Raw genomic sequence first — 144,179 nt, 5'->3', positions numbered from 1 at the left:
CTTTTTGCTCCAGAACTCGAGGTTCAGATTTGCTAAAGCCTTTTTGTCACATGGGGAACCCTTCTGGGCATGTGTGTTTGTGGCTGTGCGTGAGTGACCATAGGAAAGACAGCATCCTCTATACACATACACCCATTTGTACCTCCTAGTGGGGAAGGGAAGACCAGATGTGCAGGATTTGTACATTATTCAAGTAGTTTAGCAACCTATGTTCCTTTTCTTTTCTTTACTTAGTCTGAATCCTAGTCGTGAAACTCTAGAGTTGTGCCTGTAACAATAAGGTAGATTTAATTAATTGCCTTGGTTCCCAGTGCAGACTCACACTATAGGTGTGTTCACACACACTAAATAAACAATTTTAATGCAATTTACTATTAGATTTTACTACATTAAATGGAAAAATCTACTTGCAAACAGTCATAGTGTGAATGTACCTTATGCCAGTGTACCCCTAGGATGCTGTACCTCCTGGCAGAGGACAGCTGGACAAGAGAATGAGAGCTCAGCAGAGATGGGCAGATCTTCATCACCCAAAATAATGACTTCTGCTCCAGTTTCTGTGTAGGACTGTATCTCTCTCACTCACTTGAGGGCTGTTTGCCTGAGTGGGAAGTTAGAGTAGCTTGCTGGGGTAATGGGAGGAACTGCCATAGGTGGCTGTAAGGCATAAGAACATAAGAGAAGCCATGTTGGATCAGGCCAATGGCCCATCCAGTCCAACACTCTGTGTCACACAGTGGCCAATATATATATATATATATATACACACACACACACTGTGGCTAATAGCCACTGATGGACCTCTGCTCCATATCTTCATCTAACAGGCAGATTGCTAAAAACTGGAGAAAGACTAATTGATGTACACCCTGAGATATCTAACAATGAAAAGCCTCCTATCACAGCCCACTTCTTGCTTAAGAGAAGGGGGCGGGGAAATATGTTTTTCAGATCTGGATATATTGGCACAAAAAAAATAGTATCCCCAGTTTTCCGGGTTCCAAATTCTGGTATAGTGTTCTGATCCAAGCTTGGTTTGCTTGTTTGTTTTTCAAATTTGTGAATTTTTTTTTTTTGCTCTATTATTCCCTATGGAAAATCTTTCCAGGGGTCTGAGGGATGTTTTGAAGATACTGGCACCAAAATTTCAGGGGAACTGCTGGTGAACCTCTTTTAAATAACCCCCAAATTGAACCAAGGGGTCCAGTTCTGTGGGACCTTGTACAAAATGTCCCGTGTCATCCTCCATTGTTTCCTATGGGTAGGGGGAAATGAGAAAAATTTAAAACTGAGAATCTCACACCATAGGAACACTGTTAAAACTATTGCTAAGCCCAACCAATGAATTGTCTGAAAATCTGAAACCATGTAACACCCAAGAACCTCAAATTATGTAAAATGTGGGGATCTCAATGTAAAATGCAAGAGGCCACAAAAGAATTGCAAATGCAACACAAACCAACTCCTGTAAAGAACAAACTCTGAAAAATGACAACAAAAAACCACTTGAAATTGACAGAATCCTCCATAAAGCAGCAGGCAAGCCCATATCAAGCCCCAGGAGATTTTTTGTTTGAGGGAGAGGGGAAAAAATTCCTAGGAGCCTTCAAATGGCAGCTGCTAAGTTTCCCAGTTAATCACAGAAATTTCTGGGATTTTTGGGACCCTTTTTTGTATTCCCAAAATCTCAGGCATATTTGGGAGAGCCAAATATATCTGAAAAATACCAATAATGTATTTTTCAATAAATTTTTTATCCGTTTTACCCAAATGTGCATCTCTAGGGACTCCCAAAGGGACTCCCTTGGTGCTAGGCAGGACTTTTTTTTTGTAGCAGCAACTTCTTTGCATATTAGGCCCTGATGTACCCAGTCTTCCCAGAGCTTACAGCTCTTGGAACAGGGTCTACTGTGAGCTCCAGGAGGATTAGCTACATCAAGGGTGTGTGGCCTAATACGCAAAGGAGTTCCTGCTACAAAAAGAAGTGCTGGTGCTAGGGTTGACAGGCCTCTGACCTCAATCCCTGGTAGATTTGAGGGATGTGGCATGAGGAGGGGAAGCATTGATAGATGTCACAATGCTTTAGGAATTCCCCAGAACACTATGATGAATCTATACCATTCTGGGGACTTCCTGGAGCAATGTGACATTCCTTCTAGATGAAACATGCAAGTGTCATTGCACCACTGATTGACCTTAATCACCCCATTTTCCTGCCGCCACTAAACCAAGTATTTGCAGGGCCCAGGAGGTAGTGGTCAGAGACATCTTGCTATACCAGGTAAACTGGCATCCCTACCTGATGAGGAGCAACAGCTACAAAACCCTCAGCTAGCCTCAGTCACTTGAGCAGCATGTTGGTGGAAGAGGGTGAAGATTAGGTATCTCTGGGGACAGTTAAGGTTCAGGCAAAGATAAACAAAGTCAGCAGTAATGGGAGTCAGATGGGAGTTGCTCAAAATACTGGCAGCTGGTGTGCTGCCTTAGTGGCACCCTGCTCTTAAAACCTTTGAGGGCTTGATCAGGGGGGGAAACTCCTTGACTGTTCCCAGACCAGCTTCTGAAGATCTCATTTATTATGATTCATTGACAATCCAGAAGTGTCTCATAACCAATACCTAGATTTGCTTATTGATTATATCAAAGGTAGTTAACGGTTGTAATTTATTTATTTACTTACTTCATTAATAGACTTTCTCTCCAGTGGGGGCTGAGGTTGTCAGGCCAAGGATGACAACCAGTGGAAGACTTACTGTCATGGGGGCCCCTCCCTGGTAATGTCATGATGTCACTTGCAGCGCAACTCAAAGTAACATCATCATGCAGTGTTACAGAGGCAACATTCCTCCATTTGGCTGAAACTCTATGGTTTAACCACAAAGTTTTGTATGAATGCTAGTGTTGCCCTTTTATGGTGATGCTTCTTCCAGATTGTGTTGGAAGTAATGTCACAGTGTCGCTGCTGAAATAAATTTCCCCTATATCTCCCCTACCTGCCCGTCAAGCAGAGGTGGAGGAAGAAGACTGCCAACCAAGGAGAACTTGCAGCCTCAATGGGGACCCTAAGGAGCTTATATAATTCTCCTCTTCTCTGTTTTATTCTCACAATAGCATTGTGAGGTATTTTAGGCTGAAAATCTGTGACCCATCCAAGGTTACTCAGCTAACTTCCATGGCAAACTTTTGTGCATGTAATTAAGTTTCCCCGCTCATCTTTACCAGTCTTCTTCATGGATGTCTGCAATACCTATCTTTTAAAATACTTCTTTATATTTATCTCTACACTTAGAACAATTGTATTTGATTCTTACAGATTGACCATATGACATAGTCTCCCTAATACACTTCAGATGGAAGCTCTCATTATCTGAGGAGTGTCTTACAGTAATTCTTTTCTTATATACTATGCTACACATCTTTCATCTTACTTTATCATAATGTCCAAATAGTTCAAGCTCTGGTAATCTTCACTTCTTTCAAATGTAATATTCCTGGATCTTTTATAATGCATGCATGGAATTCAGATAGGAGTTACTGCTAGATAAGAAATCTATCTACTCCAGAATTTAATTTTGTTTTTTAAAAGGCTGTCAGATAAATTATATATTTCTTCCATGTATTATTTCCTATCTCTTATGCTATCACCATCTGAATACTAAATGTAGTTGCTAAAATATTGTTTATGAAGTACAAAATAATGTTTAGAAAATTCTATTTCTATAAGAGTCAAAACAAATGAGCAGTTCCCAAACTATTTCTATGACATTCAAAGTCTGTTTAGAACAATTCATTTATGTAAAAAAGCCTCTAAAGTTTTACCAATATATTGTTATCATTTGAGTATTGTTCAATATTCTTAATGCATTCATTAATACATGAATACTTAATAAAAATCAAAGTTCAGTTTCCTTTTTAATAAGGAACCAAGAAGGATCTAATGTATTTTAATAGTGTTTCTTGAGGGTTTGGTCTTTAAAATCTTCATGGAAATGCATCAATCTTTGTTTAACAGTGCCACCCCCAAAAAAGCTAGAACCTTCTAAGTCCATTGACTTCAACAGAAAGCACTGTTTAGGACTACACTGTAACAGTCATTTTTGTTCCATTGAGTAGTGTATTTTTCTTTTTAATGCTTTTCTTTTCAGATCTACTATACAAAAGTGCTAAGTACAGTTAGGGATGCCAGGCTATCCCTGGACATGCCTGGCAACCACTGGAAGCTTGAGAGGGGCACGGGAACACACATGAACGCAGTTCCAGCTGACCTGGTGTCAAGGGGTGTGGCCTAATATGCAAATGAACTCCTGCTGGGCTTTTTGTACAAAAAAGCCATGTGCAAAGCAATGGTGACATAGGGGTGTGGCCTAATATGCAAATAAGTTCCTCTTGGGATTTTTCTACAAAACAAACCCTGGCCATGACACTATTTCTAGGGAAAACCAGAAGTGTCATTCTAGGAATTGCCAGAAACTCTATGGTTTTGCCATACAGTTTCTGACAATTCCTAGACAAAATTGATGTCATTTCCTGGTTTTTACTGCATGTGACATCACTTTAAAAAAAATTCTTCTCCCACCAGTCTGAGCGGTACTGAGCAAAAAGGGTGGCCAACAGGAGGTCCTCCACCACAGCAGAAGACCCGGCAACTCTTGATCCAGTGTTTATGTAAGGCTGCACACCACTAACAAACAAAAGGCTGGATATGGTTTTTCAGTGGTAAAGAAAAGAAAAGAAAAGAAAAGAAAAGAAAAGAAAAGAAAAGAAAAGAAAAGAGAAGAAAAGGACCCACTTCCAAAAAACTTTGCCAAAGACTGTGAATGCTTCATGGACAAAAAGCAACATGAGTTGGGGTTATAATGTGGAAGGGAATCAAGTGAGAATGTCATCTCTCTCTCTCTCTTTCTCTCGGCCAGCAGAAAAGCAAGTAGAATCCAAACCAATGTCATCATTTGAATGGAACATCTTAATAGTGTTTTGGGAACAGCAAAACAAGCTATAACACTTCTGTGCTTAATTGAAAACTATTTATTTACAAGAACTATCTACAAGATCCAGGGCAAAAAATAGACTGGTGTAACAATATAACATAAAGTCAGATGAATTTATTCTAAGTTGTGCTTCAGTCCTAGCTTCTCCTATATCCTTTTGAGACGATAAGCAATCAGTTACCTGCCTGAAAGCAGTGTGCATATGGTGTAAGACCTGATGGAAATAAGCAGTGCCGGCACAAAGTATTTTGACATAAAGCACAAAAATGCAGTAAGAAACATTACATTCCTCAGGCTTTTATCAGTGTGCAGCTTGGAAAAGATGTATTTAGCTTTACAGGAGTCCAACAATGTGGGGGCATGTAGTTCTGTTCTAATTTATTTTCTTTTTCAATGTAACCACCTTATCTCATTGGTCTTTATTCTCTGATGATAGCCTTAAAGTCAAAATCGAAAGTCTTTCCAACATTCTATCAATATGTTCTGTAGAGTAATTGAAAGTGTTAATCCCAATCCACGATTTAGACTTTAGACCAAAGTTGAACGTGGCACAGCAAGAGGACAACTCCCAGCATAAGTGCAGCACAAAACCAGTCCACAAACAGGGATGCTGCAATCAGCACCCAATCTCACTGTGATTGAACTGCTCTATACACTGCTTCACTCAAGTATATTTGGACCAAAGCTTAAACTGGTTACCATATAAAGCAACTTTGCATCTGCAGTTTACAACAATAAACCCAAATGGCCATCCTTACACCTGCTTCTTCAGGCATTGCTACATACATTGGGCTGAGTCCAGCCAGCTTTTTTTCTTACATCCTTTTTGTCCATATGGATCTCATGATCTACAGCATAGTATTTTTGGTAGTCAAAGGGCATTTTCTACTCCCTTTTTCACCAGTAGAAAAGCTGGTTGGAGCCAAACCATTGCTTAATATGCTACAGGCTAAAGCACATATTGCACCTCGGTAAATAATCTTCATTGTAAAGTAGAAGAAGAGTTGGTTTTATACCTAACTTTTTTCCACCCTAAGGAGTCCCAAAGCAGCTTGCAATCACCTTCTCTTCCTCTCCCCACAACAGGCAACTTGTGCAGTAGGTGGGGTTGAGAGAGCTCTGAGAGAACTGTTTCTGGCCCAAGGTCATCCAGCAGGCTTCCTGTGGAGGAGTGGGGATTCAAATCCGGTCCTCCAGATTCGAGTCCACGTCTCTTAACCACCACACCACACCAGCTACAGTTTACAGTAGCTTTTGTATCTGTACAATCAGTGGACAGAACATTCTGCTTTATATGGTAACCAGTTTAAGCTTTGGTCCAAATATACTTGAGTGAAGCAGTGTATAGAGCAGTTCAGTCACAGTGATTTTAGGTGCTGATTGCAGCATCCCTGTTTGTGGACGTCTCTTAACCACTACACCACACCAGCTACAGTTTACAGTAGCTTTTGTATCTGTACAATCAGTGGACAGAACATTCTGACCGTTTTCTGCTAAAACCCAGTTTACGTTTGCTATGCTAAAGCCGCGGCACTTCCTGTAACTCCGGCGCAGGTGGTGGGAAATCTGACCGGATGCTGCGGAGGGAACAGGATTGTGACTGCGAGGTAAGCTGTGTGCGAAAACGGTCTCTGTATAACTCGTGAAAAGCTTGTGTTCCCCAAAATCATAACTGGGTCATTAAAGTGCCCCACGAAGAGCCAGATTATGCCCATAGCTAAACTCATGGCTGTTTCACTACTTGAAAAGGTGCAGGTTGGGGAAACTAGATCACCTGTTACCACAGTGCTATGATCAGGCCTTCAGGGCATTTTTCAGTGGCCAGTTTTTTTCCTAAGATGGTGTCAGAGGTAATGAGTCAATCCTATGGCTGCTGAAATGTCAGATTTGGCCACTGATGAGCACAGATCATTTGGAGTTTGTGCCTTCTTTGAACCTGCCCAGTCAGAATATGCAACTAGGGATGGGCCTGAACTGGCTCACAAACAGAAGTTAATTTTGAATTTTGGCTGGTTCGTGAACTGAAGAGCCACCACAAACTTCCATAAGTTTTAAGGCAGTTCATAAAGTTGATTTTAAAGAGCAGAAAGCAGGGGGTTAAACAGATGTGAGCCATTTAAACCCCTGCTTTCTGCTCTTCATGTAAAACAGTTGAACAGCAGGGAGCAGAAAGCAGGAGTTTAAATGGCTCTGAGCTGCTCTGTTCCCTGTTTTTCACAAGGGAACCCCTACTTTCTGTTCCCTGTGAAAAGTGGTGGGGAGCAGAAAGCAGGGATCAGGAGTTGATCTGAACTGCTTCAGTTTACGAAACAACTTCCCAGTTCATCTTGGTTTGTGTTTCAGCCAGAAAGCAAGAACTGAAACAAACGTAAAAATATGGTTCATGCACATCCCTATATGCAACATTTAAATAATCTACTGCAGGGGTCCTCAAACTTTTTAAATAGGGGGCCAGTTCACTGTCCCTCAGACTGTTGGAGGGCCGGACTGCCATTACTGTACAAGGCCGCGGGCCGTCAGTTCTCCGTCTTCTGCATCTCTCTCCCTTCCCCACACCACACACCCCGGCCTGGGAACTCACCTCACCTCGGTATCACCTCACACTCTGTCTCCGCCGCCTCAGCCCAGTGCCGGAAGTGTGCGTTGCTAATGCGAGTTTGGGTCGAACGTCACTTCCGGTCTGATTTTGCCACAATCCGGCGGGCCGCATAAACGTCCTCAGTGGGCCACATCTGGCCCGCGGGCCGTAGTTTGAGGACCCCTGATCTACTGTGTATATGCTGTTTCTTTGTGTGCCTTCATTTCCTATTCATAAATACCATATGCATAATCGGCCAGAATACAGAGATTACATAAGACATGTAGCTCTGAGACAATTCTTTTGTTAGCTATAAAATTTTAAAATACTAATTTGGTGGGTGAAAGAATGTCATCAAAATTTTGTGGCTAAAAGAAAGTATACAATGATGCTATGTGAATGAATGAATAATTTATTGTACATGGCTATTGGCACAATATGAAGAATCACAATATAGAATTTACATTCAAAAGTACCAAGCTTAAAAACCAAGTCTTCAGGTGAAAACTATGGAACACACATATACAAATTGTTCAGGTCTGGACAGTTTGCTTGCCTTTCCTGTTAATTAAAAAATGCATGTGTCATCAGCTTTTTTTGCCCTATTGAGCATATGCAAATCTTATATGAATGAACTTTTATTGTATGTTTGACAGCGCTGATCACAAATTGCAGACACCTTCCAAACTGAACTGGCAGGTGATCGAGCATCCCTGTTGGTGAATGGGAACAGAAACACATTTGTTCTGATCTTTAAAAGTCAAATGCATTTCAGGCTTCTGGTGGCCTTTTGTCAAGAAATCTATAATTAACAAATAACAAGAAATTCAAAAAGAAGAAATCCAGACAAAGTGTTATAGACAGCTACAAGAAGGATTGCAAGCTGAGCTAGGAAATCTGATAGCATGTCCAAAAGAGAACCTCAAAAAACCAATATGAGTGCAAGGTGCCACTCAAAAAATTCAGCATTGCTTAGTAACATTATGTAAGCATTAATTGGTATTTGTTTCTGGATGTAAAGAAACACACGTAACTTACAGATAAGTGATTGAATAATGAGAAATGATACCTCCTGGAGATGTGCCATGAATGATGAGTTCTTTCTTCCAGGTTCAAGCCTTGCTAAGCATAACTTCCATGTGTGGTCTTTCCAAATATTACACGCATTTTAAAGAGTTAAAACAGGGCATGAACCCTAATGACAAAAAGAAGTATTATTGCATGTTAGCTAATTCTCCTCCAAGTTCTTAAACAGGCTAACTTCCCCTCCCCTCCCCACTCCGTTAATGGCCTTTTCTGCTTTTGTGTTTACTACATCTCTCACCTCCCAGCTCCGTGGCTTCAAAAACCTGCTTCCATAGTCACTCGCACACTCAACTCACTCGCCCATCTGGGGGCGCCACTGCAGATGGGGGTGGTGGGGCTCGGTGCCGTGGAAGGGGGTGGTGGACGGTGAGTCTGCCTGGTGCACCATGTGCCCTAGGGCCAGTCCTGGATGTGGAGCTAGAAGGGAAATCTTTCCCCTTTGCCCACACTTGGCCCCATAGCCCCAAATGTGGCCCCAGGTAAGTCTGGAGCTGTTGTTTACACTGAGCAAATTAGCTTAAAAAGTCAAATGCATTTCTGAATTCATTCCCTTACAGGGCACTCCAAAAAGCACTTTCCTGGGAGTAAGTCCCAATGAATAAAATGGGACTTACTTAGGATTGCCCCCCCCCCCCCCATGTCTAAAATTTCATCTTCTGGGCTACATAGAAATTGTTCAGAAATAAATTTATATGTCAGTTTATTTTTGAACAATATATATATATATATATATATGTATTAGCCAGATTGGTTTTTACACTTTTGTTGTGTTTTGGGCACAATAAGAAGAATGCAGGAGATCTAGGACTGGACCAAGAGATCTCTTTTATTACACACACATACACACAATCTTAGCCAAAAGGCCAAGATGCCTTTATTTAAAAGCAGTAAATAGGGATGGGGTGGGAAACTGGATAAGAGATAGAACTCTGGGATTATAGAATGACCTTTTCCTCTGTGTCATTTTCCTGATTTAAATTGTCCCAAGCAAAAGTTACTATTTACCCTGCTTGGGGAAATTTATAGAATATGCATACGTTTTCCCCTTTGGGAAAACTTCAGAAGAAATTTAAATTTGGAGACTAGTGTGTCTGGAAGATGAGAGGTTAACCCACCCGGTGGCTTGCCTCATGCTTGATTTGGCATCCATGGGTACTTTTAAATAAAAAAGGTCCAATCACAAATCTCTTGCATGTTGTCTGCTCTCTTATTATAAATCCGTCTCTTCTCATCACATTTACAGTAACTATCTATTTTATTTAGTATTATAGTTTGTATTTGATGCCTAGCCTAAAAAAGAAAAGAAAGAAACCCTCTTGTGTATTCAAAGCTTATATTCTCTTCACATATGCTTTTCCTCCAAGCTCTTTTACTTTTCCAGGACAACTATGATATCAGTTTTGCTGTGTAGTTTCTGTGAAGTTTTAGTTTACATTTTGACCTTCAGCCCTGGAATAAGCTTTGAAAATAGAATCTAGTAGTACCTATTTATAATTTTATATACAAAGAATACAGTCAATACCCAGTTCTCAAGGCTTGTTTCATAGATCATTCTGTTATTTGTTTTCAGTAAAATTACCTTTCCTGAAGGGGACTGTTATGACGTCAAGAGTATCCTGATGTTTTCTAGATGGGAGTGAATGTTTTCTTGGTTTGTAGATTTAATATTTGAATTTCATTTTATCCAGGGCTTTTTTTGTAGCAGGAACTCCTTTTCATATTAAGCCACACACTCCTGATGTAGCCAATCCTCCTATGGTAGGTCATGTACTAAGAGCCCTGTATGCTCTTGGACAATTGACTGCATCAGGGTATGTGGCCTAATATTCAAGGGAGCTCCTGCTACAGAAAAGCTCTGATTTTATCATTTCAAAGATGGCTGAAGAAAATTTTGCTTGTAACAAAACATGGCATGTTTCCCATTCTGTAAATTATGATTTAATTTTATGCATCTTCTAAGGTTATTTGACTGCTGAAGGGCTGTTGGTGCTTTGGAATGCATTGGACTTTGTGAGCTAATTTCTGTGCTTTGAATAAATGTGACTCTGCACTCCATTATGGACTGTGATAGTGCAGCATGGCCCCTGGCGATAAGAGTGTGATTTTCAATTTTTCATTATTGCTGAAACTCTCCATATTGATTTCACTTCTTCATTGTGTGAACTGAACCCATGATTCTTGATTTTGCACCATTTTCTGTTTCCCTGCATAGAATTTCCCCATAAAATATGTACTTTTTCAGTTGTATGTATAAGTACATAAACAAATGTTGTATAAGTAATGCATATACATGATGCTCATTGTACAAATACTGTATTGAGTATAAAAAATATACAACATGCAAATACAATGCAAATGTACCAACAAACTCAACAGGGAAAAGCAAATAACTGAAACTGCTGACAAAAATATAAACAAATACAAACAGAAATGAAAGTGGGAACATTAGCTCACCCCTAGGCAATACCAAGATATTAATGTGCAGCTCATGAACATTACAGCTTCTGCTCAACACCTTTATTTAGAAGTTATTGACTAAATTATGCCCAAGGTCAGAAGATTCAACTTGCCATAAACCAGTTGAATGGAGTTTACCAGCCAAACAGTCTTATCTGTCCAATTAGTCTAATGGTTCAGTTAAGCAATTTTAGACTCCAGAATTAATGGGGAGTAGTTTCAGTAGTAATGCACACTTCACATAAGAAGTTACAGCTTGATTTTGATGTGTCCACTGAGCAAATGAGCCAGGACACAGGATTTCTGTCCCAAATTTCTCACTCTTTATTAATGACATCACTGTGAGCAAAAAAAACAAGAGGTCTGATAATACTTGTTGAATTACACTTCCTCCCATCCTGGGCCTCTGACCTCTTTACCTGCTTAACAGGCTGTTGAGGGAAAATTGGAAAGGGTTCTTTGACATCATACCAATGGTGAAAAGCCAGAAGGGATTGTCCTATTAGTGGTGTAGTAGTTGACATGTTAGAATAGAAGGTCCGGCCCCTTCCCAGCCAAGCCGGCTCGCCGGCGCTCAGGCTGGGGGCCGTCTTTGCCACCTCAGAAGGAGGGAGCAGCAGACTTAGGCCCGTATCCGGGTCTTGCAGCTGGGCATGGCGTCGGGGCTATATAAGCCCTGGCCCCACCCAAAACGTCGCAGTTCTCTTGGCTTTCTGCCCGCCACCCTCCCTTTGGCAGTACAGGCTGCATCCGGTCACCTTATTAGGGGCCAGGTAGGAATTTTTTCACCTTCACATAATTGGCCCATGTGGAGGTGTTTTTCGCCTACCTTGTACTGCCTGTTAGTGTCAGGTTTAGTGGTAGCAGTTTAATATGGTCGCAGGCTGGAGGATGTTTGGCCACAGGGTTTTCAGGGGAGCACCTATGGCCTAGCACCGTTGGTGCGGTGGTCTGTATGAACCGTAGATGGGCTACACGGCTCAGTGCGGGGAATGCAGATCACGGGGAGCCTCACCTGGGCGGATCTTTCCATGGGGGATTGATGCTAGCCCAGGTGGAGTATGGCTGGGGGCCTGGCCGCTTAGCTACAACCCAAATACGGCGGGCTTGTGCTGGGGGCAGGGTGGCTTGCCCTTTGGACAAGACGGGGTCAGGGGGTGACCCCAGGGCTTGTCCTGTTCAGGTCCCATCCCTGCCAGTTATTGGTTATGAGTTATTTAATAAAGCGGCCCGGTTTTAAACCCAACATTTGTGTCTGTCTCTTCATTCCGACTGGGGGGGCAAAGAGCTCGATTCAGATCCTCTCTTTGCCAAGAAGCTCTGAAGAGATGGGGCATTTTCAGTGGATGCACGTTGCCATTGGAATGCACTGACCTTTGAGGCTCACCTGATGCATACATACTGTCTTTTAGGCATCAGGCCCAAATATTTATTTTTACTGAAGCTTTTAACTACAGAGTTTATCTGTTAAGCTGTTTTATGGTCTGCTTTTAGCCTCTTTTATTAGTATATTTTTAAAGCTGCTCAGTGATTGTTTTATGGGGGGTTTTTTAAATGTCCATGGCTTGTTTTTAATTCTTTTCAGTGTGCTGTTTTTAATATTCATAATGTTTGTATTTTTCAGTTTTATAATATTGTTTTCACTTTTGAGCAGCCTCAAGCAGATCTCTGGAGAGGTGACATATAAAAGTGTGTATTATAAAGTTCCTGATCTGAAGATACACATGGAAATTGCTGGTTCAGGTTGTTACTATAATTTGGGGAATGGCATTTCTTGCTTTGAATCAGATCCTCACAAGGGAGGGACACAGAATACTTACAGTCAATTACTTTTGGAGACAAGCTGCAGAGAGCTGCAGTGCAGTTCTCTTTTCCTCCTTCCTTTGTGGCGGCAGAGCCCTTTTGTTCTTTGTAAGTACCATGGCTGGGAAAACTGACAGATGGAGTCAGCAGGGACTTGTATAATTTGGTCCAACATGCTTGCACCTTAGGGATTCTTTAGTGGGCAGGCAGCACCAGCTCTCTGCAATTTTGGTGTCATTTGGGTGGAAAACAGCTGCTCTAATCCCCTGACAACTCCCCCATAAGGAAAAATGACAAACCAACTGGAAGGGATGGGTGAGGATTCTGCAATGCAAGCTACTTTTACTTTGTAAGAGGGAACAAACAGACCATGACAAGTAAAGATGGCAAATGCAGAGTTTTCAGTGGAAAGATAAAATATTTTTATTGTCACTCAATCACTGTAAGAGTAAGAAAATGAAATAAATGCAGACAAGTGTTTTTTTTTTTAATGCAATAGCTAGCTAGAGTTCTGCTAGGCTGCCACTTGACCACTGTTTCAGGAATCAGTAGAGAGTAGGGCAGCTGCACAGAGAGTCTCCTGCTTTTGCAGGGGGGTCTGTAAAACTGAGCCCCTGTGTTCAATCTACTTTAAATTTAGATTACAAGGAGAACTGTGTTCTGTGCAAGCTCAGTGCCATTATAAATAGCTGCCCCAGACTCTTGTATACTTTCCCAATTGAAAATCATGGTCCAACAGACCAAATGGATTTGAATCCCAAACCAGTAATGTCTTCTTACCCTGAAAAAAGCAATCATGGTAGACCTCCCCCCACCATCCCAGATCCAAAATTATGATGATTTTTTTCTCAGCACATTGAATTCCTGAAATAAGTAAAATACTTCACAAGTTTATTAGGAGAAAATGGAGGAGGAAAATATACTACCTCATGCTCCTTGAAGGAAAGAAAGTCATAATACAAAGAAGATCTCTGAGAATAATTAAATAATAAATAACTGGCCTTTGAGCAAATATCTACTTGCAGCATGTAGACACTTACACAGTGTTATTAATATGCAATACTGAAAATACCAAGCTACCAGAATTTTTAAAAATCCCTTAAACCTTGTTTGTGGCTTCTCCAAAGCCAAAAATATTCTCAGATATTCCTAGTATTCACCTTCCTTGGTTGTCATTTCTCTTCATTAGGTAAAGAAAGCACCAACAGCCTCAACAAATATATAAGGAAATGACTCTCATGCTCTTAAGTGCACATATCCATGAAAAGCATTAATTAAACATTCACATGGTGGTGAGGGTGGAATATTAAAGTCTCTCAGCAATTAAAACTTGCTAAGTTTGATTTTTTAAAAAAATCTATATATTATTAAAACATGGATGACAAGTGACAGACCACGGGTTGCATTAGCAATTTGTCTGGCCATGGAAGCATCATCTTCTCAACCATGCACCCATCTCAGGTAAGTTCTCATCCCCCCTTGATGGGCAGAAGCATCGTGTACACTAGTCTAGTTCTGGCTTGGCTAGTGTGCTTGCTGGGTTACTTTTGTTCAGAGGTGGTATTGGCTCAATCAAAAACAGAACTCTAATTTCATGCTTCATCTCACCCATCAGACAGAGAGCACTCCACTACGCCCTGGGAAAAATGATTCTGAGATCTCTGCCCACCCTAAGGACATTGCAGCATACAGATGAGCACATGGGCCTCTTTAATTTCATGTTATATTTATTAATACTTCTGTAAATGGTTTCAGTTATATATTTTTTGTAATGCTTTAATTTCTCTGCTTTTTGCTGTTGGCTTTGTAAACCAGTGCTGTAGTGGTTAGAGTTTTGGACTAGGATTTGGGGGACCCATGTTCAAATCCCCACTCTGCCATGGAAGCTTGCTGGGAGTCTTTGAGCCAGTCCCACCCTCTCAACATAATAACCTATCTCACATGGTTGTTGCAAGGATAAAAAGGAGGATGGTAAGCTGCTTTGGATCCCCACTGTGGAGAAAATTGGAGTAGGTAGGGAAGGAAGGGAGTTCCATTGAATATGTATATTGTATGGTTTTGATACATCATTTATATGGTATTCGCACTTACAAAGAACTGGATCCTACCAGACCGATCAACTAAATGAAGATCCTTCCCCTGATATATGGAGCCCTCCTCAATAGGAAGAGCATCCTCCATTGTAGAATGGATCCTCGTTACTTAAGAGTGGAGCAATCCAATTCAAGGTATATCATATATCTGTATAAGATACATATAGCATTAGGAAATATGTACATTTTATGAAATAACTATGTTGTGAAGAGAGGGGAAAAGGACTGAAAACAAAGAATCAGAGGTGCAGCTTGCATAAGAGTGAAGCAAAATCAAAATATGGATTTTCAGTTTGAAGCAGCAGGAATAAGAAATTTGAAATCATTATTGTCAGTATCCTGAGTTAGGGCAGTTGCTCAGTGGTAGAACATCTGCTGTGCATGCAGAAGTTCCTTCATTTCCCATCATATCCATTTAAAAGGACCAAGGAGTAGGTGATATGAAAGACTTGAGACCTTGGAGATCCATTGCCGTCAGACAACACTGACCTTGATAGGCCAGTGATCTGACCCAATATAAGGAAACTTAACAAGTTCATATTTCAAGCTTTTCTACTTTGCACAAATCTGAATGCCAGATACTTGGGCAATCTTTTTTATTTATTTTTTTAGGATGGTCACAATATAGACGGATGAAATAATTATATTGGACTCGAAACCCAAATTCGCATGGGAAATATGCTGTGTTTTGGCATTGTGCACTTCATTTAAACTGGGACTTGCTGATATCAAGTACAATTCTCTTTCAGGGTTTTTTTCTTTCTTTATGGACTAAAGGAATGAATCTGTACCACTGCTGGGTAGTTCTATACCTTCCTGAAGCCAACTGATTCATAGTTTGTTCATGACAGTGTAAATTGGTGTCATTTATAATTATCATAATAGAAGAAATTATCTTTTATGGAACAACTCAATAGGATCTCACAGTACAGTCCTACATAATTATTCATCTAGCATCTGAATCAATAAAACATAGACTTCAAAAATGTCTTTTGCTGCAATTGTCCTATTCGCCTAATAGGGTGATTAAAGTGAAGTGAAAGTATCCTTCTCTTTTTCATTCATTGCTTCATAACATGTAATCCAGGATTTAAATGTGCCTACTTTTCTGTAGTACAAACCTAACAATGCAGTCCTAAGTAGAGTTATGCCCTTCTCAGGCCCCTGAAGTCAAAGGATTTAGAAGAGTATAACTGTTTAGGATTGCCTTGTAAGTGTCACTCACACTGATTTATTAAGCTACACTGTGCAGATGGAGTTCATTGGATTTATAGGTGTCTTTTAACATTTGGCTCTTTATCTGGTTTTAAAATAATTCGTCTTCTTTCACATACAAGTTAACCCAAATGCCAGCAGTGGTAAATTAAGACATGACAGCCGTACTTACTAAAATAAAATGAAGATCCAGTGCATGCAAAATCGATGCACATTAATTTTACATATTTTACACAACAGCTTTTTAATGGCTAGTTTAAACTGAGGATTATAAAGCGGATCTAATTTTTCAAGTCATTTTGAGGTGGAGACAGATGTCACAATTTTAGACAGCATGACTAAATTTGCATGCACCCTCATTGCATTCGTGGATGGGACTATCCAATTTTTCACAGGGATTGAAGTACCTTAATCTAAGAATAACAGTGACTCTGTTTTATATCTCGTGAGGAATCAAGTCCTGGTCTCCCTGGTTCAATTCTAGCCCTTTAATCACTGTACACACTGACATATACTGATGGGTGGTGCCATTGGGAAAGGGACTGTATATTTAAGAACATAAGAGAAGCCATGTTGGATCAGGCCAATGGCCCATCCAGTCCAACACTCTGTATCACACAGTGGCCAAAAATTTTTTATATATATATATATATATATATATATATATACACACACACACACACACCACACTGTGGCTAATAGCCACTGATGGACCTCTGCTCCATATTTTTTTATCTAACCCCCTCTTGAAGCTGGCTATGCTTGTAGCTGCCACCACCTCCTGTGGCAGTGAATTCCACATGTTAATCACCCTTTGGGTGAAGAAGTACCTCCTTTTATCCGTTCTAACCTGACTGCTCAGCAATTTCATTGAATGCCCATGAGTTCTTGTATTGTGAGAAAGGGAGAAAAGTACTTCTTTCTCTACCTTCTCCATCCCATGCATAATCTTGTAAACCTCTATCATGTCACCCCGCAGCGACATTTCTCCAAGCTAAAGAACCTCAAGCATTTTAACCTTTCTTCATAGGGAAAGTGTTCCAAACCTTTAATCATTCTAGTTGCCCTTTTCTGCACTTTTTCCAATGCTATAATATCCTTTTTGAGGTGCGGTGACCAGAATCGCACACAGTATTCCAAATGAGACCGCACCATCGATTTATACAGGGGTATTATGATACTGGCTGATTTGTTTTCAATTCCCTTCCAAATAATTCCCAGCATGGCATTGGCCTTTTTTATTGCAATCGCACACTGTCTTGATATTTTCAGTGAGTTATCTACCACGACCCCAAGATCTCTCTCTTGATCAGTCTCTGCCAGTTCACACCCCATCAACGTATTTGCAGCTGGGATTCTTGTCCCCAATGTGCATTACTTTGCACTTGGCCACACTGAACATCATCATTTACATTTACATTTCTGAAATAATAAACCTGACCTTGTCTTTTTTCCTTCCATATGAAATTGAAACTGCTGTTTGAAGTGCTCAAGAGACATTCTATTCTATTTCAGGAAGAGCAATGCAGCATCCATAAAATATATTGCATGCATTACATAGCAAGCCTTTTTGAGAAATCCAGTCTCATTTGAGTTTGGGATTTTCCTGAGAGATCAAAGAAGACTGGGGAGTTTGTTAGGATAGGTTCTGTGGAAGAATTAAACATCAGGGGTACAGTGGGTGGTGGGGGGGAAATCAAATTCTCATCTACATCGACTAGAACTGTCAAATAAAATGTAGTGAAAGAAAAATGTACCGCTTATAATAGCTTAACAAGGCATTGGGAAGCTACTAAAACCGTTCTTTCATACACTGACAATTTCCCACATACCATTTTGAACAAGGGTCCTTAGGGTATGCCTGCATTCTAGCACATGAGCTATTGCCATTGAAGCACAATGAGATATGCAGGTTTGCATTGGTGTTTAATGCTTGTGTTAGGATGCTCTGCATATGAATGTTGCTTCTCAGAACAGTCACACACGCATAAAGCATTTTGTGTAAAGTATATAAAAACAAGTTGGGCACTTCAAGGAACTAGCAGGAGGGGCATCCCATTACCCCTGCCTTTCCTTTCTCTGCTTTCCCCCACTCCTTTTCTGTCACTCATGTCACCTCTCTTTCTGCCCCTTCACTCTTTCTTTCCTGCCATGCATATCTCTCTCGCTTTCTGTCTCCCTCGCCCCTTCTACCCTGTCAATCATGCCCGCCCCACTTTATATATTCCCCCACCTGCCCCCTTGCTGTTCCCCTATCCTTCCCCATTTCAGCCAAGTGTTCTGTCCCACCATTCTGACCAACCATTTGTTATTCTGAGGGAAACAATGACAGTGGCAGGTGGCTCCTGTCCTTTTCCCCTCCTCTTCCTTGCTTGCCTGAAGCCAGGGGAGGAGCATTGTTTGAAGGGAGCAGATGGAGGGATTCTTTGTTGCATCAGTAGAAGGGGACAGTTGAAGGCAGCAGCACCCTCCTCCCCTTCTCCTCTAATTGCCTGAACTTCACAAAGAGAGCTTTGCCAGTGCTTGTCATGGTGTAATGAGCAACTCATTTAGACATTTTGTTTGTTGTTGTTCAGTCGCACAGTCAAGTCTGACTCTTTGCGACCCCATGGACAAAGTCACGCCAGGCCCTCCTATCATCTACCATCCTCCAAAGTCTGCTCAAATTTGGTTAGTTACATCAGTAACACTGTCCAACTATCTCATCTTTTGCTGTCCCCTTCTTCTTTTGCCTTCTGTCTTTCTCAGCATCAGGATCTTCTCCGGTGAGTGCTCCCTTCTCATTTGGTGGTCAAAGTATTTGAGCTTCAGCTTCAGCATCTGACCTTCTAGGGAACAGTCAGGGTTGATTTCCCTTAGGACCGACTGATTTTATCTTCTTGCAGTCCAAGGGACTCTCAAGAATCTTCTCCAGCACCACATCTCAAAAACATCTATTCTTCTGCGCTCAGCCTTCCTTATGGTCCAATTCTCACAGCCATACATTACTATTGGGAATACCATCGCTTTGACTATACGGACTTTTGTTGGCAGGGTGATGTCTCTACTTTTTATTATACTGCCCAGGTTTGCCATAGCTGTCCTCCCAAGGAGCAAATGTCTTTAAATTTCATGGCTATGGTCACCATCTGCAGTGATCTTGGATCCCAGAAATGTGAAGTCTGTCACGACTTCCATGTCCTCCCCTTCTATTTGCCACAGTGTGATGGGGCCGGATGCCATGATCTTAGTTTTTTTGATGTTGAGTTTCAAGCCTACTTTTGTGCTCTCCTCTTTCACCTTCAACAAGAGGTTCTTTAGGTCTTCCTCACTTTCTGCCATTAGAGTGGTGTCATCTGCATATCTGAGGTTGTTGATGTTTTTCCCAGCAATTTTAATTCCAGCTTCTGCTTCATCCAGGCCAGCATTCCACATGATGTACTCTGCATATAAATTAAATAAGCAGGATGACAATATACTTCCTTGTCAAACCCCCTTTCCTATTCTAAACTAATCAGTTGCTCCATATCCCGTTCTGACAGTTGCTTCTTGATCCTTATATAGGTTTCTCAGGAGACATGTGAGGTGGGCTGGTACTCCCATTAAAGTATTGACCTGGATAGCCCAGTCAAATTAGAACTCAGAAGCTAAGCAGGGTTGACAACCAAGGAATATCAAGGTTGCAACACAGAGGCAAAACAATGGCAAACCACCTCTGAATGCTCTTACTTTGAAAACCCTGCAGGGGCACCATGTTAGATGTGGCTTGACAGCAAAAAATAAAAGTAAATCAGTTAATTCATGTTGACCTGCAGTCTGGACACACACTGGAAGCTTCCACAAAAGAGTGATAACGGTCATTATTCATTTAAGTTACTTGCAAGTTGCCAAATTGCCATGCAGAAGGTGGTAATATGAATTTTCCTGTAGTCTCTCATTTTCTCTGCTGAATGTGTAAATAGAACACCAAACACTTTTCATAACAAACATGTTCTGGCTACAGTTGTAGTGGTGAGAATCGAAACCCATTCCTTCCATAAAGAACATAATTGCACTAGGATTGTAAATATGAACTAACAGCCAGAACAAACTATAATTAATGGTGTTGAGACATACTGTCTTCTACTTAACATTTGCCCTGTTTTTTGCAGCCGCATATTTTCAAGCATCCAAAATCCTCCTTCCCCCTCCAAAAAACACCAGTGATTGCTTACTTCATCATAGGTTGCTGTGTTAATACTTAGGAATCAGAAAATGCAGGTCAAAGGAAAAGACATATTCAAGCACGCTTTTTTAAATACAAATTTTGGAAATTTGAGCCTGCAATATATGACAATGATAGAATCACTGGAGAATGGAGTTAGCTGTCAGTTAAATATACCCAGACAGGAAGTGATTAAACATATGCTGCTTTCCTCATTAGTGTTTTTAGAGGAACCAGCTACTTGTATATACTAATGCACATCAGGATTTCTGTTGCAGAGGACACAAAACCACTGGGCCAGATTGGATTGTACATTCCGCAGTTTCTCCCCCACACATGGTGGGAGCAGGATGCCTTCTCTCCCCACCCACTAGGTTTTTCTTCATCCCATAGGACCTTCATTCCATAGGACATCCATTGAAAAGAAAGAGGAGGAGGAGGATTTATGCCCTGCCCTTCAGAGTCTCAGAGAGGTTTACAATCACCTTTCCTTCCTCTCTCCACAACAGACACCCTGTGAGGTGGGTAGGGCTGAGAGAACAGCCCTTGAGGGAAAAGCTCTGAGACAACTGTGACTGACCCGCAGCTGCTGCATGTGAAGGAGCAGAGGATCAAACCTGGTTCTCCAGTTTAGAGTCTGCCGCTCTTAACCACTACACCAAACTGCCTCCTCTTAAGAAGCTGCCTGACATGTAAAATAAAGGAAAATAGTACAAAAATTAAACCATTAAAACAGAAAACAGAAAAATTACAAACATCAAAAACAGCCATGGAACAACCAAAGACTCTGGTAGGTATAAAAACAGCATAACAACAATATTTAGCAGCCTTGTCAGGGGGCAACAACCCAGCCCCCATACTTACCTAAGCCTTCCCAGGTGCCAAAGCAGGGCAGGGAACCTGGTTGGTAGTAAGGTATGGAAGGCAGGAGCTGAGACGAAGGAAATACAGAAATGGACACTTCTCTCCCACAAGAGCCTGCCCCATGTCAAGGGGCACTGGGGAATTCTGGGGACAGCCCACCCTTCCAGAGGCCTTTATTAGAAAGAGTAATGGGAGGTCAGAGAGAGGAAGAGCCAGATCTTGCCTGCACTGTCGGGGAAGAGGTGGTTGGCTAGAGAGAGAAGGCTCAGGGTGCTGTCAGTCCCTCTCCTCTCCATTTCCTGAGCGCTTCAACAAGGACTCACCAACAAAAAAAGGAGCAACATGGAGGGTGCAGAGGCCCTGGACCCCACCTCTGTGGAGTAAGACCAGAATGAGAATAAAATAGCAGCCCTTGGGATGCTGCAAACATGCACCAATAGCACTTATCCAGTCAGCTGACATGCTGAATGACATCCATACAGAGAAGTTCTCAAAATTCTATTTGTTTTCAATTGCAAACAAATTAATGCAATCATAGGAGATGCTCAGTTTTAGAGAAACTGGGCACTGTAAATGAGAGATGCTCTATTTCCAAACACCTTATTTGTGAAAATGTAATCATCACTGATTCTCAGCAATCGCTCCATGGATAAATTAGTAGGGAATGAGGCTTTAGTACTGAATGGGTTTCCATGCTTGGTTGCCAGGATTCTTCTATATATTATAAAGCCAACAGGAATGGAGTAAGTTTGCAAATTCATGTTCTCTTTTTATACATCTCAAGAGGAACGTATTTTTAAGTTCTCCTTGTTTTCTCTCTGTATTTTGTTTTCTCTTTAGGGATATCCCAACCAATTAAATATCGAATTTTGCATGTCTTTCTAATTACCATGGAGAATAGAATCTGGGAAAGCCTACCAGGAGGAAAAAAACAGACCAAACAAGGAATACAATTCAATCTGTGGATGTAAAGGCTTTCACCAAATTGGCTATGGCTGCCAGAATGCTAGATTAACACTCCCATCTGAAACTGTGCTTCACAATAAAACAACTCACTGAAACTAATTGGACACATTATATAGTGTTTGCATTGTGACATGGAGCTCCCTGAATATACGCCTACAGCAATTCAGGGGCATTATTTCCAGCATCCAAGTTAAGTTTTCAAATATTTCTTCTTGAAGATGCCCCCTTCAAAAGCATCACACCTCCTCCTAAGCTCATACCAACAATGAATTATGATAATTACCTGGATGTGATTGTCTGGGTCCGTGGCAAATTAATGTATGAAGACATCATATGCTGTAGATTTATCTAGACTGTTGTTTTTAGCTCATTAGAGCAGGCTGTTATTTTGGAATCATATAGCACTAGGAAGCCATTGACTCTGAGATCTGTTCTAGCTATTAACTAACAGCTTTATTTCCATTTCACTCATTCCTACCTACCCATTTTTAAAAGAATATGTTAGTTATTTTGTACTGTACACACAGACAGTGAAAAATTAGGCCATTGGGTCTTACTGCTGTTAATACTAGTGGTGCATGGTAAGGTATTTATCAAGATAGGCTGACTGTTGTGTCTGTGCAAGGGGAGGGGTCTTATTTAAGTTCCTGTAGCTTCAGATATAGAGATAAGTCTGTTCTTGATTCCATCAATCTCTTTGTCACTCTATTGTGGCCAGAAAAAGAACCCAAAGGGGGAGGGGAAAGTTATGCTAACAAACAGGCAAGGAATGTATTTGAGAGGATAGCAAATAGAAAGGGTATGAGAGTGAGGCAAAATCTTCCCATCAAAAAGATCCAAGGAGTAACCATATGCACACCTTGTAATCACCCCCCCCCATAAGTCAATGGTAAGGATGACAGAGCATTCTCTATTGTCTTTCTTTTATATATGTCCCTTTTTGTCTATTTTTTGTTTGTTTTGAATTTTGTTGGAAGCTTCTTTTTTTGCACTATACATTTATGTGCACCAAGTAAGCATGTTGTATGGATGTACATACAATATAAGTCATTTATAATGATAATTCACACTTGCCCCCTAAACATATTGTGTGTGGTGAAATTGAAATAACGGGGGAGTGGGCACAAATGCACTGGGCTCACCTTCCACTTGTGTGTGATCACTGGCTGGTGTCTATGGAGTCTATACACACAGAAAGTATAGGAAGCCCAGAAGCTTTTGGAGGGTGGAGCAAGGCTGTGTTGCTGTTACAGGGCTCTTTTTGTAGCAGGAAATCCTTTGCATATTAGGCCACACACCCCTAATGTAGCCAATCCTCCAAGAGCTTTCAGGGCTCTTAGTACAGGGTCTACCGTAAGCTCCAGGAGGATTGGCTACATCAGGGGTGTGTGGCCTAATATGCTACAAAAAAGCTCTGGTTGCTGATATGGTGAAATCACTTCCCGAAGTGACATCTTTCCCCCAACTTTAAGAATTCTCCCAAATTCTATGATAAAGACCATAGAGATTGAGGAATTACTAGAGAGTCATAGATTCATCAACCAGAGTTGAAGTTGCCACATCCATATCATCAGCTCCTCCCCCCCCCCCATTTTCTCCCAGTGCAAGAGTGGGCAAGAATAGCGGAGCTATGGTGTGTGTGTGTGTGTGGGGGGGGGAGTTAAGCCTACAGTTAGGCTCCTCCTCCCCAATTATCAAGAATCCTGCTTTCTTTAATGTTCCTGATCATAAAGAGGGAGCTTTTGTGCATACACATCCTACACATATAGGATTGGATCCAGACTAAGAAAGCAGCATAATTTATCATGGGTATGGGCTGTACACACAACCACATCCTCTGCATAGTCACACCCTGCAGACAGTCAGGCAATCATGCAGAGGGCAGGGCCAGCACACTTGTGCCCACTTTCCTACCTTGTGCATTCAGTGAACACATGGGGCTGCTGTCTGTACTGAGCTAGATTGTACATGTGCTCATTGCAACCTGTAAATATTCTCACTAATAGGTGATCAGTTGCATTCATGCCCACTCCACCATTCAGCACATTGATTCCAGTGCACATAATGTCATGTGTAGAAGGCTGCTAACAACATTGAAAATGTGTGCACTGCGTGGGAGGGAAATTCAATGCAAAGAAACAGAAAATCACACAAAAACCCAGAAGAGAGGGTGTAAGTAACACAACGGAAAGCACCATGAAATAGCAGGGAAGAGAAATGTAAAATCCTCTGTAAAATGACTGCCATTCAGTCTTAAGAGAAAGTAAAGCATGCCCCTCGCTGTGGCAGCATAATCAACCCTCATCCAGCAGTCTAGACTTCACTTGAAGGAGCCTCACAATGATGTGCAATGTATAAAGTACACATCATACCTGCTGCAGGGTTCCCTTCAATATATCTCCAGCATAAAAGACGCAATCCACTACTATATTTATAAAAGCTAATGACTGACAAGTTTAGCCTCTTTCCAGTCGTATGTGAAGGCATCCATATTCATTGATCAAAATCCAGTTGTTTCAAAATTGGCCAAAGCATGCTTTTCTTTTGACGCATGGATGCAGGAGAAATAAAGGATTCCCAAAGTTCTATGGAAGTTAGTTTTAAAGATCTGGATGGTACAAAAGTGTAACCTTCAGTCTGGGACAAGTTGATGTTTTCTTCTTATGAGCAGATCTGTCTTTTTAAAGGAAACACAGTAGTAAGGAGATTAAATTCTGAGCCGGTTAACCTTGAGCCTTAACTTCTCAGTAACTTTAGAGTCAAAATAAAACTTCTGAGTTATGAGCTAAACAGCACGGCTGGTGCTGCCTCTACAGTGGTAGGAATTAATAGTGTCTGAAATTTCTGAGGGCATGCAATACATCTCTGGAATGGGCCTTCTTTTTAAACAGCCATAAAGCTTTTGATACCTCAAGGATCATGCTGTGTAATTACATGAGTTACTATTTTATATCAGTGGCAGATATCCTTCATTTTACTGAGTTTCTAAGGTACAATAATGACCATTTCTGCCCCCTTAGTAACATGCAATGTGTCTCAGTGCCTGATCTGTTCCTTTTTCCCTGTAGCACACGGCATGGCAAATTCTCTTGAGTCATTTTGTCTTGTTATATTATACTCATTTCTTGTCCTGCCTTTCCTGAAATGTACCTTATCTCCTCAGGAAGGTAACTTGCAAAGCCAAAAGGTCACCACACTGGAGGAGCCACAGAAACCACTGGAAAGGTTTAGAGACATGAGAGGAGCTTTGGGAGTAGCAGGGATGAGTGTTGGTAGAGAGAAGCAGCTGCTGACAAAGATAGAAAGGAGGCAGCAAGGAGAAGGAACAGCATTACCAATGGTAAGATTGGAAGTGGGCTGTCTGCCAGTTCATGGCCCCCAGTAGAAGACAAACCATGGTGGCCACTATCAATGGGCTAGAATTTCACTATCATAACCTGTCCAAGTATTTAGTCTGAGAAAGGAACACTTTCTAATCTTAGTGTCTGGCTACCATTTTTAACTTTGATAAAGAAACAGCAGCGAAAAGACTGTGAATTTCTGAATTACTCTGAACAGGATTTAAAATTATTAATGGGATTTGGTGAGCAATGCCCCATAGTTTTCACTTTATCTTTGGAACCACTACCTGAGGTGATACATCGACATAGTGACATCAAAGGAGTTACAATAGGTGACATGGAACATAAAACTCCCCCTTTTCACTGATTATGTCGTGTTGTGTATTGAATTCCCTACTGAATTTATTCCTCCTCTGCTCTCCTGAGTGAACCTATTTGGTCGAATTTTTAGCTTGAAGTTAAATGCACAAAAATCAAAAATATTCCTAATCAATCTACTTCAGGATACTGTTCTAGCCCTCAAAAAAGCTTTTCTTTTTAACAGCACAATCCAGAGAGAGGGGCGGAAAGTCTTTTGGGAGCAGACGAGCCGCTACATGGGCGCAGGAAGGATGTGTGCTGACATATGACCGGTGCCACCAGAGTGGAGGGGAGTTACGTGGGCGGGGGGCTGCCTGAGCGCCGCTCCGCCCAAGGGCAATGGTGCCTGAGGGCTGCACCCGAGCACAGGCAGAAGTGAGGCGGAGCGCGGCATTCAGGTGGAGAAGGGGGTGGAGTTGGGGGCATGGCCAGGCTTAGGCCACTTCCTGAGCAGTTTGGCCCATGATGCCCCCCGGCAAAAATAGCAGCATGAACCATAGGCACTCGTTGAAACCAAAAACAAAGGTTGCCTCTGCCACTGCAGAAGCTCGCAAACACATTGGGGAGCGGTGTAATAGCCTCACCCATCCCCTCATGCCGCAGCCTGGTGAGCCCCCTCCCCGGCACCCAATCACGCCCCACCCCCTAGAAATACTTCTGCTGTTAGGGACAGGTTCACATGGTGGGAAGTTCTGCCGGCGAGCTCCTGGCCATACAGACTTAGAGTGAGGGACAGGCAGGCACGTTGCTGACGGGTTTTGCACTGCATGGTTGCTTTGACAGTATCTTTGACTTGAGAGGGGGAGAGAGAGGTCTCTCCCCTGGGGCTAACTGCTCTTATTTCCAGGTCTCCACAGGTTCCGGGCTCCTGGAGGCTCTGCATGCGAGGACTGTCACCCATGGCTGGGTAAGTTCCACTGTCCCCCCCCCCCCGGCCTCCCCCTCCCCTCACTCTCGACCGCTTGGTGTGCAAATGTTTCTGGCACTTGAACCAGGCAGTGGGCTCTGGCAGGGGGCATTTGCTGACCTCGCTCCCCTGTGCTGCTGCCTGCTCCCTTCCCTTGGTCTGCCCTCTGCCATATTCCCAACCCCTGGAAGGGCAGGGTGTGTGTGTATGGCAGCTGCCCCAATGCGAGGAGGTGGGTTAAAGACTGTCCCTTTAAGAGAGCGCCTGGCTGAAACGCAGTCTGTTCTTCCAGTTGCCACCCCTGCAGGTGCTCTTGATCTCTGTCTCCACTTTACAGGTGAGACTCCAACACAGAGGGTTCTGCGTGTGTTGCTCCACCATCCCCCTACTCCCTCAGCTGTTTCTGCCCGCCACTCTGAATGGAGCCCTGCCCACAGCAAGACTGCCCAGCGCATGCCAGACAGACTGTTGCACTCTGTTTCAGAAAAATAAAGTCTGAGCTGTGCCCTCTGTTGTCTCTCCTGTTTGGCATCTGCTGCACGTTCCCTGGGCAACCCCCCCACTGTCAGTGGCCTCTCTAAGGGAATGCCTGGGAGGGTGAGTAGACTTGGTTTGGGGGGGGATGGTCTATGAGCTGCCATGCTGCCACACTGCCCCCTGTGTGGTTGGACAGGAGAGGGGAGTGCCGCCCCTTAGCCTATCCGGGCTTACAGCCTATCCGACCCTACAGGGCTGTTGTGCGCAGGGCACTAAGTGGGGGGGGGGCTGATGAAGTGGACAGAGTTTTATGGCTGATGCACTCGCACTCTGAGTTCTGCGGCCCCCAGGGGAGGTGTTCCATGCACATGGCAGGGGGTGTCAAAGCAGCACATGGGGTCTCTGGTTGGGGGGGTGTCTACTGCACCCCCTTGCCCAGATTGCCCAGAGGTTTGGGCTGGGTTACCATCAATATGCAGATGACACCCAGCTCTATCTACTAATGGACGGCCGGCCCAACTCCGTCCCAGGGAATCTGGATCAGGCTTTGCGGGCTGTTGCAACGTGGCTTAGGCTGAGTGGGCTGAAGCTGAATCCAATGAAGACAGAGGTCCTTTGTGTGGGTCGCAGCGCTCTGGGAAAGGAAATATCTCTCCCGGCCTTCAACAGCGCGCCATTGAAAGCAGCTCGCCAGGTAAAAAGCTCGGGTGTTTTACTGGAGCCTTCATTATCAATGGAGGCCCAGATAGCAGCCACTGCCAAGTCAGCATTCTTCCATCTGAGGCGGGCGAGGCAGTTGGCCCCTTTCCTAGAGCGTCGGGACCTTGCAACAGTGATCCACGCGATGGTCACCTCAAGATTGGACTACTGTAATGCCCTCTACTTGGGGCTGCCTTTGTGTCGAACCCGGAAGCTGCAGCTAGTGCAGAACGCGGCGGCCAGGCTGTTGTTAGGACTCCCGAGGTGGGAGCATATACAGCCGGGGCTGCGCAAACTGCATTGGCTGCCTATTACATACCGGGTCCAGAACAAAGTGCTGGTCATTACCTTTAAAGCCCTATATGGCCGAGGACCGGCCTACCTGAGGGACCGTCTTTCCCCATATGAGCCCCAGAGAGCACTGAGGTCAGCCGGGAAAAATAAACTGACTATCCCTGGGCCGAAAGAGGCTAAACATCAGAACACTCGTGCATGGGCCTTTTCAATCGCGGCCCCTTCCCTATGGAATCAGCTCCCAGAGGAGGTACGGGCCCTGTGGAACCTTGATCAGTTCCGCAGGGCCTGCAAGACCACCCTCTTCAAGCTAGCGTATACGGACTGCTGAATTATGGCTGTTTAACAAAGGGACCCGCCAATATGGTTCTGTTTAAAGACCTGTGTTACTATGTAAACTGACAGAAATTAGTGTCGGAAATACCACCGTCACTGTCAGATTAAGTTAAATTTTAATTGTATACTGACTGGTTTTTAAATAATGTTAATATTTATTGTACTGTATGTTTATAAATGTTGTTAGCTGCCCTGAGCCTGCCTAGGCGGGGAGGGCGGGATATAAATAAAAATTTATTATTATTATTATTACTGCTGGGCTGCTCACTCCCAGACACACATTCCAGCTGCTCTCTATGACAGCGAACTCCTGCACTTAGTACTTCCTGCTTGCCTGCCTGCCATTGGCAGAGTCTCTGATAGCGGGAGAGTGTGAGGGGATTGACAGCTTCTCCATGGTCCCATGTGGGCCTGTCTCACCCCCACCCCCGCCTCGCCACCAAGCCAGGCTTCTCTTGCGCACATGCCCATCCTCACTCCTGTTCCCTCCCCATGTTGGTGGGATGTCTCTCCTTTGCCTTTGATGGTCTGCCCATCATTGGCTCCATTTTCTGTTTGGGGGCGGGTTGGGGATGGCTATCAGCCTCTCTGGGGCCGCCTCTCTCCATCCCTAAATGTCATGAGCCGCGGTGCATGCTCCAGAATTGGCCAATAGGGGGGTGGGCTGGCCCTTTCCTCTGGCTGCCTCCACCTCCCTTGCGTGCCAACACCAGCAGCGTTGCCATGGCAACCATCTCCCTCAAGGCAAGCTATGCCTCTCCCCTCCCCATGCTCCAGCATGCTGAAGTCCTCAGGAAGTCTACTAGCGGCACAGCAGCTATGCCACAGCCGACTGCCACTTATGTCTGGATTGGGCTGCCCATGTCTTCCCTCCATTTGGAATAATGAAGTACAGGGGCAACTTCTTTTGGGGCTCCTAGAATTTGACCCCCTGGTTCAATATTTCTGAAACTTGGTGGGGGCTGTTTTGAGGAGAGGCACTGGATGCTATACTGAAAATCTGGTGCTTCTTCCTTAAAAAAAACACCGCCCAGATACCCACGGATCGATTCTCCGTTATACCTAATGGGAATCAGTCTCTATAAGGATATAATGGAGTGTCAGCAGACATTCCCCCCCACTTTCTGATAACCCTCAAACAGGGGGGGGGGTCTCCAAACCAAGGGATCCCCTGTTCCCAACTGGGGATTGGCAACATCTGTCTGTCTTTCTATCTATCTATCTATAAAATTTTACAATAACAATAAATCATATGAACACAACTGAGGAGAAGGGCCAATAAGACTTTACTGGGGGTATACCAAAAAGTCTTCACCTGTTGGTAGAAAACAATGACAGGAGTCAGACAAATCCCAGCATTTTGGTGTCATGACCAAGAAGACCCTTTCTCAGGTTGTACCCACCTAGCCTCAGATGATGGCCTCCATAGATAACCACATAATACTGGTAGGTTCATATGGGAGAAGGAAATTTGTAACGTTCACACTTCTGGCCATGTCCAAACTTTAATTTTTGTGCAAAAAGGGAGAAGATGCACAATCCAGTTCATGTTCCACTGTTTCTGGTGAGTACAGTTGGCAGACAGAGGCTGACACAGGTTCCCGGACCACCTTTTGTTGTTGTTCAGTCACACAGTCGAGTATGACTCTTTGTGACGCCATGGACAAAGTCACGCCAGGCCCTCCTGTCTTCCACCATCCTCTGAGGTCTGCTCAGATACCACCACTACCCTCTAATTGTTCTTCGGAATTATTATTTTTTTAACTTGGAAGCACCAGGAAAAAATTACTCAAAATGTATTTGGGGTGGTTTTTTCCATTCCACCATTGAAATGAATGAATGAAGATAAATTATTTCCCTGCCATGCAGTTTGGCAGGGGTGGGGATGCATCTTACAGCTGCTGTCTGCAAACTGGCCATAGAAGCAAAGATGTCTGGGCTTGCTTTGCTGCAAGATGCCACAGCAGCTGCAGAGACATGTTAGATTTTGCTCTCTCCTTTATTCCATCTGAAGTTGTCACTTAATCAGTCTCATCAAAAAAAGAGAAAAGGATGGCTGTGAGTGGGCAGAGAGGGAATGAACATAAGAAGACAGAAGCTTTCCTTTCCTAAAGATTTAAAAGGGAACATTAAAAAGTGTTCCCCTGCTGACTGACCTGTTCATTTCAAGGAAGGTAAAACCGGCAAAAGAAATGCTTACTTATCGGTCCTCTGGTCTGCTGTGCAAGCAATGAAGATAAGACATCCTGATGCAAGGACAACAGCAGAATGCTATGAGTTACTGGTGCAGCTACTCACAGTGATGCATTTTGTATTGGATCAGCAAGAACTCAGATGGGAGGGAATATTCCATGCTCCTCTTCCCTGTGGGTTGCTGGGGTCCCTGCTGTACTCAGTAGCAGAAAGAACACATGGTGCATGTTATATCACGGCAGCTGTGAATTTGTTGATGTTCCCTTAGTGTATGGTAGGCTTGCCAATCCCCAGGTCCCAGTGGGGAATCTCCCAGTTTGGCAGGCTCTTTCACACACCCCAGTCAGCAGGCTTGTGGAGAGAAGCCCCACCCCACCAGCCACTATGTGCCTTCAAACCTCAGAAGGCATAAGAAGAAGCTGGGAGCAGCTTTCTTCTAGAAAGCTGCATCTGCCTTTAAATCTTTGAGCCGGACTGAATGGGGGTGAGGTGAGCCTGCAGAACAAGTGCCTGTTGGACAGGAAGGGAAGGAGCCCAGAACCTCTGTTTTACAGTCCCTTAAGAAGCCATTTGCACACTAAAGTAGTAAGCTCTGGTTTCCCTGTGTTAATCTGACAAACTGGGTTGAGTAGAGAGCAGTCAACAACACACATGGTGAGTAAATTGCCCCAGTGAGACTAGAAAGTTGTGCTTTCAAACTGTGTTTATTTTGGCTGCTATGTGCTTCTCTGTGTCTGAGAGAGGGGGGGGGGAGTGGAAGTGCAGCCAACTGCTTAGGGAATGAAGAAATGAAGACTGTATTCAGGGGAACTGTACTGCTGTATTTTTATTTATTTATTTTAGGTAGGGTTGCCAAGTCCCTCACAGCCTCCAGCTATTGTACCATAGCGTTTTCCCTCCTAAATGGCTAGAGCGTCTGGGAAAACCATAGAGTTTTCCCAGAAACGTCTAGAGTGGCCACTGTGCAACTTCACCAGTGTGATGATGTCACTTCTGGGTGACAATGTGGGCCAGCGGGCTGGGAACCTCCCAGGTGGGGGAACCCTCGCCCGGACTGGGGGTTTGACAGACCTAATTTTAGGGAATGGGAAAGACTCCTGGCTCTACCCCAAAAGTCGCCTGGCCCCAGCCCCAAAGTCCCCAGGTATTTTCTGAGTTAGACTTGGCGACCCTAGTGTATGGTGTAATTATTTTAACATGATTCTTTAAAGTAAAAAGACTTCACTTTAGTTTCTTTTTTGAATTGTACCACTGTTTGCTGGCAGTGGCTTTTCAGTATGATTGTTTCCATATTGCAAATGTGGAGCTCAAAGTTAGTAGCTTTTCAAAGCCAAAGTCACTTACTAAGTTTATGGTAGAGCTAAAGATTAAAGGCTGATGTGCTGAAAGCCGGTATGGCATAGTGGTTAAAGTGTCAGACAAGAATTCTGGGAGGTCCAGCTTTGAATCTTCAGTATGCCATAGAAGTTCTCTCAAGGACCTTGGACCAGTAACTCTCTCTCAGCTTGGCCTACTGCATAGGGTTTATGTTGTCATAATGATATAATAAAGGAGGAGCGAATTATGTTGTAAGCCACTTTGAGTCCACATTGAGGACAAAAGCAGGATATGAATGAATGAATGAATGAATGAATGAATGAATGAATGAATGAATGAATGGTGCACTGCTTGGGCACTTCTGTAGTCTCTTTGCCTCCAGGTTGCACTTTCAGCTTTTAATAGAAGATTTGTTTCACAGAAACCATGGCCGGATTTCACATTTCCAACTACTGAGGCTCAAAATGCAAAACTTTTCAACTCTTAACAGCTTCATTTCCCATTTGGCCCAGGTCCCTCTGAATCTAGCCAGCCATCCCTGTCAGACCCCTCCCCATTAAAAACATAAGAGCCCTGCTGGGATCAGGCTAGTGGCCCATCTATTCCAGCATCCTATCTCACACAGTAGCTGTCCAGTTACTATTAGGGTTGTCAGGCATGCTTAGCAACTGGCAGGAGGGTTGTCACAGTCACAGGAGAAAAATAACATTAAAAAACAGTCTAATCTACTTAATGGACTTTCATCCTGTATGGATTTCCAGTAAGCACATGAGGCTGTTTTTGTTGTTATTCTTTTCTCCTGCTGCTGCTCTGAGTGGTGGTGGGCAGTAGGATATGGGGTCAGGGAACCCTTTTCTTTGAGAAGAGGAATGGGAAATTTGGTGCCAGGGAAGGGATGGCTCTTTATGCAGAAGCCGCATACTATCTGGCCTTAAAAATGATGTTCTTAGCATGCCACTTTATCAAGTGGCAGCAAGCAATAAGGGCTGCCAGGCTATAGAGGGAGATCTGGCCACCTTAATTCATGCATTTTGCCTTTCGTGGTGAACCCAGGAATGGATGGTCTGTAAATGGTGAGGGTCTACTCTAGTGAATTCTCTCTTCAATTTTCTACCTGCCCCATCTCAAAGATGTGTGTGGGGGGGGTGTCACTTGTGCAATGGAAATACTGGCAGCAGAGGAACAAACTGCATGCTGGATTCTGTCATAGGATCCAAGCCATAGGCATACCCACAAGAGTATAGTTCACACTCTTAGATTGAAGACTAAATAAATTTACCAGCCCTGATCTCCAACATCATTAATACAAAGTTTATGTAGCAAATGAACAAGCCTTTTCTTCTTTACAAAAATCCTCTTTGAGAAAAGCTTAAATTCTGCTTATCCAATTCCAGGTGTAATTTGTGTTTAAATGAAGGCAAAAAAAGACTAAAGTAATCACTGACCACAATTTACCCTTCAAAATGTAAAGAAAACTGGAGAATGTTAGATAACACTACAGAATTCAAGACTCTGGCCAAGCTGATAACTACTTGAGGCTAACGAGGCATGATTTTATCAGAATATCTAATTACATACCGGGAGATCAAATTCTTTATACAATTCACATTATTAGTATCTCAATTACAAAGTAGAAGGGGGGGGGGAGGAGGTCATAAAAATGATCATATGGAAACTTAGCTAAATGATGGCTCAGATTCTGCAGGACATTTGTGCTGATGGAATAGATTTTCCTTGCCTTTCTTTCCCACTGTAGCCCAAAGAGCCCAGTGTAACTCCTGGAAGATGGAGGAACCCCAGGAATAACACAAGAAGGGAGTCAGAGGTCAGCTAAGGGTGGAGGGATTCTGCCAAGGCTGTCCTCCTTCCATCAGTGGAAATTCTCCAGCAGATCCAAATTAATGAGAGGGGCTGTGGCTCAGTGGAAGAGCATCTGTTTGGCATGGAGAAGGTCCCAGATTCAATCTCTGGCATCTCCAGAGGATTTGGCAGTAGTGACCTCTCCCTAAGACCCTGGAGAGCCATTGTCAGTCTGAATAGACAACACTGACTTTGATGGACCAAGGGCATTATTCAGTATAAGGCAGCTTCCTGTGTTCATCCAACCCATCTCCTAGCTGTGTAGCAGAAAGCAATCTGTATACCCAGCTTAAAGCATCCTAAACAGATAGGGAATAGATAGGGACTATGGATTTGCTTCAAACTCCTTGGCTACCCTAGAGACCTGAGAGGAATTAAAAGTTTTTAAAGAAATCTCACAATTGTTATCACTGTTGAATCTTGAATCCACTTCTCTGGACATTAAAAATCAGTATAAGCGGCATATTTAATTACACGGCACAAAGACACTCATCGACTCAAGACCTCTAGTTCATTATTTGTTTTTCTTTGTGGCGAAGGCTCTGGCACTGAAAAAGCTGCCACTTCTAGTTTTATATCTCTACCAATAAACCATAGGATCTGGAGGGTCACTTCAAAGGTTGCACTTAACAAGATGGATTTTGCACTGAAGTAACTCTATACTACCAAACATGATGTAATTCTTAAATCTTTCTGTATATTAAGACTATATATCTGAGCGTATGGATTATTTGGTAGTGAAATATTAATAGAGCACTTTACCTCTATTGATATTTCCCCCCCTGACTTACTAGCTAGGCTGCCATCTTCTGATGTCTCTGGGTTAAATTGGTTCTATAAACCTCTTTATTGCAAAATGGCCAGTGAACCCCATGCTTCTAGGCCAACAAAATTACAGCAATGGCAGATCTATCTTGGGGTTATTATCTAGTATATACCAGGAGTGCAGCTCTTTCTCTCCCCTCCATATTTTTGAAATGCATCTTGAAAAAAACATCAATAAACAATTGCCTTGATTTATGAAGAGTTTTGCAGGTACCTCCTGTGTTCAGAAAATAAATAGCAGAGCAATACTCTTGGCAGAGCCCCCCTCCTCCACATACACACCTTTTCATACACAACAGAACACTACAGGGGAACCCAGCTGCAACCACCTAGACCATGAACTAGTAAAAACAGTTCTTGGGGCTTTTATTCCAGACCTAGCCTCACTGGTAGAGACACAGCAACTGCAGCAGGCTATCACTGCAGTCCTAAACAGAACTGTAAATTCTAAAAGTGCGCTCTCCTTGTCCTTGTCCACTACTTGCTGTGTTATATTTAATAAAAATAATTCAGGTTTAAATGGTATTATCTTTTTCAACACCCCTTGCAGCATTTCATGTACTTTGACCCAGTATGTCCTTGCCCTGGGTAGGTGAAAAAAGGTGTATGGTAGTCTTCACATTTCCAGCACATTTTCAATGTTTTTGGTTAGATTCTAGCTAGTCTGCATGGTGTCATATACCACTGGTGGAACATTTTGAACATATTTTCTTCAAAGTTTACAGACTTTGTGATTTTACAATTTACCTTCCACAACTGTACTCATTGCCCTAAGCAAATCCCAGATTTTTGGGACCACTTAATCATCACCTCCTTGACTGTTTCTGAGCCTGCTTCAGCGGGGAGGGCGGGATACAAATAAAAAATTATTATTATTATTATTATTATTATTATTATTCCAATTTCAATTGTGTATATATATATATATATATATATATATATATATATATATATATATATATATATATATATATAATCATTCTCTAATAGTAATTTATCTCTAATAGTAATTGAAGAGTAAAAACCCCTATTTTATCCTTGTTAAATCTGGACTTAATTGAAGCATTGGCCACCAATTCAAATTTTACTTTCCCAAGTCCACATCTGTTTTCAAAGAACCATCTTCAGTTAAGAGTTCTTGATACTTTATTGGTTTCTTTTCCTCTAGTAAATGGGGTTGCGTAAACTTTTCAATAGGGGAAACCCATCTTGGAATCTTAGTATATATCCCTTTTTAAACTCTCCCCCAAGTTGTTATAATAGATTTCCTAATCAAATTGTCTTTAAAATATTTATGACCCTGGATATTGTACCACGCAAAAGCATGCCAACCCATTTTCAGATCATGTCCTTCAGTTACCAATAATTGTCTATTTTCATCCAGTCTCAGACCCAAACTAGAACATTTGCAGTGTGTTATAACTTCCAATCTGGCAAAGCCAAGCGACCTTTTTCTTTTAAATCTAACAAAATTTTCTGCCTAATCCTTGGTTTCTTGCCTTGCCATATAAAATATGTTGTTAGTTTATTAAGGGATTGGAAAAAAAAAGTTCTTTTGGGTGTTATAGCCAATATCTGAAATAAAAATACTTTACCATGCACTAGTAAAAACAGTTATTGGGACTTTTATTCCAGACCTAGTATCACTGGTAGAGACAGAGCAACTGTAGCAGGCTATCAATGCAGTCCTAAGCAGAATTGTACTCTTTTATGCCCATTGACTTCAGTTGACTTAGAACAGTGTTACTCCGCTTAGGATGGCACTGTCAACCTATTAGCTTTGTTAGTATTCTGAACAAGAAATAGTTGGAGAAGCTATAGACAGAGTGGTCAAGTAAGGAGAGATATACTTCAGTGGGCATTTTGGGTTGAGGTGGGAGGGGATTAAAAAAACCATACTTTGCTGCTAAAATCCTTCCACCCATGAAAACATGTTGGCAGGTCTAAATTCTCCCAGGGGCTTATGCATACTATTTTTTTTCACCTTCCACTGAACTCTCAGCTACCCTCAGCATTCCTTCCCTCCTCACATTTTAAACTATACTAGGTACCAGGTATATTTTAAGTAGTGCTTGAATGGGATTTATATATACTTGCATTTCAGTATGCTTTAATGTCACTTACTCATGGTCAGTTCTCGTGCATGTCTGTATCTGAAGTTTATATTATGCTATGCTATGTTATGAACATGCTATGTCATGAACATTAAGATTCAAATCAGTACTCTCAGCTGCCTTCAACATTCTTTCCCCTCTAAAGAATGCTCAGTCCTTATCAGGCTTTTTTTTTTTTTTTTACTTTTTCAATTTTAGCTTATTTATTTATGTACTGTATTTGTAGTCCACCTTTTTTACCATGGCTCAAGGTGAATTACAAAATTGATGTTGTCATTAAGCCAAGACTGTTGATAAGCAATGTACCAGGGTTAGGATTAAAGAAAACTGAAGCAGGCAGAATACTGTATATGATACAGAATGCAGATAAAATTAAAATATATACCATTACATCAGTAGAAAATAATGCAACGACAGCAAGATAATACATACAGCAAACAAGGAATACCTTTTGTGATCAGTGGTGTAGTATAACTTTACCACCTTTATAGACATGCCATCCTGAACAATTCTGTTTTACATAGCTGTGGAATCACAGAAACATGGGAGCCTTCCTAACCTCTTCTGACAGGGCATTCTACAAGATGGGTCCACCATAGAGAATGCAAGTGTACAGGCACTTGCTAATCTTACCCATTTTCAGGGTGGCAGTCAGAGAAGGCATGATCAGATGAGTGAAGCTGTCATGATGAACCATAGAGGACCATAGCAGTGCCTTGCAATGAACCCAGTAACTTGATGAGTAGCCAGTGGAGTCACTTAAAAATGGGTGTAATATGCTTGCTCTCCCTAGCTCCTGATAATGACAGAGCTGCAGCATTCTCTTCCATTTGGGGTCAAGTAATTAGAACAAAAATTGGGTAATTCTTCAAGTATGTAGGGACCTATCTGGGTGGCCTAGTTTTCCTAGTTGCATTTTTGCTGCCTGGATACAGCCATTATTTGAATCATTACTAGGGTTTGGAAGGCAAAGAAGCAGGTTCCTTTGCCTTTCTTTCCTCTCAAAGAGCAGCAGGGATACTGGGATCTATTCCTCGAAACCTGATGACAATACAGAAGTCCAACACATACCTGCTAAATAATTCAGTAAGCATATTAATGTTCAAGAGAGTGGGGAGCTTCAACAAAAAGCTTGTGTACCGTTTGCAGTGCCTAGGTATACCATCTGCTTTCCTGATCCTGTCCCAGATGAATGCAAGGGCACTTAACAGCATGCAGTGAACCTGCCTTCCTCCCATTCAGTTGAAAAACATCACAATGGGGACACTTAATAGCAAGCCATCAACAGGGCTTGCAGATTCTTAACCAGAAATATTAGAGCCACCAAATTTTAATTTCTGTACCATCATTTGTTCCTATAATTACTGTAGAAAACAATTAGGTGCTTTTGGATCTTTCAGTGTTAATTAAAAAGCTAATAACTTGAAATGCTATAAATACTGAAGAGTGGGACTAACGTACCAGGCAATTAATCCTTTGTCACTTACTTAGAACTCCTTTTTAATTGGTAGACTGGCTCACATTCTTACAATATATAAGGACCCTGGGGATGTCTCTTCCTATTGCCATCTGGTTGAACTAGCCCCACCATCAGTCACACGGACCACATAATCACAGAGACAGTGTTTTAGCTTGCTGAGATTGGATAAGGGATATCATAAAGTGAGTCAATCATCTTCCTTGAAAAGGTAATCAACTAGATTCATGTTCATGCCTACAATTAATCAGTATGAGCTACTGACAGTGGATTCCTAAGTCAGCAGTCACCACTGACTCCAAGGGGACTTACAAGGGTTGAGCACAGACTGAAGCTATGGGCTGGAGATCTGCAGGACCTTAACATCCTGCCCACCTGTTCATTCACAGTCTTATTTCTCCTCTTCTTTCAACCAGGCTGGATGCCACAGAGATGGATTGAAAACAATACACACTGCAGTGCTAGCTGTGGAGTTCTTTGGATCCTGGCTGTTCTTTCATAAATTTCACCATATAAGAATGGGAAAAATTACATAAGCAAAAAGTATTCCACATGAGAGGGCGGAGAGGCTCTTTTTCTTATCTAAACAATAATTCAAATTGTTTATTTCAACTGTAAAACCATGGTTGAAGAGAGCAGAAGTGGATTTTAAGCATAAGCATTCAACACAGATCAATTCTGGTTCTTTCAGATCTGCATTTATGTATGTGGAACAGACAGGCATCCGAGAAACTCACTGATCAAAACTGTTGTTAATTTTCGGACTTTCGGGAAAGGAAAATGCCGAGCTGAGCTGTCTCTCATAACGGGAGCAGGCTGAAACTCTTGTTCGGGGTAGTAGAAGGCAAATAAATGCCTACTGCCTACTTTTCTCAGTGAGAGAAAGGTCCAAGACTTGCACAGAAACTTTGAAAAGAGATTTACCTTGGCTGAAAGGAAGCCCTGGAGGGGACTTCTTTGAGGCTTTGAGGGGTCTCCTGGAGTTTGCATAGCCAACGTCTGCAAGAGTTCTCAGAGTCATTGATTTGACATAAGCTTGCCAGGATCCTAACCTTCTTGGACATTTCTAAACAACTAAAGCTTTGAAAGACCAGTGGAAACTTGGATAAGTGGAGAAAAAGGTACAGAAGTTTTCTTTTCATTCCGGAGCTATTTATAGCTTAAAGGGACAAACTTAAAGGTGGGGGAAAGGAAAAATAGAAAACCTGCAAGAAGAAGAAGGAAGGGGTGAAGTTTGGACTGTTTAAATATAAGGACAGTGCTAAAAACTGCTAAAAAAAAGTGAAAAGGAATCATTGTTTAGTCTATTTGCGGTTTTGAAAAAAAAAAGCAGCCACGTCGCACTGGAATACATTGGAACAGATCTGCAGCACTACTGAACAAGACAGGAAGTACGTCAAGTATCGTGAGATCTCCATGAGAGTTGATGGTGACAGAGACAGAAAGCAGTAAAGAAAAAAGCCTACTCTATACCATAGAGAAACATCGGCAGCCATTGCTGGGAGGTCAAATTTAAAACATTGTTTTTAAAAGAATTTGGGACTTTAAAAATTGACAGAATCAACTGGAAAAAGGGTAAGAAGACAGGAACTATTGGCTACATTATTTGTGGGCTCCTAGGGTGATTTTAAAAGGAAATTTTTTTTGAAGAAGGAGTAAAAAAATCGCGGCCGCCATTTTGGAAATTTTAAAGAATTATTTGTTAGATATCTTGACTTTGGGGGCTCAGAAACCAGCGAAATTGGGCTTGCTGGAAAGGGCAAGTCCTACTCTATTGAACCTGACTGTCAGATTCCAAATTGGTGAGGTCAAAAATTTTGTCTTTTTTTTAAAGGGGAAAAAATCTTTAAAAATTTATATCTGGGCCTGGGAAGCTCAGAAGAAAACAGAATAAAGTATAACTAAAAGAGTAAATTTAGATCTTTTGAATTTGGTAGTTAAACTTGTAATTTGTGAGACCGAAATTTTTTTTATTCCTTCTATCCCTTTGTTTTCTGCTTAAATGTCTGAACCCAAGCAGACCCGACGAAGAGCTCTTTCATTAGAGAAAATGCAGGATCAAATGGATGCCATGGAAGTTAGAATAATAAAAGGAGTTAAGAGAATGATAGATGATTTAAAGGAAGAAATTATTACAGAGATTAAAAAAGAAGTGGATGATCTCAAAATAAAAACTGAGGAAACAGATAAGAAAGTGCAGGGGATGGAAGAGAAAGTTAAAGTACATGATACCACCTTGTTGAAAATTCAAGAAAAAGTGACAATCCACGACTGCAAATTAATGGAAACTCAGATACGTCTGAGAGGAGTACCTGAAGAAGAGAAGGGAGATTTGAAAGGATATATAATAAAAATAATTGCAAAATTTTTAGATGAAGACCCTGATGAGACCAAAAACATGTATGATTACATGTATAGGGTTAATTCACTCTATGCCAAGAAAAACAATTTACCAAGAGATGTTGTTATAAGATATATGACAAAGGAAATGGTAGGAAGGATCATGAACAAAAATTTTGAAAAGTCACTGATAGTAGGAGGCAGTAAAGTGAGAATCATGAAGGAGCTGCCAAGACAAGTGATAAACGACAGGAGAACTTACAAAAAGTTGACAGAAAAACTGAAAGACAATGGCACAAGGTTCAGATGGATAATACCTGAAGGTTTGAGCTTTGAACTTCAGGGGAAGAGAGTTACAATTACAAATGCTGGGGAGTTGAATAGATTTTTTGAAGAAAATAAAGAATTTGCACCATGATGGATTACAAATTACTGTCTTGGAATGTTAATGGTCTAAATTCACCACAAAAAAGAAGGGCAACATTTCATTGGATCAAGAAGCAAAATTGTAACATAATTTGTTTGCAAGAAGTACACATTAAACAAAAGGATTATAAATTTCTATGGAACAAACAATTGGGAATGGAATTTTTTTCATTAGCTGAACAGAAGAAAAGGGGAGTAATTTTCTATATTAAACAAGAATTGGAGCCAAAGTTAGTATTTAAAGATAAAGATGGAAGATTTGTAGCAGTTGAGATAATATTAAGTGGGGAAAAAACGTTGTTATTGGGACTATATGCACCTAACGGTGCAAAGGATGCTTTTTTAAAAGACATTATACAACAGTTAGATGAGTTGACTTACGATCAAATACTCTTAATGGGAGATTTTAATGGAACAGTCGAGAACTCATTGGATAGCTCTGGAGGGAAAAAAATGATGGGAAAGAAGGGAAACTGCCAAAGTCTTTCTTTGAATTAGTTAAACAAGAAAATTTAGACGATATATGGAGGAAGTTCAATCCTGAAGTGCGGGACTATACTTTTTTTTCTGCAAGACATAAGACTTTTTCCAGAATTGACATGCTGTGGGGAACTAGAGACTTAGGCCTTATAACAAGGAAGATAGAGATTCTACCTAAAATTGGGGCTGATCATAACCCAATAATGTGGATTACAAAACTGTCCAAAAGATTGAGAAGATGGAGACTGAATGAAGATTTGCTACAGAGCAAAGAAACAGTGACGTTTCTAGGAAAAGAAACTAAGGAATTTTTCCAAGTGAATGACAAAGAAGATATTGACTTTCAGATGGTCTGGGATGCTTATAAAGCAGTAATGAGAGGGTTGTTGATTACTCTGAACAATAAAGACAAAAGGAAAAAAGAAAAACAATTATTAGACATTCAAAATGAAATAAAGAAAAAAGAAGGGGAGCTGAGGAAAAGACCAGGGAAAAAGAAAATTCTAAGGGAAATTTCAATATTACAAACTCAATTAAGACATTTGTTAAACAAAGAAGTGGAATGGAACCTGAAAAGGCTTCAGCAGAAATCGTTTGAAGGGGCAAATAAGACGGGGAAGTATTTGGCGTGGCAATTGAAGAAAAAGAGAGAAAACAAAATAATTAGTAGAATTGTGATAGATGGAAGAGAAGTAGTTACTCAAGAGGGAATAAAAAGAGAATTTTTTAAGTACTATGCCAAGCTGTTTAAAGGGGCTGAAGTAAAGAGAGAAAAGATAGATGAATATCTACAAAAAATAAAAATTGAGCCCCTAACTGAAAATATGAGAAAAGTTTTGAATGATCCAATTGAAAAAATAGAAATTGAAGCAGCAATCAACGCGATGAAAAATGACAAATCTCCCGGGCCAGACGGATATACAGCTAAATACTTTAAAACTTTTAAGGATGAATTAATACCAAAATTGCAGAAGCTGATGAATGTAATAAGAACCAAAGAGAATGTACCAAATACATGGAAAGAATCCATTATTTCTTTGATACCTAAAGAAGATAGAGATGTCACAAATGTGAAAAATTACAGACCAATTTCGCTTTTGAATAATGATTATAAAATATTTACAAGAATTCTGGCAGAACAACTTAAGCAACATTTGATAAATTTTATAAAGGAAGATCAAGCTGGTTTTCTTCCCAAAAGACAAATAAGAGACAATATTAGAACTGTTGTAAATATTGTAGAATATTATGAAAGACATCCAGAAAAAGAAGTAGCATTATTCTTTGCGGATGCAGAGAAAGCATTTGATAATTTAAACTGGGACTTTATGTTTGCAGTGATGGAAAAAATGAAGCTTGGAGAAAGTTTTATAAGAATGATAAAGGCAATATATTCTGAACAAAGGGCAAGGTTGTGTGTTAATGCAGATCTTACAAATGAAATGAAAATCAGCAAAGGTACTAGACAAGGTTGCCTGCTTTCACCATTGTTGTTCATAATGACTCTTGAAATTTTATTGATGCAGATCCAAGAAGAAAAAGATTTAGAAGGGTTACAAATAAAAGGATATACCTATAAGTACAGAGCATTTGCTGATATAATGTTTATAAATGAAAATCCCATACAAGTTACACCTTTGTTGTTAATGAGAATACAAGAGTTTTGGGAGTTGGCGGGACTTTATATAAATAAAGAAAAATCAAAAATTTTGTGCAAGAATATGCAGGTAAATAGACAACAAGAATTACAAAGACTAACGGGTTGTGAAGTTACCTCTAAGGTAAAATACCTAGGGGTAGAGATAACAATGAAAAATATTGATTTATTCAAGAATAATTATGAGAAGCTATGGCGTAGATTAGAGGAAGATATGCTAAAGTGGAACAAGCTCAATTTGTCATTGTTGGGCAGAATAGCTGCAATAAAAATGAATATTCTACCAAGGATTATGTATCTGTTTCAAACTATTCCTATTGTGAAAGATGCTAAACAGTTTGATAAATGGCGAAGGAAAATTTCAGAATTTGTGTGGGCTGGGAAGAAACCAAGAATTAAAATGAAAACTTTGACAGATGCAAAAGAGAGAGGTGGATTCCAATTACCAGATTTGAAATTGTATCATGAAGCAGTTTGTTTAGTATGGATGAAAGAATGGATAACGTTGTTAAATAAAAAACTTTTAGTGCTGGAAGGCCATGGGAAAAAATTCGGCTGGCATGCATACTTGTATTACGGAAAAAAGAAGATGGATGGCCTTTTCTCTCACCATTATATAAGAAGTAATCTACTAAATGTATGGATAAAGTATAAGAAATATGGTGATGAGAGGTGACCTCTGTGGATAGTGCCAGCTGAAGTGATAAAGATAACGGCTAAAACAACCAAAGAAAAACAGCTATCATACAACCAGTTACTAAAAATACAAAGTGGGAAAATAGAACTGAAAACTGCAGAAGAACTGAGTTACAAATATGATTGGTTTCAAATGCAACAAATAAAAAGTTTGGTGGAGAATGATATTAAAACTGAAGGAATAAGGAAAGAGCAAACAGAAATGGAAAGAGTTCTGCTTGGAGATAATGAGAAATTAATTTCAAAAGTATATACATTACTTTTACAATGGCCTACAGAAGATGAAGTAGTGAAATCTCAAATGATAAAATGGGCAATTAATGTAAACAAAGAAATAAAGATGGAATCTTGGGAATATCTGTGGAAGAATTCTATGAAACTCGCAACATGTCATAGTATTAAAGAAAACTGTTTTAAGATGATGTATAGATGGTATATGACTCCAAAAAAATTAGCAAAGATGAACAACAAGATGCCAGATAGGTGTTGGAAATGTAAAAAGCATGAAGGCTCTTTCTACCATATGTAGTGGACTTGTGAAAGGGCTAAAATGTTTTGGCAGATGATTCAGCAAGAGATTTCTAAGATTTTGGGATATGAACTCAACAAAGTGGCAGAGACTTTTCTGCTGGGATTACAAATGGAAAAATTTCCAAAAGAAGATAGAACTTTAATATGGTACTTGCTCTCAGCTGCTAGGACATTGTATGCACAGCTGTGGAAGCAAGAAAAAATACCAGAGAAATGGGATTGGATTACAAAAGTTATGACATGGAGTGAAATGGACAAATTAACAAGAAAACTAAGAGACTATGATTTGGAACTCTTTAAGATGGAGTGGAAGAAATTCAGAAGATATGTAGAAAAAGAGTGGAAAATAAAAGGACATTGGACAATCTTTGATGATGATTAAGATTTTTAAAATCAGAATATAACTTTTGGGGGTTTTTTTGTTTTTTCTTAATAATTAAGGGTACCTTTAATATTTGCTTTTTTAAAGAAAATAACACTGGCGGGGGTCAAGTAACGGAGGGAGGGTGGGGGGAAAGTAAGATATGGGGTAGAAAGATCTTTCTTTTACTTTAAGCTTTTATAAGTTGTAGATATAGTTCTGCTACCATAGTTACTAATAAAATTGTTTATAATCGGAAAAAAAAACTGTTGTTAATTTTCCATTTCTTTTCCAATTGCACATTGTAGAATAAACAGCATGTCTTTACCATAAGGCTTCAGACACTTTTCAAAGCCTAGGTAAGTTAAAACATTGGTAAACTTTAAAATATCTGATAAGATTATTTCACTGGGATTCTTTTTGTTACCTACCAGTTTCAATTAACTCAGACATCACTTTCACACTTAATAAAATCAGCACAAATTACCTGTTTCCTGGCTAGGCCATTTCTGCAAATGCCTAAACCCACTTTCTCATTAACAAATGCATAGCTGGCCTTCAGCAGTTGTTATAACAGAGTACAGTGCAATTCCTTTGGGATCTCTGCTTATCAAGAAACAAATAGCTTTGGAGATTACAACACAGACCCAGATCAGCTTTAAGACAGCAGATAGGTAATTTGGGCTCATTTCTTGCATATAAAAAGTTATATAATCTGAATAGTATTATACATCGGTTATGAAATTCCACTGGTGAAGTGGAGGGTGACACTTCCAGCCCATCTCCTTTCCTAGCACCCTACTCCTCCAAACTCCTGTCCTGCATTACTTATCATGCACTGCAGTTCTCCATGTTTTACTACAGTTCCAGGGTGCCATACTCTTGAGTAATTCCAGGCCAGGTTTTACTTACAACTGTATATAAACTCTTGAGCCATCATGGGGATAGTGGTTAGAGTGTCAGCGTATGATCTGAGAACCCCAAGTTTGAATCCTCATTCTGCCATGGAAGCTTGCTGTGTGACCTGGGGTCAGCCACACACTGTCTCCCTAACTTACCTTACAGGGTTGTTGTGAGGATAAAATGAAGCAGAGGAAAAGGGGCAGAATTAATGAAAGGCTGCATCTAGGCAAGAAGCTAAAAGATTCTAGCAGGCTTCGTTCTACTTTATTAGATACTGTTCTGAATAAAGTTCTATCCCTGAGAAGATCTTGGGTGGTAGCATCTTACATAACAACACTATACAACTGTATATAAACAGTATATATCCAGCACACCCACTGCTGATCCCTCTTCACCACCCACACTTCTACTCCCACTAGGGTGGTTATTCCCAACATGGCATCCACTGATGTGTTTCCTGGTTCCCATTCACTTCTCTCCTAAAGGAAAGAGCCACTCCTAACTTTCTTCCACCTCCTTGGAGCAGGAGGTGATTCAAAAGAGCCCAGGAGGCACCACCTCTACATCTGCAGGGATTGGTCATTTCTATCTAGCTGCCTCCATCCTAGGAAGACACCTGGTTTAGAACCTTCTCCCATTTTGTGGCACCTATCATTTTGTCATTGGCCCCAGCCTGTGTGGCGGTCATTTTGTGGTGGTGCCAAAAAGCTTTCCTCAAAATTCCAAACCTTCTCATAAACTCAACAAGGTTGAGGACCCATGTACTAAGGTCAACAGAAATCTGGTCTGCACCGCTTCAGATTGAAGGGAGGTGTTCATTTTTTGAAAATGAAAGAATAACTTCCTGCCTGTCACACATCAGCACATCTAGAGAAAGATTTAAGCCTGTCCTGATAAGACAGTTAATTATGTGCAGGTAACATTTTAAATGGAGCCGGCAAAAATATAGCTCCTATCCCACCTTCAGTCCAAGGTGGTACAGCCAAGAATTCTGCCAAATCATTCTGGGTAAGGCATAGATCAGCTCTCAGTGAGAGTAACAGATGCCTCAGTGATGGGTGGTAGGAAGATGGCCTTCCCATCGACTTTAGCTGTGAGAATAACAATGGGATGAACCCAACTTTGCTTTTGAGTGCCCAAATGCCTCCCATGTCCAAAAATTCTGCAGATTTTTCAAGGAAGTCCATCTTACTTATGATTTCCAGTGTCTTACATAAACTTGCATGACCAGCCTGTCATTTAAAGAGAACCAGGATATTTGTCTGTATGCTGGTTCTGTGTTGGTTATTTTTCTTAGTGTTTTAAATAAGAAGCACAACTTTATACAGCACTGGCCATGGCAGTCAAGTAGTCAACTACCCAAATAGTTTCTGTCCATATGTTGTCAACAATTTCAGCCCCCTTTCCTGAATGTCTTAGAGGACAGCCAGAAACATTCTGATAATCTCACATTTATAAACAAAGAGCTGTTTACATGGGGCAGATAAAATCCAGATCAAAAGCAAGTTCAATTAACCAGGGGAGGCAGACCATCAAGATTCACTGGATGTGTTTTTCCACATTTGTTATTTATTTCTCATCGAAAAGACCAATCCACAACTAATGTGAAGGAAATCAATAACCATTTCATTGATAAAACCAGCTTTGCAAAATTACATTATTGCTTTTCAAAGGTTAGAAAGAAACCAGCAGAATCACTTATGTGCTGTTTTAGCACAGAGACGCTTTACCTTTAAGGAAACTATTCTTCTTGGTGTTGGGGGGGCAGGGGGGGTGAGGAGAAGAGTTGTTGTTTGAACCTCCTAAAAGACGCAAGGAAATATCCATTTCCATAGTCCCTTCAAATTATTTAAAGTTTGTCAAGTTTCAATTGTTGTTTGAAGGCTACATTGTGAGTAATGGCTTTCTGTCACTATTTACACATTGGGGTAAAGGCAAAACAGCCATTCCTCTCTGCATTTTATTGTGCTGCATTATGTATGAGATAGTTTTGCAAGCAGGTACACACAAGGGGTGGGGAGAAGAAACACAGGGAAGCAATTTCTTTTATTGTCCAATATACAAGAGTTAGGAATAATCTAGGGAACAGTCAAACGCCCCTGTTTGTGGGCCCTCTGAGCTGCCGTGATGAAATGAGTTATTTACTATGCCATTATGAGAACGTACATTAAAGCTGCAGCACAGATACCAGTCTATCCTCTGGGTTCTGTTTATAACCACTCAGTTTAATAATCATGGGATAACCAAGTGGCTTACCAAAACAGCTTAAGACCTTTCTCCAAGAGGAAAATGAGGACCCTGAGAAATAACCATTATTTACTTCTGAAGATGCTGTGTTACTACACCACCACCCCATAACAAATATCAACATCTACCAGAACAAATGTCTTAATAGTTTGGGCCTGTTATATAGAGCAGTTCACAGAAGTCTAGTTCTAAACCTCTGACCATCTATGAAGCAAACTGGGCAAGTCACTAGAAAGCTTCATACCAGACATTATGTGAAATGGTTTAATTAATAATGGTCAGTGTGATTGCCTGACTACAGAATAATAAGGGGCTAGATCCAGCCAGCTGGTTTTGGAGGGGTCAATATTACCCAATTTCCTTCCTTATGCCCACATCCCACCTAGCTTACTAGAATTGCTTAAGTATTGCTTCTGAGTATTTTGAGAATTATCAAGAGATAGACCATAAGCAGAGCTATTTTTGGAGCAGGGTTCTCTTACCAATAATATGAATGTCCAGTATCAGAAAGAAGACTCCAGATTGAAAATAGTTTAAAATATTTTACTTAGAAAAATATGTATAAAATACAATCACACTTGAAGCATTCAAAAATACACACAATCAAGAAGCTGTGAAAATTAGGGGTGGGAAATAGAGATTTTCTGGGATTGTTACAGAGGTGATATTTACCTGTCCAGATGTGCAGGAGTCTGTGTTGAGGAAGGGCAAGATGGCCAGAATCTTGGGTGTGTGGTTGGATCCAGAAACAAACAACACAAAGAGCATGGGCAAAACTGGGTATATTTGTACCCCAAAATATATCCTGAAGGTATGGCTGTGCGAGTTAAGTGGTTTAAACAATAGTTTGATGGAATGCCCATTGTGAGTTGAATGTTTCCCAGGAGCTGGACACAAAAGTGTAGTGTTCTTTGTTTACTCAGAGAATGGAGCCAGGAGATGGGTCTTCCAGAGTGAAATTAATAGATGTGCAGTTTGAAACAAAAGGTAAGAATGTTTTCCTGATGGCTGTCAGGAAGGGCCATAATGGTTTAATGTTTGAGATTAATTTTACCTTGGTACTCTGAGGGAGCAAGCAGGAAGGAGAGGTTTGTGAAGTGGGTTTGCACATTAGCATAGGCAGGGCTTTTTTTGTAGCAGGAACTCCTTTGCATATTAGGCCATTCCCCCTGATGTAGTCAATCCTCAAGGAACTTACAGTAGGCCTTGTAATAAAAGCCCTGTAAACTCTTGGAGGATTGGCTACATCAGGGGTGTGGCCTAATATGCAAAGGATTTCCTGCTACAAAAAAAGGCATGGCATACGGTAACACAAAAGGTGCTTGGGTGGGGTATGGAGACAAGCAAAGGATTAGCCAGCAGTTGCCAGCCAACTGTATATGCAGATGCAGTACCTGGATAGAACTCATTGTCTTTTTACATTCCATTGCAGGAGATGGGGGGAGGCAGGAGACTGGAATTAGTTTTGAGGACACTTGTTTTGCAACCTTAGCCAGAAACCCTATTTGGAGAGTCTTGGCTGGCTTTTGGCCAAAGCAGAGAGTGTTCTCACTTGGCCTGTTTTTTACAGGATCTCTGGTTCAGGTCAGAGTTATTGGGGTACTTCCATAAGTCAGGCAGTGCCTCTTTGCTACAGTACATGAAGGTTTGATTTTGATTGGCAGAAGGGGACCCTACCTTCCTTATTTACCAACAGAAAAGCTGGTTGGACCTAACCCGTAATCTCAAGAGGAACATGTGAGTGAACACTGAGGGATTGTTTTAGAGGCCATAAGGCTGCTAAAGAATCACAGGGAACTCTTGCTTTCTCCCTATTATCCCAGCCCAATGATCCCTAATCTGGCACCAGTAAGCAACATGCTTATTAATTATAGCTAATCTTAACCATAATTTTGTGTGATAGATAAGTTGGCATACTGGCTTAATTCTAGCTTGTTCTCTGGTAATGTTTTCCCAGGTTACAGAGAAAAGCATTTGTCAAGGCAAACCAGAATTTGAATATGCTGATATCTTGTTCTTAAACTAGCCATAGTTAAAACAAACCAGTTTTGTGTTATGCCTGAGCTCATATAAAAAAGCTTTAGGGATCTTCAGGCTCTCCACCCTTCTCTTCCTCCTCTTGAGCACAGCTGAAAAATAAACAGGTCACAACCTCCTTTGTTGTTTTAGTCACACCAAAAACTATGGTTTGTGCTCCCCCCTCAAAACCAGGATTAAACCAGTCTGGAATTCTGATTTAGAGTGACAGGGACATATAGTTTGCAGTACAACTATATCAACAATGGTTTTGGTGCAGCAAATGAAAGTGTTTAAATTTTAAGGTGCATAAGAGGGAAGGAAAACTACAAGCCTGAAATATAATGCAGAGGTTCAAAACTAGACTAGTCACAGGAGGGACTCCTGGTTTGTGAGTGGGAGATTTCCCTATATATTTATATTTTACTTACAAGTAAGATCGAGAGGTGGGGAAAATGCAGATACAATACACCACAGGCTCTACTTCTATTTAACAGTCACAAGTGAGACCAGTGGTTAAGTTCTAGAGCCCTGATCTGTCCCACCTAAGACAACCTTGATTTGTGACATGGCTGTTTGTACTTAAAGACTACTTGGGGTGGGGCTGTGTCTCAGCAGTACATCATCTGTTTTGGAATCCTTGGCATCTCTGGTTGAAAGGATCAGGTAGTAGTTTGGTTTGAAAGATTTCTGTCCAGGACCATGGAGAGCTGCTGCCAGTCAGAGTAGACAGTGCTGAGGGCAGAATAAGGATAAGGCAGTTCTACGTGTTCATGTGCTCTCCTATATGGAAAATGCTGAGAGGGCTGGGCCTTATCTGAAAAGTCTGAATTGCTGTGTGTGATAAAACATATGTTCTCTAGACATGTGAATATAGTCCTCATAGTTGAAAGGTCTGGCCTCACAAACCTAAGGTGGATAGATAGCGTCTCTGCCACAGCCTCTCACTCCATTCTGCAGCTGCTGGCAAGGCCTTGAATTTTGCCTCAAGCTAAATTTCCCAGATTCACCAACTCAATATATGCCAGTTAAGAGAAGTTAACTGCACAGCATTAATCAGGGCTTTGACTGCAACCATGAAGCATTTCTTCAAGGCTTGAAAGAGGAAAAGTTACAGAAGCCCCAACTGGATGTAAATCAGAGAAAAGGTGTTGGGGAGATTATATGAAGAATTAAGGTGGGAAAACCAGAAAAACAGGACAGCTAGTATGGTGTACTGACTAGAGGGTTGGACTGGGACACTTAGGTTGGAATTTAAGTTTAAGTTTATTTCAATTTATATCCCACCCTTCCCACCGAAGTGGCTCAGGGCGGCTCAAAACATATAAAATCTAACATAGAATTTTAAATTTAAAATATATCAATTACAACAGTTAAAACAGTAAAATAATAAAACATTTAAACAGCGATCTATAAAAATACTACACTGAACCTTCTATAGAATTTCTAATGCCAGTTAATTATAGGCCAGCCGGAAGAGGGCTGTCTTACAGGCCCTGCGGAACTGGCCAAGGTCCCGCAGGGCCCTCACCTATTCCGGCAGCTGGTTCCACCAGCAAGGAGCCGTTACAGAAAAGGCCCTGTCCCTGGTGGATTTCAGACGGGCCTCCTTTGGCACGGGGATAGCAAGCAGATTTTGAGAGCCCGATCTCACTACTCTCTGGGGAACATGTGGGGAGAGACGGTCCCTAAGGTAGGCAGGTCCTAGGCCGTATAGGGCTTTAAAGGTAATAACCAGCACCTTGTATTGGACTCAGTATATTATCGGCAGCCAGTGCAGACTCCGGAGCCCCGGCCGAATGTGCTCCCATCTTGGGAGCCCTAATAACAGCCAGGCAGCGGCATTCTGCACTAACTGCAGTTTCTGGGTTCGGCACAAGGGCAGCCCCATGTAGAGGGCATTGCAGTAGTCCAACCTCGAGGTGACCGTAGCATGAATCACCATTGCTAGATCATCATGTTCCAGGAAAGGAGCCAACTGCCTCGCCCGCCTAAGATGAAAGAATGCGGACTTAGTAGTGGCTGCTATTTGAGCCTCCATCGTTAAGGAAGGCTCCAATAACATCGGGGAGAGCACTGCCCCTTGAGGCACTCCGCAATCAAGCGTTTGTCTCCGGGACAGTTCATCCCCAATCGCCACCCTTTGTCCCCGACCCTTAAGGAAAGAGGAAAGCCATTGTAAGGCCAACCCCTGGATCCCCGCGTCGGTGAGGCGGCAGGTCAGTAACCGATGGTCGACCGTATTGAATGCTGCCGATAGGTCCAACAACATCAGCACCGCCGATCCAGATGTCATTGAAGGTCATCTACCAGGGCAACCAGCACCGTCTCAGTCCCGTGGCCCGGGCAAAAGCCGGACTGATGGGGATCAAGGACGGAAGCATCCTCCAGGAAACCCTGTAGCTGCATCGCCACTGCCCTCTCGATGAGTTTGCCCAAAAAGAGCAAATTCGAGACCGGCCGGTAATGTGCCAATTCGGCCGGGTCTAGCGTTGTTTTTTTCAAGAGGGGACGGACCACCGCCTCTTTAAGCAGTGTTGGAAAATGCCCTTCCATCAGGGATCTATTTATGATATCCCGTACAGGATATCTAAGCTCCCTCTGGCAGGTTTTAATAAGCCAGGAGGAGCATGGGTCCAAATTACAAATTGTTGGGCGTGCAGCAGAATCCCTGCTGTGCCATGGAAGCTCACTGGGTAACTCCCTTGAGCTTGTCAGACTCTCAGCCTAACCCACCTAGTGATGGGCAAAAACTGGGAGAATGTAGTTCTGTTAGTAATTTGTGGTGTGCCTTGTTCACAAACCATTATAAACTTTTAGGGGGCTAAACAAACTGGTTGGCCTGGTAGAACACCCCCACTGCCATGCTAGAAACACCAAACTTACAGGGGATCTCCAGCTGACTCTCTTCTACCTGCCCTCCAGGTTTGGTGAAAATTGGATTTTTGGGGTCTGAGTTATGGTCCCCCAAAGAAGGTGCACTCTGGAAAGTGCTTTCTGAGAAATGACCATCATTTCCTTAGAAAGCACTTGGAGGGGCATCTTCTTGTGGGGGAGGTGTAATTTGGACCCTGTAACTCCAATCCTCACCAAACTTAGAGGGCAGGTGGAGGAGAGTCAGCTGGAGACCCCTTGAGTTTGGTGTCTCTAGTTTGCACAACATTTGTTTTGTATGCTTCTTTTTAATAGCTAGATAGATGATATATAGATGATGATGATGAAGAAGATAGACAAAAAATGTCAATAAAACAAAATAAAAACCATCTGATAATCTCATATCCAATATAAGAGATGATACCATCATGTTATAGTACTGGTCCAACCAAAAAAAACAAAACAAAGAAAAATTATGAAGACTGAAACAAAAAAAAGGAGAGTGGGGGGGTGCTTTCATCCATGTTGACTGAGATTCTATGCAAGTTAGAGACAGCAAAATCAACCTTCCATGGATACTCCTCCACATGACCTGAAAATACCTCCCCCTCCAGTTGCTTTGAAGTTGGGTAAACATTAAGATTGAATGGAGACAATCTGCCTGGAAATTTATCCATTCATGAACCAGCACAAACCACCACAAACAGCTCAAAAGTTCACAAAAAGTTTGTGCCAGTTGACCTGCTGTGAACTTCACTTTGTGAAACATGAACTGGTCAAAATTTGTCACAAACTTTAGCTTGTAAGCTGGTTATTGCCCATCCCTAAACCCACCTCTAAGGGCTATTGTGAGGATAAAACAGAGAATGATGTAAACTGCTTCAATCTCCCAGTGGAGAGAAAGAAGTATAAATGAAGTAAATAATTAAATTGTGTTTGCCACTAAGATGGCAAACACATTACCCCTGCTTCTACAGGAGTAAGGCTGGCTGCAAGAACACTACCTTAAGTGGCTTTTGGAATTGGTTACATATATTCATGGAAGATAGATCTATCAGTTACTATTAGCCTTGACAAACCACATGGAATCTATAAGAGGTAAGGTAGTTAAGGCTATTGAGTGCTGTAGACGAAGATGAAGAAGATATTGGATTTATATCCCGCCCTCCACTCCGAAGAGTCTCAGAGCGGCTCACAATCTCCTTTACCTTCCTCCCCCACAACAGACACCCTGTGAGGTGGGTGGGGCTGGAGAGGGCTCTCACAGCAGCTGCCCTTTCAAGGACAACCTCTGCCAGAACTATGGCTGACCCAACGCCAAGCTAGCAGGTGCAAGTGGAGAAGTGGGGAATCAAACCCAGTGCTTCCAGATAAGAGTCCACACACTTAACCACTACACCAAACTGGCTATCCAACCATATGGCAATAGTATGCCCTCCCAACTGAGGCTCACCTGGCACCTACCTTTCTTTCATTTACCCAGGCTTTTAAATGAGTTCTTTTAGAATAGTTTTATTACCTGCTCTCAGCCTGAGGACTGTTTTCTCAGTGCCATTTTAGACTTGGTTTTTAATGTTCTTTTATGCTGTTTTTTTATTGTTTTGGTGTGCTTTTAGTGATTTTTTTCATTTTATTACATCTTATTGTGCTTTTTTAATTGACTCATTGTATTGTTTGGGTTGCTTTGTTTTTTATTTAGTTCTAAGTTGTTTCAAGCAGGCCTGGAGTGGTGGCATACACATTCTCTAAATAAATACCATGTCCTGCCAGGGGCTTTCAAAAACATGTGTCTTGGACTAAACAGAACCTTGGCCTGATCCAGCAAAATTCTTCCACAGACTAGCAGCCATTCCAACCAAACATCTGCTGGTCAGGCTGGAATGTCTGAGATAGGCAGAAGTGAGTGGCACTCACCCAGGTGAGGGCTTTCCGAAAAGGCTGCCATAAAAAGTTATGCTGCTTGAGGAATTTATCAATTTTAAATAGCATTTGAATTATATAGCGAGGCATGAGGATTGATGATAGCCCTTGCCATTTTTTTTTATTCTGACTTGGAAGAGCTGCGTGTGTTGTTCACAGAAGCATTAAAATCAATCACTGAGACTCAAGATTAGCATTTAATTGGGAGGCAACTTTGTCCTTGTTCCTAGCAGGGGAAGCACTGGGGAGAGAAGATAACGGACTTCTTTATAAAAAAAAAGTTTTAGGAAAAAATAGAAAAACATTCTAAAAGCTATTCTAACTTTCAAACTGTGGCTTAGGAAAATAAGTAGTGTGGTTTTTTTTAGGCTGATGGAGGCCAGCACCAAGCCAAACATCAAGATGACCCTACATGTAGTTCTCGACCCAGCAGGTATTACAAACCAATGAGTCAGGTGTTGTGCCCTACTTCATTTTCTAGCTGTAAGCTTGTGGGGGGGGGGAGCGCTTTACAGCATTTTGCAGCACTGTGATTCAGCAGGACACACACTGCATTTCACTCAGCAGCCAGTTGCTGTTCTGATCTCAAAGATTTGCGAGGAAGAGAAGCCCAAACATCAAACTAGAATTAATTGCTTGCTGTTTCCTTGCATGGGTAGTGTTTGCTCTCGATCTTCCAGACAATATACGGTAGTTTCTATGAAAGCACAGAAGTGTGTCTTCTGTAACATGTTGCTCTGACAATACAAAGCTAGCTCCAGAGTACAGCAAGACTAGGTATTTGCCAAGATCAGCATAAGGACCCCTGCCTCACCACTAATGCCATTCTCGTTTTTATAGGTCACCAGAAAAGTTTAAATGCAGGATGAAGGACTTTTGCTTTTCACATTCCATTTCATGCAGATCCACTGAGGGTACCTTACCAAATGGCCTCTAAAACCCCAGCGCTGGCACTGTGGCCCCAAATAAATGCACTTATGCTACTATTGCACTTCAAAAATGCATTCATTGCCCTCCCATTACAATTCTGTGTGTGTGTAAGGGGGAGGTTCGTGTGAGTTTCCTGCATTGCACAGGTTAGACTAGATGCCCCTGGGGGTCCCTTCCAACTCTATGATATGAAGGGATGCAGGATGATACACACCTTCTAAAACTCAAGCACCTAAAACTAATGAAGTTTTAAAAAAAAACAGAAAGCAAAATAAATGTCTCCATTCACCACTATATTGTCAATATGTGACTGCAACATTTCTTGTTCTCTTTTGTTAAAAGAAAAAACCTACCAGTGTGCTTTGCCCCCCCAAGACGGAATGAAGAGTCGGACACAAGGCACTGGTATAACTAAGGACCACTTTATTAAGTATAATAATAAATGGCAAGGGCAACAAGAACTGCGGCCTGGGGTCTCAACAGACCTTTCAAATTTGCCCTTTGGGGGCAAAATCATTGAGAGGGCTGTGGCGTTGCAGTTACAGGGCTTCTTGGATGACACTTCCACCTTAGACCCATACCAGTCCGGCTTCCGCCTGGGCCATGGGACGGAGACAGTGTTGGTCGCCCTCATGGATGACCTCCGGTGACATCTGGATCGAGGCAGCTCGGCAGTATTGCTGCTGTTAGACCTATCAGCTGTGTTCGATATGGTCGACCGTCGGCTGCTGACCCGCTGCCTTGCCGACGCAGGAATCCGGGGGCTAGCCTTACAGTGGCTTTCCTCCTTCCTTGAGGGTCGGGGACAAAGGGTGGCGATTGGAGGAGAGCTGTCCCAGAGATGCTTACTAAATTGTGGGCTGCCTCAGGGGGCAGTTCTCTCTCCGATGTTGTTTAACATCTTCATGCGCCCCCTTGCCCAGATCGCTCGAAGGTACGGACTGGGCTGTCACCAGTATGCTGATGACACCCAGCTCTATCTATTGATGGGCGGCCGGACTGGCGACATCCCTGAAAACCTGGACCAGGTGTTGCAAGCCGTGGCAGGGTGGATCAAGTCGAGTGGGCTGAAGTTGAATCCAGCGAAGACAGAGGTCCTTTGCATGGGTCGCGGCGGGCCAGGGGAGAAGATCTCCCTACCAGCCTTTGATGGTGCGTCGTTGATACCAGTGCGCAGGGTCAAGAGCCTGGGAGTGCTTCTGGAGCCTTCCTTGACAATGGAGGCACAGATAGCAGCCACTGCTAAAGCCGCCTTTTTCCATCTTAGGAGGGCGAAACAGCTGGCCCCCTTCCTGAAACGTGGCAACCTAGCAACAGTGATCCATGCAACGGTCACCTCAAGGTTGGACGACTGTAATGCCCTCTACATGGGGCTGCCCCTGTACTGAACTCACAAACTGCAGCTAGTGCAGAATGCGGCAGCCAGGCTGTTCGTGGGACTACCTCGGTGGGAGCACGTACAGCCTAGGTTGCGGGAGCTGTACTGGCTGCCAATTGTGTTCTGAGTTCATTACAAGGTGCTGGTTATTACCTTTAAAGTCCTTTATGGCCAAGGACCTGTCTACCTTAGGGACCACCTCTCTCCATATATCCCCCAAAGAGCACTGAGATCTAGTTCCCAAAATCTCTTAAAAATCCCTGGACCAAGGGAGGCCAAACTGAAAACAACTCGAGAGCAGGCCTTCTCAATAACAGCTCCCCATTGGTGGAATCAATTACCAGCGGAGATTCGAGCCCTGCGGGACTATAATCAGTTCTGGAGGGCCTGTAAAGGTTCCCAGGCTGAATGCAACCTGGGGACCCTGAAAAGGAATTCTAAAACTGAACGTGAAACCATTTAACAAGTAAACCCTATCGCGGGTACCTGTACAGCCACTGCTCAAAAGGTCCCACCTTTATCGGACTCAGCCCCTTTTCAGCTTGGTAAGTACCTCCCTCCCCCCCCCCCCCACGTTGTCTCTTTTGACACTTATGTTGCCACGCTCTGGGGCAGTTACTAAAGAAGTACGTGCCACCACACATGGGGCATTCATGCTTGAACTGACAAGCCTTCCTGCTGCACAATCCTTGGGAGCCAAACTCCCAGCAAAGCAAGTAGGGTTGAACCGCCTGCCCCACAGAACTGCGGGAAGAGGATGACGAAGCAGAAGAAGTAGCCAATGTCCTAGCGACCAAATGACCACTGTCAGAGTGGTCACCCAAATTTGGCCACGCCAGGGACATGACCTGAAGTCACAACTGCTGGTGGATGCGATCCCACTGAAGGGAAGGGTACAAAGTGGCCCTCATCCTGAATTCTTCATCATATTGCATCCAGGCGGGCCCACTAAACATCGTGTACCCCTTATAAATGATATTCATATACTGGATAAGCGCAGCTGCCCGCCAAGGCTGCGTGCGTGCAACCACGCCAGCACATATAAAAAACCCAGGCAGCCAATTGGCCAAAGTCCGGTCCACCTTGCGCTTCTTCAATTTTTCACTTCCTTGAATCTCCTGTGGGCTTCTTCTTTGGAAAACCCCACCCTCTCACATACTCTCTGTTTAAATAGCTTGTAGTCTGACCTCTCTTCACCTTTCATCTGCCTGGACACTGCAGCCAGAACTCCACTCAGCTGGGGTCGCAACTGCTGCATGTATGACTCTGGGGAGACCTTGTAGTTGATGCAAACTTGCTCAGAGTTTTGTACGAACATTTCAGTGTCCTCGCCTTCCTTGTATAAATGGTATTTTTGTCCATCCCCCTGCACAGCAGCATCCGGAGGAAGCAGCCCCTTTTCAGTTTTTGCAAATTGAATATCATGTCCACTTCATTTTCTCTCCAGCTCTATCCTGGCTGCATTCTCTTTCTCCTTTCTCAGTATCCTTTCTCTCTCTAACTCTATCCTGGCTGCATTCTTGTTTGCATCTCTTCTTTCCTCTCTCAGCATCCTTTCTCTAACAGCCTCAAGCCTGGCCTTCATGAGGCCAGCCTGCTTAAGTTACAGTAGAAGACACAAGGCATCCTCTCTCAGGGATGCCATTGCTTGGGATGTGGTTGGTTCAGCCAACAGATCATCTTTAGTTGACATCAGCCCAACTGTTTATTTATGGGCTCTGCTTTTAGGAATGGGAACATCCTCAGACTTTTCTTTCCCAGATCAGAGGAGCATACTTATCTCTAGCCTCACTATCTCATTAACCCAAGAGCTAGAAAATAAAATGCCACCAGTACCTTTACTGAGCTACTGGATGCTCTAGCAAGCACCTTTGAAAATGTAGCTTCTCCAATCAAAATGCAAAAAGGATTTCCCCCCCTTTCCAAAATTGGGAAGGTAAACCCAATGAAACTCTGCCTCTTTACCGGGTCCAAATTTAGCCCATCCCATTGCTTTGTCACCACATCATAAGCAGGGGACCAGAGAGGGCCTTTCACTGGCTGCCACCACTCTGGGAGGGTCCAGTGTACCCACCCAACCCATCTTCCTTCTTAGCAAGCAGGTTTTATCTGTGACTGAAGAGGTGTGCAGACCCAGATAATATAACAATACTTTTATTATCAATGCTCAATAACAAGTGAATTTTAATTATTTAGTGAAACAGTAAAGGTGGTACAAAGATAATAAAAGTCCTGATCTCACTGTATACATTCCCTTCTAATATCAACTGACTCAACGCTCTTTGGATGATGGAACCCTCCTAAACTGCAGCCTTCTCTCCAGCCCAGCCTTTCCAGAGAGAACAACCCTCCCTCTCTAGCTGGGCCTTTTATTTCCTTCCTTCCAGGTCCTACCCTTCTGGTCTCCATTTGGCAATTTTTTCCTCCAAAACTACTACCCACCCAATCAGAGGGACAGAAGGGCTCCTTGGAAATGTAGGCCCTGTAGCTGCTCTGATACAGACTTTTCTGGAGCCTGTAGGTCTCACTAGACCTAGGCTCAAGACAACCTGCTTCCATGTTACTTGCATGATTCACCCAGGACTGGCTGCTTGTCACTGTTCAACAGCAGCCCCCTACACCAGCCAGTTTAGTGTGGTACAGTGGTTACAGTTTGAGGCTGGGGTCTGAAAGACCCAGGTCCAAATTACCATTTTATTGTGGAAGCACACTGGATGTTCAAGGAAGTGAAACCTGAACCAAAGGATTCCTACGTAGTTAATGTGTAGACTGGGGAAGGCCTATGATCTATGGATTGAAATAGCTGACGCTAAGACCCTAACTGACGTAAAGGTTCTATTGTGTATTGATCAGTTCTTGACTCTTTTCTGAGCACATTAGATGCCCACTGATTGACAAGAGCCTTTCCACCCTCCGAGAAACTGGATAATGGGCAGACTGCCTGGCTGAGGCCTATGGAGGACAGAGATCCAGTGTCAATAGTGACTGGCACCCAAGGGAAAACCTTGTGCTCTCATAATGGTCCAGGGAGAAACCAGAAGCAAAAGGAGGACTGTCCCAACAACACCTGATTCTCCAAGTGCTGGTATGCAACTGCCAACAGGTGACCGTATAAACCTAGCTTGTTAGTGCTGTTTGGCCTTTGCATGTGTCAAAACATTTTCATTAAGTTGTATGTTAATTTGCTGTTCCTCTATGCAGAGGCATCTGTCTCTATATATGAACTGTTAACTTCTATTTCAATGTATCTGTGGAAGTGTGCATGCACACAAAACCTCACAGCTTGAAAACAATTATGTTGGTCTTAAAGGTGCCACTAGACTTTAAAAGAGAAAGGTAAAGATATCTTGAACAGCTAGAACATTTTACACTACAATCCAATGCATACTTTTCTGTGAGCAAGCTCTGGTAAATACAGTGGGACTTGCTTCTGAGTGATATGGGATTGGACTGTAAAACCTGTAAACGTCACCAAGGTTAAAATAAATAAGCGACACATGGGAACCAGCCTCAGAGACAGCGAAATAAAAATGTCACCTAAAAGCCTAGAAAAATAGGCAGGGGTTTCCTCAGGGAGTCAGAAAACCTCCTTACTTTCCCTGGCATTACACGGATGTTATTTTCCCCCACACCACTTATGCTGATGGAGCTAGACATCAACCCAAAATTCTGTGCTTCATCTGATTTCCTAGCCAGTATAACACACTGACCCTCCACTTAGGATTACTTTCAATGGCAGCCAGATACACAGAAGAAATTCATTAGGAGTCTCAAAGTGGCTTACAATACTTTCCCTTCCCACAACACATACCCTGTGAGGTAGGTGGGCTGAGAGAGCTCTCCAAGGATCCTCTTTAGAGAACAGCTCTGAGAAAACTGACTGACCCAAGGTCCCTTCAGCAGTTGCATGTGGAAGAGTGGGGAATCAAACCTGGTTCTCCCAGATAAGAGTCTGCACACTTAACATCAAACTGACTTTAGTTAAAAGTTCCTTGTGCCACACACGTTGGGACTAGGAATAAAAACTTGCACAGCATCAGCATGGATTCCTACTGATTATGCTTGAAAAAAATCTTATTTTGCAGATATTGCTCCCAGTTTGGTTAATGCATTCCATTTGCTGGGTGTGCAGGCCTGGGGGAGGTCTGCACAAGGTCCCATACTCAATCCCTAGTATCTTCCCCTGAAGGATTCCTCTCAGGCAGTAAGTACAGATGAGACAACCTACCCACCCATCCATCAGTGAGCCAGAAATGATGGAGCAAATCCCCTGGGCTGCTTGACAGGAGCCAGCTAGACATGTCCAACAACATAGCTATCCCAGGTCCACCTCTTCCTTCGCTGCTGTTAAGAATTCCAAACTCATGATTTAATGGCATCTTTGGAAGCTATAACCAATACATTTGCCTACCAGAGAGAGTTCTTCAAGTTTCCCATTTGTAGTGTGAAGAATGCAGACAGAATCTGGAAGTGATTGAGTTGAACTGCTGCTAGGTGCCAAATGAGTGCAATGCTACACAAGCAGTCGATTTTGTGTTCTCCTTTGGGGAGGTTGTATAGTATGTATGAAGCAAATAGAATTGTGTGTGTGAACAAGATATTGGGGTATGAATGGTCTGTAAGCTAAATAGGAGCAAGCAGTGTGATGCAGCGACAAAAAAAGCTACCACAATCTTGGGGTGTATCAAACTGCAAGATGTCACAGTCCCGCTGTACATTGCAATGGTCAGGCCACATCTGGAGTATTGTTTGCAGTTCTGGAGGCCTCACTTCAAGGATGTGGAAAGAATGGAGCAGGTGCAGAGAAGAGCAACAAAGAGGATCGGGAGCCTGGAGACCAAGCCCTATGTGGAAAGGCTGAGGGACTTGGGAATGTTCAGTCTGGAGAAGAGGAGGGGGACATGATCGCTCTCTTTAAGTATTTGAGGGGCTGTCACAGGAGGGCAAGGAGCTGTTCCTCTTGCAATAACAGATTTAAATTAAGGGTAGGAAGGTACTGGCTGGATATTAAGAAAAACATTTTCACAGTAAGAGTTGTTCAACAGTGGCATCAGCTACCAAGGGATGTGGCGAGTTTCCCCTGACCAGCAGCCTTTAAGCAGCAGCTGGACTAACACTTGTAAGGGGTGCTCTAGGCTGATCCTGCATTGAGCAAGGGGTTAGACTAGATGGCCTGTATGGCCGCTTCTGACTCTGTGATTCTATGATTCATACTCTCCATAGTTCTCCTTACCTAGAGGCTGAAGTGGGAAGAAATTTTTCTAATAAGTAGTAGCGCTTATGGGCCTTAAACGTGCATGCATATTACAATAAGCAACTGAAATAACTCCATGAAGGAGCTACCTCTCCCCATTACTAGGGTTGCCAACTCTAGGTCTGAAAATACCTGAAGATTTGAGGATGGAGCCTTGGAGAGTGGGCTTTAGGTTGGGGAAGGATCTTGGTAGGTTATAGTGCCATGCAGTCCACCTTCCAAAGCAGCTATTTTTCCACAACTAGAATACATGTTTTAAATAAATAAAAAGCAATGCATGTAGTCTGGAAATCAGCTGTAATTCCAGGAGATCTCCAGACCCCATATGGAGGTTGGTAACCCTTCCTGTAACAGGGACACAAAACACAGATCTCAATGCCAACCTCCAGGTGGTATCTGGAGATCTCCCATTATTACAATTGATCTCCAATCAAGATCAGCTCCACTGGAGAAAATGGCTACCTTGGAGGGTGGACTCTATGGCATTGTATCATGCTGAGGTACTTCCCCTCCCTAAACCCCACCCTCCCTGGGCTCCACCTCCAAATCTCCAGGTATTTCCCAACCCACAGCTGGCAACCCTAATGCCACTGCAGCCAATACCTATGAAATGTGAAAACGTCACGTCACCGGTAGCCATTGAACTGTAATAGCAAAGCCCCCACAGTGTGCTTGTGATCCTCAGGCTAAATGCAGGGCACAGGTTTTGTACGAGCTGCTTGACAACTTTTGTTGTAGAATGCCAAGTAGACAACATCAATGGACCTTATTATCTTGCTCCTGGTGGACTGCATCTGACTCGCTTTTGTGAATTACGTCAATGGTATTCCAGAAGCACGCAAGATGGAAATCAGAAGAATAATAAACATTCAGTGACAAGCCTTTTATGAAAGCACACATGCTCCCTCTGATCCCTCCCCCCCACTGATAATATAAATTAATTTCCCTGAATATTTCATTCACTTAGTTTTGCTTTTGAAATAAGATGAAATGCCCTAATCTATGCCAGTATGGAAACCACCCAGCATGTGTGCAATTCAGAATCTTATCAACCCTGCACATTCCGATAAGCAAACATCTTTTTATCCCATACATATCTCACACAAAAATTCTGACATTGAGCTGGTGATTTTGAAGAAAAGGCAGGCAATTTCATTTCATTCAAACAGATACTTCTTTATCTGGCTATCTTTGTTTTAATTATTTATACCACACCTTTCCAGAATTCAAAGTGATTTATAGTCATAAAAAATACATTAAGAGAGCAATCCTAAGAAGGTCTACTCTGAATTCTATTAAGGTCTATTCTATGGGGCTTACTCCCAGGAAAGTGCTCTTAGGATTGCACTATAAAGCAATTACACCAGTCACAGGATCCAATAAAATAAAAACCATAGTAGCATGTCACTAAAAATACTGTGAAACAACAACTTTGTTTCCAAATGCTATTTAAGTGTTTTGATTTAATACAGGAGTTTTAACTTACTGGAGCCATCAATCAGTAAATATTGAGATGTTCCTCTTTCTATATAAATAGAAAAGTAATTATAATTCTGACCACATAACCAAGGAATTTATTCTGGATTAATTAGGAGCATTTTCTGAGCCAAAGAGTAACTCTAGACTTGGCTTGAATTCACCTGATCTTATACTCCTCTCCTTCACATCTCAGTTACTGTTGCTTCATCCAAAAATGAATACACTTTGCTGGAAATAGTATAAGCATACGCACAGAACGAATGGGGAAATTTTCTATGTTTACAGACTGTTTTAATGTTCCATCCATCCAATAGAAGGAAAAGAAGAAACAACGTCCTAGAATTAAGGTGACAATCCAAACAAACTCTGTCAGGATGCGAGAAATCTATCAAGAGACTCTAGCAAAAATCAAAGGATATTTGTTACAGACAATATAGGACACGTTGTTATACCTGAACCATTTTAAGTGAAATTGTCAATGATAGTGATCCATTTTGTGAATGCCTTCAGGGTTGCATACATCTATTGGATTCCATAGCGGAAGGTTGGGACATATGTCTGTTCTGTAACTCAAACATTTTGTCAGTTCTGATTGGCAGCTGCCTGGGGAAAAAATGGTCTGTCCCTTTAACAGACATAATGGGATTTTTTTTTTTTTTTACCTCCATGTTCATTCACACATGCTAAGCCTCTACAAAAGAGACTGGACATTTTTTGCCAGGCCAGCCTAATTGCATGACAAGCAGCACCTAGTATAGATTTTGCTCCTAAATTACCATCAACCCTGAAGAGTGCATGTGCCTGGAGAATGTTTGAAGGTTCGTGTATGTACATCCTTGCAGGATCAAGACCAAACACATCAACTCTAGAAACACAAGAAACTGAGGAAATGTCCAGGAAAAACAGAAAAGCTCAGGTGTTGAACCGGAAAGGTTCTGGGAAAACTCCAAAGTACAGAATTAAAATCCAGTTTTGGGATTGTTGATACCTTCTCAACTTCATTTGCTTACGTATAAGACTCACTGCTTTCAACAGGATTTCCAAAGAAACATGCATAGGATCACAACCAAATATGCATTTTCAAATATCTCTCTGGCCCCTTTGTGGGATTTCAGCCTGTCAGTCCAACGTATCTTGACCTTTAAGATCCGACAGCTAAGCTTTTGTTAAGGCTCACCAGTGGGATAACAAGAGTGCTGTGGAAAGCTGAACACAATTCTAAAAGCAGCTGTGTAATTCTGCTGCTAGTCTGTTTTCTATTCACTCTTATCTAACTACAAGAGGCCAGGAACTGATCTCAATGCCCCACAAGGTGAATACACCACATATCCTGCTTCATTCCCAGATAGCATACTTTCCCATCTTAGTCTAGTTCAGGGGTGTCAAACTCATTTGTTATGACGGATCTGACATAAATGAGACCTTGTTGGGCAGGGCCATGCTGGACTGGGCCATGTGTGTACCTATTTAAGATTAGGTAGCAGAGATATAAACTTTACAAAGAACACAGACAAACACAATTAGCAATTTAAAATAAAATAAAATGTTTAAACATTAGCATTCATTGGTCCTAAAGGTGCTTTCTTTGTATTTCTCCCATGGGATCCAGGGAACTGAGCAAAGGAATCTCTGGCTCTTTCCCTCCTTCCCCAGGGTATCAGGAGGGGTGGAGCCTCAGTCAATAGAAGGAAGGCTTAGCTCAGTAGCTGTGGGATTGAGATATTCTGGAAAAGCAAGCTCTGCCTCCACACACACCCCTCCCCCCGGGAGGAGCCTCAGCCGATGGAGAAAATAGAGGTTTTGCTCTGTAGTTCCTGTGCAATTAAGCAAGCCTTGCAAAGTACACAGAAGGAAGCAAGAGAGAGCGAGAAGGAAACAAAGAATAGCCAGTTGCTCTGAGGCCTGATAGGAGCCCTCTGGAGCCTGATTTGGCCCCTGGGCTGCAGCAGCCAGGTTCCTAATGGAGCTACCTCTACGGGAGCACATTCAACCTGTGCTGGAATCATTGCACTGGTTGCCTGTGGCATTCCGGGTTCACTTCAAGGTGCGATTATGGCCTTTAAAGTTCTATATGGCCTGAGACCTGCCTACATCCGGGACCGCCTTTCCCCATGAGCCTCAGAGAGTACTTCGATTAAGTTTACAAAATCTCTTAATGATCCCTGGGCCAAAAGAAGCTCAGCTGACCACCACTAGAGCTAGAGTCTTTTCAGCAGCAGCCCCTGCCCTGTTGAACGCCCTCCCTGAAAACTTCAGGGCCTTGTGGGACTTGCCACAATTCCCCAAGACAGAATTGTTTAGGCTGGCATTTAACATGTAATGGGGAGGTGACCACTATATCACCATCCCACCGCATTGGTATTTGAACCCATTCCAATATAAATGAAGAGCACTAAACAATACCTAACATCGTTAGGGTTTGTAGAATCTTTCGGGATCAAGTGCCGTGTTCTACTGGAGAAAGTTTTCCTTCCAGATGTTTCGTTCTCAGCTGCGGAGAACATCCTCAGTGGCGTTGCAGCCGGAGCAGGCGCTCAGACCTTCTTGGCTGCTGTGCATTGAGTGGAGCCAGGGCTGCTGGAGAGCTGCTATTTCATCACACCCCCTCCAGCCTAGAAATAGCAGCTCTCCAGCAGCCCTGGCTCCACTCAATGCACAGCAGCCAAGAAGGTCTGAGCGCCTGCTCCGGCTGCAATGCCACTGAGGATGTTCTCCGCAGCTGAGAACGAAACGTCTGGAAGGAAAAATTTCTCCAGTAGAACACGGCACTTGATCCCGAAAGATTCTACAAACCCTAACGATGTTACCAGCCGTGAAAACCTGAAATCTTTGATAATACCTAACATCATTATTACATGTAGTGCTCAATAAGAACCATGCCATCTTGGACTCTAGGGAATGGAACTGAAGGATTGTTTTAAACTGTACAAAATTGTATGAAATGTTTTTAATGATCTTATTGTAATTTTATTTTAGCACTGTTGTTTTAACTGTTGTTAGCCACCCTGTGCCTGTCAGGGGAGGGCAGGATAAAAATGTAATAAAATGTAATAAAATAAATAAAATGTTTGACACCCCTGGTCTAATTCTTGCTGGGGGGAAAAGAAGTATGTATGTGTGTTCTGGTAACTTTCCGATCTTGTCAAATCTTGAAAGCTAAGCAGGGTCAGCCCTGGCTAGTATTTGAATGGATGACCCACCAAAGAATATGAGGGTCACTATGCAGAGGCAGACAAGGGCAAACCACCTCTGAACTGCTCTTGCCTTGAAAACCCTGCGGGGTCATTGTAAGTTGGCTGCAACCTGACAGCCCTTTCCACCACCATCAGGAGGCCCCTCTCTGGTTGTTAATTAAGGCTGTATCCATCTCTATGGCAGCACTTCTATACTTTAAAGAGCATACAGAATGGGCAGGCACACAACAAGAACATATAGAGATATAGCAAAAGGAAAAGCTTCCACTGTTGAGAGGGCTGATAAGGCCTAGGTAAAAAAAATGCTCTGCCTCTTTAACAGAGGCTTAATATGTGGAAATGGCCTGCTGAAGCTTTTCATGGCATGCAGGTCAATAATATCACCTGGTATATAGCATTCCATTAAGCCTCTACTAAAGGGATAGTTCATTTTTCTAAAGGCCTGTGGGCAACCCTAGCTGGTGAATTTACAATTGACATACAGCTGTTACAAAACCCCCACCAAGGGAAAAAAAGAAAAGCAACTCTATTACTGGCCCCAGATGTCTGAGAATGATGCTCTTGGGCCACTATTCAAACTCATATGAATAATCTTTCATGTAATTACTCTGACAGTCTCTTTCCCCTCCGAGGCCATTTTTTTTAAACAGTGAAATGGTGGTCACCCTTTTAAAACCTAATTTATTATTAGCAGAAATGTTTTTGAGTGAACCGAGTACTGAACTGAATCATGAGGGAAAGTCCCAAATTGTAGTATCTTATTGCAAATGAGGTATGGAGGCTACTGCCTCTCTTTTCAGAATTATCTCCCGCCATGATTAATGGTGTTTACTTCCAAGGCAGCGTGCAGGAGACTGTGGCCTTAATGTAGCTGCTTTGGGCTAGAAAACAGAAAAGTCATTAGAGAGATCAGATTATTCACAGTACAGTGAACCTCTGCCCCTTTAAACTCTGTTAACTGATTACCTAGAACAGGGCTAGCGCTCCAGATGGTTTTTGCCTACAACTCCCATCAGCCCCAGCCATTGGCCATGCTGGCTGAGGCTGATGGGTGTTGTAGGCAAAAAACATCTGCAGAGCTACTGTTGGCCACCCCTGACCTAGAACAGTTCAATCATTCTTATGCTCACTCTTTATTAATTATATATTTCAGCTGAGGAACTGTGTAGACCTCTGCAGGCTAATAATCACAGAGTCACTAGAGAAGAACAAAACCTGTAAAATAAAGCCTGATGTCCCAGCTGGCTACCCTTTCTTCTGGTCCCATGTTAACAAAACTGTAGTGGAAAGTACTCTTTCAGTAATTGAAGTAGAGCCAGCATTGTGTACTGGTATCAGGACATAAGAAAAGCCCTGCTGCATCAGACCAGTGGTCCATCTAGTCCAGCATCCTGTCTCATGCTGCAACCAACCAGTTCCTTTGGAAGTCCAACAACAGGGCATCAAAGCTAAGTCTTTCTCTTGGTGCTGTCTTCTGGCCCCGAAATTCAGAGGTTGACTGCCTCTGGAAGTTCCCTATAGTCACCATAGCTAGCCACCTATAGACCTATCCTCCACCAATCTTTCGTAATTCCTTTAAAAGCTGTCTATGCCTATGGCCATCACTACATCTTCTGACAGTGAATTCCATTGAACTCATTACCTGGAAATAATAATATAAAATGGAATTTAAGACTGGATAAACATTTATAAACTTGCACTGCAAGGCTATAATCCTCTGCACACTTCCTTAGGAGCAAGCTCAATTGAATGCAGTGGCATTTCTGAGTAAACATGCAAAGGAGGAGCTGCATAAACTGCACTGTGTGGCTAATATTCTTTGTCCTGGTTAGCCAAGGCTAGCCCAATCTCACCAGATCTTGGATGATAAGGAGGGTCAGCCCTGGCTAATATTTGGATGGGAATAACAGGGTCACAACACAAAGGCAGACGACCTCTAAATGTCCCTTGCCTTGAAAACCCTATAGGGTTGCCATGTCAAATGCAACTTGATGGCAAAACCACCAAAATGGTTAACATTGCAAGACACCCCTTTAAAAACTCTCTCCTTCATTTATATGCTAACAGTTCCTCATTGTAAATATTATTTTAAGAACCTTTCATTATATCTTTTTACTTAACACACAGCAATTATCCTATGACAAGATTATTTCCTAACCATGCTTCAGTAAAACCCCATGCATGTGTTTACTAGGACATAAATGCCACTCTGCTCAATGGGGTTACTCATAAGTAAGTATGCCTAGTACTGTTGCCATGCTCCCTGAACTCTGAAATTTATTTCTTAAGCAATACATTTCAAATCGGGCAATTAAATTCATTACCCCAAATCAACGGTGGATTAGATTGTTGACCACAATGTCATCATTACTCAATCCTAATTCAAATGCCACTTTTGATTAAAATCTTTTTTTTTTTAATAAAAATCTGTGATTGGGAGACTGAGTGGTTAATTGAAATGCTTGGAGTTCTTTTTTGTTTGCTAAAAGGAACAAGCTGTTTAATGTTCACTCGTAAAGGATTTAAGTCTATCTTATTTCCAAGTCAGCCTCCCTTCAACATGAATATTTCAAAACCCAATTAGGGTTGCCAACTTAATAGTGGGGACCGGAGAACTCCTGGAATTACTGCTGATGTCCTGACTCCAACTGTTGGTTTCCCAGAAGAAAATGGACACTTTGGAAGGTGGACTCTTGCATTACATCTCCCCAAAGTCCCTTCCCTCTCTAAACCATGCACTCCTTAGAGTACCCTTCCCCCGATCTTCAGGAATTTCCCAACCCAGAATTGGCAACCTCAAGCCCCCCCCCCCCCCCCCATTAACTTATGAGGGATTCAGCCAGACCCGCTTAAATTTTTGCATCCCTAGGCACTTTGGGTTGGAACTGAGTGGATCCGGCAAGAAGCAGCAACGCAAGACGTTCCTAAAAACGAGGGTCATTTGCACGTGTCAGCTTGTTGGCACCATTCTCATGACATCTTTAGAAGGGGCGCCGCTTCTCCACCTTGCCGAGACGTTCAGCCACACTCACCGATTCCTTGGGCGCAGGCGGGCCCCTCCAAACAGAAAAGCAGCGGGGGGCAACACGGCGTCTAGCCGGCGTGGGCTACGCTATAAAAGGTGTTTAGAATAAACTAAGCCCCCGCCCCGCCGGTGTTTCTTCCCCGCCAAGCGGGCCCAGGCTGCAGCCTTAGCTACCCCGAGGAAGCCCTTATGACGCAGGTCCTTGGGGCCGGCTGTCAAGCTGCGCGGCTGGGCCGCGGCTCTGACCGGGACATGCGCAAGGGTGCCTTTCACCACCAGACTCTAGTGGACCGCGGCCTCCTGCCTTGGGTGGCAGCGTGTCCGCCCTGTCCCTTCTCTCGCTTCCCGCTGCTGCCAAGGATCAAGAGGGCGGCCCCCTCCCCGCTCCAGGCGGAGCCGGCCATGGCGAGGCACTTCGGGGGCATTCAGATGGGCGTCTATTTGGAAATCAAGCGGAGCGACGGGCGGATCCACCCGGCCGTCGTCACGGCGCTGCACGAGGACTCCGGCAGCGTGACGGTGGAGTGGTTCGAGCAAGGGACCAACAAGGGCAAGAAGGTGGAGCTCGGCCTCGCCTTCGCGCTCAACCCCCATTTGGCGCCGCAGGGGACGCCCTCGGATCAAGGCGATCGCCCCGGCTCGCCCGCCAACTACGTCGTGACCCCCATCGCGAAGGAAAAGCCGAGCGGGGACAACGCGGACCGCGAGCCCAAGAGGGCTCCCTCGGTGGGGACGGCGGGCAGGGACAGCCCCGGCGCCGGGCGCAAGTCGCCCTGCGTGCTGGAGGTGGAGCGCCTGCGCGAGCGGCGGGAGAAGCGCCACCAGGAGGTGCTGGAGCAGCGGGCCCAGCGCGAAGCCCACGCCCGGCACCCCCACGCTGACGTCATCGCCATGATCGACGACTACCGCCACGCCTTGGAGCGGGGCGGGGCCGCTTTCGTGGCCCAAAGTTGCCCGCCGGAGGCCAGCCGGGGCGCGGCAGCCAGTCACGCCCGCAAGATCTCGGTCTGCGTGCGCAAGAGGCCGCTGAGCCAGCGGGAGGCCGACCTGCAAGACTTCGACGTGGTCACCATCCCCTGCCCAGATGTGGTGATGGTACACGAGGCCAGGCAAAAGTTCGACCTCACGCGTTACCTGGAGAACCAGACCTTTCGCTTCGACCACGCTTTCGACGAGCGCGCCTCCAACGAGAGCGTTTACAAGCACACGGCCCAGCCGCTCCTGGAGACTATCTTCCGGGGGGGCATGGCCACCTGCTTCGCCTACGGGCAAACCGGCAGCGGCAAGACCCACACCATGGGGGGTGACTTCTCTGGCAAAAAGCAGGAGCCTTCCAAGGGGATCTATGCCATGGTGGCCAAGGATGTGTTTGGGATGCTGCAGGAGCCCGCTTACAAGACACTGGAGCTGCAAGTCTTTGGGGCTTTCTTCGAGATCTACTGGGGGAAGGTCTATGACCTGCTCAACTGGAAGAACCAGCTGCGGGTGCTGGAGGACAGAAACCAACAGGTTCAGGTGGTTGGGCTGCTGGAACAAGAAGTGCTCTGCATGGAGGATGTGATGAAGCTCATTGAGAGAGGGAACAGGTGCCGGACCTCCGGACAGACCTCTGCAAACACCCATTCATCACGAAGCCACTCTGTTTTTCAGATCATCCTCAAGAGGAAAGGGAGGCTGTATGGGAAGTTTTCCTTGATTGATTTAGCTGGCAATGAGAGAGGAGCAGACACTTTCAGTGCAGACAGGCAAACCAGGCTGGAAGGAGCAGAGATCAACAAGAGTCTCTTGGCACTGAAGGAATGCATAAGAGCCTTGGGGCGCAATAAAGGCCACACTCCGTTTAGAGCTAGCAAGCTTACCCAGGTGTTGAGGGACTCATTCATAGGGGAAAACTCATGCACTTGCATGATTGCCACCATTTCCCCTGGGCTGAAGTCGTGTGAACACACACTCAACACTCTGAGATACGCCAACAGAGTGAAGGAACTGTCCCTGGACCCAAATGCTTTCAAACAATTCCACGCTATCGCACCCAGATCTGTCTATCAACCTGATGACTTGGCAAAGTCATGGACCATCCAAAGCTTGCCTGAGACAGACGAGTTCAAAGTCTTTTGCGTTCAGAAGGAGGACCAGGTCTCACCACAGACACTTACGTTCATTAGCAGACAGAAAGGCCAGAAGAAGAGGAAGGGGATTGATGAGAGAATGCTGCTGGAGGACCACCAGGATTCTCTCGAGTGGCTGAAAGCATTCCTCAGCATAGCTGAAGAAATAGACTACGACATAGATTTTTATGCAGCACAGTTTGAAGCCGTGCTGGCCAAGAAAATCGCCATTCTGTCTGAGATCCAAGATAAATTGAAATCTTTCCGCTCAGATCTTTGCAACAAAGAACTAGGGAATGGGCAGGTAGCTGTGAAAAGATCTCGCATTCTATGAAGGGAGGCTTCCGTTCCTCATAACGCTATGGAGCTACGTCAGTTTTACGGCAGAGTGGGATCTACCCACTTGACAATTCTAAAACTAAATCCTTAAAATCATATATTGGCCTGAGTGTATTGTTTGATTCTGGGTCCCCTGCCCCTTTTCCCACTGAATGCCATCTGAACCTAGTGTGAACAAAACTCTCCTAAGGTGACTCCAGTTCTTTCCTATAGTGTTCTGAGATAACATTTTTTCAAGCTGAAAATAGAATCTGTGACCAGTGAATGTTTGGAGTGATTCTTTAAACAAAGAGGAATGTATAAAGCACTGGTTACACTTTTAGAGGATGAGGAGAGGTTTGTGTCTCAAACAAGGCTGAACTTTAGGACAGGGATGTCAAACATGCGGTCTAGAAGCTGAATCAGGCCCCCGAGCAACTGGCTGTCATCTGCTTCCTTCTCCCTATATCTTGCTTCCTTCTGTATCACTGTTTGCTTTGCAAGACTTACTTGATTGCACAGCAGAGCTACTGTGCCAAGCCTTTCTTCCTTCTATTGGCTGAGGCTCCTCCCTCTCCTGGTCCTTTGGGGAAGGAAGGAAAGAGCCACAGCTTCCTTTGCCCAGTTCCCTGTATCCCATGGGAGAAATACAAAGAAAGCACCTTTAAGATAGAGTGCTAACATTTTAAGCTTATTTTAAGTTTCTTTTTAAAAATCTAATTGTGTTTGTGTCCTTTATAAAGTTTATATATCTCTGCTTAAAAGGTAAAAGATAAAGGTAGTCCCTTGTGCAAGCACTAGTCATTTCCAACCCTGGGGTGACATCGCATCACAAATTTTTCATGGCAGACTTTTTACAGGGTGGTTTGCCATTGCCTTCCCCAGTCACCTACACTTTCCCCCCAGCAAGCTGGATACTCATTTTGCTGACCTTGGAAGAATGGAAGGCTGAGTCAACCTTGAGCCAGCTACCTGCACCCAGCTTCTGCTGGGATCAAACTCTGGTCATGAGCAGAGAGCTTGGACTGTAGTACTGCAACTTTACCACTCTGCGCCACGGGGCTCTTCCTATATCTCTGCTACCTAATCTTATTTGTTACACACATGTTCCGGCCTGATATAGCTCAGCCCAACCCAACATGGTCTGGCCCACAAGGTCTCATTTATTTCAGATATGGCCCTCATAACAAATGAGTTTGACACCCCTGCTTTAGGATGCCTGCTTGCTCTCCCCCATTTACCCCAAGCTGTTGCTGTTTTATCAGAAGTGGAGCAAAACTTGGCTCCTGCCTGCTTGGCCTCAGGATATAAAAGATCCCCTGTCCTGGGAGGAGAGGCTAAAACATGCTCTGAGCAACGGGGACTAAGAATAGGAATGGGGGGAGATGCTTGTTTTGTTGTGTGCTGTCTTGTGAAATGAGAAGTAGTATGGAAATACAGGATTTTTAACAGCAGTAGAGGAAAAGTACACCATCTTAGGTGTGAAACTGGAGAACCAAGTTTCAGCTGCGTGGAAAGGGTGAATCATGATATAGGTATAGATGCATTTTTTAAGATATGGAAAAGTAGATATTTATACCCTTTTCTCTACCTTAAGGACTCTCAAAGTGCTTGCAGTCTCCTTCCCTTCCTTTCCCCACAGCAAGCACTTTGTTAGGTAGGTGGGGCTGAGAGAGTTCTGAGAGAACTGTGCCTGGCCCAAGATCACCCAGCTGGCTTCAGGTGAAGGAGGAGTGGGGAATCAAACTCAGTTGTCCAGATGAGAGTTCAGCGCTCTTAACCACTACAGCAGGGGTGGCCAACGGTAGCTCTCCAGATGTTTTTTTTGCCTACAACTCCCATCAGCCCCAGCCATTGGCCATACTGGCTGGGGCTGATGGGGGTTGTAGGCAAAAACATCTGGAGAGCTACTGTTGGCCACCCCTGCACTACAGCATGCTGGCTCTCAGGGTGAGGGAAAGTGTTCTTATCCAAAGGCAGATAAGTGTAGCATCTACTTGTTGATCACTTTTTTTTTAATGCGGTGCTCTGGGTTTCTCAACCTCCATTTTCCCTGCATGTGAGAATGATGCGCTTGTGCTGCCTAGGCCTTTGTTCAGTTTTGCACAACTTGTGGACGCCAAAGTTAAAACAGCTGCATATTGTGACCTGCTTGATGTTTGCTCACACCCCCCCACCCTTTAAATTCCAGACAGGCAGTAAAAGTAGAGATGTTTTGAAACTTCTGCTGGGCTGCCTTTAATGTGTTTGAACAGTAGCTATCTATCTAGACAGTTGCATCAACTCTGACCAGGAACCAGGGGGAGGTGTCATTATGTGAAAGAAAATGGAGGGATTCTAAATATTTATATATAAGCACATTTCGTTAAACCAGATATTAGTTTGGTTTGGTTTTCCAAAGAAAGAGCAAGATCCGTTAGAACATGAACATAGAATTAATGAACTGTAGAAGTCACTCTTTTGTCTTCTCATTATCATCTGACTTGTGGCACTAGCCGCATATCCACTTGAATTTTTATTCCTTTAAAGAAGTCTTGCACGCCCATTATTGCAAAATTTAGTGGTGTAGCCTTTGCATGGTCTCTAATCACCATTTTTTTAGGCCTGCAAGGGGAAATGTACATTTTTAATGCTCTTTGTGTAGCAAGACTCAGGGTCATAGCCACAGTAATAAGCCAGAAAGGGAAGCTTTCAATATTCTTCCTTCCTGAGCCAGATGATGTCTGTTCTCTTACCACTGATACAAGAACCTGCCTCACTCGTTTATTAACAGCCTGCTTTTCTCGCAGAGACTCCAGGTGGATCACTCAGTATAAAACAGTATAATCAGGCAGCATAAAACATACCGAATAAATAAGCAATGCAATAAGACTAGGATTGCAAAATTAGAAAACAATGCAAAGAAAAAAGTGACACGGACATGGCTTACTATAAATAATGCAAAGAATGGAATTAGAAAAGAAGAAGAAAATGCAATAAAAGCAAGATAATGCTTACAATAAAGAGTAACATAGACTTCACTCGGGAATTTGTTCTTAAGATTGTGGGCTTTAGGAAATTATTTTTCAGAGTGAGGTACCCATCCCTAATCTTGATTGGGTCCAAGCCTGATAATATCAAATATTTATATGGATCACCTAGTTGTGACAAATCAGGATCTTCCTCTGAAACGCTATAAAACAACTGGCATTTGCAACCTCTATGTCTAATGGGAAGCTCCCCCACTGGGTTTCTGAGTGTTTCCTTTTTAATATCTAATGTTTTAGTTGCAACATCCTAGCAAAACTACTTCTCTGGAATTTGTTTTATTGTGTAAATTAAATTGGTTGGTTTCAATGTCAGTCTTCTAAATTATGTGAGTTGTTTTGAATAGTAATTTCTGGATACAAATACTTTTAATAACATTTCTTTTTTTTTTTAATTCTCCATACGAGAAAACTAGAACACCAAGAAGAACATTAGGCTAGAATGGTTTTTCTTGATTTTTTTTTCCTAGCAGGTAACGTTGTTGTTGTTCAGTTGCACAGTCGAATCTGACTCTTTGTGACCCCATGGACCAAGTCACGAAAGGCGCATGGTGTTCTCCACCTGCACTCTGACCCAGTATAGTTGTATGAGGTCTATACAGTCTCTGTCAGCCTCTGCACAGCAAAATGCTAATCCACAAGCTATTCTGTTAATTAATGCTGTGCAAATTCCACTTAATTCAGTAGGTCTTGTTTCTATGTAGATACAGAATTAAGTGAACAATGACTGGAGAAATTGGTGGTGTGCCAGAACTACTTTTTTTTTTTTGCTTTTTGCTTTTTGCTCAAGAGCAACAAAAAGAATGGGATGTGAGGGGGAGGTACTCCTCTTGTCTTGACTACCATCAGTGAGAGAATCAGGGCCAGGCTTGGTTGCAGAGCATAAAAGAGCATGGGGATGGAAATAGTGGAGGAATGGTGAACATGTACAAATGGGAAAGTACCTGAGCATCTTGTGACTTTTATCTAGTGTATATATGAACTCATTCCTGTAAATATTGCATGTTTTTCTTGAACTCAGTGTGTTTCATTCACTTTATTTATATCTTGCCTTTCTTCCCAATGAGGACACAAAGTGGCTTACTTTGTTCTCTCCATTTTATGCTCACAACATCCATGTGAGGTAGATCAGGCTGGTAATGTGACCAGCCTAAGGTCACCTAGCACGCTTCTTCGGCAGACTGAATCTGACAGTTTAAACACTATACCAGGCCTGGTCTGACAGTCTACGCACTATGCCACACTGGAACAAATATTCAACTTGGAATGTTTCCCCTTTTCGTAGTAAGATTTAAGCATTAAATATCTCAGATAACTGAGTCTTTTTCTCAGAGGGGTCTTAACTGTGAGCACTTCTATGTAAGGGCTGTGTGCAACACTAGAGTAGCAGGCCTCTTTGTTTCATTTTTGATTTGGGAGATACGTTAATCTCTGCCTTATCTGCCTGCTGAGTGAGGCCAGTCCTGCTTCCAGCAGCGAAAATGAAATATACAAAGGTGATAGTTAGACCAGGATTTCCCAAACTTTTCATTCCCGTGGCCTGGTTATTTTTACACTTCTCCTTCGTGGCCCACTAAAATTTGGGGGTAGAGCCAGGAGACTTTGGGGGTGGAGCTAGGAGACAGGAATTATGTCATTTCCTATGGTGTCAAGGACTAAGTGATGTCATTTCCAGGGCACACAACCAAAATTCCACCTTTTCCTGTGATGTCACTTCCAGGGCACTCCCCCAAACCTGCCTCTTCTTCGGAAATAAATTCATTTTCAGAAAAAGCTCCCTGAAACTCATGCTGAGCCAAAATGGGGGTGGAAAGTGGGCGGTCCTCTCTTTTCACCCCCACACCTGCATGCACTTATCTGTTTGTATATTCTTCTCCAGCTTGCAAGCACTCCTAATGCCCATGTTCAATAGCCTGCACCACCTACACACCCCTTCCTCAAATGAACTGGCCAGTGTATGCAGTTGGAAGTGCTGTTGCCATTGCCATCAGGAATGCCAGCACTATGTACTACCCACACTGGGCCCTGGCAGCTGCTCTACGTAAAAATATGCTGACACATTTAGTAGGCCTTTCCTTCAGCTGCTACTACTGGAACCTTTCCTCAAGCTACAACCAAGCTTGCTTGGTTTCAAGAAAATCGTTTGACAGCTATATTTCATACTTTTTTTTTGTTGAAACACAGGGAAATTGCTGTGAAAGATAACAGAGAATCGTACTGCAATTAATTAATTAATTTCAAGTTATATGAAGTTCATACAAGCTTTTCTGCAGTTATCCCAAAAAGGATATTTATGAGGGACTTGCAGATTTTTACTGGCTGTTTCCCATGCCTTTAAAAGCAACCTGTTGTGCAGATACTTAGCCAGTGAACTACTTTCATCCTTTTTAATATCTACAGGAGGAATTTAATTTTGATTTCAGAGAGCTGTTAAAAGCAGAACCAGTAAAATGGTGCCAAGTTCATAGTACCATCTCTTCTAGTGCTGTTGAGATATACTGCAGTAATCTCCAATAATCTCTTTCTGCCCCACACCTCTTACTTACTCACACAGAAATCTCATAGAAGGCTACCTGGCTACAACTGGGGGTGCCAGCTTTTAATTGGCAGAGCCCCTATGTCTGCAATAACAGTATGATGAACAAAAAAGTTTCATCCAGTAAAATGGAAGGAAAGAAAGAGAAAGGGAAAGAAAGAAAAGGAAAGAATGAAATGGAAGGAAAGAAGGATATGGAAAGCAAGAACATAAACATAAGAGGAACCATGTTGGATCAGGCCAGTCCAAAATTTCCTCATACAATGCCCCAAAAGCACCAAAATGCCCAATGCCCAAAAAGCAGCAGTGGGACCAGGGCACTAGAAGCCCTCCCACTGTTGCTTCCCCACCCCCAGCACCAAGAATACACAAAGAAAGAAAGAAAGAAAGAAAGAAAGAAAGAAAGAAAGAAAGAAAGAAAGAAAGAAAGAAAGAAAGAAAGAAAGAAAGAAAGAAAGAAAGAAAGAAAGAAAGAAAGAAAGCCTCACCATCAGATGACCCCAGCCAGCAAAAATTCTGCCCAGGGGTCGTTTGATGAAAAAAAATAGCTACTGAAATGCCCACTCCCTGCCCCTACCGGCTGAAAAAGCACACACACACCCTTCTTTGCCGCCCAGGCCTCCCAGGGAAATTTCCCCAAAAGAACGTGCTCCAAGGCACATGAAAGCTCATACCCTGAAGAACACTTCATAGGTCTAAAGTGCCAGTGGATGCTAGCTTTTCTCTCAAACATTGGGAGTGGTGGAGAAGGAAAGAGAGGCAGCCCAGCTCCTCTCTGCACAACACAGAGATGGGGGGGGGGGATTAGCTTTGCTGGAGGTGGGCCTAGCTTTGGCTTTTCTTGTGACCCGGTAGTGAGGCTTCCGTGGCTCGGTACTGGGTCACAACCCTGCAAATGGGAAACACTGGGCTAGGTCATCCTTGATTGGATGTGTATGCATGCTATAATATTGATAGCAGAAAAATCCTGGTGTGTGTGATTGACACTATGTCTGTACCTGGAGAATCTAGCTGTAAGTATTGCAGGTGTACCTTCTCAGGAGCTCTGCATCAAACAAACCATTTTTTAAAAAGCAAAGAATATGTTTCCATCAATCCTGTACAACAATACCAAGGATCCAGTTAATGATTTTTCATAGAGCCGTCTGGGCTACAGGGCTGAGCATCTCAGAAATGTCACATAATTAACAGAAAATAACCTTATTTCCCAAGGTATTTGGGAATGAGTGTGAACTGGTTCTCATTTTATTTCAAATGCACCAACCTCCCACTTAGCAAAACATTCTCTTTGCATCTAAAAATATGATTGAGGAGATATTTGTAGTCTTCTTTGGCAGAACAGCTGCCATTTCATAACAAACTTTGAAATGTTCCCTTTTGAAGCTGGAGTTGCACCTTCCATTTCATCTCCCTTCTTGCCTTTAATGTTACCTGGGCTGTGCACATAGAAACACATTTCTGCAAAGATTTCCCTCTTGTTTGTGCTTTGCGTTTCTGAGCCCTTTTTCTTTTGGTGGCCTCTTAAACAGTTTTTTTTTTCTGCCGCAAGCCATGAGGTAGCATACCAGATTATGATTTCAAGTGTAGAAAAGGAAATTTTTAAAAAGTGTAAAGGACCTACTCTATACAAAGATTTCATTTCCAGGAGAAAATCCCCTGTGATAAGAACCAGAGACTTTCTATCTCTCAGCAATTTATATTTATAAAATAGATGTACTAGCACGGTATTATCTAAAAGACGAGCCTTGCACATACCTATAATATTACTAGGCAGAGGCTGAGAATGCAACTGTATGGCCTCAGTGGATATTCTCCCATTTCCATTTTGGCATTTTAGAATGCAGTCTAAACTTTGAAAGACCTGCCTTCAAAACTAGAATACAAAGATCCATAGGTCAGCTCCATGTCCCAGTTGCACCTTGGATGGCTTGGATCCAGTGATGTGCAAGCAGAAATGTAAATGGATGTATTGCAATTCTGCCTGTGCAATACAAAGTACTTTCCTCCCTATATGTTATAGTGCCTGGGAACTGGTTACACAATAGGTGTACACCAAATAACGTGTTTTGCAACTGGATTTTGCTATTCATACACAGTAAAAATCCAGTTGCAAAATGAATTATTTATTGTAGTGTGAATGCACCCTATGTCTTCCACAAGCAAAAGCACAAGTGGAGATCAAATAAGTTTCACTTAGCCAAGCATCCACTGAGTCAGTTTGGTGTAGTAGTTAAGTGTGTGGACTCTTATCTGAGAGAAATGGGTTTGATTCCTCACTTTTCTACATACACCTGCTGATGTGGCCTTGGGTCAGCCACAAGTTTTCTCAAGGCTGTTCTCAAGAGCAGTTCTGGGAGAGCTCTCTCAGCCCCACCTTCCTCACAGGGTGTCTGTTGTGGGGAGGGGCAGGGAAAGGAGATTTGTAAGTGGCTTGGAGACTCCTTTAGTTAGCAAAGGGTGGGGTGTAAATCCAATCTCTTTTCTTATTCACTGCAGTCGTTCTCTTTTCCATTTGTGCAAGAGCTCCACCCAAGTGAAAATTTTATACTAGATCCAAGGCACTAATGCATTTAGACTGGCTCTAGTACAGCCCTCATCTGCTATGTGGCTGAATATGGAATCACTGGTAGCTGAAAATTCATGAATGAGTATAGTGAAACAACCAGATGCCCTACTTTAGTACATTCTATCCCAAACAAAGACCATACAACTGTCCTGGATTGGTTCAAAGCAGATACATGAATAAGGTAACATTTCCATGAGCAGACTATCAGATCCCTCTGAGATGCTTAGATGTCAAGGACTGCTAAGAATCCTTAAGTTTCTTCTCCACATCTGATATAGGGAGGTATGCTACAATTTTCCTCTGGCTATGGATGTTCTATTGTGGTTAATAGTTGATCATAAACCTCAATGAATTTGTCTAGTCCTTTTTTTAAAAAAAAGCAATAGACCTTTCTGGCCACCACCTCATCTTGTGTAAATTCCACAGTCCCCAAGGAATTGCCTTTGAACTATTTCAGATCAATACTCTCTGCTGATCCTGGAAATTCTATACATAAATAAATTCAGGTTGAATAAAATGTGAAATAAAAGAATATTGCAACAAACTGTAAATGCACTTATCTTAGAAATGACTGGCAAAAGTCTCCTAGTTCCAGAAGGAATGAAATGCAGTGGTAAGCATGTTCATGGAGCAACTAAGGAACGGAATGGAATGGAGGAAAATTATATCTGGTTAAATCCTACCAACAGTCTGTTGAGACTGAATTCAGTTTAGTAACTTCTCACAGCCAAATTGTTGATTCAGAGAAGAAGATAATATATACTCTTGTGCCATCATGCAAAAATAATAAGTCTAATTTCTTTTATCACAGCATGATTTGTAAGATCACAGAAGAGTGATGCACAAAGCAGAGCACACTGCCAGGCAGATGCATGATGTTTTCTTTATAAAATATGCCTAATAAACCCACCTTAGGAAAAAAAAATCCTGCAGATAACAATATATAGCTGCTTCTGTTTATTGGATACCTGTGTTCATGTTGGCAGTGGAGTCCTAGATAATTTTGCCTTCTGGAAATATTGCCAGGGTAAGGGCAATAAGATCCCTGTGGTGCAGAGTGGTAAGCTGTAGTATTGCAGTCCAAGATCTGCTTGTGACCTGAGTTCGATCCCTGCAGAAGCTGGGTTCAGGTAGTCAGCTCAAGGTTGACTCAGCCTTCCATCCTTCCAAGGTCAGTAAAGTGAGTACCCAGATTACTGGGAGTAAAGTGTAGATGACTGGGGAAGACAATGGCAAACCACCCTGTAAAAAGTCTGCCGTGAAAACGTAGTATGCAACGTCACCCCAGAGTCAGAAATGGCTAGTGTCATGGTGAAGGGACTGTGGCATACTAATACTGCCCATGTGTTGCCTGCTGATGTTCAGTCCCTGGTACCTCCAGATCTCAGGTGTTAAGAAAGCCCTCTCTTTGCATGGATTGTCAGTGTAGACAATACTGAATTTTGGTGGTCCAGTGGTAGAAAGCAGCTTTATATGTTCACTTAATGGGCCTCCAGGAGAGTACTAAAGGTCTTTTCAGGCTATTCTGTTTTTGTTTGTTTGTTCTTTACTACAAGCACTGAAGCCTTGTTAATATTCCCCAAAGGACAATAGATGGCCACCCTTCATCCCACAGTGGCTGCTTTAGTACACCACCTCCGTTTTAAGTCAGGAAGAGTCTTCTCCTCCCAACCTTAATTATGGTGTTCTTGAGTGTGCTGTCATCCAAAGATGCCATTTAAAGAGGAAAAGATGTTCCCCTCCTCAAGCTTCTGATCATGATTGAACATACATGAAGATGCCTTATACTGAATCAGCCCATTAGGCTGAGGACCTTGTGCTATCCATGGTGGCACTAGGACTCTCCCAGTTTGAATCTGGTCCCACGGGATGGGATGAATGTGGATCTGGAATCTACTGTAGTGCCATGATCTGACCACTTTGGGTGTTTTTCACTGACAGTTTGTGACTCGCTATCACTGCATTGGAAACTCACCTTTTACATTACCTAACGTTCTCAGAACTGTTTTGCATCGTTGCTGCCCAAAGCATCTACATTTGTTTTGGTGAGATGAGTTCTGGTGCTGCTGCTGCAAAGTTTTTCTCGAAACTAGTTTTGATCCGGTCATTTTACTACAGGCGTTTCAAACTTGTATTGTAGAAGTTTTCATGCATTTTAAAAGACTCCTCCAAAAGCCATAAGGTGCAGTAATTTGCATGAGAACTGACAGCACTTGAAATTTTTACATATCATTACTTGCCTCATCTTGTAATTTAAATTTGTATTGTTTTTGCAGTGTTGACAGGATTTCCAAGCAATCGTATACATTTAACTAAGCACTAGTATTCCATCATCCCTCTGATCAGAGACCCGCCCTCCAAATTGAAATGCTTTCAATAGGAAATATAGAAGTTTGGCTACGCAAAATGAGCAGAGCAAATCCACAAATGTAAAATGAAAATAATTAAAGCAGAATGGTGGCAGACGATTTGAAGGTTCTAAAACTCTGGATCAAACTGAATGTAAAAACACCCTTTGTCTTGAAAGCTCATCTGAGTATCCCACCTCCATGTTTAGGTGGTGAGCTGATTTCTGTTCACCCACAGAGACTAATGGATCCAATTGGTTTCCAGAATGCTCTTTGGGATCCAATGCCTCCTTGTGACAAGTTAGATGAGCTGTTGGAGGATTGACATAGCCAACTCTCTGAAGCCACTGATGAAATCACTCCCTGATGAAACAGGAGCTAAGACAGCTAGAGCAAATGTGGCAGCATACTCATGACGAAGCTGCTAGAGCATCTTATAGGGCATTTATGAGAGCTTATGAGATGGCATTGAAAACCGCTCAGAAGGAATTCTATGCATTCTCCATTATATCTGCAACCTCATGCCCAGCTCAATTATTTAACTTCCCTTCCACCAAAAGGATAGTAAATTGGCAATTAGTTGTGAGGCTTCTGTGAGCTATTTCACAGATAAAATCTTGTTGCTCTGCCAAGACTTGCCAGCCACTGCTGACACAGTACGTGAACTGTAGCCTCTTGGCCATCTTCTGGCCCAAAATTGGACCAATTCAGAAGACTCTCCCAGGACAAGGTTGACAGGATTCTGGCAGCTGTGAAGCCCACCACTTGCCTTCTTGACCAGTGGCAGTTGAAAGCCAGCAGTGATAGAATACAGGACCCCCTGGGAAATATTATCAGCTTGTCCCTGAGCTCAGGAACATTCCCAGCATTGTTGAAGGAGACCGTGGTGAGACCACTCTTAAAAAAAACATCTTTATAGATGCTCCTGTTCCTAGGCAAAGTGGTTGGAACAGTGATAACAAAGCAGCTGCTGATTTTCCTGGATCATTCCTTGGTCCTGGACCCATTCCAGTCTAGCTTCTGTCTGGCTATGGAATGCAGACTGCACTGGTTGCTTTTATGGATGACTTCCAGAGACACTAGGATTGGGGAGAGTCAGCACTGCTGTCATGACTTGATTTGACAGCAGCAGGCTTCATTTTCGGCAGGAACTCACAGGAGCAGAGCTCAGGAACCTCTAAGAACATAAGAGAAGCCATGTTAGATCAGTGCCAATGGCCCATCCATTCCAACACTCTGTGTCACACAGTGGCAAAAAATTTTATATACACACATACACTGTGGCTAATAGCCACTGATGGACCTCTGCTCCATATTTTTATCTAAACCCCTCTTGAAGGTGGCTATGCTTGTGGCCGCCACCACCTCCTGTGGCAGTGAATTCCACATGTTAATCACCCTTTGGGTGAAGAAGTACTTCCTTTTATCCGCTTTAACCTGTCTACTCAGCAATTTCATCGAATGCCCATGAGTTCTTGTACTGTGAGAAAGGGAGAAAAGTACTTCTTTCTCTACTTTCTCCATCCCATGCATAATCTTGTAAACCTCTATCATGTCACCCTGCAGTCAATGTTTCTCCAAGCTAAAGAGTCCCAAGCATTTCAACCTTTCTTCATAGGGAAAGTGTTCCAGCCCTTTAATCATTCTAGTTGCCCTTTTCTGGACTTTCTCCAATACTATAATATCCTTTCTGAGGTGCGGCGACCAGAACTGCGCACAGTACTCCAAATGAGACCTCACCATCGATTTATACAGGAGCATTATGATACTGGCTGATTTGTTTTCAATTCCCTTCCTAATAATTCCCAGCATGGCATTGGCCTTTTTTATTGCAAACGCACACAGATCCCTTTGGAGTTCCTCACAATCCTCTCTGGGATTCACAATCCTCACAATCCTCTAAATCAGGGTTTCCCAAACTTTTCTTTTCCATGGCCTGGTTATTTTTACACTTCTCCTTCAGGGCCCACTAAAATTTGGGGATAGAGCCAGAAGACTTTGGGGGTGGAGCCGGTAGACAGGAATTATGTCATTTCATGTGGTGTCACTTACAGATCAAGGGCCAAGTGATGTCACTTCCAGGGCACACTGAACCAAAACTCCACCAAAAACCAGAACTCTACCTTTTTCTGTGATGTCACTTCCAGGTTACTCCCCCAAACCTGTCTCTTCTTCTGAAGTAACTTTGTTTTCAGAAAAATCTTTCTGAAACTCATGCTGAGCCAAAAGGGGGTGGAAAGTGGTGGTCTGCAGCTTTTTCATACATTCCCAGGGTCCTCTCTTTCCACCCACCTACCTGCATGCACCTATCTGTTTGTGTGTTCTTCTCCAGCTTGCAAGCACTCCTAATGCCCATGTTCAATTGCCTGCACCACCTACACACCCCTTCATCAACAGCACTGGCCAGTGTATGCAGTTGGAAGTGCTGTTGCCATTGCCATTAGGAATGCTAGCGCTGTGTACCACCCACACTGGGCCCTGGCAGCTGCTGTACCTCAAAATATGCTGACACATTTAGTAGGCCTTTCCTTCAGCTGCTACTACTGGAACCCTGCCTCAAGCTATAACCAAGCTTGCTTGGTTTCAAGAAAATCTTTTGACAGATATTTTTCATACTTTTCCTTGACTGAAACACTGAGAAATTCCTGTGAAAGGTATCAGAGAATTGTACTGCAATTAATTAATTAATTTCAAGTTATATAAAGTTCATACAAGCTTTTCTGCAGTTATCCCAAAAAGGATATTTATGAGGGGCTTACAGCTTTTTACTAGCTGTGTTTCCCATGCCTTTAAAAGCAACCTGTTGTGCAGATATTTAGCCAGTGAACTTATTTCATCCTTTTTAATATCTACAGGAGGCGTTTAATTTTGGTGTCAAACAGCTGTTAAAAGCAGGACCAGTTAAATGGTGCCAAGTTCATAGTATCATCACTTCCAGTGCTGTTGAGATATACAGCAGTAATCTCCAATAATTTCTTTCTGCTCCACACCTCTAACTTCACTCACTCACACAGAAATCTCATAGAAAGGCCAGCTGGCTACAACTGGAGGTGCCAATTTTTCAATGACAGAGTTCCTATGTTTGCAACAACAGTATGATGAACAGAAAAGTTTCATCCAGTAAAAATGGAAGGAAAGAAAGAAAGGGAAAGAATGAAATGGAAGCAAAGGAAAAGAAAGACATGGAAAGAAAGAACATAAGAACATAAGAAAAGCCATGTTGGATCAGGCCAGTGGACTATCCAGTCCAAAATTCCCTCATACAATGCCCCCAAAGCACCAGAATGTTCTCTAGTGAGGCCAGGGCACTAGAAGCCCTCCCACTGTTGCTTCCCCCACCCCCAGCACCAAGAATACAGACAGAGCATCCCTTGCAGAGGGAAAAAGAAAGAAGGGGGGGCAAAGGGGGGAAAGCCTTACTCACCATCAGATTATCCCAGCCAGCAACAATTCTACCCAGGGGTCATTTGGTAAAAAAAATAGCTACTGGAATGCCCACTTCCCATCCCTCCTGGCTGAAAAAAACACACACCCCTTCTTTGCCACCCAGGCCTCCTGGGGAAATCTCCCCAAAAGAACATACTGCTAGACACATGAAAGCTCATACCTTGAAGAACACTTCATGGATGTAAAGTGCCAGTGAATGCCAGCTTTTCTGTCAAACACTGGAAGAGGAGGAGAAGGAAGGAAAGGATGCCCAGTCTCTGCACAACACAGAGACAGGGGAAGGAAGGAAGCTAAACAGAGCTCAGGCTTTGCAGCCTGTGTCAGTCTTCAAGGCTAGCTTTTCTCTGCACAACAGAGAGACGGTGGAAGGAAGCAGAACAGAGGTCATTCTTTGCTGGGGGCGGGGCTAGCTTTGGCTTTTCTTGTGACCTGGTAGTGAGACTTTTGTGGCCCAGTACCGAGTCCTGACCCTGCAAATGGGAAACAGTGCTCTAAATTTTTATTGTGCTCTTTCCTTTTTAAGTCCCCCCACCCTCAAAAAAATACTTGCTTCTGGACTCCATTGTTCAAACCCCTGGTGAGAATTTTGCTGAACTCTTAAGATCTGACAATCTTTCAAATATTTCCCCCCCCACACACACACACACAAATAAATGGGAAAATAACCAAAACATATAAAGCAGAGAGATGGAAATCTTCATCATGCCCTTGTGGCCACATAGGAGAAAGAAATTTAAAAAGCATGATGGAAGTAAGGTTTAATTATAATTCAAGAAGCATCTTAAGGAAGATGCTGAGCTGATATAATTTAGTACACTTTCCAGTGATGTCAGGGGTGTGTGGCACATGCAAATGAGTTATGCTAATAAGTTGTGCTAATGAGCTCCGGCACCTGTTTTTCTACTAAATGACCCCTGGACAGGAGCATTTGACATGGTCAGCTATGACCTTAAAACCCACTGCCTCATCAACACAGGGATAATAAAGACTGCTTTACAGTGGCCTGTCTCCTTTCTCCATGGTTGGGGACAGAGGGTGTCACTTGGGCAAGTTTCACCATGTTACCTGCTGGTATGTGGCATCACTCTGAGGGCGATCCTCTCCTCAATGTTATTTAACATTCATTCATTCATTCATTCATTCATTCATTCATTCATTCACTCACTCACTCACTCACTCACTCACTCACTCATTCATTCATTATTTGATTTCTATCCTGCCTTCCCTGCAAACAGGTTCAGGGCAGGTTACAACATAGGAAGCTATAATATTAAAATTATAAAAACATCAATTAAAAGGAATAGTAAAAAAAATAAGATGGCAGTTTCAGTGCAGCTTCAGAATTTTCTGGGGCACTGCCCCTCCCCTGATTATTTCTTATACATTAGATTATGCAAAATTAAACACAGTAAATGCTCTTAAAATCTGTTCTTTTGCAGTTTATTCTTGAGTAAACTGACTTTTTCTGTCACAGTATTTCATGGGATGGAGTGCAGGGAATATCCCAACCTCCCTCATCCCCAACCCATGAACTGAATCCTATGGAGAGTAGAGAGGAAGACAGTGCGCTTACCAATAGGCATTGAGAGATCTTGCAATTACTGAGTAGCTAGTAGAACCTGCCACCACCAAATGATGCCATCATCCTATGTTCATGCCAGGTTCTGCTACACATATGAAGCCACCTTGGGTCAGGTCACAGGTCTATCAAAGTCACTATGTTTTGCTTTGATTGGTAGCAGCTCTCCAGGGTCTCAGAGAGACTTCTTTCATATCAGCTAGTACCTGATCCTTTTAACTCAAGGTGCCAGAGGTTGAACCTGGGATATTGTATATGCAGAGCAGATGCTCTAATATTGAGCCATGACTCCTCCCTAATTATAATAGCCACTCAGCTAATATATTTATTTGGTGTAATGGTACAGTTTTGCTGAGTCACATAAGATCTGCACAGACCTCTTTCCTGTCCGATTTCTTCTGTGGCTCATCACAGATGAATGAGTGGTGTCCAGTTGTATTCCTGTGTTGCCTTGCAGGTGTATGGAATACTGCTTGTCAGCTGTCCATAGTTGGAAGTGAAGTTTCTTGAATTCAAGATCATGTTTTGGGGTTGTAACACCAAGAACCAGAAGGAAGGTTTGTGTGTGTGGGTGTGTGTGTGTAGATCAATATCTCACATAGCAGTGGCTCCCAAGTCCCAACCTTTTCGGCACCAGGGACTGGTTTCATGGAAGACAATTTTTCCACAGACCGGTTGTCGGGGGTGCTGGGGTTTTTGCTGCCCCAGGCTGTCCCCCGGCCCCATTCCTGCCCCCCATGGGGGTCTTTAAATGAGGGGTAGGCAAAGATCGCTGCCACACTGCCTCTTCCACTTGCCCAGGACCCAGACAGATGAAAGAGATGGTGCTTTGAAGTGAGGCCGCGCTGCCTCTTTCATCTGCCCGGGTCCCACGGCCTCTTTTGTCCACCTGGGTCCCAGGCAGGCGAAACAGGCAGCGGGGCTACTCTGCCTCATTTCAAGGCTCAAGTTGGAGTGAGGCCGCACTGCCTCTTTTGGTGAAAGTGGTGGTGGGACTGCTCTGCTTCACTCCACGGCCTGGTTGCTAACAGGCCATGGACTGGTACCAGGGGTTGGGGACCCCTGTCTTATAGCATTGAGCTGGTGGTCCTTGTTTCTTATGTATGAAAATGAACTGGTGAAAGGCTCTCCACTTAGTAGAATGCTAGATACAACCTGTCAAATAAATAAACTTCACTATTAATGAATTAGGAATTATCCCTGGGCAAAAGGTTTTATTATCTCACTGACCCAGATGACACTATCTCTACTGATTCAATAGGTTGTACATTAAGGTATTAAGATGTCCTAAACCTGAGCTGCATCCACACATCATTAGATTCTGCATTCTCATTGTGTTATAGAAATCACTTGCAGCTAGATTTCCTTGTGCAGACAAGACACTCTGTCTGCAAACAATTTCTAATAGTGCAACAATCGTACAATATTTGTGTGCGTATATAGCCCAGATTCCAGTGACTTGTGTCCAACAAGATCTGCTCCTGGTTCAGTCCTTCAAAGTAGAACTATCCTGCTTCCCCCTTCCTCTGCATCTTTGTGAGCCCCATGGAATTTTGTTCCTGGGGCGGGGGTGTGGGCAGAAATCAATGAAACCTCAGGAATGCCATAAGGGGCAAAATGAGAGACTGTATTGGAAGGGGAGGAGGAAAATCTCATATGCTTCCAAATATAAAAAGAGCCTTAAGTCTTTAGAAAAAATGTGGTTGAATACAAGCCAATTCCAATGATTTCTTTCCAAATATTTGTATTTCTGTGATCTCTCTAAGCCCACACCCCCCTGATTTCAATTATAGAACTGTGTGAAGGATAGGATATTTTAGAAAACAACAGCAATAGGAAGGTAGCTCCCAGCCTGCATGAAGAACAGATATTTATTCTCCCTGTCTTATCTCATCAATCAAATTGAGCTGATGGAGCAATAATCTTTGAAGTTATTTTTGTAATAATGCCTAGGTTTCTACCTGAGTATAGAAAAAGTGTCAAGTTGAATGAAATGATTGGTTTTCTCACTTGCAAACATGTTATCCTTGGCTCAGATGAGCAGATGGAGTTCCCAGACAGTCCACAGTGATTGTCATGTATTTCCTGTGTGTGATGTTGCCTCACAATATGCAGTGAAGCAGCCAGATGTTTTCATTCTTTGAAATATTGTACTGGAAGGATTTTGATGTCTCCCAAGCAGTGCTGTGATTACAGGGGTACCCTATCCCTTGTGATGAGGCTCTTAAGCTACTGTTTCAGAAGGATTTCAGGGGGCATAATTTGACACCACTCTATTGAAGGGCTCCTGTGCCCTCCATCTCTCTACCATGTCCATCTGTGGCTGTGTGTCTGGCTGAGGAGAGTGACCTAGTCTCCAGCACTGCTTTGTTTTCTTAGGACCAAACTAGACATGACAGCATCCTCAGGGCTGCCACAAGAATACTGCTGCCATTTTAAAGTGATTAAATACTGCAAGGGCTTGATATTAATTGGGTCCACAGCATGGCAGTCTGGGTTGCATTCGCTACTCCCACCCATGTCTTATTAAGTTCCTAGATAGCTGCTCTCCATAGCTGTTTTGGCACTTGAAATGGCATCGGAAGGGAACAGGAGTTCTGTGCTCCTGTTGAGAGCCAGTTTGGTGTAGTGATTAAGACTCTGATTTAGAGAACCAGGTTTGGTTCCCCATTCCTCCACAAGCAGCCAGCTGGGTGACCTTGGGCCAGTCACAGTTCTCTCAGCAGAAGGGAAGGAGATTGTAAGCTGCTCTGGGACTCCAAGCGAAGGGTGTGATATAAAACCAACCCCTACTCCTCTTCTTTTTCTCCCTCGTCTTCCTTCTCTTCTTCTTCAGACACAATTAATACCAAGCCCTCACAGCATTTTAAAATCACTTTAAAATGTTAGTGGCATCCTTGTAATGGCCATGAGGACACTGTCAGGTCTAGCTTGATCCTTATTCTCTGTAGATTCCCCCACAGTGTAAGGACAGGTAGGACCTCTCTTTAGCCTGCTGGCTCCTCGACAGCTCCTTTCCAAACTTGGTTTGGTCAAGTATGTCCTCCTGTCAATCAAAGTCTTTGCCATACTCAAAGAGTCCCAGCTGCCTCGCAGTCTACTAAATAAACCAACATTACACCAGCTGAAAAATGTCTCTCTAACAATTTTAAAAACTTGGAGATTTGGGGTCCAAAAGAGCCCTGGCTGGCCTCAAAGAGAGAAATGCATATTTTTGCATTTCAGCAAAGGAAAGAGGTAGCCCAGTTCAAATGTTCATCAAGATACACACAGATGAGGACTGGAATCTGTTCAGTTGGTCTGGAGGCCCTGCAGGAGGAAGGAGAAACAGGAGACATGTATGCTTAGGCATAGCTAATCTCTTTGTTTTGTCAAAATCCATAATGTAAAAGGTTAAAAAGAAAATGTATGATCGATTAAGACCCCTCATGTTATCTGTAATATATTGGAAGGTTAATCACATGTATAAGATTAGTGGTCTGAAGACTGCCTAGGGTTGCCAGGTCTGTGTTGGAAAATACCTGGAGATTTTGGGGTGGATCTGGGAGAGGGTTGGGTTTGGGGAGGGGAGGGGCCTCAAAATTATAGATGTTTGTATGCAAATGCTAGAAGTCTTCGAAGTAAAATTGGTGAGTTGGAATGTTTAGTGTTGAGAGAAAACATAGACATTGTGGAAATTTCAGAAACTTGGTAGAATGAGGAGAATCAGTGGGACACGGTGATTCCTGGATATAAGTTATACCGGAAGGATAGGGAGGGAAGGGTTGGAGGTGGGGTGGCTCTGTATGTCAGAGATGGCATGCGGTCCAGTAGGACTGAGGTCAGAGAATTAGATTCCCTTCTAGAAATGCTTTGGGTTGAAATAGAGGGCCCAAAAGGAAATTTAACTATGGGAGTTTGTTATCGCCCACCAAATCAAAAGAGAGAGGACGACTATAATATGATGGAAGGCTTAAAAATGGTGGCTACATGAAAAACTGTGTCGTCATAGGTGATTTTAACTACCCGCAGATTGATTGGGTCAATATGTGTTCTGGTCGAGAGAAAGAGATTGAGTTTCTAGATGCTCTCAATGACTGTGCTATGGAGCAGATGGTCACAGAACCTACCAGGGGTGGGGCGATCCTAGATTTGGTCCTAAGTAATGCCCAAGACCTGGTGAGAGATGTAAAAGTGATCGCACTGCTTGGGAGCAGTGACCATAAGGTTATTGATTTCACCATTTGTATAAATAGGGAGTTGCCCCAAAAGACCGGCACAACCATGTTTAATTTTAAAAGGGGTTAATTCTCTGAGATGCGGATGCATGTGAAGAGGAAATTGAAAGGAAAGGTAAATACAGTCAAAACCCTTGGGGAAGCTTGGAGGCTATTTAAAAATACAATCCTAGAAGTTCAGATAAAATATATACCACTAGTTAGGAAAGATACAAACAAATATAAGAGAAGGCCTGCATGGTTAACAAACAAAGTAATGGAAGCTGTAAAAGGTAAAAAAGACTCCTTTAAGCGGTGGAAAGCTAGTCCAAGTGAAATTAATAAAAGGGAACACAGGCAATGGCAAATCAAATGCAAGACTGTGATCAGGCAGGTAAAAAGGGACTATGAGGAGCATATTGTAAAAAACATAAAGACCAACAATAAAAATTTCTTCAAATATATTAGAAGCAGGAAACCAGCCAGGGAGGCAGTGGGGCCCTTGGATGACCAAGGGGTCAAAGGATTACTGAAGGAGGATAGGAAAATGGCTGAGAAGCTAAATGAATTTTTTGCCTCCGTCTTCACTGTGGAAGATGAGAAGTGTTTGCCTGCTCCGGAACCACTTCTATTGGAAGGGGTGTTGAAAGACCTGAGCCAGATTGAGGTGACAAGAGAGGAGGTCCTACAACTGATGGACGAATTAAAAACTAATAAGTCACCAGGTCCAGATGGCATACATCCAAGAGTTCTGAAAGAACTCCAAGTTGAACTTGTGGATCTTCTGACAAAAATATGTAATCTTTCATTGAAATCTGCCTCCGTTCCTGAGGTAGCAAATGTCAACCCCATCTTTAAAAAGGGTTCCAGAGGAGATCCGGGAAACTACAGGCCAGTCAGTCTGACTTCAATACAGGGAAAGTTGGTAGAAACCATTATCAAGGACTGAATGAGTACGCACATTGATGAACACGAGTTATTGAGAAAGACTCAGCATGGGTTCTGTAAGGGAAGATCTTGCCTCACTAACCTGTTACATTTCTTTGAGGGGGTGAACAAACATGTGGACAAAGGAGACCCGATAGATATTGTTTACCTTGACTTCCAGAAATCTTTTGATAAAGTTCCTCATCAAAGGCTCCTTAGTAAGCTCGAGAGTCATGGGGTAAAAGGACAGGTCCTCTTGTGGATCAAAAACTGGCTAATTAATAGGAAGCAGAGAGTGAGTATAAATGGGCAGCCTTCGCAGTGGAGGACAGTAAGCAGTGAAGTGCCGCAGGGCTCAGTACTGGGTCCCATGCTCTTTAACTTGTTCATAAATGATTTGGAGTTGAGAGTAAGTAGTGAAGTGGCCAAGTTTGTGGATTACACTAAATTGTTCAGGGTGGTAAGAGCCAGAGAGGATTGTGAGGAACTCCAAAGGGATCTGTTGAGGCTGGGTGAGTGGGCGTCAATGTGGCAGATGAGGTTCAATGTGGCCAAGTGCAAAGTAATGCACATTGGGGCCAGGAATCCCAGCTGCAAATACAAGTTGATGGGATGTGAACTGGCAGAGACTGACCAAGAGCGAGATCTTAGGGTCATGGTACATAACTCACTGAAAATGTCAAGACAGTGTGTGATTGCAATAAAAAAGGCCAACGCCATGCTGGGTATTATTAGGAAGGGAATTGAAAACAAATCAGCCAGTATCATAATGCCCCTGTATAAATCGATGGTGTGGTCTCATTTGGAATACTGTGTGCAATTCTGATCACCGCACCTCAAAAAGGATATTATAGAATTGGAAAAAGTGCAGAAAAGGGCAAATAGAATGATTACAGGTCTGGAACACTTTCCCTATGAAGAAAGGTTGAAACACTTGGGGCTCTTTAGCTTGGAGAAACGTCGACTGCGGGGTGACATGATAGAGGTTTACAAGATTATGCATGGGATGGAGAAGGTAGAGAAAGAAGTACTTTTCTCCCTTTCTCACAATACAAGAACTCGTGGGCATTCAATGAAATTGCTGAGCAATCGGGTTAGAACAGATAAAAGGAGGTACTTCTTCACCCAAAGGGTGATTAACATGTGGAATTCACTGCTACAGGAGGTGGTGGCAGCTACAAGCATAGCCAACTTCAAGAGGGAGTTAGATAAAAATATGGAGCAGAGGTCCATTGGTGGCTATTAGCCACAGAGTGTGTGTATATATATATATATATATATATAATTTTTGACCACTGTGTGATACAGAGTGTTTGACTGGATGGGCCATTGGCCTGATCCAACATGGCTTCTCTTATGTTCTTAAAATGGTACAATATCCTAGAGTCCATCCTTCAAAGCAGCCATTCTCTGCAGGGGAGCTGATCTCTGTCAGCTGGAGCTCAGTTGTAAAAGCAGGAGATCTCCAGGCCCCACCTGGAGTCTGACAACCCTATCCTGTCCCAAAAATACTCCTCACTAAGCAATTAGCTGCCATAATGTCATAAAAGCTCAGTTTTCCTTTGGCCACTCCTATTGCCTTCTTTCAGCATCTGATTGTCAGATGGGAATTTTAGTGTGTGCTACAGGAAAAGGGAAACAGAAACATAGAGTAGACTAGAACTCTAGGACATAAAAACAAATCACAATAGAAGAAGCATTTAACATCCTTTGTGCTGTTCTTTAACACAGGATGTGGAAAATCTCCTCAAATTTTATCCTCTAAGCACCCAATTTAAGTAGGGACAAGCAGAGAATTGTGTGTGCTGTGGCAACTATCTTTTCAAAGGGAACAGAATACTGGCTAAATGAGAGCCAAGTAGATCCGTGGAGACATTAAAAAGTCTGTAAATAGCATAAACAGACATTTAATAGACTTGTGAATTTCTTACAATTAAATTATGGCTTAATAGAACTAGGCCTTGTGGCTTGCCATGCAAATTGTACTTAATATGTTTACCTGCTTCACACATCTTCGAAGACCATTTACTAGTGGGTAAACTTTAAATGAAAAAAATATGCAAAGGCAATCCAAATTAAGACAGATTTTACTTTGGAAAAAGAGAATGGTACAGTTCAGAATGTTAAAGAGCCTCTCAAACCAGCAACAAGGATGCAACAACATTATACATCAGGCTATTCTCATCTGCTGAAGCGTGTCAAAACAACTATTATCAGACACTGAAAAATGTAATTTGTAAAATCAGAGGTGTGGAAGCACAAGTTTTCCAGAAAGGCATATCTTCTGATTTGGAAGCCTTCGTTGTAATGATGAACATGCCAGGGGTCACTTACAGTGGGTCAGTGGCAGGGAAGTACACTCTTCACTTACTCAACAGGGAAATCCTAAGCAAAGTTACACCCTTCTACATCCAATGAAATTGATTTATTCCAGGATAAATGTTTGTGAGTCAGAGCTTGCTTCACCAGAAAATATTGAGTTACTGACAAAATATTTTTGGTGAAAGGAATACTTATAGTGTCAGTTTACAAGGCTCTCGGAGGACTGGCTACATCAGGGGTGTGTGGCCTAATATGCAAAGGAACTCCTGCTATAATTCCACCCCTGAGTGTCAGCATCCCCCCCTCCCCCGTTGCATTCAGGTATCTTATTGTGCAATCAAAAGTAGAGTTATACCCTTCTAAATCCAGGGAGTTAAGTGGATTTAAAAGGTTATAGCTTTGCTTAGGATTGCACTGTAAAATTTCAGCCCTGGTTTGATTCCCATTATCACGGTGTGCGTTTTCTTTATTTTCCTTTTTTTAAAAAAAGTCTGACCTATTTATGGATTAAAAGTCATGAATGAGGTTAATGTATAATTAATGAGCTGTGGTGCTTTGTGATGACAGCTCCGAATAATGATGGATGAGCAGAATGTGGGATCCGACTAGCAGTCCAAGGTCAAACCACATGTGGGATTGTTGCTCTTGCCTGGGAAAAGCTTTCATTCAGTCAGTCATTCCTGCTTTCAAGAGCTTTGTAACCATTCAGTAGAAAATCCACAGAAGGTAGGACTTGGGGCAGAAAAACCAGCAACCAGGGTTGTGTATGCTTTGCACCAATATTCTGTACTAAGAGCATCCAGATTCTGCATTAAGAAAACTCCTGTGATGTGCATAAAGAAAATGATGCAAAATAAGCAAGTTTGTGAGGTCAGCTGTACCATTCAGTAGGGTGATGTTGTCCAGTTATCTAGTTTTGAATTTGTTTATTATTATGGATTGGATCCAGACTAACAGATGGGTGGGACAATTTTCACTAGTTCCCTCATCCTGTTGCAGACCCTGGGATGTAGAATGGTATAATACAGTCCAATCTCATCATACATTGGAAACTAAGCTGGGTTGGTAGTTGCATGGGAAACCATCAAGGAAGACTTTGCAGAGGAAGGCAATGGCACATCACCTCTTGAAAACCCTATGGGGTCTTGCCTTGAAAACTCTATGGGGTCACTGTGGTTTGGCTGTGACTGGACAGCACTTTACACACACACACATTGGAGACCCTGGTTTACCTCTTTGCTGTTACCAGGTCATTTTGTAGAAAAATAAGCGGTGGAGCTCATTAGCATAACTCATCAGCATATGCTTGCCCCCAGCCAAAAGCAACTGGATGCAAGAAAGGAGAGCCCCAGGCGAGTGAGGCCTGCTTGGGCTGACTAGATAGCCAGCCCAAGCAGGCCTCGCTTGCCTGAGGCTCTCCTGGGCTGCCCGCCACCCTCAGTCAAAAGGCCAGCAAGGCACTTGCAACCCAAAATAACATAAGAAGTGGAAAAATGGTGGAGTGGGCTTCTCCAGGGGTTAATGAGGACTGCTGGGGGTGTGGCAAAGCCCCTGATGGCCAGCTGGCTGCCTGCTCTCCTAATCCTGGGATTGTTATGCAGCTGCACCTACTATTCAATGGACAAGGTAGGTGGGGAGGAAGAGGGGGAATCTGTCACTGCATTGATCACCAGGGTTGATTTGGCTGATCTGGCTGGCTAGGCAAGTGTCCTCTATCTCTCTCACTGCTCCATGTGCATCCCTCCTGAAGCTGCATGCTCAGTGGAAGAGGACAACCATCCCAGATAGAAGGAGTGTACCGTTCTTCAGTCAAGGGTATATGATAGCTACACTCCCCTGCTAGAACCTCCAAACAAGCTCAAGGTCCATTTGTAGGAATGTTTGACCTCCAGATCAAAATTCCTAGCAATTGAAAAAAAACAAGATTTAAGATGTAATTTAACCCCATTTAGTAAACCTCACTTTCATCCAGGCATTTAACACCTTTGATGAATAAGGATAATTTGTAATCCGTTACCTGTACCTTAAATTCTGGTTTGAGCTTTGCTACTCCTTTATTTTCAGACACTAAGAATCTCTGGATTAACCTCAGGCAGGGCATGCAACATTCACTACATTTCTTTTGAACATCTACATCTCAGGAAGAGTCTTACATAACTTTAGAGCTTGCTTTTAGCATTTTTAAACATCAGTTGGTTCCATAAAGACTGAGTGTTTACAGTCCCCTTCTGGAAGTGGCTGGGTTGTCCAAATATTATGTTCCTTTCTTCTTGTTTTGTAGGATAAGCCCAGCAGGAACTCATTTGCATATTAGGCCACACCCCCTGATGTCACCACTGTTTTGTACATGGCTTTTATGTGGAAAAAGCCCAGCAGGAACATATTTGCATATTAGACCACACCCCCTGACACCAAGCCAGCCAGAACTGCATTCCTGTGCGTTCCTGCATGTTCCTGCTCAAAAAAAGCCCTGCCTTTCTGTACTCCAGTCCAGGAAAGTATTCTGAGCATAAGAATGCATGCATGGAACTTCTCTGCTTCAAAGCATGTACATGTGTTTCCATGTGTTTGAATGTACACATAGGTTGGACAGGGTCCCTAATAACCAATCTCTCTTCCAATTGATCACAGAACTACAGTTTCAGGGGTAGCTGTGTTAGTCTATTATAGCTACCATCAGATCACTCCCTACATAAAGCAATAATTAGATATAGATCTGACTTTTTAAAATGATGATATTCAGAAACCAGACAGAAAATGTTTCAGTTTTCCAGGAAAAATATACTACTGACCTAAATGTTAATTATTCTCCAGCAAAAGAGATTCAAAGGGACACCCCAGAGCAGTGTTCCCTCTAAGCTTTGGAGTCTTGTGAGCAAAAATTCTACTTTGTGAGCTATTAATATTAAAGCTGTGAGCAACTGGCATTAAAGTTGTGTTGTTGTTGTTGTTGTTCAGTCATACATTCGAGTCCAACTCTTTGCGACCCCATGGACAAAGTCTCGCCAGGCCCTCCTGTCTTTCACCATCCTCCAAAGTCTGCTCAAATTTGTGTTTGTTACATCAGTAACACTGTCCAGCCATCTCATCTTTTGCCGTCCCCTTCTTCTTTTGCCTTCTGTCTTTCCTAGCATCAGGATCTTCTCCGGTGAGTGCTCTCTTCTCATTAGGTGGCCAAAGTATTTCAGCTTCAGTTTCAGCATCTGACCTTCCAGTGAAGAGGCTGGGTTGATTTCCCTTAGGACGGACTGATTTTATCTTCTTGCAGTCCAAGGGACTCTTAAGAGTCTTCTCCAGCACCACATCTCAAAAGCATCTATTTTTCTGCACTCAGCCTTCCTTATGGTCCAGCTCTCACAGCCATACATGACTACTGGGAATATCATCGCTTTGACGACATGGACTTTTGTTGGCAGGGTGATGTCTCTACTTTTTATTGTACTGCCCAGGTTTGCCATAGCTGTCCTCCCAAGGAGCAAACATCTTTTAATTTCATGGCTACAGTCACCATCTGTAGTGATCTTGGATCCCAGAAATGTGAAGTCTGTCACTACTTTCATGTCTTCCTCTTCTATTTGCCAAGGTGTGATGGGGCCAGATGCCATGATCTTAGTTTTTTTTTTTTATGTTGAGTTTCAAGCCTACTTTTGTGCTCTCCTCTTTCACCCTCAACAAGAGGTTCTTTAGGTCCTCCTCACTTCCTGCCATTAGAGTAGTGTCATCTGCATATCTGAGGTTGTTGATGTTTTTCCCAGCAATCTTAATTCTGGCTTGTGTTTTATCCAGGCCAGCATTCTGCATGATGTACTTTGCATATAAATTAAATAAGCAGGGTGACAATATACAACCTTGTCTTACTCCATTTCCTATACTAAACCAATCAGTTGTTCCATTTCCTGTTCTGACAGTTGCTTCTTGACCCTTATATAGGTTTCTCAGGAGAAATGTGAGGTGGTCTGGTACTCCCATCTGTTTAAGGACTTGCCACAGTTTGTTGTGATCCACACAATCAAAGGCTTTAGCATAGTCAAGCAGAAATAGAGGCTTTTCTGATACTCTCGTGCTTTCTCCATAATCCATCGAATGTTGGCAATTTGATCTCTAGTTCCTCTACCTCTCTGAAACCCAGCTTGAACTTCTGGTAGTTCCCGATCGACGTACTGTTGAAGCCTAGCTTGTAGGATCTTTAACATGACCTTGCTGGCACGCGAAATGAGTGCAATGGTGCGATAGTTTGAACATTCCTTGGCATTACCCTTCTTTGGGATTGGAATATAAACTGATCTTTTCCAATCCTATGGCCACTGTTGTGTTTTCCAAATTTGTTGACATAATGTGTGCATCACTTTAACAGCATCATCTTTTAGGACTCTGAATAGCTCAACTGGGATATCATCATCTCCGCTCGCTTTGTTGTTAGTAATGCTTTCTAAAGCCCATTTGATTTCACACTCCAGGATGCTTGGCTCAGGGGCATCGATTTCATTGTCATGGTTGTCCGGGACATTGAGATCCTTCTTGTATAATTCTTCTGTGTATTCTTGCCACCTCTTCCTGATCTCTTCTGCTTCTATTAGGTCCCTACCATTTTTGTCCTTTATCATGGCCATCTTTGCATGAAATGTTCCCTTGATTTCTCCAATTTTCTTGAAGAGATCTCTTGTCCTTCCCATTCTATTATTTTCCTCTATTGCTTTGCATTGTTCCTTCAGGAAGGCCTCATTATATCTCCTTGCTGTTCTCTGGAAATTTGCATTCAGATGGGTGAATCTTTCCTTTTCACCTTTGCCTTTCACTTTCCTTCTTTCCTCAGCTATTTGTAAAGCCTCGTCAGACAGCCACTTTGCTTTCTTGCATTTCTTTTTCTTTGGGATGGTGCTGATTGCTGCCTTCTGTACAATGTCACGAACCTACGTCCATAGTTCTTCAGGCACTCTGTCTATCAACTCTAGTTCCTTAAACCTATTCTTCATCTCCACTGTATATTCATAAGGGATGTGATAAAGGTCAAACATGAATGGCCTAATGGCTTCCCCAGTTTTCTTCAGTTTAAGCCTGAATTTTGTAATAAGTAACTCATGATCTGAGCCACAATCAGCTCCAGGTCTTGTTTTTGCTGACTGTAAGGAGCTTCTCCATCTTTGACTGCAGAGTATATAATCAATCTGATTTCTATGTTGCCCATCAGGTGATGTCCACGAGTAGAGTCGCCTTTTAGGGTATTGGAAGAGAGTGTTCGCTATGACCAGCTTGTTCTCTTGACAAAACTCTATTAGCCTTTGCCCGACTTCATTTTGTTCTCCAAGGCCAAACTTGTCAGTTGTTCTGGCCACCTTTTGACTTCCTACTTTGGCATTCCAGTCCCCTATGATGAGGAGGACATCTTTTTTGGTGTTAATTCTAGAAGGTGTTGTAGATCTTCATAGAACTGGTCCACTTCAGCCTCTTCTGCATCAGTAGTTGGGGCATAGACTTGGATTACTGTGATATTGAATGGTTTGCCTTGGATATGGACCGATATCATTCTGTCATTTTTGAAATTGTATCCCATTACTGCCTTCCTCACTCTCTTGTAAACTATAAAGTCCACGCCATTTTTTCTACGGGACTCTTGGCCACAATAATAGATGTAGTGATCCTCTGAGTTAAATTCACACATTCCCATCCATTTTAGTTCACTGATTCCCAAGATGTCGATGTTCAGTCTTGCCATCTCTTGTTTGACCACATCTAGCTTACCTTGATTCATAGATCTTACATTCCACGTTCCAATGCAGTATTGTTCTTTGCAGCATCGGACTGTTCTTTCACCATCAGACACATCCACAGCTGAACGTCCTTTCGGCTTTGGCTCAGCTGCTTCACTTTTTTTGTGCTTACTTGAACGCTCTTCCCCAGCAGCATATTGGGCACCTTCTGACCTGGGGGGCTCATCTTCCAGTGCCATATCTTTTAGCCTTTTGTTTCTGTTCATGAGGTTTTCTTGGCAAGGATACTGGAGTGGTTTGCCATTTCCTTCTACAGTGGATCACATTTAGTCTGGGTTTTCAGCTGTGGTCTGTCCATCTTGGGTGGCCCTGCATGGCATAGCCCACAGCCTCATTGAACCATGGAAGCCCTCTCGCCACGACAAGGCAGCAATCCATGAGAGGGATTAAAGTTGTGAGCTATTGCATAATTAGTTTGCTCTAGGGCCATTTTTCCTGAGCTGAGACAAAAATGTGTGAGCTGGAGGCTAAAAAATTGTGAGCTAGCTCACACTAACTCAGCTTAGAGGGAACACTGCCCCAGAGTAGTTGCCAGCTCCAGGTTGGGAAATTCTTTGAGATTTGGGGTTAAAGTCTGGGGAGGGCAGGGTTTGGGGAAGGGAAGAACTTCACTGGAGTATAATGTCATTGATTACACCTTCCAAAGCAGCCATTTTCTCCAGGGAAACTGATCTGTGTAGTTTTCTTGAATTAAGTTGTGATTTTCGGAAATCTCTAGTACCCATCTGGAAGTTGACAAGCCTACTCCATTGTGCAACTGCTAAGCTAAAATTCATGAAAAAGTTTCATGTTATCCTTCAAGGACTTCACCTAGAATTGTTCCCCCATTGCAAGTATTAACCAGCTAAATTAGTGTAAATCCAAACAGGAGCAAGAGGGCCTGAGAGTCAGGCCACTGTCTCCATCTAGCAGATGTTATCCCACCACAATCCCAAGGATTACAGCAGGGCAGACAGGATTCTCCATTTCCCATTTTATCATCATAATGAACAACCCTATGAAAGAGCATGACTGGCTCAAGTCACCCAGCAAACTTCATGGCAATGTGAGGATTTGATTCAAGGTTCCAGTGATAATTTCTGCAGAGAGAAGTAAGCCTGCCAAGCCTGTACAGGGGGTAGGGATTCCCCTGCTCCCATTTTCCACTGCCATTCAGGGCAGCTGTGGGAGAAAAATAAACAAAAAACAGAGTGATGCCAGTCCTCTTTAGAAATTGCTAGACACCTTCCAGTGAATCCTAGAGGGGACATGATGTCACTTCTGGGTTTCTACCAGAAGTAATATCACACTGTTGCTTATCATGTCCCCATGTTCCCACCCTACTGTCCCTGTCATCACTGTCAGTGCTCCTTCAAGTCCTGTCCTCCTGAAATCTCACTGGTTGCCCAAAAAAATTTCTAACCATGCAGCACAACTTCTTCACCCATAGTGGTCTGAATGCCAGAATAGGATCTGGTAGACCCAGATTTGAATCCCCACCTTGACACAGAACCTTGCTGCGTGACTCTCAGCCTAACCAGTTTTGCAGGATTGTTGTGAGGATAAATAGGAGGAAAGGAAATTAGGTAAGCTTCCTACTGGGGATAGAAATGGGGTATAAATGAAGTCTGTAAAATAGCCTTCAAAATGCTTCTCCTGGGGAGATAGGAACAGCATGAAAGAGGAAGTAAAGGTCTGCATGATGATGGTGGGGACTAACAAAAAATATGTCCCTCTCCATGCACAGCAATTCTCCACTGGATGGTCTCCTAGACCAGGGGTGGCCAGCATGGCCAATGGCTGGGGCTGATGGGAGTTGTTGGCAAAAAACATTTGGAGAGCTACCGTTGGCCACCCCTGTCCTAGACACTGTCCTAACACTCTAACTACTATATAACACTGCTGTCTGTTTTCCCCAATGTAGAGGAATGAAAGAAAAATCACACCGAATGGGGGGGTGGGTAGGAAATCACACACATTTAGCCTGCCATAGTTCTGTCTCTTGCTCATCTGCCTGGGGGTGCCATTCTACTTGCAAAGCAAATGTAGCGCAGTTGAGATCTGAATGTCCCTAAATTACCTTTCCTGCCATCCTAGGATGACTGTTCCCTCTGTGTTGTGTTTTCTTTCAGCTGCTCTGTTCAAGGTTGATGCAATATTCAGGTTAGATAAACATCAAATAGTCTCCTTTGGAGGTCTCATGTTTTATTTATGGGCATTGTTGTTGAGGGTATGTGTGAATGTGTGTTTTATTTTCCTAGCAGGAACCCCCTGCTGAAGTTGCTGCTTTAAAAATAATAAGAGGAACCTAAGTGATCTAGCTGTTACCCTAAGTGAGAATTTTCTTCAGCAGTGGCAAACTGGAGTCCATGTTTGAAATGGCTTTCCCCCCCTGCCATCTGTAAACACAGATGTCTCCATCCATTATAGAAGGGCACCACCTGTCACCCAATACGCTAAGACTGCCAGGCACACTTTGACTCCCCTTCTTCTCATGACAGCTTCTTGCAGACAGAAGAGGTTGTCTCAGGTACAATGTTGGGACTGAGAAGCGAGAAAACAAACCTGCAGTATACAAGAAGACAACTTTCCTTAGTGCAAGAGTGGTCCTGTCAGATGCAGCAGAATTTGTGTAGAAACTGGGAAAGGGATGAAAGCAATGCAGGAGAAACTTGGAGGAAGTCCCCCTCATACTGCTGTCATCAGGACAATGTAGGGTTGCCAGACCCCTGGTGGAGGCAGAGGGCCTCCAATATCAAGCCCCGCCTCCCCCCCAGCTGGCCATCAGCTGGCTGGCAGGGGGATTTACCAGTAGCAAGAGAAAGGGCTACACCAAGTTGCCAATGTCACACACGGAGTGATGTCATCATGCCAGTGGTGTCTAGGTGATGCTCTGGTATTGGGCAAAAATTCTATGGTAGAAACTGATTTTACCATAGAGTCTTTGCCCAAATACCTGTGTTACATGGAAGCCTCTGACATGATGACATCACTTCCTGTACAACATCGGCGACATGGCCTGGACCTTCCTCTTTCTACTGGTAAGCCCTTGCCATCCCCCACTGATTGCCAGTAAGGACCTGGCAACCCTATGACAATGTAATGATGCTACCAGTCCACCTGAAGTCTTAATGCATTTTCCAGTAATGTACTTCATGGCAGCCTTGCAGCAGCTGTGCAGTGCAGCACAGGTCAAACAACTTTCTGTTGTAGTGAGTTTATTCCACTGCTATATAAAAGACACTGGTGGAGCTAGATCTCAAAAGGACAAGCTGGAACAAGATGACTGTTTTTGGAATTTTTTAGTACTATCTCTCCCCCACTCCCAGGATTTTTTAGAAAGCTTTGCAAATACATATTTTTTTTAGTTTGGCACAGCACTCGCTTATTTAGATATGTATGCAATGCCATTTATCCCCATTGGTGATCCAAACCAGCTTAAGACATCATTATCCCCTTCTCTGTTTTACCCTCACAAGAACAACCCTTTGAGGCAGGTTAGGAGTGAGTGACTCACTCAAATGTATACACAACAAACTTTGAGGCAAAGTGAAGATTCAGCTCTGGGTCTCTCATATCCTAATCCAGTACTCTAACCAATGCACCACTCTACTTTGTGATGTAGGGGAGACCTGCCTGGCCGTACACCACAGAAAAGCCTACCCAACATGTTTTTGTAAGGAACATTTCATTGTACAGAATTGCTCTTTGCACCATATTGCATTGTTACTATTGTTTGCTTTTGGATCAGTTGCAGAACAAAAAATAAATGTGTTGATCTGAAAGCAAAAATATTTCTCTGTGGCTCCATGGAATGGTGGCTGTGGAGAGATCAGGCTGACAAAGGGACAAGAACAGAGCTGGTGCATCCATTAGGCAACATTTGGCAGTTGCTTCGGGTGCCAGCTTTTGTGGTGCACATTGTTTCTGGGCGCTGAGGGGTCAGAGGAATTCTTCTGGCCCCTCAGCACCCAAAAACAACATGGCACTTTCAGCCCTGGGTGCTCTCCGAACTCAAAGAGCACCCAGGACTGAAAATGCCATTGTTTCTGGGCACTGAGGGGTCAGAAGAATTCTCCCAGCCCCTCAGCACCCAGAAACAACACAGTGCAACATGATGACATCACATGGTGATGTCATCATGCACCATTTTTTTCTGGCCACTGAGGGGCCAGGAGAGTTATTTCGACCCTTCAGCACCCAAAAACAGCATGGCACTTTCAGTCCTGGGCACTCTAGAGTTGGAAGAACTCTCCTGGCCCCTTAGGGCCCAGAAACAATGGTGCATGATGACATTACCGTGTGACTTCATCATGCCGCCCACGCGCACTTCACGCATGCGCAATAAGAATTCGGGGGTGGGGAGAAACATGCATCAGGAGGCAGAACCCCACATGCTGGCCTTGGGCAAGAAATGAAACTGTAATTTGATCTAGGAGTACCGTTCCCTTTCTCTCTCCAGTGGAATTTTTTTTTATTCCAACAGGACATAGAGACATGTACAGGAAGTGGGCTTTGCCTCATATATGGAGTTGTGTGGACTTTTTCACTGTTAGACTTCTTCCATGATTGCATTTTGTAACCAGCTGCTATTCTGGAAGCATTACTGTATGTTTAAATGTCATTAAGTCTTCATCACTAAAGTATATGTTTGTATACACCTTGGTGTGATAATAAGTATATCCCCTGAAGAAAATGGCTGCTTTGGCGGGTGGATTCTATGGCAGTATGACCCACTGAGGTCCCTCCCATCCCTAAAGCTCAGGCTTCATCCTAGGGTTGCCAGGTCTTCCCAGGCCACCAGCAGGGGATGGGGGGGCGGGGTTGGCAGAGTTCCAGTTTGGGAAACTCTTTAATATTTTGGGGGGATGCCTGGGTAGGACAGAGACTCTGTAGGGTACAGTGCCATACAATCCACCTCCAAAGCATCCATTTTCTCCATGGGAACTGATCTCTGTATTCTGGAGTTTTAATTCAGGGGGAATCCCCAGTCCTACTTCACCCCCAAATCTCTTGAAATTTCCCAACCCAGCATTGGCACCCCTTGTACAGAATTATACTTTCTGTCCATTTTTCAATGGACTCTGTCTCAGCATGTATGATAATTAGCATTCAGCAGAACTGCTACATTTGCATTGACCTTTTTACCCATGTACATTTGACCCCAAAAAACACTCAGCAGTTGCCATAGCATTTAGAACAGTTTCCTACTGTGTGCAAAAAAGGAAAGGAGACAACAGCATCATCAGAATGCAGTGAAATTAAACCAAGATTTTTTTTAAAAAGCCATTCATAATTATTACTTGCCTTCCCCCATATGAGCCTACCCAGAGAGAAAAATCTTCCTTGAGGACCCTGCTGAGAAAAAAAAAGCAACAGAATCACTGGGTTGGAGTCAAATTAAGCCAAGATATTCTAAAGTCATTAATAATTCTAAAATGCCTTCTTCCATGCAAACCTAGCCTTCTATAATTATTTTTCCTGTAGATATATACTAGGCTCCACATGCCCCTTCTATCTAAATTATGCGGAAGCAGGCTTTCTCTACTGTGGCATGACAATTGTGAACCTCCCTCCCTAGGGCAATCCACCTCTTTCCCTGCTGTTTTTTTGACACAGGGCTAAAACAGTATGGATTCAGAAAACTTTGGAGATATTTTGATCATTAAAAATTGTAATGCTGCCACAGATATTGGTGAACTTTCTGCAAATAGTTCCAGTGCTTCTCTTTAGTTTACTGTCCTTTGTTTTCGTTCATATGGTGGCTTTTATGCATTGTGCTAAGCCACCTTGGAGACTATCCAAAGGCCGCATTTAAATATATTAATACATATAATAGCTAAATTAATGTAGCCCTAGAGAGATCTTTTGTGACCAAAGAATAAAGCATGTGACATAGAACCCAGGTAGCTGCTTCACAAACTCAGCAAAGGCAAATGCAGGTGCAGCGAACTGTGTCTGCAGCCAATCAGAGCTCCTGGATAAAGGAACCTGCATGGAACATGTACTTGTCACATTCACACTTTATATTTGAGGTAAAGTATTCAGTTTAGTGATATACTTAAGACATTATATTGGAGTGAGGTTACAGCCCAACTTGTCCAGCCAGTCAAACATAGGTTTAAAACAGACTTTATGCTGGATAATCCATGATCTCCCTGGCAGATCACCATGAACAGATGATCCATGCTTATCCATGGAACTTCTCAGAGATTAAAATTACTGATATGCAGGATTCTTCACAGTGCTACTAATCAAAGCTGACTTCACACATACAATCTTCTTATTAGCCAAGACCGCCCCCCCAAAAAAGTTGCCTTTTTTATATAACTAACAGACAAAACAAGGAGTTCAGTTTCAGCAGAACCACTTTCTTTCCCCGCCCCTATGTCATGTATTATACCACAGGCCCCATGTAAACTGGGCCTCCCAACACAGCAGCAAGTAGCTTTTTAAAAAATGCTGGGCAAATCTAAAGATAGAACTTCAAATGTATCTGTTTGAGTCCATCAGCTTGGATTTGTGACCCTCTCCCATCTTGATACAGTATCACAATGCTGCTCCCATCCAGAGGCAGGCTGCACAGCCTTGCGTCTGGGGGCCATTTTGCCTCCTCGCAAGGAGGAGGAGCAGGCAGGGCATCATCAAAGGTGGGGGCGGAGCAGGCACACCCTAGAGATGGGCTCCGCTCCCTCCTCTCATTTTTCGCCTCATGCTCAGCCCTCCCTCCTGCCCTTGATGCAGTGTGGGCGACAGTTTTGGGGAACCGGGTAGGAATTTTTTCGCCACTTCTGTTTTGGTTGTTGGAAGTGATGTTTTTCGCCTACCTCACACTGCTTGTAGAAGGGATTGTGGAATTGGATGGGGTGTGGCTGGTTAAATAGGTCAGTCACTTTTTAGGTTGGCTGGGTTTTGGCCTAAACTTTTGTTATGCAGCTCGGTGAGCACCTGTAGCGCCCCAGTTTTGGGGCACAGGGTCTCGCTAAATCATTCCTAGACTGTGCGTCCCGGTTGAGAGATGAAGTGGACTGCCTTGGGTTTGCATGGATTGATTCGCCTGTTAGCCGTGCAGCTGGGGGTTGGAACTCCAGGGCATAACCTTTGCTAGGCCAGCCAGGTACGAGCCATGTATTTTGGCTATACCTAGGGGCAGGGTGGCTCGCCTGTTATGCGGCAGGGGAGGGATATTTCATCCCCTGGCCCTGCCGTGCTGCCTGTTATGTTTATAGCCCTTGTGTTAATGTAATAAAGAAAGAAGGTGGCCCTTTAGTTGCCCAAACCCTTGTGTCTGTCTCTTCCTTCTGTCTGGGGAGGCAAATGATTATGAGGATCAACAAGTGAGTCTTTACTGATACTCACACAGGTCATTTTCGCACTTACCTCCAGCCAGCGCGACCCCCCTCTTCACCGCGCAGGATCTGCGCGGATTTCGCACTAAATGCCGTGGAGCAGCCTTTTGCGCCGGAAACTCCCGGTGCAAAAGCCGCTCAAACGTAAATCGCCAAAAAGCAGTTTGGCGTTTGCGCGGCTTTTGCGACGGGAGTTTCCGGCGCAAAAGGCTGCTCCGCGGCACTTAGTGCGAAATCCGCGCAGATCCTGCGCGGTGAAGAGGGGGGTCGCGCCAGCTGGAGGTGAGTGTGAAAACGACCACAGAGAAGCTGTCTGGGCCATTTTAAGATCACAGAGTTCTCGTATTTATTTATTTATAATTTACATTTGCGTACTCCCTTGAGTACACAAGGCTCAAGGCTCTTCCACAGAGATCTGCCACAGCTGCACCCAGAACATGCTCAAATAAATAAAAGTGCAAATCACAAACACAACAAAGGCTCCCCCCCCACACTTCTATCCCTGTCTTCTATTTCAGCCTGTTTTGTTCTGATGTCATCTATAGCAGCCTTTATAGTTGAAGGCATAATAGCTTCCAGGGTGGAAAAAATGCTGGTAACTTGCTGAGTGACTCATGTTACAAATATGTTATTGTGGTATTGGCATGTTGTTGCTGATTTCCAATGGAAACCTCAAAAGAAGTAAATATATAATTTCCAGGTGAATACCTGAGAGCTATTCAGGCTGGAATTTATAAAAATCATAACACCAATAGAATCAGCAGGACTGAATTAATAAGTCATAGGCCATCAGCTTGTATAGCTGCCAAGAACAGTTTGCCAAAGATTTGAAATGTAGTGATCACAGACCTTCAGCAAACTTCCTTTTTCTTTTAGAAAACCCATAACCTTGTAACCTGACAACCTTCTAACCTTCTGTGGAAATCAGTCCTGAATAATTCTGCAGATCTGTCGGAACAAGTTTCACTCAGAATATCCTCCAGGCATGTGTACGTGGATGTGTGAGGAATATCAAGGGGACCCCACACTGAGCGAGGAAGGTGAATGGTCCTGTTCCTCTTTGAATGGGTTATTCAGAACTATTATGTGTGGAATTTGCCAGTTGTCCTAATGAGCACTGATTTTTTTTGGGGGGGGGGTAGTCACCAGTTGAAGGAAATCAAGGGAAACTACGTGGTTTGAAAGGACTAGAATTAAGAGATTCTTCAGATACTTCCAATTGAAAAAGATATGCAGCACTGGTTCAGACATTTAAAGGGTCCTATATGAACAGAAGCCTCTATCTGCCTGTAAAAATTACCACTCAGAAAAGCTGCACAAATGCATGCTTCCAGAATACTTTCTCACAACTTCCCCCATCCCCCTTCTCTTAGCTCACCTCATTCAACCTAGTCGCACTTTTTGCGTTTATGGTTGCTGTGCAATGTGAGGGTGTGGGAAGCCAACCACTGTCTCCTCCTGAAGATAATGGAATTTGGAAGGCTGGAAAGTGTCATTGTAGCAGACCTATAGATTTGGTTTGATGATGTAGGTGGACAGAAGTTTCTCTTCATATGTTGATGGAATCTGAAATCTAGACTGAATGTGAATTCTAGAATCAGAACCAAGACACAATTGCTTAACCACACAGTTAATACCACATCCATCCCTCATCATATAGCCTAGTTCCTCTTGTTTTCTACCATCTGATGACCACACATAGCAATATTCATAGTGTGGAAGTGGTCTGCCTTAACCTGGACACTGGTTACCTCCCTAAAAGTTTGAAACATTGAAATGTCATGTACCTAACCATGTAACTGCCACCTTAAATACAGGAGAATCAGCACTCTGTCTTGCATACAAACTACAATTCATTATGTCATGCTAAACTAGAGAAACCCTGATGTGACTTACTAGTGGCATGCTGAATACGGAGCATAGCCATGGCAGTTCTCAGACCACTGCTTCAATTCATGGCTATAACAGAGGAAGGGCTAAGATTATACTGTCCACCATGAGCACTAAGCAGCACTAAGCAATTTTTGGAAACTAAGTTACTTTGTGACATTACAGATTACATTTTAAAAAAATGCTCCCCCCAATAGTAATATTCATGCTTTAAAAAAAACCAACAGGGATACTGAAAAGTAAGAAAAATTTGCGAATATTCAATTCTACTTTGCTCAAAATGCCTAGTTTTTATTGCATCAAAATTTTCTTGACTTGATTAGTTTCAGGTCAGGCTCCCAGGGTGGTTTCACGCAGGAGATTTGGCCCAACCTAGCCCCACCTCCCATTCAGATTAAAAGTGCATGATAACACAAGCACATCTGCCCTCCGAGCCGCACCTGTACTCACCCTGTCTCCAGACGCCTCCTATCCACATCAAAAAGCTACCTAGATTTTCCTGGTATCACCCCCCTGAGTTGGATGTAGGTTGTAAAACTGGCTGCTGTCTGAATGCCCCAGCACAACTCATAAGCAGAAAAGCTGTGTGATCACGCCAAGCCGTTTCCAGCACAATTGGGTTCCCCCCCCCCCGCAAAAAAACCCACCCTTTTCAGAAGTGCGCTTGTACTGGGGATTTTTTTTCAAAAAACAACCCTTTCTGCATTGGGTCCATGGTTGAGCCGCACTAGCAGTGTGAATGGGCAACCATGGACCACTGCTGGGATCTTGCCGCTTCAATAGCGACTGTCTGATAGCCTGGAAACTAATTAAACTGAAGTGGGCTTTTTTTCCACTGGGATAATATTGTGTCAATTTTACAATGTGAAACCAGCCCCAGTATCTCAGTTGTGCTTCCATTCCCAAAGCCAAACTCTTCAGGGCTCTTCTAAGTTTGTTGAAAATTAAAAGGACCAAAGATTTAAACTACTTTAGTCAATTTCATATAGTTTCCAGTCTGGGCTCCAGTCCAATCCAAGATATGAATAGTGCCATCCCTAAACAGAGTTAGTCCATCTAATCCCACTGAAACCAACAGATTTAGAGTGGTGAAACTCTGCATAGGATGATACTGTAAGAGTGCTCACACTTTTATACTGAAAGTGAAAATGACCAAGGCTGAAAGATGACTGACTGTGCAATTTGTTTGCTCAGAAGTATTCCCCACTGTGTTCAATGGAGCTTACTCCCAGATAGATACATATGATTGCAGACTTAAATTCATTTTCTGTGATCTGGATGCACATTCAGTGTATTGGTTTAGTTGGGAGCATAGCTGGGCATTGTAAAGTGAGTTCAGCCAGCTCTGAATCAACCAAGAACATTTAATTGCAAGAAGAAACAGTCACAATAGCACAAGCACATCACTCATTATATACACTCTGGCCATGATTAACCATGGCCCCCTAGCAGGTAAAAGTTGCTCCTATTGGCTCACTCCAGAATCCTTCATTTGCATCTCTTTGTTGCAAGTTGTTACATGCCTAGCATCCTGACTGGCCAGTTGTTCCAAGCTTCAGGATCCTTATTTGCAAGGAGTGCCTGTCTCAAGTTCAGGCAACAAGACCCCAGTACAACACAATATATAACGTCAGGAGACCAGGAACTAAATTAAATTGACCAAAGCTGAACTGCCAAAGTGTATGTCTTTGGAAAATACAGGGTGGTAAAGTTCCTGGTTGGAAAGAGTTCATCCCTATTCAAGAGACAACCTATTTTGTGAGCTGATTCTTCCCTTCTTGGTGCAGAAAATGTCTTTTCTTTAGAAAAAATGGCTTGGGTGCTTTATGCAGATGGCTGCTGAGGGGATGGGTGAGTGGGCAGCCATGGCAAAGCATTGCAAGATTGGCACACATGCAGTTTTTAATAATTCGGTTTCAAGCATTTTCAAACAGTGAAATAAAAAACTGCTTTTTTCCAGATGATTTAGGGGAATGTTTGCTATTTGTGAACAATTTTATGATGTGATAGAGCATCACTGAAAAGCAGTGGAGGCTGGTACCCTCAGAAAGGATGCCACTCTAAAATCCACCCATCTGACTAATACAATTCTACCCACATGATATTGTCCTTGTTCTTGTGAATTTTTTAAGCAGGACTTTGCTTTATTTAAATTACCCTTTTTAAAAACCCTCCCGTTAGTTACTAAGATGACAAGAATAGTAATGTTAAAGGAGCTAGCTTAAGGAATTCATAAATTTAACAGTTCTTATTTAGCATACATAGGGTTATAAGATGCCCTCCTTTTAGGGTGTCCGTCCTGTTTTGGGGCCTTTAAAAAAAACTGATGAAAAATTTCCTATTTTGGGGTTGGAGGGTTAGGAATATTCCTAGTTAGTAGCAAGTATCACAGGTTAAATAGTAGGGGGGTTTAAAATGAGATTTGTTATAGTGATCATTGATCCATTCTGCATGTACAGCTAACTTCTGATTTTCACTGAAGTTGAGTTGGTTGGGGTTTACTTTGAATGCTGTGCCTGCATTCTTCATCTTTTTCTCTTTCTCTAATTTCTAGCGGTGTATATATATTCTGCATACCAACGAGAAAAAATGGGTAGTGTTCTGGGGTTGGTTTCTCCTGATTGGTTAGTTTCACACTGGGCATGCCTTTTGAAACAGGAGATTCCTCCAGCTGAATTTACTGTGGGGTCATTATTAGTATCCCTTCCCCTTATCAGTAGTTAAAAAGTTTGCTGGAGAGAAAAAAACACACTGGCAGGCATTGCTTTAAAAATTTTGTGAGAGTCAATGCTGACCACTTGGCTGGAGAGGAGGCAGTTCATGAGGGGAGAGGTGGACACCTCAGTGCTTTGCAGCCTGAGTTCCCACTTCCCATTGATATTTAGAAATGAGATGACAAATGGGGAAGATGAGATGTTAAGATGGACCAGACTTTAAAAAAAAAAAAAACAGGCTGCTGCTGCCACAAAGTAGTTTCCACAGCATTATTCTCACATTTGAAATGTTTGTGGCCAGAGTCAATTTAAAAGGAAACTTTTTTTTTCAAATAAAAAATCACCCAAAAGAGGAATCGAACTCCAACACTTTGCATGCAATAGCCCAGCATTAGTCAGTTTCACACTATGCATGTCTTTTGAAATAGATTAGGAAAGTCAGACAATAACTTTCCTAATCTCCTATTTCAAAAGACATGCATAGTGTGAAACTGACTAATAAGAACAGACCAATTAGTCTGCCAGGGGAGGAGAGGAGAAAAGTCTGGGGAAATGTTTCTGCTTTTAAAGACTTGGAAGCCAATTAAGAGGAGGAGGGGAAACTACTCCTCTGAAAAACCACTCTTGGAAACTACGGAGACCCAGTGGAGTGATAGCAGAATGCTGGGGAAAGGATGTGGAAGGAATTAAAAAATTTTTATGGGCGAGTGAGGTGAGTGTGCAAGTGAATATGGAAGTAGGTTTTTGAAGCGATGGAGGTAGGAGTAAACACAAAAGCAGAAAGGGCCATTGTTTGAAGTAGCCAGTCAGGAAATATGTCATTTCTGCTTTTCAAAATAGGTAACCCTAACTTACACATTTCTGAATCTAGTACATACAGACACACACTCTTAGCAGCCAAGTTGTAAACATTTCTGTAAACCCACTGGATTTCTATTCACTTCTAGAACTCTACCTGGAAATGTGACAGTCACACTATATGAGAAAGACTGGCTATGGTCCTGGTTCACTGCCAACTCACTAACAATTCTGGCTAAGAAAAAGGCACAGAAAGCAAGGTGGAAAAAACAGCAACCAGCCATATTCCAAAGGACTGTGTGTACTTATACTGTGTTTGGCATGCAGACAAGGATAATGCCCACCTGACAGAAGAGGAGCCCTGCCTTGCAAAAATCAATGTACAAAAGACAACATGGTGATGTCAGGGAAATTGTTAAATGAAGAGCTGGGGAAAATTTAAGAGGCAACTTAGCTACTACAAATGACTGAATTGTAAGATGTTTTTAACTGCATTAATCATAAACTTGGATGTAAAGCTTCCTATGTTAAATTAATTTAAGACCGAGATGTTACATGCATATAGTGGTGGTTTCCTCCAAAAGCTACTTCTCCACCTCATGAAAGTGGGTTTTCAGCAGTAACTTTACTCTGCGGGCATGTGATACCATGTGATTTGGTAACACATGAAAACACACAAAGAACTTTTTTTTTTGCTTTTTTGAGTCTCCAGATTAATTTAGAATAAAGAATAATGTGCTACACAGATCTGAGCCTTTTTTAGTTCTGAAAACATCTAAGAATCCAAAACGGTAACAAATATCTTCTATTGTTTTTTCTGTTGCTCCACTGTCAGCATGTTTTTTGGTTCTTGCTCTGCCAAGGCATATGGCATAACAAATGTGGATATTTCAGTATCTCAAGGATGAACACTGAAATATGAATACTTTCTGGCAACTATGGTAAAGAATGCTGGTATGAGGATGCAGTAATGGTTTTCACTTCTGCAAGCATATGTTCAGTATTGTGGCAGGTACCTTGTGAACCAAAAGAAAAATTGACTGTTTCCTCCCTTTTCTTTCCTCTTCTTTTTCTTTCTCCCCTTTTAACTCTTTTTACGTATGGAAAACTTTAAATAAAAAACATTAAAAACATTAAATTAGGGAGACTTGAAAATGTCTGTTAATGATAGGATGTTTTGGAGGACATTAATTTGTAGGGTCAACATAAGTCAGAAGCAACTTGATGGCACATAGCACACATGCACACACACACACACACCTCAACAGAATAACTTTCAATTGCTGCAAAAGCTATTCCCAGGGGGCTTATACAATCTTGAAGACATGTAAGTCCAATAAAGATTTCAATGGGGTTGCTGTAATCCTCTTGCAAAATGTAACTGGACAGACAAATATGTAGAAAGTGGGCATGTGGTTCAAAAACTTTTATTTGTTGCAACTCTTTTACAAATCTAAATATTTTGTGGTCTTACAGAAGCTCTGATTGTGCATGTTAGGGGTCTTTTCCTTTTTCTCTAATGAAGATGAAGGCCACTTTCCTGGGATCAAGCCCCATTCAATAAAATGGGACTTCTGAGGAAACTTGCTTAGGCTTGCTCTTTAGATTCACCAATATTGCCACATACAGCTTCTGTTGCTCACACTGGGGTACTTAGGGGTGAGAACTCAAGTTTCATTGGCATAATATGCTGGCTTCTTCATTGAGCAAATCTCAGTTTCTGCAAAGCAAGTAGAATAGATTTCTAACCATGATGGGGCAATATTGTGCAGAGGTGATTCAGTCTAAATTGAGATAACTGGGATAACTTGTTTGTTTAATGCATAATTTCATTTTGTGTTAATTGATATGTTGTGACCTGTCTTGAGTCCACTTGCTGGGGAGGGCAGGATATAAATCAAATTAATTAAATAAACAAATCTGATTTCACTGTGAATTAACTAGCCTTTAGTCACCAAGCTGTCATACTTTGTTCACATTATGAGAAGATAAGACTCACTAGAAAAGACAATATTGCAAGGAAAAGTAGAATGCAGCAGGAAAATAGGAAGACTCAACATGAGATAGATTGACTCAACCAAGGAATCCATGCCTCTCAGTTTGCAAGACCTGAAAATGTCTGTAAATGATAGGATGTTTTGAAGGACATGAATTTTTAGGGTTACCATAAGTCACAAGCAACTTGATGTCACATAACACATGCACACACACTCATACACACACACCTAAACAAAGTAACTTTCAGTTGCTGCAGAAGCTATTCCCAAGGGGTTTATACAATCTTGAAGACATGTAAACCCAAAAAAGATTTCAATTTGGTTGCTATAACCCTCTTGCAAAATGTAACTGGACAGACAAATATATAGAAAGTGGGCATGTGGTTCAGACACTTTCCTTTTATTTGTTGCAACTCTTTTACAAATCTAAATATTTTGTGGTCTTACAGAAGCTCTGATTGTGCATGTCAGGGGTCTTTTCCTTTTTTCTCCAATGAAGATAAAACGTTTAGGGCATGCAATGAGAAATGACAGTGTGCACACCATTCAGTTCCCAGATCATTAAAGAGAAGACCCTGCATCTGCTCTAATTATGATTAATAAGCATGCACCTTTTTGCCCATGTATTGGGCAGGATTCAAGAAATCACTTTAGGTATGCCCAGTCAGATTTTATTTTTAAAATTTTGAACATTTCATGCCTTATCTCCAAAAGCTTTTGAAAAGCCCTCTATTTCTAAGGTGATTGTTCACACATGGACACACAGCGAGCTGTCTTACACCAAATCTAACCATTGGTCTATCTAAGTCAGTGTCATCTTCTCTCACTGGAAGTGGCTCTCCAAGGTCTCAGACAGAAGTCTTTTAATAGCTATATATATAATTTTAAAATATTTAAAAGTATTCCTATATAGAGTTTAATTTCTGTTATTATTGTTTTTCCTTCTTAATAAAGTTAATTGATAACAAAATGGTCACTTTTATTTCCTGTATTTTCCCTTCCAAACCTTTACACTCAAGAGGATTAAAGCCCTCTTCATACAGACCACTTTTGTATAGTAATGAATTAATATACTAATAATATAGCAAAATTATTATTTAATTGTACTTGATAAAACCACAACACAAATCATTTCATGTGAATACAACATACTTTAATCCTAAAATAACAGCATAAAAGATAGGTAATACCTGTTTATTCTCATAGATGGATATGAATGGTTATCCACAATTATAAACATGTATGGTGCTTTACATGGTATTTCCCCATGTGGGCATTTTTCTGTGTGGGATTTTTTTCTGTGTGGGCATTTTTCCATGTGGGCTTTTTTCTGTGGACTTTTTCACAGAACCAGGGTAAGGATTTTTGGGTGAAGTGTGTCTCCAATTTTAATACAGGAAGCAAACAAACTCCTGCACCCAAATATGAGCCATTTGAGAAACACTGCATTAGAGAGTGGGAAAAGAGTCAGAGGGAAGAAGGCAAGGAGTTCTAAAAAGTCATTCGGAACTCAGAAAAGGGCTCAGGCACCTTATTCTGAGCATCAAGTCACATGGAATGCTTTGTCTTCTTCCTTCCATCCTCCAAGCTAGTGAAGAATTCTGTTCCTTCGCTTCTTTCCTCCTCTTCCATACCACCCAATACCTTGAGATCTTGCTGCCAGTAGAAGTCAATAGGAAGTCTTTCTCTTCCCTGATCTCTTCCCATCCTCCACCCTTCTTCTTTGTATTGATGACTCCTGCTTGTAATGCTGGTAATGACAGCCAGCAAGCCAATGACTAGGAAGAGACTTCCTCTCTTTCTCCTGGCCTCCTACATTAGTCAGTAGTTAGTAGTGTTCTCGTAGTTAGTAGTGTTCTGGTGGTAAAGCACCGTGGAAAATGTAGTCCTCTAACAGCTTGAGGGTTAATGTGGGTGTTGTGTCTTGCAATGCGGTCCAGAAGTTACTGCGCAGCGACGCTACAGAGGTAACCAGAGGAAGTCCACTGGTCACTCGATGTAGCGTGTGAAACTACCCCGCCAATCAACAAGGGGTGCATACTCTGGGGTAGCAGGGTAGTGGTTCCCTTCCCCCACTGCGGAAGCAAGTGTTAGAAGCATTACATGAAACACACCCAGGGATAGTGCAGATGAAGGCCCTGGCATGCAGTTACCTATGGTGGCCAGGTATGGACAACGAGATAGAGGGGTGGGTGAGAAGGTGCCAACCCTGCCAAGAGTCCCGGCCCGATCCGCCTAGCGCCCCTGTACACTGCTGGGAGTCCAACCGGAGGCCGTGGTCCCAGCTTCACTTAGATTTTGCGGGGCCATACCAGGGCCAAATATTCTTCATCTTGGTTGATGCATACACCAAGTGGTTAGAGGTGATCCCCATAGCCTCCACCTCCATAGCAGCAGCAGTCCGAGCCCTGCGAAGGGTCTTTTGCACACACGGAATCCCCGATACCCTGGTCACGGACAATGGGACCGCTTTCACCTCCCAGGAATTCTGAGAGTTCTTGAACAGATATCTCATTCAGCACATTCGGTTCGCCCCTTTCCATCCGGCCACCAACGGCCAAGCAGAGCGCATGGTGCGCACCACCAAAGAGGCCCTGGGTTGCATCGTACAGGGCGACTGGGACCACCACCTGGCAGCCTTCCTATTTGGTTGGGGATCACCCCCAACCCTGTCACCGGGTCAAGCTCTGCCGAATTACTAATGGGGAGGAAATTGATCATGAGGTTAGACAGGCTACATCCCGACAGGGCTACCGACTTCCGCAGTTCCCCCGACATCAGGGAAGCTGCGCGGGGATTCTTTCCAGGGGATCCGGTCTATGCAAAGAATTTCACAAACGGCCTGGAGTGGGTTGCCGGCCTGGTGCTTCGGGTGACGGGATCCCACTCATACGAGATCTCGTCCGAGGGGGGTCAGATCCTAAGGACACATATTGACCAGCTGCGCTGCCGCACCTTGCCGGAAGAACCAACAGTGATTGGGAAAGTGGCGAGCGGGGGAGAGGTAGCCTCAACACCCCTGGAAGCGGCTCTGAGGGCGCCGATCCTGCCGACCACGCGAGCAGAAGAGCAACATAGCGAAGGGCATGACCCACCAAGAACAGAGGTTCCAGAACAGCAACAAGAGTCGGACCACCCTCTGCCGGTGTCAAGTCCCCGAGAGGAAACCCCATCCCCGGCAGCTGCTTCAACGCCCCAAATAACCCCGAGGAGGTCAAGCAGGGAGCGCAGGGCGCCAGCTTACTTGAAGGACTATGTGTCTTGAACTGGGGGGGAGGAGTGTTGTGTCTTGCAATGCGGTCCAGAAGTTACTGAGCAGCGATGCTACAGAGGTGAACAGAGGAAGTCCACTGGTCGCTCAATGTAGCGTGCAAAACTACCCCGCCAATCAAGATTTGTGGCGCAAAGTTTGACTGGCCAGGATTGGACCTGGCCAGACAGAAGGTTGTACTGGGGGTTTGTATATATAGCGGGACCCGGCCCGCATTTCTCTCTCTTGTGATGTACCCGCTAATAAAGTATGTTGCCTTCAACACATTTCGTCTCCCAGTACATTACAGTGGGATTATGGAAACCACATTTCCCATAGTTCTCTGAACATCTTATTTTATTAGCTACCAGACAAGGGAAGAGAAAGACTTCCTATTGGCTGCCACTGTCAGCAAGACCCCAAGGTATTGGGTGAGGGGGAGAGGAAGAAAGAGGAGAAGGAGCAGAATTCTTCACTAGCTTGGATATATATATATATATATAGTGAAGGATACAGAGCTGCTTGTAATAGTCTCCTTCATATGAGCTATTGCCAGGACTCATATTCTAAGCACAGGGAGTCTTATATTTCTGGCCAACTCTCTAGTCGGTGTGATTCCAGCATCCCTGCCCAAGACAATTTAACACCAGTTCCAAACAGGAACTGGGAAGAAGCCATCCCTTCAACTCAGGAGTAGTATGCCGCATGGTGACAAATTTAAATTGCTTTCAAATAGCCTGTGACACATATAATTTCCCAACTAGCCCCAATGCCGCTAAATTATGGATTATTTCTGGTTCACTCAAAGTGCTCTCATTTGAACACTGTGGCAGTGCCATCAGCTAGACTGCGAGGTTGGTAGTGTCAAATGGGAAAAAATGACCTTGTTATGCCCCAAATCATGAGGGCTAGAAGGGCCGCTGGTTTCTACAAAAAGGCAAGGATTCTTAAAATTTTATTAGCTCTAATAGATTTTGCTCTTTTCCTTCTGTTCTCTGTGCACAGGTATTTTGACCCTTAACAGTCTGCACTGACCTCAAGTTTGTCATACAAATCTCTGTTTTAAAAAAAATCATTTTCCAGAAGAGGCACTGCCTAAATGGTGGCTGTTATTTTGAATCCAGTGGAGAGCCTGAAATGAAACACCTACATTCTAAGAGGACGTTACGTACACATTATTATGCTAAATAGTGATGACCATCTCTGGAGGGGGGGTGGGGGCGGAATATACATTTATGGTATGTTTGTCACCTGAAAAATACACGAGAGTCAATGGTTATAGTGTTGAATTAGTGTTCAAATTCCCCTGAAGTTCAAAGGATAACTCTGAGCCAGTCATTCCCTCTCATCCTAACCTATCTCAGAGGATTGTGAAAATGGGAAAGGGTCAGTCATATGTACTACCCAGAGCTCCTGGGAGGAAAACACAGGAACTCATGTGCATATTAGACCACACACCCTAACACCATGCCAGCCAGAACTGAGTTCTTGTGTGTTCCTGCTAAAAAAAAGCCCTGGGAAAACATATTAAATATGCATGAGTGTTAGCTTCAAGTCTGAGTGAATATGGCCTATTGTTTCAACTGGACTGCACACACCAGCACCAAAGAGTCCAATGTAAGAACCTTCCTTTCACCACTCTAGGGAGCTTCTGGCTAATGAAGCCTCAGATCTAGGCAATGATCCAGGCATCAGTGTATAGGATTGGTAACTATCAGTGAACCCTTAAGAAAAATCATATCCTTCTAAATCCTTTGACTTTAATGGACTTAAAGGGATGGAGGGTGTAACCTTTCTTAGGATTGCACAGTAAGTGAGGAAACACCATGACAGGTTTGGAAGGAAAACTGAAACTCTGAAAAGGTACAATGAGAAATTAGGTTTCTTAAGTGGAATGATATAATTTCAGGACAGGGAAATTAGCAAGCATAAGCAAGAAATACACTACAAACGGTCCACCATCTTTACAAGAGACCTAGGTGCCCAACTCAGACAGGGAAAGAGACAGAGAGGACGTAGAGGAAGACTGATTTCCCACTCACCGTATGCCGCTCTCACCTTCCTCTTCTCAGCAGGGCTTCCTTCTGATTTCACATTATCTGCCCCAGGGCTGCAAGTAATGTCTGTGTTTTTGCTCAGCAAACAGAAACTGCCTAAGAGTGAACAAATGGAAACTATACCCTGGAAAAACACATGTAATGCTGGTTGGAAAGGTGGAGATCTTGAAAGACAGTGTCCCCTAATTTTTAATGGGGTTCAACTGACCTTTGCTGACTCAGTTAAGAGTCTTGGGAGTATACTAGATCCAAAATTCTGCTAGAGAAGCAAGTTAATGCAACTGCAAAAAGTGCTTTCTACCAACTCTACCTTGATTTGGCCAGTCTAGCCACCTGGATCCAGTAGCTTTAGGATTCAGGATTAACCTACTGTAATGCAGTCTACATTGATCTCTCCTCAAAGTCAATCTGGAGTCCAGTTATTCCAGAACACGGCAGCTTGGCTTTATCAGGAGCTAGAGGGACCATGCATGTGCCATTCTGCAGTCACTTCACTGGTTATTCACTGGTTACTGGGCTCTTTTTAAGATTCATGAAGCAGCCATGTGCTCAGTAAACTGTCGTTGTAGTCCCAAGAAGGCAGCAAAAACCATAAGTCATTTGTAAACTGTGTTTTTCTCACTAAGTCACAAGTTTGCAAGCTAATATGATATGCTGCAGGGGAAGGAGGACTTAAAAAGTTGCTTCAACTGTTGTGATCCAGTTTTTGCTCCGATTAAATTTGCTCAGAACCATTGCTTTTGTGATGGCCAGGTTTACTCACACTTGCTTTATCTGGCAGATGTGTCAGAGCAGCCTATGGTTGTCAAATGTGACTTGAATGTAGAGGGCACCACTACGACACACTTCTCTAATGGGTCAACAAGCTTTGAGCTAATTAATACTAAGCGCTCACCAAGGATGGTGCACAGAGATCCTGAGCTTCTAGATGAAGTTAAATGAACAGCACCAGTCATGTCAGCCACTCAAGCTATTGGGCTTGAGAGAGTCAGGTGGGAGTTCCCTAGTGACAAATGAATAAATTTGCCAGGAGTGACATTGTTCATTTCATTATAGTCCACACCCCTATCAATATGGAATAAAGCTCCTCACAAAATCACTCAAGTAAACCCAGAATATTGCCAAGACATGAAAGAAGTAAAGATTATCATATTTCACTGAGTCTCCTATATTTTTTCCTATTTAAACAAGTTATTTTTAGCTAGCATGTTTTGAAAATTAATCTTCCTTTTAGAGACTTTGGGAAGAAAATCAGACATGGATCCTAATGCACAGCCTACCCTACATGTTGTTGGTCTTTAATATTTCTATTATATATATTTATATATCAACAGATCAAATGCTATCAAATATATAGAACAGGATTGCAGGATACAAATATTAATTAGTGTTAATGATTAAAAGGTCAACAGGGGAATCAAAGCAGAAGAGTTGGTTTTTATAACTTGCTTTTCTCTACCTTAGAGAGTCTCAAAATGCCTTACAATCGCCTTCCCTTCCCTTCTCCACAACAGGCACCTTGTGCAGTAGGTGGGACTGAGAGAGTTCTGAGAGAACTGTGACTGGCCAAGGTCACCCAGCAGGCTTCATGTGGGGAGGAGCTGGGAATCAAACCCAGGTCTCCGGATTAGAGTCCACCACTCTTAACCACTAGACCAGGGGTGTCAAAGATGCAGTTCAGGGGCTGAATCAGGCCCCCGGTGGGCTCTTATCAAGCCCCCAAGCAACTGGCTGTCATCTGCTTCCTTCTCCCTATATCTTGCTTCCTTCTGCATAACAACTTCTTTTGCAAGGCTTGCTCAATTGCATAGGAGCTACAGAGCAAAACCTCTATTTTCTCTGTTGGCTCTTGTGGAGGAAGGGGGGAGGAATAGCCTGCTTTGCCAGGCTCTCTTAATTGCACAGCAGAGGTACTGAGCCAAGCCTCTCTTCCTTCTGTTGGCTGAGGCTCCCCCCCAGTCCCCTGGGAAAGGAAGGAAAGAGCCAGAGCTTCCTTTGCCTCGTTCCCTGGATCCAATGGGAGAAATACAAAGAAAGCATCTTTAAGACCAATGAGTGCTAACATTTTAAGAATGTTTTAAGTTTTTTTAAAATATATATTTGTGTTTGTCTGTGTTCTTTATAAAATTTACATCTCTGCTACCTAATCTTAAATAGATACACACATGGCCTGGCCTGACATGGCTCAGCCCAACCCGACATGGTCTGTCCCAACAAGGTCTCATTCATGTCAGATCTGGCCCTCATAACAAATGAGTTTGACACCCCTGCACTAGACCATGCTGGCTCTTCAATAGATTTAAGGTGCACAATACAAATAACTATTCACTCTTCTTAGGTGCTAAATGACTTCAGTTCTTGGCAGTCTGAGCAATAATACTGTCCTCAAATTTGCAGATAATGTAGCTGCAGCTACAATTTGGAGGCTTGCCTAAGAGCCATCAAAGAAGTCCATGCTGAACTAAAATATCAACCTCACAGACTATAACATGAACCACTGTGTTTTGCTTCCAGTTCCAATGTGGATTTAAATCAAGTGAATGGGATTTAAAGTTATTAGGTCCTTCTCAGTCTTCTGCATGAAATGGACTAAAACTAAATGGTAGATAAGTCCATGCAATTAGAGTCAATAACTTTTATAACATGGTGACATCTAATCATATGATGAAGCATCACCTGCAAAAGCTGTAGATGTGACTAGTATTAAATAAGAAACTCTTACAGCCCAGATCTATGAATGGAGATTGATGCTCATTGCTATGTGCGAGAGAGTGGACATGTGTAAGAAAGTAATTAACAGGAATTCAATAATAGCTGTTGAGTCAGCTCTGGGTTTTGCTTTGTGTGTTTGTGTGTTTTTTTTGTAAGACTTTGAACAAAAAAACCTTTGGTTTTGATCTGTGAAAATAGCTAGACCTCTAAGCATGCACAAAGTGTTTCCCTTTACTATCTATAACAGTGATGGCTAACCTTTTCAGCTTGGTGTGTCGAAAATCGGGAAAAAGTGTAGTCTTCCTCGGGTCGCGTGTCACTTCACCGTGTCACTTCAACCACACTCACCAAATGAGGGGGCCGCAGGAGAACCAGGCACAAAGGATCCAGTGCGCGGTCTGCGGCCTAGGTCAGACTAGGGTTGCCAAGTCCAATTCAAGAAATATCTGGGGGCTTTGGGAGTGGAGCCAGGAGACTTTGGGGATGGAGCCAGGAGACATTGGGGTGGAGCCAGGAACAAGGGTGTGACAAGCATAATTGAACTCCAAGGGAGTTCTGGCCATCACATTTAAAGGGACAGCACACCTTTTAAAATGCCTTTCTTCCATAGGAAATAATGAAGGATAGGGGCACCATCTTTTGGGGCTCATAAAATTGGACCCCCTGGTCCAATCGTTTTGAAACTTGGGGGGGTATTTTGGGGAGAGGGGGATCCCCTGCCCCCACCTGGGGATTGGTAACCCTGCGGGAAAGGGTGTATCTTTTTTTCTTCCCGCCTTTTCTCCTCCAGCGCTTGCCAAGGGAAGCCAAGGGGGGCGACCCAATGCTCCCCTCCCCTTGCTCTTTTGCAACCCACACACAGCCCCCATCGCCCACCCCCTTCCTCCTCTTCCAAGCTGAAAAGGGCAGCTTGTCCTTTAAATCTGAAACCCCGCCTCCGGCAGGCAGCCATGAGAAAGAGCGAGAGAGCAAAGTGAGAAAGATCATGTTGGTTGCAAGAAAAACCCCCCAGGACTGGGTGGAGGAGAAGGAGGAGGAGGGGGGGCAGCCCCACAACAGGCCCAAGAGCGACGCCCCCTCGGGCATTGCACCCCACACACACTGCTGCAATGCCATCTCTGCCTCCCCCCCCCCAGCCGCTCCGTGCAAACAAACGGAAAAAAGCATGCCTGCCTTGCTCCTGCATTTGCAAAGCCCCGGCATTGCAAAGGCGCGACCCGCCGAGGAGGGCACTTCTTTCCCCCCCTGCCTCTTTTTTTGCAATGCTCTTTTTTTCTTTCTTGCTGTACCCACCTATTTCCTCAGGCCCCGGGGAGGGCGGGAAAAGGGGGTTGCAAAGCTCGGCCCTGTTGCGAGGAGGAGGAGGCGCGTTTGGCTGCCTCTGCTTTGGGTGGGGGACGGGTTGCGCCAGGAGGCTGTCTCCTCCCACCCCTAGGTCAAGGCGAGGTGCTGGCAGTGTCGGCCAACCTTCCCTCCCACCCCCAACCTTCCCTCCCACCCCCACCCCCGGCCTGGAGCTGGGGAAAGAGGCAGCGGCGGCCCGCTGCGCTGCTGCCGCCTCTTCTCGCCTTCACCTTAGCAGCTGCTGCTCCTCCGAGATGGGCTCAGCAGCCTCCGAAGGACTTGCAGCTCACCACGCTCCTTGGTTTCCGGTGTGTCAGCCAAATTGCCTCGCGTGTCACCAGTGACACGCGTGTCATAGGTTCGCCATCATGGATCTATAATATAGTGGGTTCTATACAGTCATGAGGCGAGATGCTAGTGAGCATAGCTCCTTTATTGAATACAGCATGGTATAGCGCTGCCTACAATTCGGCCCTACCCTGGCAGCGCCGCAAAGCGGCTGTGCGCCGCGGGGCTGGCTTTTGCATCACCGAAGGATGAATGAGGCTCCATTTCCCGGGCATCCGGGTAATTTTGTGTTGGGCGGGGGAGAGGCTATAAGTAGCCTCGGCCCCGCCTCTCTCCATGCAGTCTCATGGAGCTTTTGGCCCACCCACCCACCCTGCGGTAGTACAGGTTTTCACCGGCTGCCTTATTAGGGGCCAGGTAGGAATTTTTTCGCTCTCACCTGATTGGCCGTTGGTGGGGTGTTTTCGCCTACCTTGTACTGCAAGTAGTGGTGTGGCAGTTAGGGATGTAGGTAATTTGGTGACTTGGTGGAATGAGCAAGGGGTTTAGACCTTGCCGGTGAGCACCCAGGCCTATGCACCTGTGTTGTGCAGGCGATCCATAGGAAAGGCAGATGGGCTTCATGGCTCAATGTCATGGAATACGGATCGGATTTCATGCCTCTCCTTGGTCGCCTCCTTCTGGTGATCGGGGTGGGGTTAAGGGGAGGGCATGTGTGGTCAGCCGGCCCGGTTCTAGCCACAGTAGTTGGCTAAGGCTGGGGGCAGGGTGGCTCGCCCGTTGTTGGACTTGGCAGGGTCAGGAGTAGACCACAGGGCTCGTCCTATTACTGTTTACCTTGCCATGTTTTGTTAGTTAATAAAGTGGCCCGTTTTCCCAACATTCTTGTCTGCCTCTTTATTCCGAATGGGGGTGCAAAGACTAACTGCTAGGGCTGCAGGGCCCTCTATATATACAAACCCAAAGTTCCCACGCTGCCTGTGACTGGACCATTTAAACTAGTCGGGGGCTCTTGATTGGAGCAGGGCAGCAGGATTTGGATCCTGCTGTCTATCGTTCCTGAGTCCCCAAGCTCTGTCCTTCAGACCCCAGTGAGTCAGGCAAGAACTCCAGCTTATAGATACAATTCTAAGCACATATACAACATCCTTCCTCTCTTAGTTCGCAAGCCTAGCTGCCATAGTCCTTGAGGTAGGCTGGCTTGAGATGCTCTCTGGTGGACCGCCTGAGCCCCGGAGGGGGTGGAGGAGCGGACGCAGTTGCAGCAGTGCTGAGTGGAGGGGCTGCCGCTGTATCGCTCTCAGCTGGCGGTTCCTGGGCCTCTTTGGCCGCTGGCTCCGCCTGAAGGGTGGGGCTCAGGGCCCCTGCTTCCACTGCGTTGGTTGGGGAAGGAGTGGAGGTGGAGGTCTGGTTGTCAGGACTGTAATCCTTTGACAATATATTTAAGAAATCTACATCAGTTCCTGTTGCCAGTTTGTATGAATGCTCAGAACTCACAATCCCATGCAATGAGACGTTTATGGTGGTGATCAACAGTTGGCTTCTCAATAGTATCTAAATTCCAGCAAATATCTGGCCCCATCCACCACCATTGTTATCTGCATGTATCTTTACCTCTAGCTTTGCAAGAGCTGCTGGCTCTCCAGCAAGGAAAGCTACCTTCTGTTCTTCCTGCAATAACATAGTGCTTCTAGGTTCCTAGAGGAACTCCAATGGCTAGATGAGATTTCAATTAAAGTGGAGCAAATTTGGAAGGGCCTACTGAGGCCAACAATCCTCCTTTTACATGGAAACCTTCGAAGATACAGCACTAAGATCTGCCCTCCTAAAACCACGTTGCTGGCTCCGATATGTGGATGATGTTTTTGCCATCTGGAGTCATGGAGAGGCTGCTTTGAATAACTTTCTCCTTCATCTGAATTCAGTCCATCCTCGTATCCAGTTTACTGTGGAGAAAGAAAACAATGGTCAACTTGCCTTTCTTGACGTCCTCATTACCAGGAAAGATGACGGGAAACTTGGCCACACTGTATTCAGGAAACCCACACACACCGACCGCTATCTAAATAAGAATTCCAATCATCATCCTCGCCAAAAATGTACAGTTGTAAAAACCCTCATCCACCGAGCATCATGCATCTGTGAACCAAGCCAACTCCAGCAGGAACTACACCACCTCAACAAGTCACTGCAGGCCAATGGATACTCCCAACAAGAAATTAGAAGAGCCCTCCATCCCAAGAGACGATCCACACCAAATCCCGAGCCGCACACAAATGTAGGTACAGCCTTCCTGCCCTACATAAAATCTGTCACCGACCACATTGGCAAAATTCTCAAACGCCACAATGTTGACACAGTCTTCAAACCCACACAACAGATCCACCACATGCTGCGCTCGGCCAAAGATATGAGAGATCCACTTTCAACCCCTGGAGTCTACAAAATACCCTGCTCCTGTGGTGCAGTCTACACCCAACGCAGTATCAACACCTGCCTCACCGAACACAAGAGACACTGTCGTTTGTTTCAGCCAGAAAAATCAGCTGTAGCTGAACATGCACTTCAAGAAGAAGACCACGTCATCCACTTTGAAAGAACTGAAGACCTTTCTATGGCCTCACATTATCATACCCGCCTGAACAGAGAAGCTATTGAGATTTAAAAACACCAGCACAACTTTAACAGAAAGGAAGAAGGCATTTCCATCCACCAATCTTGGTATCCAGCTCTGCAAAACACCCTACAGTCTATACATTGCAGAAATTCTCAGAACAACCAGCAGATTCCACAGAACAATCAGCACAGTCAACAACCATCTTCCTTATCTTCACACCCCTTCCAACCCTCCCAGCAATTAACACAGAACAATGGTCACATTCAACAGCCAGTTTTCTTATCACTACCCTTCCAGGAAGCCCCACCAAACAATGGGCACATCCACAAACCTATTGCCCTTTCACCACACCCCCTCCAGCCTAGAAATAGCAGCTCTCCAGCAGCCCTGGCCTCACTCAATGCACAGCAGCCAAGAAGGTCAGAGTGCCTGCTCCGGCTGCAACGCCACTGAGGATGTTCTCCGCAGCCAAGAATGAAACGTCTGGAAGAAAAACTTTCTCCAGTAGAACACGGCACTTGATCCTGAAAGATTCTACAAACCCTAATGATGTTACCAGCCATGAAAACCTGAAATCTTTGATAATCCTCTGAGAGCTAAAATTTGAGCAATGACAACATTTCTTACATGTGTATTTTTATCTCCATATTTTGCATGAACCTAATTTTGAGGGTGGGAGGAAAAGTGGCATGGTACAGCCCGATCTCGTCAGATCTCAGAAGTTAAGTAGGGCTGGTACTTGGAAGGGAGACCACAAAGGAAGACTTTGCAGAGGAAGCAATGGCAAACCACTTTTACTTCTCAAATGTCTTGAAAGCCCATTGCTGGGATTGCCATAAGTCAACTGTTACTTGCCAGCACTTTACACAATGCAGTTTTGAGGGTACTAGGTGTCAGAACTGGAAACTAGTGCATACTTAGACTAAGGAGACAGATGAGAATCAGCAGTTTTAGAGAGCTAAGGAGAACCCCATTGGTCTCTGATCTGGTATTCTACCTGGAGCCAGTCAGCCCCTACTAAAACAGCACTGTGTGGGTATCTGAAATATAACTGGTGCTTCAGGTGATCAGATGCTGTACTTTGAACAGAAGAAGAAATGTTATGAGGGGGTGAGAAAAGCCCCACAACTCTTAAAGTTACAGGAGTCTTGTTCTCTTTTGCATCTGCTCACTTGATGCACTTATGGTATTCCTGCAGGGTATTTGATACCCACCTGGGCTGGATGGGCACCTCACACACCACAATGCGCACCTCTCATGCAATGGAAGATGTTAGATTGTGGCCACTGGGCTTTCCTAGTGCCAGATTCTCCCAGTGCTATACACATTTCAAGTAAGGTATCTTAAGAATAGGCATTTTCATTTTAAAGAAATAATCAGAGGCATATGGAAAAGGTTAGTCTCAAGTAGAACTAAATATGGCTTTATGTTTTGCCAAGATGGAAAAGATGCTACAGATTTCATCTGCTTTACGGTGTCTTCTGGGCACAATGATTTTTCCACTGGGTACCACACAATAATTAAAACCAGCCATCAGCTAGTATCTGTTCCTGCGGGCCTACAGCTCCAGCTATACAGTAAAATGAATATTCAATGTTCCTTATATGAAAACTAATCTTATTTTTCATTGTAATGCATACAACCAGTTTATGCCCTTGTTTAATTAACAAGTAAATCTACTATAACTGGAAGCTGATCCTGAAAGGCGTTGTATAGAAATGTATACAAAGTTCCTGAAGCTTTTCCAAGGGTTTGCAGCCAAGAGTACACATCTTCTTGTTCTCCTGTAACATTTTAGAAGACGACGACGACAATGACGATGCTATTGGATTTATATCCTGCCCTTTGCTCTGGATCCCAGAGCAGTCACAATCTCCTTTACCTCCCCCCCCCACACACACACACAACAAACACCCTGTGAGGTAGATGGGGCTCAGAGAGCTCTCACAGAAGCTGCCTTTACAAGGACACTTGCTGTGAGAGCAATGGCTGACCCAAGGCCATTCCAGCAGCTGCAAGTGGAGGAGTGAGGAATCAAACCCATTTCTCCCAGATAAGAGTCTGCACACTTAACCACTACACCAAACTGGCTCTCTGCTGTACACATTTCAAGTAAGATATCTTAGAATGGGCATTTTCATTTTAAAGAAATAATCAGAGGCATATGGAAAAAGGTTAGTCCCAAGTAGAACTAAATATGGCATTATGTTTTGCTAGGCACAGAGCTGGAGTTGAGAAGTTTCACCTTTGTCCTTAAAGTTCCAGCCAATTTTTATTTTGCTTCCTTGAAGCCTCTCTCTATACACTTTTAAAGGTTCACATTCTTATAGAACAAAGCAGTAGACAAGTGCACCTTAAAGACCAACTAAGTTTTATTTAGAATGTAAGCTTCTGTATGCTCTTAAGCAGACTTCATCAGACAAGCAGCAATACTTAATATAAGTGAGCAGTGTGGAATCATGGGAATGTTTTTAGCAGATTAAAAGAATCACAAATAGGGATCTGTGTTTGTTAGTGTAGGACAAAACAGGGTTGAAAAAACATTGGAGAGTGATAAAAAGCAGACTGCTGTCGTAGGCGCGGGTGCCATAAATCTAGGTAACATTCTGGCTTTGTTAGTTTAAATAGAGGACATGGTTTCTCAAGAGATTATAACATCCATATAGTTTGCCATAAAATGCGTTGGTATATGCAATAAGACAAACAGCCAATATCTCCCATTTGAGTATGTCAATACAAAAAAACAAAAATAAAAACCCCAAATATTCTGATACACTGTAATACAATTTAACCTTCCTGAGCATTCAAAGGGTGACTTCAAAGTAACTGTTTTACTGCAAAGGAACTTCAAGAACAGAATGGAGAGAGCATGGAATGGAGAGGACTGTGTTTTGTGCAAATTTGGTGCCATTATCTATATAAACAACTTCCACAGATCCTCATATACACTCCCCATTGGAAATTATGGTCCTGAATTCTAAAACTACATGGATTTACATCCCAAACTGGTAATGTCCCATCTAAAAATAAGCAATCAAAGTGAAAATTCCCCCTGAAGCCTGGATTTGAAATTATAATGCAATTTTCCTCAGTTCACACCCCTTATAGCAGCCCTGTAAATTTTGAAGCAAGAGACAAACTGAGATGGTTTGCCATTGCTTGCCTCTACATACTAACCCTGGGCTTCCTTGGTGGTCTCTTGTCCAAGTACTAATCAGGGCCAACCCTGCTTAACTACCAAGATCTGACAAGATCGGGCTAGCCTGGGCCATCCAGGTCAGGGTCTACTCCCATTACCTCAGATTATATCAACTAGGGTGATCAGCTGTTAGTTGCTTTTGATATTGTTTCCTGTACCATTTTTGCTTGATCTGCAGCAATTGCAAAGTGATAACGTTTATATTTAGGCTAGGAATATGTTTGACTTGCTGGTTTTTGCTGATCCAGCATTGGTTGAGGGCATCAGAAAAGCCAGCCCAGATTCTCTAATCAGTCAACCTTAGGTTCAGTGCAGATCTCCATGACTGTCACTTGTACTCTACACATACCTGTCCCAGCCTGTCCTTAAAGCCAGAAAAGAAGGGTATTTTCTAAACCATTTAGACTGTTTTCTGGTACACAGACATTCTTGCAAGCTGGGCAGTTAAATTTTACTTATGTGGATTTTTGTTTGTTTTGGACAGGCTGTTCAAAGAAATGTGAAAGACAAGTGACTGGCAGCAAGCTTTGTTTCCTCGGAACAGCAAAAGGATTTGTGTTCTTCCCTACTGTGCTTTCTGATATAAGACAATGTCCAATTCAGTCAAGTCCTGCCCTCTGCTGTTTTGCTTATGTGTGTTTTTGTTCTGGGAAGGCACTATCTACCCTCAATGCACAATTCATCAAAATAGGAGGAATCCCTCCTTCCCAGTTTACTACAGTTCATTCTTTGATGTGCATTGAGGATTGTACTCACCTTTCTCTGAAGAGCTTTGTTAAACCACTCCAGATACAAGGAAACTGTGAAAGCTAGGCGCAAAATGTACTTTTCTTTTATGAATGCCATTCCTCAACTAAGATCAGCCTTTTAAAAATCCTGCAAATACCACTAGTTGTCGTGACTTAGATTCTATGACATTGTTCTACTTGCTCTTGTCTCTGGTCACTGAAGAAGCTTTTCTCCTCTGTGATACTTGCTTCTGCCATTAATGTTTCCATGTGTGCGAGGTCAGTGTTTTTCAAGGAGTCTTATGTATGCAGAAGTGCTAGCAGCAGAGTGTATGTTATAGCAGAGGAAAATATCCACAGTAGTCAGAGGGAAGTGCATTCAGTTTGAGGCATGCTGTGGCAATCAGACAGTGCCAGCAACACATGCGTGGTTCTGTGGCATCAGAAATGAGACACAAATGCACAGAGAGGAGTGTTTCTGCATTTCTATGGCATGCCAGGCCAATCAGATGGCTGGAAACATGCCATGGAAGTGTCTCATCAACTTTGCTACCAGGAAGTTCCCAGTGTCCATTAAATGCATTTGGGAAGCATCACAGCATGAGAGATGTGTGTGAGCCATGGGGGATAGATGTGCATGAGCAAGGGTGGAATTCTAGCTGGAGTTCCTTTGCATATTAAGCCACACACCCCTGATGTAGCCAATCCTCCAAGAGCTTACAAAAAAGAGCCTTGGCTTTATTGTTCAGGAACCAGGTGGAAGTTGGAAAGTCCTGCAGGGCATGAGGCTCCACTCTGACAGGCAGGCAAGAACAGCTGACTGAGTAGAGCGGGGGCAGGGGGCTTGAACTCACCATCACTGGAAACCTCTCTGTTGAATCCCCACCTGCAAAACATAGAAAAAAATCCGGAGCACCTGGGGAGGAGTGCCAAGCCACCTGCAGCCAGGGTCAGCAGAGGTGGGGGGGAAGGGTTTGACAGAACACCCCCTCTCAGCACAGGAGGGAACCAGCCAATGCCCACCCTCCTGTCCTGAGTTGCTGTGCTCCTGGATTGCTTGCAACTCTGCAGCCATGGCAGCTTAAGGTGGAGTGTTGACCAGGGACTGCCTTAAAGGGACAATCACTGACCTGCATCCCCAGAGGCATCAAAGCGGCTACCGGGGACCCCCCATCCATTGCCCTGCCAGGAGTGGGAACGAGGCAATGGACAGACCATCTCTTTGGAATGCGGGAGAGGGGGGCTCCAGTGGCATGCAGGGACCATGGGAATGAGCGGCATGGCCTCCTGTAATGTACTCAGAGACGAGATGTGTTGAAGGCAACATGCTTTATTAGACGGTACATTACGGAACTGGAACACGCGGGCCGGGACCCGCTTTATATACATTTATCCCGGAACAGCCCCCCAGTTGGCCAGCCCAATCCTGGCCAGTCAAAGTTCCCGCCGCTGATCTTGATAGGTGGAGTCTTTCCCGCACTGCGCTGGGTGACGAAGGGACTTCCCCTGGTCACCCTTTACTGTGGGGCCATGTGGTGCTTTGTTTAAGCACAAGACACTACACTCCTCCCCCCCTAGTCTAAGATACATAGTCCTGCAGGTAGGCTGGCGCCCTGCGTTCCTGGGTCGATTGCCACGGGCTTGCTTGCGGTGCGGAAGCGGGCTCCGGGCAGGGGGCCGCCACTTGGGGATTCTCCCCCTGTGGTTGACGGGCCGGCTCTGGTTGCAGTTCAGGATCGGCCGGCCTCGGGGAATTGTACGTTGGCAGGCTCGGTGTTGGTGGGGCCACTTCTGGGGTTTCCATAGCTGGTTCTCCCTTGCTCGTCGCTCCCTCCGCCTCGTGTGGTTCCTCCGGCAAAGTGCGGCGGTGCAGCTGATTGATGTGCCTCCTCAGAACCTGGCCCCCCTCGGTCGCTACCTTGTATGATTGGGACCCCGTCACCCTCAGTTCCCGGCCGGCTACCCATTCTGGACCACTTGTGAAGTTCTTCGCAAAGACGGGATCGCCCGGGAAGAACCCCCGCACCACTTCCCTGGCTTCTGGGGAACTGCGGACGTCAGTGGCTCGGTCCGGGTGCAGCCTGTCTAGCCTGGTGGTCAATTTCCTCCCCATGAGCAACTCCGCAGGACTGGACCCTGTTGTTGGGTTGGGGGTGATCCTGTTATGGAACAGGAAGGCTGCGAGGCGGTGGTCCCAGTCCCCTTGAACAATGCGACCTAGGGCCTCCTTGGTGGTTCTCACCATGCGTTCGGCCTGGCCGTTGGTGGCTGGATGGAAAGGGGCAGACCTAATATGTTTTATTAAGTATCTCCCTATCAACTCCCAGAACTCCCGGGAAGTGAATGCGGTGCTGTTGTCATTGACCAGGGTATCAGGGATCCCGTGCGTGCAGAAAACTCTCTGACGGCTGCCGCCGTGAAGGTAGACGCTACCGGGATTACCTCCAGCCATTTTGTATAGGCATCGACCAGGATAAAGAATATTTGACTCTGGTATGGCCCGGTGAAATCTAAGTGGAGGCGGGACCACGGCCGCCTGTTAGACTCCCATCGGTGGACCGGTGCGGAGTGTGGATTGGGCCTGGACTCCTGGCATGGTTGGCACCTTCTCACCCACCCCTCTATTTCCTCATCCATGCCTGGCCACCACACATAGCTTCAGGCCAGGGCTTTCATCCTTATGATCCCCGGGTGGGTTTCGTGCAGCGCTTCGAGTACCTGTTTGCGCATGGGGGGGGAACCACCACCCTGCTGCCCCAGATTATGCACCCTTTGTGGGAGGATAGTTTGTCTTTATGGGATGCGAATGGCCTGAAGTCACTGTCCACCTTGCCCGTGGGCCACCCCCTTCCCACCCAGTCCAAAACCCACGCGAGAATACGGTCCCTGCCTGTTGCTTGAGCCACCTCCGCCGCGTGGAGGGGGCGCTCGGGCAGGGACTCGATGAGCATCACCCGTGGGCCGGGGCGGGATCTGGGTCTGTCGAGGGCAGAGGCAGGTGGCTGAGGGCATCAGCGTGTCCCATGGCTTTGCCCGGGCGGTGCACCAATGTGTACGTGTAAGAGTTCAGGAATTGGTTCCACCTCAGGACCCACTGTGATAATATTTGTGGGGTCTGGCGGTCAGGGACGAGAAGACCCAGGAGCGGCTTGTGGTCTGTGGTGATGGTGAAACGCCTACCATACAGGTAGTCGTTAAATTTGTGCACCCCCACCACGATTGCCAAGGCCTCCTTATCGATTTGAGCGTAGTTGCGCTCCGTGGGGGTCAAGGTCCTTGAATAGTACACCACCGGGACTTCCCTCCCGTCCGGGAGTTGGTGCCCCAGGACGGCGCCCACTCCGTACGGGGAGGCGTCGCAGGCCAGGACCAGCGGCAGGCCCTCGTCGAAGTGGTGCAGCACAGCGTTCGAGACTAGGAGGTCTTTCACCACTTGGAACGCAGCCACTTGGCGCTTCCCCCAAACCCACGGGGCTTGTTTGTCCAGCAGCCGGTGGAGCGGTTCCTCTATGGCCGCTTTGTGGGGCAAGAACGAATGATAAAAGTTCAGTAACCCCAAAAAACTCTGTAGCTCCGCTTTGCACGTGGGGGCTGGGGCCTGGACAATAGCCCTGGTCTTGTCTGCCATCGGGTGGATTCCCGCCGCGTCCACGGCGAACCCCAGGAACTCCACCCGTGGCACTCCTAGCAAACATTTTTCTTTTTTGACTTTCAGCCCCGCTGCTTGGAAACGGCTGAGCACCTCTCTAAGGCAGCTGTTGAACTCTCGTGCGTCCGGGGCGGTGATTAGAACGTCATCGAAAAATGGCTGCACTCCGGGGATCCCTTTAAGGAGAGAGTCCATTATGCTCTGAAAGATCCCCGGAGCTACGCTAACCCCAAATTGTAGCCTCCGAACCCTGAAAGCTCCCCTGTGGGTCACTATGGTCTGTGCCTCAGCTGTCTTGGCGTCGACCGGTAGTTGCTGGTACGCTTGAGCTAGATCCAGCTTTCCAAAAATTTTGGACCCTGCTAGTGCCGCCAGTACATGGCTAACCACCGGGACGGGGTAGGGGTTGTCCTGGAGTGCTTTGTTTATTGTGCACTTGTAGTCAGCGCAAATTCTTATGTCCCCGTTGGGTTTCACCAGCGTGACTATGGGGGTTTCCCAGGCCGCATAAGGCACTGGTTCCAGGACACCTTGGGCTGTGAGACGGTCCAGTTCCGCCTCTATCTTTGGTTTTATGGCGAACGGGACTCGCCTCGCCTTAAGCCGGATCGGTCTAACCAGGGGATCGAGTGGCAGGGTGATGGGCGGCCCCTTGTCGCTCCCCAGGGACCCAACGAAAACTGCCTGGAACTCCTGGCAGACGTCCTCAAAACTGCCCGTCTGCACTTGCTCCACCCCCACCAGCTGGATCCCTAATGGTTGGAACCAGGCCAGCCCCAGCAAGGTTGTGAGCTGGCGCTTGACCACCAGGATGTCCAGTGGCCCCCGGAAGTTGCCTCTCTCTACCCATACCCGGGCCCACCCCACGATGTGCACCAGGTTTTTCTGGAAGTCCCTCAAAACAAAGTCAGCCGGCCTCAGGTGGAGGCGGCGGCGAGGACAAAGTTTCCTAAGGGTTTCCTCTGAAATTATGGAGATGGAGGAACCCAAGTCCACCTCCATGAGGCATGGGGCGCCCTCGATGAGGACCGTCATTTTGACCTTGTCAGGGGCAGATAAGGGCAAGTTCAAAACCTGCAGGCTGGTTGACGCTGTCGTGTGGGCCTCGGTGGAGTCGTGGTGCGCTGTCGGTCACCGGCAGCTGTTCTTGGCCCGGCAAGCCCGAGCAATGTAGCCCATCTTTCCACAGCTTCGGCAGTCCATGTTGCGGTATGGACAGTCCCTCCTCTCGTGGGGGTCGCCGCAGCTGGCGCATTTGATAGTGGGAGGTCTCTCCATCGCTCGCTGTCTCATGGGGGCTCTTGGGTCCGCTCCTTGTGGCCACCGGAGCTGGAAAGCCTCTTTGTCCTCCGGCACGCCAGGCACCATTTCTTCCTGGTGGATGGTCTTTCCACGTGGGTGGCTGTATGCTTTGGTGGCTCTCTCAAAGGCCGTCGCCTCGTTGAAGGCTTGTTGGCAAAGAGCTTCTGCTGCAGCGTTTCGTCTCGGAGGCCCCATACAAATCGGTCTCTCAGGGCCTCCTCCCGCTTATCGAAGCTGCAGTTCCCTGCGATCTGTCGGAGAGCGGCCAGGTAGATTGCCGCCGTTTCCCCGGGCTTCTGATCCCTCTTATGGAAGAGGAATCGGCGGGCTACGATTGGCGGCTGGGGCGAGAAATGCCCTGTGAGGAGTCTGATGACCTCCCCGTACATCCTCTCGGTGAGCTTCGCGGTGGCAGAGAGACTGCGTGCGATCTCGAAGGTAGCCTCTCCGCAGATGCTCAACAGGATGTCCCTCATGCGGTTGTCGTCCGTGATCATGTTGGCCCGCAGGTAGCACTCGACCCATTCGGTGTAGGTCTCCCATCGTTCGGGGTGGTCCGGATTGAACTCGGCAAGATGGCCCATCGTTACGCTGGAGTTCGCCATTGTGGTGGCAGGCGTCTCCGTTTCTTGTGGTCCTGTGCCTTCCTCGTCTCCAGCCAGGTCAGGTTCCACTTGGGGAAGCCTTCCTAGCCAGATCCCACCTTCGTCGCCAGTGTAATGTACTCAGAGACGAGATGTGTTGAAGGCAACATGCTTTATTAGACGGTACATTACGGAACTGGAACATGCGGGCCGGGACCCGCTTTATATACATTTATCCCGGAACAGCCCCCCAGCTGGCCAGCCCAATCCTGGCCAGTCAAAGTTCCCGCCGCTGATCTTGATAGGTGGAGTCTTTCCCGCGCTGCACTGGGTGACCAAGGGACTTCCCCTGGTCGCCCTTTACTGCGTGGCCACGTGGTGCTTTGTTTAAGCACAAGACACTACACCTCCTGTCCAGCCTTGAGTGAGGGGGAGGAGGCAAAGTTGGGGTGTGCGCTCACACCTACAGGTCTTCATGCAACCCGCCTTGTTCGGAGGTCAGTACCTGTTGGGACTTGAAAACGGGATAGGTTAGCCATAGAGCAGAGACTTCACTCTCCTCCTTGCATGTCAAAGAGCTTGCCCTGTACTGTCTAAGTGCCCTCTCTGTACAGTGCCCACCACCAGTGCCTCACCCTCACTCTAAGTCCACACGGCAGGGAGCTCCGAGACATAGTCCCTTGCTGCACACCCTACCTAAGGAAGCATGGGAGGCCCAAGCGGAAGGTTATCTAGGAGGGGGGGAGCAGTGATTGGACATCTGGGAGGGGGCTCACCGAGGCCGATTGGTGAAGCAATTACACAGCTCCCTAAGGAGTCTGCGGGCTCATGCAGTGGTGGTGGGGGGGAAATGTGTTTTCAAGAACAACGGGTGCCTATGGGATGTGCCAGCATTTTGCAAGGCATAACTTTGCACCTCTCAAGGGGGCATGGTAGTGCCCAAAGTTCTTATGAAGCCGACTAAGCCATGGCACACCCCTGACTCCACCTCCCTCATGCCACCATTGGACTCTTTGCCAGACTTCCACCTGCACTCAGGCACAGGGCTGAGGTGCTGCCGCCCTGGGGCAGGGGCCCACTTGGGCAGGCCCAAACCTGTGTAAGTTGCCTCAGCTCCTACATAAATTGACCTAGAGTGGCATAACTCTGACTTACAAGGTTGTGGGTCTTAGTTTGTGTCCAAAGGACTTTCGTCACCCCCCCCCCCCCTTAGGATTGCACTCTTAGTTTCCTTTACCTGTTCATTCCAGTTGTGTTTAAAAATGGATCACCCACTAGAGAATGTTGGGAAAGGAGGCACAACTTACTTTTCTGTTGGTTTTGTTGGTCCTCCCTGGGCCCACTCTGAAAATGAAGATTTTAACGGTTTCTCTAACACCCATAAGAGTTTATCCCAAATGGGAGGAGAGAAAAAAAGTTTACAGGCAGAAATCTGTTTCCCAGTGAAACCAAGGGAAATGAGAACCAAGTGCAATAAATCAACAAATGCCTTTTTGTACTGCTGATAAAGAATCTAGATCAAGCATCTGAAACTAAAAGGAGCTGGAATTGAAAGCAAAAAATTCTTTGCATATCGTACAGATCAGTTCTACCCATCTTCTCAGTCAACTAGAGGAGGAAGGCAAAGGGGACATGGGAGCTTTGCATAGATCTTCATTTGCAAGTGAAAGAACTGAAAGTTGAATTGGCTCCAGCTATTCCCCCACCCACCCATCTCCCAGAGCCTTGTTTGAATCCATACAGTGGATTATATTGCCTATGACCAATCTCTGAACCAAATATAATTTTTATAAAGTATTCTTAAATTAACATTTCCTTTACATAAGAAATTATCTGAGTGCTATGTGACTGACTTGGGGTTTATTGTACATTTTCTGTCTTTTGCCATCTGGCTTATGCTAGAATTAGGAAGGATGACTGCCCGAGTGTGAGCTTCAAGGCTGAAGAAAGAAAAACAGCTAACTTGCAACTGTCACTGAAACTACCTGTGTAGTCAGCAACTGCAGTATTGATAATTTCCTAGCCTATGTTCAGAAATAAAGAATCCTTTATGTTCAGAAATAAAGAATCCTTGCAAAAATGTAAGAAACGTATAGGTACAGGCTGAGTGCCAAGGTTACTGCACTCTGGCCCTAGAACAGCTTGTTGTATTCCAGTATGACACACATTAAATGCTGGAACCTCTGGTTAGGTTAGCATCCCTGAAACAGCATGGACCATTGGAGCTAATGAGTCTGGCAAAGGCCAAGAAAGGATGTCACAAGGAACATCTGGTACAGAGCAAGAACTGGGAGTACCTGCACTGGGAGAGTGAGGGGTAGGGCAGCAAAGAGAACAAGAAACACTGGGGCAGGACCAAAGATACATCATTAGCCCTACGAAGGAGGTGAAGGTGAGCCAAGGCAGAGTTCTACTTTCCGTTATCAACAGAGCTCTACTGCTTGAGCATCCTTTGCATAGAACTAGGGTTGAGTGTGGAGTGTAAATTAAGTTAGTTTAGGATGCAAAAGTGAGTTCTATAAAGCTTTATTTTATTTAAAGGAACTTTGACTGAAGCTCTCCATCCGTTCAGTGCTAGAAATGAGTCTTATGGTCCCACAGGCTGACAGTCCTGTTCTCGGATCTGATCTGCCCTGGGGTACAAGGTCAGCAGGCCACCAGTGCAATTTTGTACCTCATATAGCAACAGCCCACATTTGAGTCTGTAGATGGACAGAGTGGAACATAAGAAATCTTGATGGGTCTGATCAGTGGTTCATCTAGTTCAGCATCCAGTTGTTCAACAAACAGTGCTTAGAGGCCAAGGCCTTGCCTTTGTGTTGCTTCCTGGCATTCATATTTCAAAGTTTCTGTGTAGGTGAGTGTAACATAATGCACACTGGAAACAGAAATCCCAATTTAAATATATGCTGATGAGGCCTGAACTGATGAAGACTGAGAGGGAAAGAGATTTTGGGACTGCTGTGGATAACTCAATGAAAATGTCAACTCAGTGCACAGTAGTAGTGGGAAAAGCAAGAATCCATGCTGGACATTATTCAAAAAGGGACTGACAATGAAACTGACAATATGGTAATACCCCTGTACCAAACTGTGGTGCAGCCTTATTTGGAAGCAGGGCTCTATAAAGCTCTATTCCATGAGGAGGAGGATTGTGCCCAATAAGTGGACAGCAATGGAGAAAAGAGCCCTGATGCGGCAGATGCATAAAATTAAACTGATGAATTATGCATAAGGTGTGAATAATTCATATATATTTCCAGTTATCCAAATTAAACTAATAGTTCAGCATGGTTTTTTTTTTTAATGTGGTTGCCTACATATGAAGCCTGCTGGTAAAGGATTTCTATGTCACCGGCAGGGAACACAGTAGATAATCTCTTAGTTTTGCTCTTTCTGATTCTCAGTCAACCAGCCTTAAAGCCAGTCTTCCCTCATACAATTATCACCAGGGTACAAACCCCCTTCCTTTTTTATTTCAAAAATCCTTTCTGGCGGTACCATACCTAATTAGTCATTTTTTGGGCACCTATCTAGAGGAATCTAGGTTTAAAGTAACTTTGATTGGGCATTAGTTCTACTGTAAACTAGGTGTGTACAGCAAATGGTTTTATTGGACTGCTACTAGTAAATTGCTATTGTGCTTGTCATTGAATAGTTCAGTATCATTGGCTTGTACCTGGATAAAAGGACCAGGTAGGAGGTGATGCAAAAGGCCTCTCATCTGGAAAGTAGACAATACTGACCTTGATGGACCAAGGGTCTGATTCAGAATAAGGCAGCTCTGTGTGTATTCATGTGAGAGTGCTGTTATTGTTTGCTCCCCCTTTTCTATTCTGTAACTCAGTTATGTCAATAAGGTTACTTTCTGGTTAAGCATCTGTCCCCTGTTTCTTCCCTGGGAAATTTATTGCATCAGGATGAAAACTGCATATACACTTGACTAAAATGATCCCTAGTTTTCTACCCTGGAATCTGAGTTCTGGTTCTCCACATGTATAGGATGCTGTTCACATTTATTTATTTATTTAGTTAGTTAGTTCAACTTAGATCCTACCCTTCCCACAAAGTAGGCTCAGGGAGGGTTCCGTCAGAAAATTAACAATTAAAAACAGTTAAGAACAAAATTAAAATTATAGCATAAAACAACTAAAATACAGACTTCGAAGACTCTGCCTCAACAATTATGGCCCATCAGTCTGGATATCTATCAAATCCTAAGATTGTGAGGAGGGGGGGGGGAGCCTAATAGAAGGTGACATCTGCCACCTCAACTGAAGGCCTGGCAGAAGAGTTCTGTTTTGCAGGCCCTGCAGAACTGCAACAGGTCCCATAGGCCTTGATCTCCAAAGGAAGCTCATTCCACCAGGCAGGTGACCACCAGAAGGTGCTGAGCTGCGGTTCTTAAAGACCTATGGGGCTCATATGGGGAGAAGTGGTCCGGAAGGTATGCTGTCCCCTGACAGTATAGGGCTTTGAAGGTAAGTACCAACACCTTGAAACAAATCTGGAACTCAATAGGCAGCCAGTGCAGTTTGCATAGCATAGGATGGATCCATGCTTGCATAGGTGACAAAATCAACATCCATGCAGCTGCATTCTGCACCAGCTGGAGTTTCCAGAGCAGAGCCAAGGGCAACCCAACATAGAGAGATACAATAATCCACCCTGGAAGTGACTATCACATGAGTCACTGTAGCTAGATCACAGGGTCACAAGCCTACCCTGATATCCAGGATCTGAAACCATACTTTGAACCGTTTAGTAACTACAGTTAGTCTTAAGTGGGCTTCAGCATTTCACAAAAATGCAAATATCCTGACTCATTCTCTGAAGTATTCAACTGAGAACAATACAAGTGAGGATTGCCACCAACCTGTGCAGGGAAAGAGCAGAGGTGATGAAATTAGCATTTATCAAGACAAACCTAGATCTGAAAAAGTGAGCAGTGATTCACGAAAGCCATACCCTGCCACAAATTTTGTTAGTCTGCAAAGTGCTACTGAACTCTTATTATTTTCTACTGCTACAGACAGACTAACATGGCTTCCCATCTCAAAACGTCAATATGGTTACTATTTGGCTTACCTTTGTGAGACCCCACCACATTTCCCCGAACAATGGATGTGGCTCTCCTCCTAGGCATTTAAGGTGTTCCTATTGGCTTCCATTTCCATCAAACTGTGCCTGTGTGGAGTCAGAAGGAAGAAGACAATCTTAGGCCTTGATTGACCATGTCAGTGCTGATTTTGATGTGAACGAAGCAATGGGGTGCTTAGAAGATTAGGATTGCTTCTCTTTGAACTAGCATCTCTCCAATGAGTCCTGAGATGAATGATGTAGATAAACTTGTTTCCTTTTGATTCTCAGTATCAAGGCATTCTGCTTATTGTGGGGAAGAGAAAGAAGCTGGAATATAAAACAGATCATAGTTGTTCTTCATTTCCCTTCCAACTTTTTCCATATAATAGAAAAAAGAGATATATACCAGCTTGAACAGAGATTTTTCTCCCTTCAGTAGTTTTGATTAATTTTTTACAGTGCTTGTATCTTTCTACCTTCTTGTCTATGTGGCCTGCGTACAAAACATCAGTGGCCTCTTCTCTAGCTACTGTCAATCCAGAATAACAGCCTGATGTTCATCTGTCCTTTGAAGATATACAATCTCAATAGGTCAGGTTCATACCATATACCTGCCTCCAGGAGACAGAAAGCTGAAGGAAGGCCTGGGAGATGTGAATCCATTTAAGTCAAGTCACACACCCAAATCTCTACTTCTCAGACTCTGTTCTCCATTCATGTCATGAGAATAACAGGACTCCTACCAGGTAGAGTTGTCATGAGAGTGAACACAATAGAGATAGAACATCCCTTTGCAAAAAAAAAAAAAAGATCAAATCAATGCTGCCAAGCAAGTTATAGCTGCTTAGAATTAGTCCCAGGAATGGGCCAAAGGCTCATGATAAAGCCACTTTGCCAAAGCTAGTGTGAGAAGCCCCCTGCCTGGGGTTGCTAGATGATTTTAAGAAAAAATGCTGAATACAAATCCTTCCTCTCCATTAAGATGTCACCTCTAAACCTCTGCCCTTTTCTGTGAGGTCACTTCCTCCTTTCAAAATTTAAATTCTCCTTTCAGAATTTAAATTTTCTCAGAAGAACAGCAGAATGTCCTTTAATAAGTTGCTGTAACGTAAGTCAGATGAGGCAATACCATTCACCCTATTGAAGAGGTTATGGTAGGGAATACTGATAAAATATATATTGTATAAGTATTAAGGTTTCAGTCCTATCCACAATTACATACAGTGAAATCTTAAACAGACTCACACCCTTCTAAACTCATTTATTTCAATGGATCCAGAAGAGTGTAACCATCAAGTAAACTTGTAGTGCACTGGCTTACAGCCGGGAAAATGTGTACCCTTCACTAGGGCCGG

At 43.7% G+C, this 144,179-nt stretch overlaps 1 protein-coding gene across 1 annotated transcript; it reads left to right on the top strand.

Moving 5' to 3' along the window:
• Positions 1–70,387: 70,387 nt before the first annotated feature.
• On the top strand, positions 70,388–72,689 carry KIF2B (kinesin family member 2B). Its single transcript, XM_060253111.1, has one exon. It carries the CDS (start codon positions 70,397–70,399, stop codon positions 72,584–72,586), a length of 2,190 nt encoding a protein of 729 aa, XP_060109094.1. The 5' UTR covers positions 70,388–70,396; the 3' UTR covers positions 72,587–72,689.
• The last annotated feature ends 71,490 nt before the right edge of the window (positions 72,690–144,179 follow it).

Source organism: Heteronotia binoei, chromosome 13, assembly GCF_032191835.1.
Source record: "Heteronotia binoei isolate CCM8104 ecotype False Entrance Well chromosome 13, APGP_CSIRO_Hbin_v1, whole genome shotgun sequence".
NCBI lineage: Eukaryota > Metazoa > Chordata > Lepidosauria > Squamata > Gekkonidae > Heteronotia > Heteronotia binoei.
This window is presented reverse-complemented; position numbering and strand designations above follow the sequence as displayed.

Excerpts from the sequence above, each read along its gene's own strand:
- KIF2B (XM_060253111.1), top strand. The coding sequence starts at position 70,397 with ATGCGCAAGGGTGCCTTTCACCACCAGACTCTAGTGGACCGCGGCCTC.